The 144179-nt window shown below is 42.7% G+C and overlaps 1 protein-coding gene across 3 annotated transcripts; it reads right to left on the bottom strand.

The window, feature by feature from the left end:
* Positions 1-24085: 24085 nt before the first annotated feature.
* On the bottom strand, positions 24086-100541 carry fut8b (fucosyltransferase 8b (alpha (1,6) fucosyltransferase)). 3 transcript variants are annotated; one of them, XM_020097720.2, is made up of 11 exons: positions 100346-100536; positions 82799-83008; positions 60497-61118; positions 53238-53356; positions 52028-52190; positions 47400-47514; positions 42207-42444; positions 35677-35923; positions 27752-27928; positions 27027-27177; positions 24086-25902 (listed from the first exon to the last, which is right to left on the bottom strand). In XM_020097720.2, exons 3-11 carry the CDS (start codon positions 60697-60699, stop codon positions 25564-25566), a joined length of 1752 nt encoding a protein of 583 aa, XP_019953279.1. In that variant the 5' UTR covers positions 60700-61118; positions 82799-83008; positions 100346-100536; the 3' UTR covers positions 24086-25563. The 3 variants fall into 3 exon arrangements, with proteins under 3 accessions (XP_019953279.1, XP_019953278.1, XP_019953281.1); XM_020097719.2 differs by lacking the exon at positions 82799-83008 and having other exon boundaries at positions 100346-100541; XM_020097722.2 differs by lacking the exon at positions 82799-83008 and having other exon boundaries at positions 100121-100515.
* Positions 100542-144179: the final 43638 nt, after the last annotated feature.

The following is a 144179-nucleotide window of genomic DNA, read 5'->3' as shown; positions in this document are numbered from 1 at the left end:
CACCAAGGCCCAACAGTTCCCTTATGAAACCACATTTAAATACACTAGATTCAGATTTTTTATTTGGATCAGCAAGAAAAGGCTCATAAATATCAGTCCCCAGAACAGGACTTATTTCCACTGAGATCCATGAATTATTCTTTGAGAAATATTTAATGCACTGTTACCTGAAGCTTCCCCTTGATCAGTATCTCCACCAAAATTGAATGTGCTCTTCCTCGGGTCACGCCCCACCCTTCCACCAAATTTTATAGAAATCGGTTGAGTAGTTTTTTCTGTAACATTTTTATTTTTTGTGCTTCTCCAAAATATAGACTTACGCTGTCAAACATGTCTTTAATGTTAACTGCTGTCTCAGCTACAGAGGCGGCCTAAATATAAAAATATGTCTGTGGCAGGTTTTTTGAGGCAACACGTTCACATGAGGGATAATTTCCTGGTGGAGGCCTCCGTCTCTTCCTGTGGGTTCCAGGTGAGTGACAGTAGAAGGAGCGGGAGACGCTGTGCACACTGACATAAATACACTCTGCGTGGATGCAGATGCAGAAACACCGGCAAAGGCAAATGAAGCCTCCTTGTTTAAATAACCTCACCGAGAGACCTGTTTTTCCCACTGTAAAAAGAATGTATTGCGGTGCATCGCCTCTTCTGAGGGGAAGCGCTGTTATGTTGTCTGTGTGCCAGCACAAGCAAAGATAATGTCAGTTTATTTATAATGTCAGTAAAGCCCTCAATCTCACAAACAGTCTGACAGGGCAAGAAGAAGGTGACAGGGTAAAAAAATAAAAATGACCCTCAGTTGAATAATGAAAAGTTTTAAGGTGAAGAAAAACATAAACAAATGGAACACACACAGAAAGCTTTATCTGATATGAAAGCAGAGACGGATTGCGTTAGCATCTATCAACTAGAAGCAGCAGCGACAGTGTCAACAAATTTCTTTCAACCACGACACCTCAGGCACTTGTTCCAGCGATAACGTGTATTTATTTGGCCTTGAGACTCTGCTCCTGTGATGCTACAAGTCCACACATGATTCAGATTTCCCTCTGAGCTCACCCGGCACAGATCCACAGCAGCAGAATGGATATGTGCTCATGCTGAATACACAAACGTGCTGAATTCACATAGATCTAAATCCTTATACAGGAAAAGGCTTAGGAGGTGGAAGGACTAAAACAGCTGGGAAGTGGGCAGAGGTTTAGTGAATGCAGTGCTGATTTGTGTTGGTACAAGAAAACTAAAATAAGAATCCAATCCATTTATATACTAAGAAAAATAGCAGAGTTGAGAGTGTGCCTCCAACACATGATAGTCTACTTCTTATAGGAGATACAAGAACTACTGGAGGAATTACTAAAAAACTCGGAAGGATACTGCATGGGTCAGGGAAGAATATTGTATTTCACTTTCTTTCACATTGTGAGACAGAGCATTTAGCATCATCTCCGTTGATTTCTCAGAGGATAATTCATGGATCTTAATTTAAAAATCTGGCCTGTTTAAGGGACTGGTATTTATAAGAATGTGCAATCTGGTTCAGATCCAAATAAAACCCAGTTAATTTAAATGAGGTTTCATTTGGGGACTGTTGGGCCTTGACGGAGGTATTTGCCACTCTAGTTTCTTCACATCCAGACCATAATTGAATGGGTTATTCCCAGACGCAGGCCCCAATCTTGGTTAAGCAGTTTTTGCATAATCCTGCTAACAATTAAACCAACAAACAAACTAGAATGGCATTAAATGGCCTGCAAACCTTCACCAAAGCCCAACAGTCCCTTTAAAGCCAATTTAGCTGCACCAAATTGGATACACTCTAGATATAATAGATATAAGATTCTCGAATGGGGCTGATCTTGTTTTTCATTGAAATGATACCCTGGGAAATCGCAATGTTAATAAAAGTGAAATAAAGATCGTGAATATGTCCCTTTGTGCAGATCCACACCGAAATTCATTGGTGCCAAGTTACATAAAAATCTGTCCGGTAGTTTCTGTTCCTGCTTAATTCTGCTGACAATCAAACAAAGTAAGAGAAAAAACATCCTCCTTTGCTATAACCTGAGCTCAACCCTCTGATGATTATTGAGTAAATTCAAGGTTCTTTGCATTCACACGTCCCGCTGTGGTCAGCTCCGCACATCAAACTCAAAACAGATGGTCATTATATTACACAGTTCAGACACAGTGAAATGAATCTCCGTCATTGTCTCGCAGCAACACTTTCATTTATCATCATCGCTGCAAACCTGAGGGACATCCACTACACCCCCTCCCTGAGCTGTACATCTTTCTCTAACCACCCTCCACTGGTTACTTCACCATCTATACCCCCCCATGCTCTAACATCTCCGCAGTGTTTGGTAACAGAAACTCTCAGACAGCCTTTCAAGCCCTTCATCTCATCTACCTCCTCGACTGGCATGACAACAACTTCCCAAGAGCTTAATTGATCTGAGAGAAGTGAACTTTTCATCAGGCTCCTCCACCACATCTGACAGATCCCACTCATCAACTGTGGTCGGACATCATCAACCAAGAGACAACTCGGAAACTCTTGTTACCGGCTGGACTGGAACTTTTTAACACTGTTCTGCCAACAACTATCCTCACACAACAACTGTTCACACCGTCAGAGAAGAGACTCATCACATCAACTGATGGAAAAAAACACAAACCACAGCCTGAGAGTACGAATTTAATAGAAACTGACTTGTCCAAATAAGAATGATGACTAACTTGACAGATCAGATTGCAATAGTCTAATATGTCCAACAAAAGTTTCATAAAGGTCCAAAAATGCACTTCTTATAATAAAATACCAGATGTCTAGCTTACTATCTTGTGCTGTTCCTCTATAGTGCACTGTTTACTTTGGTGCCGGGCATTTCTCCATTAGACTTTCTAAAACCGAGATGGAGGAGCACAAAGTCAAATGCAACGTGACATCCAATGTTCTGGTTTAAACAAGACAGTGTACAGTCCCTCTACACAATAATTAATCCAATAAGAATGATAAAGGTGGAAGTTAACCTGCCCTGAGAGGTGAGCTAATAGACTGTGAGGGAAATGTCAATCAAGCACAGTGTTGGAGAGAGAAGGTCTAATCAGTCACAACTAATACAAAACATCTTTTCTCTTGGTTTGAAATTAATCTACTGACTGATTTTTTCTGTAAAAATAGTTTTCGTATCAGACATCTTATACATCAAAACTGATTTATCTTAAATAGGACAATGTGAGAAAAATCAGCCGACCGATATATTGGTCTGGCTCTGAGGTGTGGAGTCTTAAAAGAGTGACATAACACTGCAGCCGACTCTCCCTGGTTTTGAAGTCGAAAGAATCTGAACAAAAGAGACTTAATTATCTTCATAGGTGTCAGAATCGTCTGGAAAGGCCCGTCTCTGGTTGCTCTCTGGCTTGTCCTCATCTTATCTTTCTAAGAGATATGAAATAGAAAAAGTCGAATACTTTCACTACTCAGAAGAGAAATGTGAGAAGAAGAGAAAAAAAAACTGAATTTAAGAGCTAGAGCAGAGGAACGCCGACGATTTCGGTTGAGTTAGCAACATGAAAACTGGAGTGACAGGTTGATTAAAGCAGCCGAAGCAATCTGGGTGATGATGTGTTTCTTATGAGTGTCTGCAGATTAAGATTAATAAAACATATTCGTGGAAAAATAACTTTTCATTAAATCTCTGTACAACCGATTTTGTGGGAGGCTGGGAGCAGAGCGTTTCATAACCTATGAACTAACCTGTATGTTATCACACATGTCCCACCTGCTCCATTTTCTCTTTACTGTACTACTGGACTTCTCTAGGTTCGATGTACTGTACCCACACAAGCAGAGCTGCTCCCAGAAACACATAACGTACAGTACATGTGTGGACGCTCATCAAGTCTTAAATGTTTCAACCAACCAAGGATTTCATATAAAGATACAGATATATATTTATAAAACAAATCGGCAATGATTCCTGTTGTCAACAAAATCTCCTGCCCAGCACCAGACGGCAGATAAACAACGTCATCTACTAGTTAGAGAAAATCCTGGATTGTTTACTGAAGAACCAGATCCTCCTCTAGTGGAGGAGCTCAAACAGCTGCAGGGAAATAAGATAATACTGCTGTATTGATGTATATAAAGATGGACGACATGAAGCAACAGCATCTTGATTGGCACCTGGTGGCTGGCGGCAGTAATTTGACAAATAAATCCCACGTTCTCCATGTTTGTGGATGGGACATTGGCAAAAAAAAACAACAACAAACAAAGTAAACGTCAAATATGTTTTTCTTTCTGATTTCTGTCATCTTAAGTAGAAGTGCAAATTTTTCCAGTAAGTTTGGTTTCAATTAGTTGCTATAAAATTGCGGTGAAATGTCATGATTGACACCACGATCGCTATAGTGTTTGGCTTCAACTGACTTCCTAAATGCAAGATGGCAGCGTTTAGCAAATTCAAGACGACTTCATTTCTGGATAATGGAGAAGTGACATCGATCTTTATACACAGTGTAAGGTGTGAACTACATCAAATTCCCACCAGAACACTCTTATTTGTTCAAGCACACCCGACTCCGGGCCTTGCCGTCAGCAGACGGACTTCCCCGTGTCCCCAGGCGTCGGGATCCAGGAGACGACTAACCTCCCGGTGTCTCTGTGAAGTCAGCACTTTAGTTTCAGATCAGATAATTGGATTCCCATTCATCAGCAGAACACACGTGCACCCTCCTTTTTCAGCAAATCCCAGTGAGAATGAGGAGGGGGTAAGGAGATGGAGGGGGCGTTAATAAAAAATTACAAGAGAAGGAGGTCTTAGATTTATCACTAAGCCTTTTATTTTTTATAAAACACACTGACGATCATGCTTATTTAAAGCAGAACCTAGTACAGAGAAGCGTTGTCAAAGACTTCCAGGGCCTCATTGAGACGCTGACACCGCTCTAGTTTCAGTGGATGTCATTAGAAGCAGCAGTTAAAACCCTCAGTGCAATAAATCATTTTACTTTCTGCCTTAGGGACAAAAAACCAATATTGAAAATCCGAAAATTTAAACGACTCAGTGATTCCTTAAGGCTAAAGCAGTCAATGTAGTCCAACGTGATACAGACACTGAGGAGGATGAACCCAGCACCTGACACAAAGGAAAACTGTGCATGATGTCAGTGAGTACGGATACGCAGGAGACGGTAACTTGATATCCTGAATAACGCAGGTTTTAAAAGATTTGTTTGATGATCAGGTTTGTCAGGGAACGGCTTCAAGCCTCAAAATATGAGGTTGAAGGTGTTTATTGGTTTTCATGTTGTTGAATTTATCTACATTTTCCACCACTTGAAATTAAAATATCAAAACAGATTGGATGTGTTGCAGGAAAATCCTGCAGTAAATTGGGAGATGAATGTAGTTGTGCTATTTGTGCGACTTATGCAAGTGATATTACTCCAAGGCATCTACAGGCGGTTTCCAATAAGAACAGATTTGCCTCAACATGGAACTGAATTATTAAGAAATTAAACCTTACAACTGGAGGTCTGTAGCTTTCTGTTTCCTTTTGATCCCTCTGCTGACCTTGTTTAATGTCCTGCAGCGGCCATTATATCAGCAGCTTAGGGCCTTTCTGCATCAGCAGTAGCAGCAAACACTTTAAACACTTGGTCAAAGTTCATTCTGCTTGAACTCTGACACAGTAGGGCCTCACTTAAAATTTTCCAGAGGGTTTGTATGTGAGACGCATATGTATGAATCGGTGGCCCCTGATGTTTTTTTCCAGAACTTCCAGCCCTCAGGTAAAATATCTGGAAAATGTCAGTGAGAATACATCAAGCGAGTGCGCGTGTTGATGACGTGAGGGATGCAAAAAAAAAAAAAAGAAAGTAAAAAGAATACAAATACGTACAGATGCAAAAGAGAACAGGTCATCCAAGTAGAAGACAAGGGTGAAGATTTCAACTTGGGGATTTGAGAGCTTTTGGTGATACAAGGCCAACGCCCGTGTCAACGTGCCGAAACAAAAACATATGATTTTCACATTGAGACTTGTACGTCACCTAATGGCTGTGACGTAGGTAGAGGATGGATGAATAAAGTCGTGACTGTTAGAGATATTTGCAGATTATGTTAACACAGATATCACTCTCCCAGCTACGGCTATCACAGAAACCAATGAACAGTAATCCTGGAGATAGTCGGACATAAGTTCAAGACTGCAACATGCAGAGAACACCCCCCCCCCCCGTGGACAGGAAGGAATCAAGAAATGGCTGTATTAATATATGCCAAAACATAAGGAACTACACTTTATACTCCTCTCCTACTAAATGTGACCAGGTCCTGTATAACAAAAAAAAACCCGATAATAACGAGATCCCCAATCCCATGGGGCAGTCAGGTTTGTGATGTCGGCTGAAGCTGAGTAATTGAAATTTTTTCCCATCCTAATAAGAGGAGAGACAATTTCCCGACATCTTCCCATGATATCCTCTCATCAGTTATTGTAATTCTGTCTGGATCCGCAGTTATCTGAACTGCAGCCTATCTTCAGGCAGCAGAAACATGCAGTAAAATATAATTAATCTGGAGACCGGAGATACAGAACTATCTATCTAACCCTGTTCCATAAAAAATACTTTAATAAATGTCTACCCGGTCACATACAGGCTGTCATATGCAGTTCTTTAGTCCAGAATTTTGGTTTGGAGTTAACTATGCCAACAACATCGATACTGGAAGGGATGTCATTACATTTGATTTCGGATATTTTAACATGTCTTCTATGCATTCAACGCAAAGTACAACAGAGACTGATTAGCAGACTTTGACAGTGTACAGCTGTCAGTGAGTGACAAGCCCTAAAACTCAGTGCACAGAGGAGAAACCCTTTAGAAGTGCAGAAGAAGCCCTGTAGTTGTAAATATAAAAATCTGATTTTTGATCCATCACCTCTTTTTAATTAATGGTGTGTAATTAGCATTGCAGCATTATGAGACCTCTAAAGTCTCGTTAGATATGTTTACGAGTTTTCTGTCTGTACTCGGAAGGCTTACGGATAAAAACAGACAAAACGGAGCAGTACCACCAGAAATCATTGGGGGGCAGTGTAGCCAATTGTACAAGTCAGACGATCATCGGAAAACAACGATGGCAGAACTTTTTGAGAAGGGATTTTCCAGGTTTGTAAGTTTACAATGTGGCTGCTTTTTCCTTCTTCTTAAGAAGTGCATTTTCACAACATCCGTCAAAAACTGTCGACTCTGCACTGCCCTCTAGTGGATGTATTGCTTAACAACCACATCAACGTAAAGGACGCATGGTGGACGGTTATGCTGAATGAAACAGATGCATCTCTTTTCATATGCATCATAACAAGGAAAGGAAATGCAACTGTTGGTCTTGTTGTATTTATTTGTGGAGAATCGCTGAGTCCAACTACTCCGGAGTCAAATTCCTATGTGTACTCATACATGACAAATAAAGCTGATTCCTTTTTCTATGGCTTCTGCTTTTATTGCTGCTATTTTACGGACTGCTTACTTTTGTGTGAATGTGAGGCCGAGTGGGTTTGTGGGTCACAACCAGGGATGTGGTTTTTCCAACTTTCCTCCATCATATCTCTCAGAGCCTTTTTTTCCTCATCTGCTTCAGATGTGCAAATAAACCACAGCAAACATGTTCTACACATACTTGAAGTGCAGCTATAGCTCTGGTTGTGTAGAGGAGCTACTGCACACTTCAAACACTGCACTCTATCATTAGCAGTATGTCTGAATGTTATTCTTTCAATGCACCAAGAATAGAAAGACTCAAATATGAGTACAAGTGGAGTACAAGGCTGGCCAATTCAGAAAATACATTCTTGCCTGAAGAATACTGACAATGTAACCAAATACTGTTTTATTCTTTTTGCTCATAAATATTGTCTTTATTTATTTCTGAGCAGAGTGAGAATTTAATAATCAATTATTATAAAAGAATAGTTTTTTTGTGCTTCCACACAAAACAGTGAATACAAAGTTGTAGTTTTTTATTTCTCACCTTGTTGTGAAATAAATAACAGAAGAACATACTGTAACATTCATATTTCATTTAATCAAATTAGAGAAATTATTATAGAAAGAATCAAAAGCCATGAAAGGAGTAATTTTAGAGAAAATGATTGAAGTTGTAGAAAATGGTGAATTACACATTAACAAATGTGTCCATTCATTATATTTAATGCTACATTTGAACAGAAAAGAATATTTATGTGACACAAGAGAAGTGGAAAAATGAAATAGTACATTTTGACGTCTGAGTCTTTCGACATAAATTTCATAAACCTTGGGAAGAAATATGGTTATGTTAGCCACTAATGACAGCGAGGCTCAGAGGAGCAGAGGGAAGCGGAAGCCCATTCACTTTAGATTATGTGTAAGAAATGAGAATGAATGCCACTGGATGCCCAGCTCTGCAGGTAAAATATACAATAAAGGATAATCCATCAGATTGTCAGGGTTTTAACTCTGTGGAAGAGAAAGTGTTGGTGCAAGAAATATCCGTAGCAGTCTCACAACAAACTGAATGCAGCACTGGCCGTGTCACTTTTCTGACCAGAGAGTTCGCACAAAATGATTCGAGGGCACAATGAGAAATCGTGAGGCTCCACATCCCCAATCGTCTATTAACATCTGTCTCTGGTGATCCAATCACAAGAGGACGCTTCGAACTACAGGTGTTAACCATAGACTGTATTTAAAGATGGACGACATGACAGCGGCCTACAAGTGAAGCCAAATCATCTTGATCACGACCTGCTGGATCGATGCAGAAGAGGTGGTAAACCCAGACTCCACCATGTTAGTGGATGGGACAAAGACAAAACTAAAAAGCAAAAATACAAGTCAAAGTATGTTTCTGTCACTTATAGTGGTTGTTATCACACTGGTGAATTAAAGCGTTTACATTTCTGATAAATTTGGTGTTGATGCTATAAACTGGTTGAGTTGGTGGAGTGAATTGGTCAAACGCTTGTATGGGCTGGACATTGACATCGCGCCTTCACACCATGACCACCACTGCACATTCACCAGCTCAAAAGCACAAGATAGCGTCACCGGTATCTGGAATAGTGAAATGGGACCAGCGTCCATCTTTATGTAGAATCTATGGTGAGAATGTACCAAAATGTTTTGGTGACCATCACCACAATATTAACATTAACCGCCATATTTGTCTTTAGGTGTTTTGGGGCTAATCCATACAGACATGTTGAGCTTCACTGTTTGTAAAAACCACGACTGTCTGCAAATACTGCGAATAAGAATGTGAAAGGACGATCCTGCAGATTCACTGTACCTCTAACTTATGTGAACAATCGATGCAACTGTATGATAAATTGAAGCATTGTGTTTCTTGGAATGTACCAGTGATGATACATGAGGGATAGAGAGGAAAACACATCTCATCATTTTTAAGCGCTCACATCTGTTTCTTAACCCCCCCCCCCCCCCGAAAGGTCACAACCTGTGCTTAAAAATTTATGACACTATCTAGATTGTTGTTGGTCAAGACAACCCATTTACACCAGGCCGATACGTGTTGAGTAACCTGCGGTTGCCTAAGGGCCTCGTTGTGCCTTGAGTGCACTGGATATCTATATTACATGTGAAGGAAAAAAAAAAAAAAGGCTGGAAATCTGCAGGATACCTCAGCGGATGTGAGGTTCATTCAAAGTTTAAAATAGATGTTTTATCTACTTTGCAAATATATGCACATGTATTTTTAATCATCTGGAAATATTATTCAGTGTTGTGTTCATATTCTTTTATTTCATTATATTTTGTTTGGTTTATAAATCACATAAATATTCTCATTTCTCTGTGTGCATTTTTTGCATTGTGCTTTTAATCTCAAGAATCCTGCATTTGTTATGTAGATGTATAAACAACTGTTAATGGTCAAACACAAAAAATAAGGAGGATTTGTTATCATAGATATTCTTGAGTAAAGACTAACTCTATGCACAAAGAAATAATTGTTTCCTTGATGTCATACTGCACGTTCTGTCAGTACGGGCGATGCAGGGCTTTTCCAGGTTTGCAGAATAGGTGTAATTTATGCTCACACATGACCACTCTGTATTATTTTCATTATTTAATTCCAAATCATATTAGTTGGACCAAACGAGCCACAATGAATTGCATGATGAAATATAAATGTTCATTAAGCAGTTATGAATCATCGAGCCGTGATGGCGGCTGGATAAAAGGCGAGACCTGCGTGCTGCCGCATCCCGGCTCGGTCTCCCACCCTCTCTGCTTTGTCTGAGAGTCTCCGGGGATCCCAGGAAACTCATCTATCTATAAGGAGTGAGAACAAGGGTTTTGATTTTATTTTTGGTGTGTATGAATTATTCAGAGTGCATACCCCTACATTTATCTCCAATGGAGGCTGGCTGTTCAATCGGTGTCGAATTCTCTCTAACTAATTCTTACTCCATCTGTCTTTCTCTTGCTCATTCTGTCTCTTAACCCCCTCCCACTTTCAAACACACACACACACACACACAGGGTGGATAAGATCTGTCTTTACTTCATCTCATGGGGGTCTTGGCAGGCCCTCTCAGGAATATTGATCATGGCACCCTTGTGTGGCAGACCTTCTCTGCAGCGGTGGCACACAGCAGATATAGAGCTGGAGCTCTTTTGGGGCGGCTAGAGTGGGATTTTAGCACCGTGTTATGAGCTCTCTGTGATCTCGGCGGCCCACAAGGCACAGCAGGAAAAGCCTTTACATGGAGGTACAAACACACTGCGGGGCTCTCAGGGGCTTGGATTAGTCGTGGAGACTCTGAATAGTGTCACTGCATTATTAATCTAGACGGAGGCTGAAGCTTACTTTCTGTCTCGTCCTACCCCACAGGCTAGTCAATCCGTTCTCGGCTCCCTCGGACCAGCTGGGTCAAACCTGAGAAGGGATGAGGCTCTACCTCACCGCACTGACTACTGCTGTGGTGCTTTTCAGCAACACATCTATCGCTGAACCGCCCCAGTGAGGCTGCTCAGTAACGGACAGTGGAGCTCGGCGATGGAGGCTGCATGGGCAACTCCCGTGTGGGTAATCGAGTCGCACAGTGAAGCGTAGCTGAGTTTAAAAAAGAACAAGTATGCAAATGAACATGTCTGCTCAGCATTCCCCGGATGAATAAAGCCTCAAGTTCATCCTGTGACAATCTGAAGACACGGTCCTGCACAGACACACTGATGCCGTGCATCTCATTATTCAACCACAACTGTCAGATACAGTTTGAACCGATCACACTCTACAGCGAGGTTACTGTACACCTTTGAAGAAACTACACACGCACACTCATGGGAATAATAACTCATTAAACATGCAGCTTGGTCAGTCATCACACAATCATGAAACATTTATCAGCCCCATAGAGACATTGGACATCGCAGCATTTCTAGACATAACAAACACATCTCGTTGAACACTGAGGATCTGAATCCAATGGTAAACAAACCATCCAGCCTTCAGTTTAACTGGTTCACAGAGAACTCCACACAGATTGAACAAAGGGTGGAGCTCAATATCTACGATACCGTGTGGATGTGGAGTTTTGGGTCCAATGCTCAGACTGATATTAGGTATCAGGGGAAATCTAGGAAAAGTAATTGATACTTAAAATTTTAACCATTAACTTTACTATAAATACCTCTGAATTAAAAGAAAACAAACATACAACCAAAAAATATGTTGTTTACAACGTCGTTGTCTGCAACTATCATCCAACATATACAAAGAAACCAATAAAGTTTGTCTCTCTTACTACTAGTCTTAAACAAATCAGCCACCATACTTCCAACTGGCAAAGTTATTTTATTGCAACTGAGATATATGGACTATCCATTGGAACAGGAACATCAGGCTTCACACAAGACGGTCTTTTGATCCTAAGCAGCGTTTACTTCTCTGTGAGCTTTTCTCATAAAAACCTCTAAACAGCAGAAACCTAATGAATTCCACCTGTTCATGAGACGCTGTGAGATTCGGTCATTAGCATAATCGACACTCCCAAACTGCTACATGGGGTTTTCTGTTCTGAGTTTCATTCACGATAATGTCGCCCACGAGTCAAAAGATCTTTACACTGCAGAGCTCGATGTGCTGGTATCTGAAATCAGCAGATGGAAAAAAAGATGTAGCACTGTCAGTCGTGATATTTCAGGAGCCAAAAAGGAGGCAAGTATCACTGGAGTTGTCGCTGCTGTGTCCCTGCAGGGCTGCGCGGTGACAGGAATAAAGAGGGAATGGTTTGATGTTAAGTTCGATTCCCAAATCGCAGTGCTACAGAAAAGTGGTTCTTAACTCAGTGGCAAGATGGTCAGTGGGTTCTCAGTTCCTCTGGACAGAGACTGACATTGACCCAGAAACAGAATCTAACCTACCGAGCAACGATCAGCTGCAGTTCTCACACCAAAATACTCAACTTACAAGTAAAACCTGTTGTCAAACTAGAAAATTAGCAAATGTAGGTTAATTGGAGACGTTGAATTGGACTGTATATGTGTGAATGGACGTCTCTGTATGTTGGTACTGTGAAATGTTAGAGACCTGTCCAGTGGATTCAGCCCCTCCACGACCCTCAAAGGATAAGCGGTACAGATGATGGATGGAAAGAGATAAACGACAACAAAATATTTCTTGTGTGACTCGATATAACTCGAGGTAAGTGAAAAAATTTGAATGGACCAACCCTTTAAAGAGCTCTGCATAAAAAGGTGTTTGCTTCACTCACACTGAGCCTCCGCTGTGTGTCCCTTTGGCTGGCTGACACCAGGATTATGTCACATTGCGTGGAAACTGACAGCCTCATAGAATCCGCCGCTCAGTGAGTAAACTGTGATTAGAGGGGGAGCTTGTTTGCTTTGGAGGTATTTTGCAGATGCGTTATGGATGTTAAGTAAATTGGCAAACATCTGGAATGATATGAATAACCTGAATTTTCCACTAAACTTGGGAAATGAAATAACCCCCGCTGAGCGTCTGATGAACAGTGTGCTCAAGCATCCTAATAAATACTTGCTCGTAATTTCAACCCGCTCTCCTGCTGAGAGAGGGCGACAGGGGCGGCTGGCGAGGTCTCACTGATTTGAAAGGGGGTATGAGAACAAAAGCGCCGTGAGCGCCCTGTGTGATGGTTGGGTTAATTTGGTGTCTCTCCCCATGTTTCAAAATTCAAACTGCAGTTAAAGCAGCATCTCTTAATGTTTAATTAATCGATAGAACATTCTGGCTTTTACTTTGTGATTCATGAGGAAGCAAAATAGCTGAAATCTGATTTGACCCTCGACGGTAATGTGTGTCAAGAGTGAAATTACACCACTGTGAGAATAAAACAGAAAGTTATACGCTGCGTGCCCTTTCAGCAGCGTTCACAAAGGGAGTAAAAGTACCCATCGATCTTGAAAACACTGTCACCGCGGTCACTGTGAAATACGAGCCAATGCACAACCCGCAAGGCTAACAATAGACAACCTGGAGGGATCAGGCGGGTGGGATGAAAGACAGTGATGAAGAAGCCAATGCGACATTTTTCTAGGTCAACAGAAAAAAAACTGGGCTCAACCGTGTGTTAACATGTGCACCTGCATGCAGACGCAGCCGTCCTCACACATAAACACACACACACACACACACAGAGCAGCCAGCAGCCTTCAATAATACACCCAGGATGACGGTGGCAGTGAAGCAGGTTACGTATCAGGTCAAGGGCTTGGCCATCATCACAGGGAGACCAGAGCTTGAGGCAGTAATCTAACAGCGTGTCTAATCGAGACTCCATGACATCACCTATCTGCATGGAGCAGTGGAGGGACTTGAAATTTTCAAACTTTCACTGGGACGAGCTTCAAAAGGCAGAGCTGCATGTTCGTGCGCTGCAGGAGAACGTTTCTCACAACTTCAGAGCGGCGGACAGCTATCGAGACCAGATAGAGTATCGCCCTTTCGAGGATAACGACACACGTCATGATATCAGATTATCAGTCGCAGAATTACACGCAGTTTAAAAGCTAAAAGCGCTCACTCTACTTTAATCCCCACAAAAAGAGAAACACAACTAAGTGATGGAGAAAATATCCTCTGTAGAATTACCCCGGTGACTAACATGGACGGGAACATTGGGGCTTATTCATAATAAGGCTTATGGGTAATACCTTTCATGAAAGGCTCCTTAAACACCTGCTTCTTCTAATATTAAGTGGATAATTGTAGGGTGATGTCAGACACATGCTCCTAATTTAACAAATGATTAAACGATGCATAATCAAATTGACATTAAACCTTTTTTTTTTCTTGGAATTCAGGCCGGTTGAGATTGTTTGGAGGCCCGTTTAAAAAGAGCCCATCAGTTTTCACAGCAAGATAAATGGTTGGAGGCCAAATGACAAAAGTGGCTGCTCTGAAGGCAAGAATCCAACAAAACATTTTGATCCACACAACATCTTCATCAGGGATTTGTCAAATCACCATCACAAAGAAGAAGCAAATACATAAATATTCAAACACATTCATAATCAGACGCTTGTGACTCAATCTACTCTCAGGCTGGACCAATCAGAGCAGAGGTGGACAGCACCGTCTGATTCTTTTGCATTAAAATTATGTTTTTATCCATCTGCTTCAATTCTCATAGTCCATGCTGTGCAATTTGAAATGTGTTTGTCTGCATTACTCATTTGAGACAGAGACAAATATACAGTACATGTGAAGAGAGGCAGCGGTGATAAGCACAGACAGGGACTGACACACTAGCCTGATGGTGCAGGGACTGGCAGGGTGATCCAAGGGATGTTAATGTCAGTAGGTCAGTTTTTGTCAGGCTCCACACCTCGCCTGACATTTTGCTGTTGCAGTGAAAACATCATGTGAAAGGTAAACCCTGAAAAAAATGTACTGGAATTCATGTCTGAAAACTTGAATGATAGATCACAAAACTACAGGAAATGTTGCCCTGCAATTCAGTATATTCATAGTCCCCAGAGGAGGACTCCTGGCAGCTTTGGTGATCCCCTCATTGGTCATCTAGCGCCACCAGCAGGTCAAAATCTTCATATTTCTTGAGGTGCAGGGATTTAGGCCAATATCTCAACATCTGTTTGAAGGAATAGCAACCTCTGTTGATTTCTACACTAGCTTCAGTATGCAGTTGTAACTTTAAATATCTTTACCTGGGGTGGGGAACATTTCTTCTGTCTGGACTGATTTGAATTTTTATGACATCCTAACCAGATCACACTAATAATTATTTAAAACATATCACACTCACTGCTTCTCTTCAGCGAAGAACATAAGGTCTGATGTCAGATGGTAGTGATGAGGAGGAGGAGGAAGATGATCAGAACAGGTTTTATGGAAAACAAATTGCTAAAACAAATCCTCACCTTTAGCAGCATGTTCTGAACACAGTGTTCCTCCTTTGGATCCAGGCAGTAATCCAAAATGAGGCAACATTTCACTGTATCTAACTTCACTTATCCTCTGAACTCCTCCAGGTTGTTTTCATGTCTCCAGCCGTGGGACCAGAACTGGATCCTTCTCATCTGGGAGCAGGTTCCTCACTAACCGGGAACACGCGGCTCGTCTTTCACTTCCACGAATATAAATAATGTTTGTCCGGTTCTCTTGGAAAACGCGACACGTGTTCACTTCCTCCGCCATGTTGCTTGTCAGCGATGACGCGTCACAGGTGCGCATGAGTTTTCTTTACCCTGATCGTGACCTGACAGGCACACAGCCAGAGGGAGACGACCTAAAGGGACATATTGGGTGTAGTAGTTCAAGTAATTTTCTTTTATTGCAGATAAAAAATCAATCATTCCAAATATTCTTCACATTTCTGAGTGACTGTAGCTGTTGTTTGCTATTTCCAGCCTGGGGGATGGAGGCTACCTGCTCCTGCTCCACACAGGTGGTCTAGAAGTGGCCCCACCCACATTTCTACTCTGCCCGATTGGTAAAGTGTCTCCCTGTGTCCAAGGTTTGTCCATTAACTGAAGTAAACCAGGCTGTGAAACTATTAAAACATAGTTTAAATTAATTACACCTGAAATAAATAAATATCATTTATCGCAATAATTTCATCTGAATCCAATTGAGACCTTGTGAATCAGAGTCGATGCCGAGACTAATCACATGTGACTTTGAAAGCTTGTAATTATTCTTGTTAGTATTCTTCTTCTTATAAAAGCTTTTTTTTGTAAAAAGAAAATTGTATTGTGTACTGTAGTGTTGTGTTAAATATGTTTCACTGCTGGTATATGGTTTATTTTACTAGATGAAAAGTTTACAAGCACAGCTACTTGCAGTATTTAGCAGGTGACAGTTTACCAATGTTTATCAACGCTCAGAATAAAGAAAGTTAATGTGTCTGGTTAGATATTAATTAATTGACACTTAATGTACTACTGTGTAAATTCTTAATCATTACCACTATATACACAAGTACACGCAACATTATTTGCACATGACAAATAGGTTAAGATTTTAATAGATATATGAATAGATTTATCATCATTATTATTATTATACCACGGTTTGGTTGAATTTCCTATTTTGACGTTCTTTAAAACTAAGTCATCTTTAAGTCCACTGTGTGAAAAGGTTCCCACTGCAAATTTCCCCCCCAATCTGAGCAGTCTAGATCCGGGCTTGTGATTAAATTCAGTGATTCATGTCTCCCGCAGGATGATCTGTGATAGCTTGGGTGACCCTTTAACCTTTTATCCAAGGGCATGGGGTAAAATTGTAATTTGTCCAATATTTAGGTTGTTGATAATATAACCGCCATCAGCCTCAGGGGCCTTGTAACCGAGTTGGCGAAGCAGGCAGCTACCTCGAGCTGACAGGGTCCCTTGAGAACACGTTCATATTCCACAGCATCAATAACCATGTGAGAACCCCTGAAATTCAATGGTCGGCCACGTCAGCACCATAGTTAGAAACCCCCTCATGCCAATAGCACACCTGCTAAATTTAGATATTTGCTTGAAGACTTAACGTCTAAAAATGTCCGCACAATGTGTCTGCGAGGATGGTAGAAGTTTACACGTAAACTTTTGCTACTTTACAATTAATATCATGTGTGCACTGTTTGCAATCATGGTTAGAAATGTGATAATAAAGGAAACATTTGAAGACTGGAGGGGTCATGTGTCCCTCGGGACGGGGTTGTAGGCCTCCCTCGTGGTCCGATTTACCACTGTGCCTAGTTGAACCCTCAGAGTTCAGTCCTGTGGTTGGATGTGTTACCACCATGCTGGACTGCAAAGGGTCAACCGACCTGAATGAAGCCGTCCAGCTCATCTGATTTACTCCTCAAAGAGATGAGAGCATATTCTTCAATGTTGACATGCACTCAAGACTTGGACCATAATCTGCCATTGGGAAAAATGCTGTGCAACGCATTTAATAGCATAAGCTCTTTTCACTTGCTTAGTCATCAGGTTTTGAGGGGACAACCGCTAAAGGGAGTGGGGGGAGATGGACGACTGAGAGCTCTTAGATAGGCCTGGAAGGAAGTAAAGAGATGGATGTGGAGAACAGAGGTAGAGAAAAAGAGAGCCCATTCTGTCTTATGCCCAAACACAAGGGAACTTTCTGTCCTTTAGCTGCTGCCGAGGCCACTCTCCTCACACAATGACAGTATAATTACAAAGCAGAGAGCGGAGGAAGAAAGCCTGCTTAGGCTTCACCGTGAGCAAACACATGGCAGCTATACAACTCCTGCTCCACATCTCTATCTTTACATCCAGTCTACAGATCTTCAGGGGGTTTTGCTTAAGTGTTTTTCTCTCGAGCCCTAAAGATGAAGGATATTTCTTCACGTATGCACATTCAATAGGGAGGAAGCCATCCCTGTTCCTGCCGGAGGCTGCCCAACATGTTACAGCATTAAGATTTAATCACCACTCCACAGACATGCCAACGCCTTCTGAGCAATCAGTGGGAATGATATTCCCGTCATTGTCACTGGGCTGCTCCTGGGTAGAAAACCCTGAACATCATATAATGCCTTTTCTTCTGTTGAGAAATTATAAAATCTCCAGAGCTTTATTGGTGCACCTGCTGTGATTAGTGTTTGGCACTGTGCTTGAATGGTTGATCTACTGCAGCCGCAGGCGATTATTATCCTCACCACATTCATCTCGCCGAGACCATTGATTTGCAATTAGTCCGAGGGTGATGGTACACTCAGGTACAGTATCTTTTGTGTGCAGCACTCAGCCTATTGTTGTCGAGTCCCACTGTGTCGCCCCGGGCTCTAAGTCAGCGTGGATAAAGTATTCAGCCAGTGCAGCGTTGTTGATCCTCTGATTTGCTCTGTGTATAAGTATGCAGGTGGAGTGGTGGTGTGCGTCTCCTCAGTCTTCTGCTCCCCCTGCTACGTGAGGTACGCAGGCGGTTTTATCAAACCCTGACTGGGAAGACAGATGGCTTTGAATAGGGGAGCCTAATGTAAAAGTGTGTGGAGTATGGCGGAGGGAGAGATAAGCAGCAGCCGGCCATTTCTCTCTGGCTGTGTTGGGGTACAGGGCCTTAAATCACCTGTTATCTCCCGCAGCCTCAGCCAGACGCTAATGGTCATCACAGCTGCAGGGGGAGGCGGAGCGGAGGCTGGACGCTCCTCTCCACCGCTGCAGCAGCAGCAGGCTTCACGTGGACACACAGAGTGATAGTGGATGTTTCAACAGGAGCATTAGTCTTTGTGCTGTACAGTAGAGCAGACGCCCCATCGACTTACAGCCCATTAGGTTACTATAAAATGTGACATCACTATCGAGGAAGAAGTATAATATCCAAACTGCATTTCAAACTGTTTCTTACAAATTGGATTTTACTTTCAGAGTGTTGGTCATCATTTCTTTTGGTTGAGATAACACTTTAATAGCTGATATATGGGGAGGGGACAATATTCTCCAGTGGGGCAAGAGACAAGTCAAGAGTTTAACCTGATTATCTAAACCAGGCGCAGCAGTGGTGGTGGCAGCTAATGACTTTCACACTACAGAAGAAAGTGAGATAATGGGTTTGGTTTTGTTGTGGTTCCTTAACAAATTGAAAAGAAACGTGCTGCTAAACGCTGCAAGGTGCTGATGAAAGACTGGTTACATCGCACGCTGATGACAAACCCTTGTTAAAAATAATTGTATTTAGGGGTGTGACCATAGACGATTTATAAAAAGACCAATGACCGATCTCCGCTTCCTCAGCTATAATATCTTAAGAACTAATGCTGCCATCTTGCACTTGTGGAGCCACAGAAGCAATCAAGGGACGCGCCGCGGTATCGAGGTCCCGTCGATACACGATACACATGATTGAGTCAGTTGCTAACCCTGTTTTTGAATCATCAAATAACAAATTAAAACCAACTTATTGTAAAAAATGTACACTTGAACCAACATCAGTGTGATAAGAACCAGCTAAAATGACAGAAACTTTATTTTAGTCATGGACTCTTTAGTTAGGACCCATCCCGTAATATAGATGAAGTGGGGTTTATGGCCAATACTGCAGCCAGCCACCAGGGGGGGATCAAGATGCTTTGGCTTCACATTGTCATCAATCTTAATGAATGTTCATCACTGTAAAAATAAGGATATTTTTATCAAATCCCATCGTTTCACCTTGTAACAAATAATCTAGAAAATATATTTTTTAAATTTCATATAAATACTTTCTGTCAGACAGTCAATCAGACAGCGTGAGTTTCCTGTTTGCTTTCATTTCTTTCCTCCACATCAATCGTTGGGGATAATTTGAAGTCCTTGAAAACGTTCTCCCTCAGCCTCGGACTCTGAGTGATGGGGTCTTACACTCTTTTCTGTTCCAACAGTCATGACAGTCTCGGACTGTTGTTTTTTCATCCGGTTACAGATCAGGGGTCAGCTGGATATGTCGCTTCATGTGGAGCAATCAGGATTTAATGTCATTTGAATCAGGATCTGAAGACAGTGGGTTGTTTGGTCACTGTCAATCAAATGTGATCCGACCACACTCACAGTCCTGATGAAGCAGACTGACGGACATCTTCACTGTTTACGTCTCAATAAACAATAACTGAGGATGTGTTTGGTTTGATTTCTGTTTATTTAGTCATGAATATTTAATGTTTTAGAGAAATACTCAAGATTCAAAGGGGTAATAAATAATCTGACGGCTCATGTTTGATTCAAAGACTCGAAAATCCCTCCTATAGCGAAAATGGCCCAAACTCTGAAAATAACACCTAAACATAATAAACCACAATTATCCTATAAACATGATCACGTGCTGTCACAGTATCACATTCAGTGCCATCATTACCATGTCTCACTGAACCATTATTGTGACATCACAGTCACCGTGCTAATAACACTCTTGCGCTTCATCTCGATACAAAGCGCTTTGTCTGTTCGACAACAAAGGAGCCACAGAGTGGAGCGACTGCAGCTCCATTATCTGAGCGACGTCACGGAGCTCTCAGAGCTCAGCTGCGTTCTTCATGAAACCGTCGACGATCCCATTGTTGATTCACGCAACAATCGCGACCTTGTTGTGACCATGTTCGGCTGAATGACAGCAAACTGCTCTCCATGCAGTGGGTTTTTATTCAGGTGCCTCAGAGCTTGTTTTATCTCTGATCACATTCAGTGATACCTGCAGGATGATATCAATACGGACTTTTAGTTTTGTGACCATCAAAAAGTATTATGCTTATTGAGTATCTCCTGCAGCATCCAGCTGATTGTGCTTTGTTTCTTACAAATATCAATGAAGGAAAAAACAAATATAAACTCTCTTAAAGAGGCTCAGTAGGTCACAGGTTCATATATAGATGTTAGGATGGGAAGAGGGGCCGAGGCCTTGAGGCTGGTTGTGACTCAGGAGGTAGAGAGGGTGGTCCGCTAACCGGAAGGTCAGTGTCTCGATCACCGGCTCCCCAAAAATTGCCAATAACATGCGTTGTGTATAGAAGCACTTTATGAATGTGTGTTTGTGAACGGATGAAGTGCTTCCAGTGGTTGTAAAGCTCAATTTAAATACAGTTCATTCTCATAATCCACAGGCCCCTTAAATTCAAAAGTGAAAAAACTAAAATCCTGGATTTGCCCCTTTCTCTCGAGTGTCCCATCCTTCCAGCAGGTTCCATGGAAATCTGTTTAATGTGGTATGTGTGATCCTGCTGACAACAAACTAACAGGTGGAGAAATCGTAACCTCTTCAGCAACAATGTGGTGAATCCATGAAAACTCTTCGCAAATGTATCTGTTTATTTTTCTTTCAGTCCTGTTGAGATGTTCAAATTTACAGTGTAAGTCAATATGCTAGCACACATCTCTCATTTGGTTCATAAAAAGAGGTGATTCGTCAAGCAAAACGCTGTTTTCCAAACAACAATACAGTCCTCTTGGGTGTCAGCGCTCCATTAGAGACACTGATTTAGTGGATTCACAGCAGAGATCATATTTAAGTGCCAAACAAAAAGCCTTTGTGCCTCCGGGCGATGATCTACGTCACCTGCTCTGTGCCAAGAATCAGGTTTAAACGAGTCCAGAAAACAGAAGGTGGATAAAAAAAACAACATACTGTCTGACTGAGGATCAGAAAGCTTGACGCCCTTAAATCCTCGTGAAAACCAGATCGTTCCTCCCCTCAGCTTTGGCGTGGGCCAGGTACCGCAGGGCAGCGATGAGCCGGTCAGGACGACAATAATCATTTCCACTTCCTCTCACTCTTTTTTTCATGAGTCATTCAGAATTAATTCAGCTGCCCTTTACGGGATTAGAATTCCACGAGGCGACGGCACACCCACTTATCTCCACACAATATGAATTCCATCAGAGTTCTGCAGCCACGATGAAATCTTGCTCTCAGAGCATTAAAGGATAAGTAAGCAAATTTTTATTCTAAATCTGCCTTAAAACAATACTCATTCATTCTTCTCTATACACACACAACCTCTTCTGAAGAGCGTTCCGCTGGAAAAGATGGGGAGCTAAATCTAAAGCAGCACATTTTTAATGTTCAGCTTCAGTCAAAACCAATGTGGTTTCATCTGTGTCAGTTTTATAAGTTGAGTCGACTTCTTCTGAGGCTACGATCCTTGTAGCCACATTAGCTTCTTAGCTTTAGGGATGGCAACGCCAGTCGGCACAGCCCTCGACCTTCTGTATATAAAGATAGATGACATGAGCAGCTTTCGTATCCAGATTATTTGGACTTCACCTCTGTGCAGTGGGAGGAAGTGGAGACGTGTCGTCCATCTTTATATACAGTCTACGCTCTGTGCAGATAAATCGTCGTGTGCAGACCATGAACGTTTTATGATCATCTGACATTCATGACATTTTTCCAAATTGAAGTTTGCCCTTTACGTTGCTTTAAGAAGTCATACCAGATAAAACCAAATGTTAAATCTCCCTCTCGTCCCCTTGTAGCTGTGGTGTGTGGGTCTTCCTCAAGCTCGAAGACTTCAGATGTTGTCCCTATAACCTGCTGGAGACGCTCTCCCAGTTTGATTGTATTACCACAGGGACCACTTCACCTCCTACATCTGCTCCAGCTGTTCTTTCTTCACTGGTACTTCTCAACCTTCTCATTCTACCTGATGTAACCGTCATCACTACTTCCTTCTTCCACCTCCACTGTGTGTGTGTGTGTGGCCTCCGTCTGTATGAAACCTGCTCCAGTGGACCTTCACAAAATAAAACTGACAGAATCCAACATGAAAATGACGATTGATGATTCAATATCGTGATGAGGGGATGTTTTGTTTAAAAACTCTTTTCTCGTTCAATTTGTGGGAATATTTCTTGTTGAGTGAACTTCATGAAGGCAGCCTCATCTTGCTCTCAACAATAAAGACAGAGAGAGAAACCCGGCTGCTGAAAAAAACCTGAACACTCTCGATCAGAAGCCAATTAATGGAATAATTAACTGAACTAACGTCTCTCTTAAACGACTGTTACCGGCTACTGTGACAGCAACAAGTGAATTTTAATCAAAGTGCCCTCCGGTCTGCGTGTGTGTTTATGAAGCCCATGAGGGACTCTCGTCCAATGAAGCTGCCGTATCCGAGAAAACAGAACTGTGTTCGTGAAGCACCGCGAATGCCTCGTCAACGTGGGCTAAATTGGTTGTGGATTGTTGTCAGGCGGGGAGGAAAAGCAATAAAACTATTATTCTCCCTCCCTCCCTCACACACACACACACACACACACACACACACACACACACACAAACACACACACTCAAACAAAACAAAAAGCTAATCTCCACTACCACCGCTGTGGCGTTCCTTATGGGTGTCCAATGAAGCATGCAGATCAGCGTTGAAATAAAAGAGCGATCTGCAATGAAACTCCCAGAGCCCCCTGAGTAAGAAAGTAACAAGACAGCCCATAAATAAGACACAGAGAACGAGATCATAAGCGGTTTAGACATGTGGGAAGTGGGACACTTGAACAGGAAGTGTACTGGTGATTTAATGACGTACCTGCAATGTGGCACCACGGGGAGTAATGTTTGGTATTTGGGGCATAAATGTCGTGTAGCTGTCACGAGTCATATTTAAATGAAAGACGATAATGTCTCTGTCGAAGGTTCTGATCTCAGTCGTCAGTTTGAAATGTAAATCGTGGACAAGTCTAAGCTCTGAAAATAGATTCACGCTCTCTCTGAATGATTCATAAAACAAACTACTGGTGCTTTTACTCAAAGGTAGGAGGCTGCTCTAATCCTCGGATGCAAACTGATTTCAATTTTAGAGGCAGGGTCTTCCTTCTCAGGGGCGATATCAAAAGATGAACTTCAAGTAATGACTTTTCTAAAATAGATGGATACCCTTCAGGAAATGATGAACTCTCCAAATAAGACGAGAGAGAGAGAGAGAGAGAGAGAGAGAGAGAGAGAGACTTGATTTCTCGCTCTGGAATGTGCGTAATGCATCTGAAGCGTTTTCAGCCTGATTGAACGAGCAGGTGTCGCCCACTGAGAGAGAGACGGAGGAGCAGATGGCAAACAGAATCAGGCCGAAGGGAAAAATGACGTGTTGGTTTCTCAAGTTTATTCGATCTGTGGTTATCAAAGACAATGCCCAAGAACATAAGTTATGAAAAAAAGCCTTCATGGTGTGGGGGGGGGGACTCTGAGATTTGATACGACATAGCATCATCATTTCTAAACACATTTTTCCTTGTTTTTTTTTTTTTTAAAACAGCAAAGTAAAAAACAAAAAAAAAGGAGAACAAACAAAGAGATGGACAGAAGAGGACAGTATCTCAGTGGAGGACGGCTTCCTGTTTCTGTGAGCGAGTGTGTGCGTGCACCGCCAGTTTCACCGCACTCCACAAAATCTCACCATTGTTCACTAGAGGTCACCAGCGCCACGACTGGAGATCACCATTGTTCCAAGTGCTGGTGGGGGGGTCGGGGTGGGTGGTTGGGGTGGAGTGAGGACAGTTTCCCCCCGCCGCTGTCACCGCCAGTCTCCCGCTGCCGGCCACACAAACAGTCAGGAGGAAAAGCCAGGAATAAAAACACACACGCACACACACACACACACACAGAGAGACACACACACACACACTCACCAACAAGCAGGCACCAGGTCGTGACATGAACCCTTAGACAGGCACACACACACGTTTTGTCGTCTCACACACACACTGTACAGTTTAGAATGCACAAGCCCCACACACACACAAAATTAAGACCGTTAAAAACACGCAATAAAAGCACAGTATGGTATATTATAAAATTAATTGCACATGTAGAGACAAGATGGAGGAAGTACAGTGAGTGGCGCAGGAGTGGGGGGGGGGGGCAGCGGTGAGCATGGCAAGAAGAGGATACAGTACATTCAGTAAACAATAAACCAGGAGACGAAGAACGGAAAAAAAAGGCAAAGATTAGAAACAAAACCAGTGAAAAGAATTAAATAAAAATCTGATTCTTCCAGTTTGTCATTATCTTTTTTTTCAGTCATTGATTCGAAGCTCACTCCCGGGCGTGAAGCGTGCCAGTCGTTCAGTTAGTCCCCCGGTCTCGTCACGGGAGAGTGAGCTCGGTCAGTTGTGTGGATTTTTTAATTGTTTTCTCACGTTTTTAGTTTTTTTTTTTTTTACTTAAAATCAATGTTCACGTCTACATCTCTACAGACCCGGCGTCAGAGCGCCAGGTGGGGGAGTAGTGGTGGGGTGCAAGTCTTCCATGACCCGACATATGCACAGGCATTTACACAAGTGCACGCACGTTCGCCTGAATACACACACGCGCTCACACACACACACACACACTCGCTCACATACGCTCTCAGGCATAAACACACAGAGTGCATTCTCATTCCTATCACCCCTGGGTACAGGCTTTTTCTTTTCTTCTCAGCTTAGTGCACTAAGTATGTCTCTCTCTCTCCTCTGTACAAAAGCAGCCTCCTTCCCTGGAATCGGAGTCTGCGTGTTTCTCCTCACTCCTTCGCTTCCTTTATTTTATTTTATTTTTTATTTTGTTCATTTCTTCTTTTACTTCTTATGAGAGTTGAGCAGTTTGTCTGCCTCGGGGTACGTTGGGTACTTCACAGTCTCGATCTTCTCTTTGACCTTGTAGGAGGGGTAGAGGCCGGTGCGACCCAGTTTGCGGTTGATGCCTTTGGAGTATCCGTCCCAGTGGTTGCCCGCCACGCCGATCACGTCCCCGGGCTCCAGGGGAATGTCCTCGCTGTTTCGCGGCTGGTGCGGGTAGACGGCGATCTGGTTGTGGGCGTTCTGGCCTCCGAAGTAGTAGATGTCGTCCAGGGAGTAGAAGAAGGACGAGGCATCTGGATGCAGCATCTGCATGATCTCGTAGGCCACACGGCAAACCTGAAGCGGAGGCAGGGATTATTTTCATTTTTAGATCAAAACATGTGAAGGAACTTATATTAATGGAAATACTGTAGAGCTGCGAGAACACAAAGGACGTCTCACTACAAGACGTACACATTTCATTCCACTTCTTGGTTAAAGAGGGATAAAATGTGCTAAGCCACTCATTCCAGTTAGATCCTTGAAGTGCACTAATAAGCCCAGAGTGTGAATAGGAATTACGTGGCTAACACATTTACATTAGGTTTGGCAGGAAGCACATCCACTCCATGGTGCAAGTTGCTACAGAGCAGCTGAGTTGATCAGTTTATCTGGTTCACAGAGCAGCTATGACCTGATTTTATTTTCTGCAACAACATGTATAATGAATAATCGAAGCATTTTTGTTTAATCCCATCAATTGTTATTAGGAGCTTGTTAACTTTCTATTGAATAAAGGGGCCGTCGCTGGTATTTGGTTATTCTCACTCTTCTTCATAAACTCTCATTTAGGTCTTTGATTCCATGTAATTGTGAATTCAATCAGCACCCAGAGTGTCTGTGTTGGTTTCAGACTGAGGCTGTTGTTTCCTCCATGGGTGTGTCGGTGTTCAAAATTGTTGGTGCGTTCTTTATCTCCAGGCAGCGGAAAGTGACCAGCAAACACCTGGTGTGAAGTGAGTGGTGCAGTATTTCACTGAGACTGTATTATCATGATAGTAACGTGCAAGCCTGTTTCCTCTGAGGAGAAATACCTCATCTCTTACTACATCTACCATTATAGTTATATAGACAATATAAGCTCAGGCTAACGTCCAGTGATTGTGAGCTACGATTTCTGTCTTGTCAAACTAACATCTATCTGTGATGGGGTTTTAAAAAAAGACTTTTTGGAACATTACAGAACTCAAATGTGAATATTTATGGAAATCTAGTTAATAATAGATGCCCCCTAATGAAAGAATAAAATGTTTTAAAAACTCTTTGTTTTAACTACAAATTAATTTGTGTCTCAAAATAAGTGCACATGAAAATCTCAGTTTTAAGCTTTGACAGCTTTCATCCCCATCAAACCCAACGGTACTTTCAAGAAAAAACACATCAAACACCATTTTTATATCGTCTTGTTTTGAAGCACTGACCTGTGAGGAGAAGGTGCACACCAGGAAGTCGGTCTGGGACAGGAAGTGGATGTCCAGGATGACTCCTCTCAGCGAGTTCTCGGTGTAACGGTTGTGGAGGCCTGCCGACCACGAGATGGAGTTATCGCTGATGAACTCGTATTCTGGATACCTGGAGGGGACAAAAAGCACAGAGTCAGATCAAGTCACAATGGACGGGAGAAGGTAAAAATAAATATGACAAAATCATCCTCTTTCCTTGTTTTCAGATTTAAAAAAAGAACACGCTGCTTTTCTAAATCAAAGTCAAAAATACATTTGATATTTAATTTGAACAATTTGTGAGAGTAGGAAGTTACTGACTTCTGCCTGTGATGCACTTGATTATCACTTTGCAGCAAATACACGAAGGTGATGGTGCGACCTCATATCATGTAAATAAATACGAGCTGTGTGAGATGTCACATTAAAAGTCTTCACCTGTGTGAACACATACACTTTCACAAGAAGCAGGAAGTGTAATGTTGCCATGGATACAGTGAATTAGAGTGTGGGTGGCAATGTGAGCAAAGGTCTATATGAGTATAGAACAGGTATTTATTGTTGGTGTTGGATTCATAGAAGGAATATCAAATAGTTTTTTTTATTTTCTATCTATTCATCATTACACACACACACACACACACACACACACACACACACACACACACACACACACACACACACACACACACACACACACTGACTTGGTCTTAGCTTCCTGCAGCAGGGAGGGGTCGTCGGTGGCCAGGTAAACTCGCTTCTTGTCGATGTGGACGCGTCGAGCCAGATGTTGGAACTGCTCCTCCACATGCAGCATGTACTCCTCTATGGGATGGAAGGCGGCTTCCGTCCCCACTTTATCCGTCCTCCTCACGTGGACGCTGCAGACACACAAACAGGGACACACACACACAGTGTTACAAACCAGGACTTTTAGGTCGAAGCAGCTTTCAAGCTAAACCATGTAGATACGTGTCGTCCAAAATGCTGTCTCTTCAGTTTTGTCCATTGTTTTTTTTTTTTTTGACACGTTCAGATGCAGATGCTTCCTTGAACAACAAGAAAACATTTTGTAGGATTATTTGAAACATTAGAAGTTGGTATACGAATGGATCTTAATTGAGAGAGAAACAAGGTGAGGTCTCTGACGTTTGTTTTTGGAATAAAAAAAAAAAAGCTAGAGCGGTGAAGGAAGACATGATTGACAGTTTTTTTATTTTTACTGACAGAACCTAGTGTGAACACAGTTTTTGACAATAGCTGTGAATCCATGTCTTGTTCTACCTTTTCACCGCAGTGTTATTTTATTTCTCTTCAAGAGTAATATCCACAGAAGAAGCAGCACTTAAACGTGTACAGGGAATATTTCGATTTGTCTTTCCGACGGCACAAAAGACCAAAAAAAAAAAAAAAGCAGTAAAGGCAAACAGTGACAGAGAGGAGAAGTTGGAGAAGAAATATATGGAAGTAGAACGATGGTCAGAAAGAGAAATAACCAACACAACTGAGTTTTTTTTTCCCAGTGTCCTTGTCATCCCTCTCAGTAAGCGAGGACAAAGAGAGAGTGCTGTCACCGGCTGCACATACGAGGAAAAAGAGCACAGCTTGAAAACAGAACAAAGGATGAGCCAGAACGGAAATATTCCCTTTTTTCTTCTTCTTTTTTTCTTCTTTACACAGAAGCATCCCTCAAAGTGATGGACGCCAAAAAAACACAATTTGATTCCAGCAGGATCTATTCAATTACAAAAGCCACATCTGCATGATGACTTCTGGCCTTGAGGAGCAACAGAAATTTCAGACATCTAATGGGTAAAAGCATTTTCCAGCCTTCACTTAAGGAGGGAAAATTAAGTGGGCACACGCACGCCGCACACTTTCACTCACACACGTCTGCGCTGGGAGCAACACCCAGTCCAACCAGTTATCTGGTGCGGACCAAAGAGCAGCTCCACTGGAACATCCAGCAGGGTCGGGAGCTGCTCCTCAGTTAAGAATATTATACCTTTCACTGCTTCCTCTCCGGATTCCCCAGTTGCTTAAGGGATTGAAGCAGTTTCTCGCACATCAACGACGCCTCTGACTCTTTTGTGAGAGGTGAAAGTAGAAAAAAGTGGAAAGGAAAGAGTGGAAGGTTCAGAGGGAGAGAATAAACAAGCTGTAGCTAATTTCTACCACTGACCAGAGATCAATCAGTGAGTACTGGGGAGGCTCAGGAGAGACAGACCCTTTATTTCTGGGACAAACAAATCCCAAAGAGTGAAGGCGAGAACAGGGGGGGTGAGTGGGTGAGTGGGTGTTGGAGTCTTTCATTCAGTCCCCGTCTTTCTGATCGGACAGAGGTCTTGACTCCAGTCTTTTCTGTCCTTTGTCAGGCTCCCTCTTCTCCTGCTCTCTTGATTCTTTCATGTCCGCTGGCTTTTTGTTCCCGTGAACCCCTCGTTGTTTCATCCCTTTCTCTCTCCGTCAGACAAGCAGGGGCCGCGCTGAGACATTGCTCAGCTCTTAGCGATCTCCCCTCGCCTCCTCCATCAGCCCCCACTCCAGCACTCATCTCACCAACACTAAAACGCCACAGTCGCTGGCAGGGCAGAGTGGGTCCTCGAGGTGGGCGTAAGAAGCATACATTAAAAGGAATCAAACGCACCCACGCTGGATGCAGTGCTGAATCTGGCAGACTGTGACACGGGCACACGGACGGAATAAATTATTTGTTCGACGCTGACCTCAGTGCTCTGGCTGCCTGTCAGCTGCCGGTGCAGCAACTCTTGGCTACCTGGCTTCGACCTGTAACTTCCATCAGCATTTGAATTTCATATCATACTGTATCTATACACTGTTAATGCAACATCTACTTTAGCATCGAAACACGACATAGTTATAGTGTTTTACAAGTGACTGACAAACCACAGCATGCCAAAACAAACAGTAATAGAAAACAACTTAAAAAGAAAGTTAAAATAATAAACTAAATATAATAAACAGTAAAATGTAGTGTAACAGCAGAGAATAGATGTAGATTAATAATGACGAGATATAAATTATAAAACACAATTTTTTAACTTCCATTTTAAAAATATGAAGATTTTCAGCTTCTGCTCCAGTGGAACAACTAAAGAGAAGAACCAGAGGATCTGAGGGAACTTCCTGCTTCATAAACTGCTGGCATATGATGGGATGAACAGCATTTATCTGAAGGATATTATCTCACTTGCTGTTTTAATGATGGAGAGCGCCGTCACATCACTCTGGAAACTCCCATAGGTGTTCTATTTCTCCTTCCTTCGTCACCCTTTGAAAACTAATAGACGACAAACCCAAACTCGTTCTGTGTGATGTGCAGTAAATCAAATTTAGTGCAAGCACTGATCTGTGCCAGTGGAAAATGTGACAGTTTTTCAAGTAAAATGGGATTTTAAAGCTGCACTTATCAATGTTTTATATTAACAAAGGATCAAATGACTATGTGTGTGCGAACGGGGTCAGTTGCGCTGATGAAGAATTATCACTGCCTCTACAATTCTTCTCAGCTCAACTCACTGTTTTGGTTTTATGGCGTCTTTCACGTGTTTTCATCAGGAAACATCTCCCTCCATCCATTATCTATAGAGTTTTCCCATGAAGGTTGTGGGGGCTGGAGCCAAACCCAGCAAACATAAGACAAGTGGCAGGGCCCACAGGGTTCTCAGGTCTCAGAGCTGACATACAGAGACAACCAAGCCTACACCTACGGTCAATGTAGAGCTGCCAATCAACCTAACCCTGATCTGAAAGTCTCTGGACTAAGGGAAGAAGCGAGATTACCTCAAGCAAACCCACAGGGAACAGGGAGAACATGCTAACTCCACACACACAGACCTCTGCCAAACCAGGGTCCAATATGGGAACCTTCTTGCTGTGAAGTGCTAATCACCATGAAACACAACTTTAAACTAGAATGGCACTCAAAGAGCGCACTCCTCAGCCAAGGCCCAACAGTCCTCTTAAATTCAATCAAGCTGCACCAAATTTCACACTCTCATAAAAAGCAGTCCCCTTAATGTGTTTCTAAAAAACAAAACAAAAAAAACAAAAAAATCAAGATCCATGAAGAATTTCCTGGGAAACAGCAGAAATATCTCACAATGTTAAAGAATGGATGTGTTCCTCTTTGACGTAACCTCATCAGCAGAGGTAGTAAACATAATAAAACTCATTTCTGCTGAATGTGAGAATAACTTACTGTTGTATTTCAGATTTGCTGTATCACCACAACAGGTTATGTCAAAGTTTACAACTTCTCATTTGTCTCATTGAGGCCAAAATGTATTCCTCTTTATTCAGAACATTTCGACTGATGCGTGTTTATTGCCATTCCTAAGTAACCCGTAATCCTTTAGTGATTTTGAGAATACAGACCATTTGTCCTCTTTATCTTCTCGCTCCCCATGTACCCAAACTTGTTGTGTTCTCCGCTGTAAGAACATGTCAGCTGATGTAGTCGGTTGTAAAACAGGCAGGAATCATAAAACCTTGTTGTGTTAATGAAAATGAGATGAAAATGAGCTGCTAATTATGCATCAGAGTCGCTCCGAGTGAGATGAGAAAGAGTTTATGCTGCAAACTGTGTTTTTAAAATAAGATTTCTCACACAGATTTTTAATGTATATTACTGATTCTTCTGAAGTCATATAATTTAGGTGCGGATCTGGATCAGGGGGCAGATCAGGATTTTTTTTTTTAACACTACAGGACATTTTTAAACGTTTCACAGATTTCCAATGGAATAATTCATGGATGATGATGGATGTGCTCTATTCACTTCTAGTTTAACCTCTGATTTACACAGAGAAATTCTATGATTTCATAAAATAGTATGTCTGTTGATGAATTTAAATATATATATATATATATAAATATAAATTTTTTATAAAAGATATACAGTGGATTCACCTCTTGTAATTGCATTGCCATGTTGATAATGCTTCTATGATATCAGCAGAAGACACAGAAACAGAAACAGCAGCGTCCTATTTTCCTTTTCTCTTTGTCTTTGCTACCATTAGGCTGCATTAAATGGTGGCGGATGGAGCTGCGGTGATAGTTGCTTTTAGTCGGTGGCTTCCAGCCTTTCTGCAGCTTGGCGTCCTTAGGGAGCCGCAGCTCGAGAGTGCTGGGGGTAACTGAGGCGTGTGGGGGTCGGCGGGCGGTTGTTGGGTGCTCTGGGGACAAGCCGCTTTTCTGTCCCTCTGGGTACTGTCTCCATCAAACCTTGCATCTCCCACCATCGCCATGCTCTCACCCTTCTCTTGCACTGACACTATGGATTTCATTAGCACTTCACACCCCACTCTCACTCTTTTCCCCATACGTACACACACACAAACACACACGCCTTCCCCCACACCACTGAGGAGGAAAGGAAAAAAGAGGGGATGAAAACTTTGTTCTACCCACTGCTTAATTTCAATAACCCTTTCCCCAGTGATATGAAGGGAGAAAAGGGTTGTGTATATATATGTGTGTGTGTGTGTGCGTGTGTGTTCATGTGTGCATGTGCAAAAGGGAGGTGGGGTGGGACACACAAAGAGCACTTACAGAGATGAGTGGAAACTATGAGAGCAAGAGAATCTCGGGTACAGATTTGCCCCCCGGAGGGAAGTGAGGGAGAGGTGAGTGTGAAATATAAAAATTGGAAAAATCTTGGGAGCTGTATGAACAAATGAGGACGCAGGAGCGATCAAAAAATGAGAGGATGTGAGAGGATGGGGGAGATTGAAAAAGTTAGCATGAGTCACAGTCAAAAAAGAAAGAAAAAAGAAGAGAGAATAAAAAGGAGGAGGAGAGTCAAAGAGGACTTGGAGAACGATATGACAGCTGCTCAGGTGATGAAAGGAAGAGAGGTGAAAACCAAAGAGAGGAGCATCTGAGAAAAAGGGGAGAAAGAATGAGAATGAGAAAGAGAGAGTGAGGACTAAGCGGAGCGGGACAGGAAGAGCGGTGACGATGGCTCGCAGCGAAATGTAATGAAGAAGGTGAGAAAGAGAAGAGTTATGGAGGGAGAGAAACTGGCACAGAGACTACGAACATGTGGATGTGGGATTTATGAGGCGGACGACAGCACTAAACCAGGCAGCCTTCACAAACCGTTACAATATAATTCTTAGCGTTTGTTTTAAACTGCTCCCTTTACCAGGCGGGTGGAGTTAGGCTCATATAGGGCGATGCAGAAGTTTCAGACAATCTTGGCAAAGTACCTGAAAGTAATTCCATGTACTTTCCCTCCGCCAGTCATTGTGTGCATTGTCCTAATAAGGTAAATCCCGTCCCCATCTGCTCGACCAAATAGGTTAAAACAACTGCAGAGAATCATTTGCAGAGCCTGATGTGATCCAGGCTCAAAGATGGGAGGAATTACATGCGTTTCGAGACAAGCCGGCGGACATGTTCGTTGACTTAGCACCTGACACGAGTAAATAAACAGCGAATCATGTCCATCCTATTTCTTGGAAGCTGGCTTACTGTGACTGCAGACATTTCCACACGGAGTCGGTGGCTCTCATGGGAACTGAGCACCTCAACACTTTCCAATTATGCTGCACCGGACATAAGAGACGGTGAGTGTCGAGTCTCTGGAGACGGCACAACTCTGAGCAGTCGGAATAAAAGCCGAGGCGAGATCAAACACCAAAGTAAGAGCTAATGATGGCATATTTAGAAATGATCGCTATCATCTAATCTGAACTATTTGTGCCAAGTTTCATGAAAGGCATCTCAGAGGTGTACTGAGATGTGAGGAAATTAGTGGCGATGCATTGCATCCTGTCTGCAGTGTGGATTGTAGAATAAGCCTGGCATTACCTTTAGCTACAGCTCCAGGGGATGAAATATTAAGCCCAACTGAAATATTTCAACGACTGTTGATGGTATTGTCATAAAATTCTATACAGAGAATCATGGTCCCCAGAGGATGATGACTTAAATGATCCCCTGACTTTTCATCTAACATCACAACCTGTGTCATGTAACCTGCAGGTTCACATATGTGGCTCAGGAGTTGGCTGTTTACATTTCAAACTGAAATTAGCCAGATATCAGGAGAGAGCCGGGGAGATATCAGATATCAGAGAGCCGGGGAGAAGAGAAAAAAATGGTTCATAGATACTTAGAAGTTCTGTTAACATACGTTCATTTGGAACTGCTTTAGATTTGTCTTTCTTTCTTTGTTTTCAGTGAAATGTCCTGCATGAATTGTCATATTAGCACCAGACACTCTGGACGAATTATCAGAGCTTATGTTGGTTGCGGGGGAAACAACACAATCAATGTGTCAAGCCAAGTTCACACTTGCAGTCATTGTGAGTTCACACTACACAACTGACAGGGAACAGAGGGTCACACACTACAGGATCTTTCACCAGGAGAAACCACTGAGTAGGTCCGGGCTCCAAACTTTGTTTAATCGAGACAACACACACAAGAAGAGACCCGGTGAGTTCAACTCATCCTCCGGCTTTTATGCTTCATTCTACTCTACTTTTTTATATGAACCAGTCCAAGCCCCAGAGAAAGCAAACCAAGCTCAACCCGAGCATTCATTCTGTTTTTACTCTCCGAACCCAATCCAAGCAAAATGGCACTCAGCCTTAAGCCTGTCTGTGTTAGTTTAAAAATGTTTTTAGTTGATATTCGATCATTTTTGATGCAGATTAATGCTACTGTGTATTTATACTACCAGCATTGTGTATACACTACAGTGTCCATGTTCCCTGTCATAATGGAATACATCAGTGTGGCTCTCTGATGGGATTTTAAATATTCTTTTGACAACAATGGAGGTCTGTCGCAAAGAGGAAAGATGCAAGGCTTCAGTTTCAGACAGTAATTGTTAGTCGGATAAATTCTTTGTTTTTTTTGGTCTTTTCATTAGATTTGTTGACAATAAGAAAAATGTGGGGTAACGCCATCCTTATCCTTTAATTGACTAAGACTATTGGCGCTAAAAAACACCAGACCATTCAATGTTAATGGATCATAAATGTCTTGTTAAGGTCGTCATTTGGATTTACCAATTCTAAAAACAGCCAGTGATGCGTTCAGAGCTATATAACTGCATTAATAAAAAAGAAAAAATAGATCAGTATTTCATATAAAAGTACCCGGTCTTGTTATGCTAGGATTTCAAGAGAAAAACAACTAATGGGCTCAGTAAATAAAAAACAAGGCAGAATCAGACGTATCATCCAACCACTATCAAAAAACCTTCAGTGATGAAGTGAATGAATATGAGCTGGAGGAGTCTAAAGCTGTGAAGCAATGAAAAGGCAAATGCCTCTCAAGCATAAACAAGAGTAGAAAATTAACCAAACAAAATGCTACCATCAAATTAAGTTACTTTTAATACTATTGTATTAACCTCGTATTAACCTCACCCAGAGCTGTGTTTGTATTCCTCCACAGCCCTCGCGGCTATGTCTTTGTTTTCTTCCTCCTATGCCTTCTGCCTGCTTTGATTGTGAAGCACTTTATAAATGTAAATGTGGAAAAATGCTATAGAGACAAGGCCATTACTACTTAAGTGTTTAGCACCACAGAAAAAAAGAGAAACCACATACACACACAGTGAAATGTGAAAGCTGAGCGTTCTCACCCGATGATGGGATGTTTGAAGCCCAGCTTGGCCGTGGTCTGCTGGATCTCCTTCTCCAGCCAGGCCTGAGGGCGCACCAGGTATTTGACAAACTGGGACACCCACCAGACGGAGGGGTCGCCGTGCAGACGCTGCAGGCGTGGGGCCAGGTCCTCTGGGATCGCTAAGGGCAGGTAAGGGGGTCGAGGGTGGAGGCTGTCCACGATGGGCAACTCCACAACCTGGACATCCTTATCATGAGCCTCACCTGAAGGTATCAAAGAAAAGAGCAGGTGCAGTATGAGGCACTTAGGATTCAACACTTCAACATTTTTGACAGCAAAGCGGAAATTTCAGGCTGGGAGTAATGATTATGTTCATCATCTTTATTGCAAACATGGATTTTTCTCTTCATTGATTGCTAACCCTATAAAATGTGGGAAACAAGTGAAAAATGCTCATCACAGAGGCAAAAATGATGACTTCAGATTTCTTGTTTTGCAGATCAACAGTTCTAAATCCAAACCCATTTACATTTTGTCTCATAATAATGTAATAGTCTGTCTAATAATTCCTGAAAAATCTCTGTCTGTGTAAAAAGAGCCGTTCATTTTATTGGCATGTGCATTGTTAAGGGCCCAAGAAGTGCGTTGTCGAATATATCGTGCGGTATGGCACCGTTGACTGGGACTCATCAACTCAAGTGACCTTGTCCATCGCATTTACAGCGATTTACTGAGTCGAGCTTCACCGAGCTTTGAATAAACAGATGAACAGCACTTTGAGCAGCAGGTCACAGATTCAGAATACAAGCTGCCACCAGCATCACCACAGAACAAGCAAACAGCCAATTCCAAAGAGACAAGCTGAAACCACACAATGTTCAAATGTTGAATTCATAAAAGATTAAAATGATTAACTGATGATCTAACTTGACTTTTTTATGCTGACTAAATACCTCAGCACTTTATTTCTCCTTCCTTTTTTCTCCTAGTTAAAAACACTTCCTTTGGATTTAAGGATGACTTGACATAAATGGCCGAGGTTCACACTTTGTTTCAGTGGCAGGTTTATTGGGTGATTTACCAGTTACTCCTGTTAATTTTTTATGTTGCATTTGGAGACATCAACAAGTTCTCAGCTGAGCTTTGGCCACCTGCAGGGCTAAAAAAATGAAAAATCTCTGTGTTTACTATGTCCGTCTACTACTATTCATCATAAATGCCCCTATATGGTTGCCCAGCCCTTTCATGTTTATTGCTGTTTTGTGCCAGTCTAAATGTAAAACCTGTGAGCCCACACACCGGCTTTAGTGACTGACAGCTGCTCTTTGCTTGTCCTTACTTAAAGGCCAACTAAGCTCTTTTCTATCAAGGCTGTGTCGGCCAGGGGCTGAGGCAGGAACCTGGATTGGAGTGGGATGGGGCAGGTGGTGGTCTGGTATTGGCCTTCTTCAGTCCCAGTCCTGCTTGGCAGAAGCCCTGAGGCTTGAGCGGAGGGCTGAATATGAAGGTGACCTGGGCAGCAGAAAGCCCCCATGCAGTGCCAGAGCTCCTTATACATCAAGGCCAACTCTCTGCACACAAAGACACATACATGTGCATGATGCACAGCTGCATGTGTGAAACACCACATACACAGGGTTTTGTGAACAGTAGGAAAAAAGTGGTTCAACAGTGGGGATCCAGATAAAATAAAAATAAAAGAAATGTGCAGTCACACACAACTACACACACATACACACAAAGAACCCAGCTAATCTCATCTCACCAGAAGGGATATGCCTGGCAGACACAACCTTCACTCTTTCGGTCTTAAAACCAGAGGAGTTTTTTTAATTTTTTATTTGCGTGCATAAATCCCTGATTTGCGTAAAAATAAGTTTGAGGCCTGTGTTCTGTCAGACGACAGAGGCAACTCCAACAGGCCCTAATACAGCTGCAAAACACAGCATCCACAACACACATAAATGGCATAATGACTGATTAAAAATGGTCTTTCACAGAGAGCGTAAGTAAAAAAAACAAAAAACGTGTCAAAAACAAGGACAGAAACAGAGGCTTCTGTTTGTGTGTGTGTGTACACTGGAGCATGAACTGAATATAAATTGGTAGAAACATTAAATATTGAAAAGAAAAGATATTCCCATGCCTGTCTTTGCTTATATAACAGTATTGGCATGCTTCACATAAGGGGGAATGGGCATATATCGAGACCTATATACTTCTTGGAACAAATGTACAGACATGCAGTATGTCTTCCTCCCACAGCTACTTAATTAGATCACAAAGCTCTTCTAAATTTCATCTCATCTCCAAAGCCTCTGCATATATTTCCCGGATGCATCATGACTTGAAGCATGTTTGTCCGCACTGATGCAGAATTCCTGTATTTCAAACCCATGATGTACACCGATCCTTAAACATTTTACATATTAACGTTGTTATGAAACTGGAGAACTGAGCGTGATACCATCCAGACAAAAAAAAAAAAAAAAAGAAGAAATACGAATCCTCTCTATTCATAATACATTTGAGATTGAGTTTATGAACTTAGGGAAATCCTATTCCAGTCTTTCCATGGCAGGGAACATTATGTTTCTCCTGCTGCTCTCAGACTCACTCACAAGGCAGTAATATCTCCACAGAAGACCTCAAAAGAATACACTCTCTTTGGCAAATTAGCTCTTTGATCAACGAACCATTGTTCCACAAGAAGACCGGTTTCCCCATGTGTGTGAACAGAATTTACCAGGCCTGAGGTGGTGCACAGGTCTGTAATCTTGTCCACTGAAGATAAAAGTTGCCGTAAACGAGCAAAACACAACAGTGGGTTAAACGGACACTAAAGCTGGTTGTCAAAACTCATTACTGCTTCTTGGTGCTGACAGAAATGTGTCCATAGCGATGAGAATCAAAAGACTATCAAGCGCAAAAACCCTGGCAGCAAACGTCTGTTCACATTTGTATTTGTGGTTCCTAATTAAAAATCTAAATGTTGACAATTTTAAATGTAGAGCTTATTCTAAGGCGTTCTACTTTTAGTATTGGTACAGCTGCATGTGTTTTAACATTTGCTTTTAAAATTTGACATCTTTCAGCTTCTCATAGTAAATTAAAAGGGATAAATACATTTGAAAAATATATATTATTGTGGTGTCCTAAATGTACATATTGTAAAGACATTAGTATTCAACCTTTCTCAATTTTCTCATGACATTATCATAATAAACAATAACATGATATATCATGACAGTGTTAGGAGTTGTATCAGCATTATCATAACAATTCAACCAGAGTTTGCAGGATGAGATGAACTTTCATTAAATTCTAATTTCTATCTATGTACTGATGATTTTATTACATTTTATTAATCCTTTCCTTTCTGGTAACATCAACATTAAGTTTTTTTTACAGGCAAAAAGCAAATCGTAGAGGGTTCTCTTGTATTATTATCTTAATTTGGATTTTCCATTTGCAGAAGGAAACTTTGAGGGTCCTTGTCACAGATGAATACATCATGCATCCTCTCTCTCTGTCTACAAATGTCTCACATTCTGGGGAAGACACGTCACAGACAGTAGGTTAACCATGTAAAGACATAATAGAATAAACCGCAGACAACCAAAACAATAAACCAAATGGACTCTCTGGCTCCGTTAACAAAACATTCTCTTGAGTAATATATAACATTTGGCTCAGCTCAGTAAACTGGATGGGTTGGTTATGATTTACATGAGCACTGTTCAGGCCCTAATAACTTGTGATGAGTGTTTATTGTTAAAGTGTAAAGTGAGCGCAGGTCAGCAGGAGTGTGGAGGGAGGATACTCACACCAACCGCTGCTTCTGCTCCGGTCCTGAAACAGCGGCGCAAATCGTTTTGTACTTTGGTCACAGTTTGTGTCAACTGCATTGAATGTAATAAACACTAGTTAACTTTAAGAGATCAGAATTCACTACATTTAAACACTAACTCTACAGGAAAGAGCAAACATTCCACTTAATTACAGAGATATTCCATGTATATCCAATTATATATCCAAGGTTTTAGAATCCCTTTGTGGGCCAGTACCCAGAGGAACGCTCTCGACTGCACCGTTCACAAAACAGAATGACAAAGAATGACCACAGGGGTAGCACGGACTCTATAGGGACAAGCTGTGGTGTTTTTAGTGTGTTGGCTGTTGGCTACTAAGCAGCCAGATGGCATTATATGGATCTATAGGAGGTTTTCAAGACACCAGAGGAAGCCGTAGATAGTGGAAAAGGACACATGAAAGGCAGGAGGATAAGGGGAAGGCGCTGGGAAAGCAGGAGATAAAAAGGGAGAGAGCCCAGGAGAGCACAAGTCAAATGAAACGATACGAGAAAAATGAAGAGCTGAAAGGATGCAGCGATGAGAGCAAGAAAGCAATGAAGAAGGACGTGACAGAGACAGAGAGAGGGGGGGGGGGGGGGGGGCGCAGTCACATAGAAAAACCTCAGAATCATCACGATCTCCATTACAAATGCTTTGGTTTTGTCCGCCTAGCAGAAGCAAACACACTTACACTGTGGAACTATCCATTAATCATATTAAATTCATACTTCTATTCATACATGATTCTGCTTCCCTTGCATTAGTGTGGAGACCTATTTATACTCCAAACAAGCACATTGATCTTTGGTCGGAGGTGCTCTGCTACCTGGTATACATATGAACTACCTTACGCTTGAACATGGTGTTCATTATGGACAGTCGATGAGAGGTGCAGAATTCTAATTACCCACATAAATAACAAGACTAAGCGTCTACAGCCGTACGAGCGAGTCCAGTGAATGCCAAGATGCTGATGTCTGCAGGTAAAATGTTTACCATGCACTTTACATAAAGAACAGCTGGGGTTTGATGTAAATGTTATTAGCTGTGCTGCTATTTGTTCATAAACTTCATGAACACCAGATAAAATTTTAGTCGATGCCCAAAGTAATTAGAAAAAATCTGCCCTCGGAGGACACGAATGTCTGCAGCGAATTCCACATAAAGCTGCGTCGCCAGCGTGACTAAAAAGAAATACCATTCTCAATCAGCTCAGGCCATCCCTTCAGGTTTTTTCCCATCATTCGGTCAATGCCATCTTGCCTTTTTTTTAAACCAGAAGGAACCATATTTGTAGAGCAAGGTATATGATACTGCACGCCCACCTACACCTTTGACCTGCACCCATTGGACAGTACGTAATGTCAATCACACGGTGTCCACGCAATAAATGGGACCAGAATATACAAACTGAACATCGCGCTGTGTTGACAAAGACTTGAAACTAGCGATTGAGGCCGTAAACCCTTCAGGAAAAGTTTTTTTCAGGCTGTGTCCCAACAGTGGACCTGCCTTCTCAAAGCTGGGTGAAGGAGAGGGAACTCCTTCCACAAGAATTTCTCACATCATTCAGTTTAGGGTCTACAGTACAACCAGAGAAATAAATCCTGCCTTCATTTATGTTTTAATCACTTTTTTATTGAATTTGTTTTAGAGAAGGATTAATTCAACTGTATGATTGTTTTGGAGGATGTAGTTTTGGAGGCTGTTGAGCTGTATGAATGGGGTGAACAAAAAATTAGAAACAATGGTTATTCAATCCTGAACACTGAACACTTATATTTGATTGACTGTTTAAGATTGGAGAGATGGGGTGAGGAGGAGTTCAGGCATCCGAGGGTGGAGCTCGGAGTAGAACCGCTGCTCTTTAAATGGGGAAGTTGTCGCTCATATAATCTGCAAGCCTCCTGGGTGCCTTCAATTGGAGGTTTAGCAAGCACGCCCAACTGGGAGCACACAAATGGGTAAACGCAGAACTCGCTAAAGGGACTTCATATCCCATCTGGCCTGGGAACGCCTCGGGATCCCCCAGGAAGAGCTGGAAAGTGTGGCTGGGGAGGGGGGTGTTTGGAAAATCCTACTTAGCCGGCTGCTTAAGTGCTCTGATCTCCAAAGAGTGGAAGACAATGGATTTTTGGCTCATACTCATAAAGAACATTTTTCGCATTCTAAGCTGAATTGAAAGTGGATTCTCAAGATAAAGATATTCTCACAATTCAGGAAATGATGAGATAAAACTGAGTGAAAAGCCTGTTTTGTCCACTGATAACAAACAGTGGACAAAACATATTTCCAACCATCTCTGTTGCTATCAGAGGCCACAAGTGTAAACTGACTGTGGGTCAGAGGAGTGGGTTGTTTACCGAAAGGCATTTGCTGGCAATGAAACCTTTGAGTAGTGACCTGCTGCTGCTACATTTGCTGCCAAAGTGCTTTAACAGAAATTGCATAGTCCTGCTTAGCCAGGGAATTCACACTTCTTTCTTGCTGCAGCAGCACAAAAGACAGATCTGGCCGACGCTATTTTGTAGCTGAGACAGAGCAGATAGAAGAAGAAAAAAAAAAAAGAAAAGAAAAGAACGAGGGTTATGAGATTATTAAGCGACCAATCACAGCTGTAGCAGACAGGACTGTGGCTATGTCTTTGTTTAGTTCACAGTGCCAGTGTGTGCGTGGGGGTGTGTGCACGTACCTGACCAGTGTCCAGTGGTGGCCCCGGAGCGATCTGAGCAAGTGTTACTGACGGGAAGGAAGACAGTCTCCCAGCCGCCGGGGGCGTAGCGCCAGTTGTGGGACTCGAGGATGAGCGTGCGCTGGGTGCCATAAGCGATCATGAAGCAGTAGACGACATGGTGGAGCTGGCAGCCATAACCACAGCCCTTATTGATGTTACACACCAGCTTTCTCGCCTTACTGCAGTCCGGGGGGTTCTAGGAGGAGGAGAGCAAACCATGTTTCAACATTTTTTTTATTGCTTGACCTTCATCTCGAATCTCTTAAAGCCCTGCTCCCTGACTTGTAATAACACACGGCTGATATTGTTTTCTTTCTTCCCTTCGCCTGTCGGTCTCGTTCTCCTCTTTACTCTAAATTTTGTAACCTGGTTCAATCCTGTTCTCTGTTTCTCACATTACCTGCAAGTTTCTCTTTCTCCAACTCGCTCCCTGTGATGCGCTCGCAAGCTCCTCATCTTCACAAAGGATAAAACTGCTGATATTCTATCATTTTGAATTTTATATTAACAAGCTTTGTCAAAACCTGCAATAGATTTATTTTTGCCATTGTCATCCAGACACTATAAAAAAATGAATTGTAGCTCTTTTCAACTGTAACTCACAAACAGCATTGTGTTGCTGTTCCCAGCTGTTTTAAGAATGTACATATATCTATAGCCTCTTTTTTAAGATGAAATAGTCTGTAATATCTTGTGTTGCTCTTGCACTCTCTTATTACTTTTCACTGCCGCTGTTCATTTGTGTCTTTTTCTTACACTCATTCTCATTATTTTTCCTTTTCCCCTCACTTTCTCTCCACCACCTACTTTCTACCATTTCATCCCATAAATTAGCTTCGATATCTTACAAAGTCTGAGGGGATGAATACCAAATGAGAGACGCTGGAGGAAGAACAAGGCTTTTTCTTTTTTTGGCATAAAACAAACAAAAAAAAGGAAAGAAGTGGGAACCAGCAGAGTGACACACGCTGCGTTGTCGATGAGTTGCCGGGCGGATTGCGATTCGCTCTGCAGCCAGTCTGAGTGACTCTGAAACGCTCGTGCCAACCAGCTTCCTAAACAGCAATTACCAGATGATGGGAGTGTTTTCCTCATTAGGCTGCTGCAGCTGTGGATGGTTCACAGTAATCAGGCCGCCCGGCACCCACCAGTGAACGCTGCCTATCTCACACGAGCAGGAGAGGAAGAGGAAGGAAGAGAGGAGGAGGAAAGGCGAGGGAAGGCAGGGAAAGTGAGGAAGAAAAGAGAGGAGAGGATAAAGAACCAGAAGGGAAATGAAAAAGAGGCTGTGGAATGGGGCAATGAGAAGAAACATGAGGAGAACAAGGAAGAAGAGAGGCAAGGAGATGAGGGGGGAGGAAAGAAAGACAAAAGGAATGAGATGAGAGAAAAAATAAATAAGAGATTAGGGGAGATGAGAGAAAAAATAAAAAAGAGAGGAGGGGAGATGAGAGGAGACAAGAGTAGAGAGAAAAGAGGAAAAGGAGAGGGGAGGAGAGGAGATAAGGAAAGGACAGAGGAGAGGAAACAAATCTAAAAGGAAAGGACAGAGGAGAGAGGCTGAAGGAGAGACAAAAGAAAGGACAGAAGAGAGCAGAAGAGAAAAGATGAGAGGAGAAAAAATAAAGGAATGGACATAGGAGAGAGGCTGAAGGAGAGAAAAAAGAAAGGACAGAAGAGAGCAGAAGAGAAAAGATGAGAGGAGAAAAAATAAAGGAATGGACATAGGAGAGGAGAGGAAAAGACAGAAGGAGGAGAAGTGCAGAAAAGTGATTATCACCACTGCTGTTCAAGAACATGAACAGAGAACAGCACTGAGGTGACAGAACAAGCGGCACACAGCCTCACCACCGGCCCCATAGGTGTTAAACCAACGTACTGTACTAATAATCTACAGTGGCACTCTGACAAAAAGAGCCCGCGTATAAAGCTTGTTTTCTGTCAACAGAGTTTGGCTTCTGAACCAGCGTGTCTGCATGAGATCGATGCACAGTGCGAGCCGCATGGCGTGGAGGCTGCTCCTGGATCCAGGGGTTGATAATGATGAGGCTGGAATGACTCAGGAGAGCCGAGAGAGCCTCGGTTCAAGGGTAATGACGGCAGACGCATGCACAAAGGCAGCCTCTGAGTACCGCTCTGCACTGAAGGTTAAGTACCGGTTAAAATGCTGCGCTTTTTTTTTTGAGGGCGACACATATAGGCAGCTGAAGAGAAATCCAACAGAGAGAGTGCACAGTGATATTGTTTACGTGGGGAACAACTGGAAATGAAGAATAGTATGTCAAGCTCAGGTAATTATCCACTGTGACGCCGCACTCTTGAAGACTCCATGACTTTTTGTGCAGGTAAATTTCTGCTTTGCTACTCTCCGTTGCAGATTTACAGTAAATCCAGCAGCTCATTATAAGTTTTTTGCCTTCTGAGTAAAAACAGTTACACAATGCAGGCTATCAAGACCCACTTTCTGGTCCGTAACTGCTGCTGGCAATTTTTCTCTGTAGCGGCCATTTAATCTTTTGCGTCCAGTAATTGCCTCCACTTGCGGTAGATTTCATTGTTGCTGGCTGAGTCTGCCTCTCCTGCAACTGGATTCAAATTTGCAATCACAGAAAAAGATGCATGTGCTTCATGGAATGAGAAACACAAACTGTCACTCCGTATGTTTTTGGTTGTGCTATAACTTTTGAAGGAACCAATGTTTGCTGAATGTTGTTACCTTTTTTGTTTTGTTTTACAGGAAGATTACGCAAAACTATTTAACGGATTTACACAAAACTTGTTGGGACATCTGCCAAGAAAGAACCCTTTAAATTTTGGTTTGGATCCAACAAAGGAGGATCCAGATCCACTGTCTTCAACATTTTGCGAAATATTATAATATAATATATATAAACAGGCAATTATTAATTGATCTTGATGATGAATAAAAAATCATGAATATTTAGAGGACAGATATCCATGAGTGTCTAAAATCTCTTGGAGATCCAAATAAAAGTCTGGATCTAGTGGATTTTATGGTTTCAGCTGATACAGCAACAAATCAACTGGATTCAGATGGAAATCAAGAGTTTATATGTATCTTCATTAGTTTAAGATCTCTGTCAAAATAAACAAGATGGATTTGGTGCAGAATATTTGGTTTTGAATGGAACCTTATGACCTGTGTTATTAAAAATTAATTGCCATTACCATCAATAACCACTGTTGCCAAATCAACCAGGACTGAGGCATTAAATCACTGACAGAGAACTTTTAGGTTGGAAACAAATCATATATCAAGCAGTAATTGAGACACATTAGCATTCATTTAGAGTCATAGTTGAGGCCATCCCATGATCATAGGCCAATAATGGCACTGCTTTTAGCTTTTTTGTGCTCTCTGCCAGCTTCTGAATGGAAAATCTGGCTCATGAGACGCTGAAAGCTTTAGCATATTCACCAGCTACTGTGTCCGTCTGCCCATTTGGTGCCTTGCAGGTAAGCGTCGACTGGGTTTTTTAAGCTTTCTGAGTAGCCAGGAGACCAGACCAGATCAGCGAGCTCATGTTTATTCGCTCTCACAGATGGTTCTGGCCCCATGCCCGCTCAGACAGATTTCCATCCATCCCGAGACATGTCGGGCCAATCACAGCCAATTATTTAAAATGGGCTGGGTTTGATGGAATGACTGACAGGGGCACCGCTGAAGCATTTCCGCTAACAACCGAGAGGACTGTCGCTGATGTGGAAGTGGTCTACTGAAGCCACGACTGATGGCCAAAATCTTGTAGCAAAAACTCACTCACTGACGTGCTCCACCATCACAGCTCTTCACTGCACGCTGTTGTCTGCTCACATCTTTCTGTCACGTTTCATGTTTCATTGCTCTGATTGCTCGTAGGACTACTCAGTTGTATCCAGCAGCAGTTTGATCAGCGACCATTGATAACATACCTTGGAAAATCGAAAAATGAACTGAACTGTTCCAGAACCATTTGCAAATGCAGGCTGCTCTGTTGCTGCCAGGTGTCTGATATGACCAAACACTATGAGAGGAGCTCAATCTGTAAAGCTGTAGCTAGAAACAAAAACAATGAGCTGAAAGACAGAATAAAGCTCCATAAAGGAAGGAAAAGCTGGAGATTTTTCTCTATAGGATCATAATTAAACTCTTTTAATTTACATAGGCTCTATAGTTAATAAAAAAAATGAATTCTTGCTATATTAAAGTAGAGATGTGTTGAGTATTATTGGTCTTATAGACGCCAGCCATGTTCACTGAGGGCTGTAAGTGGACAGATGGAGCAGACGCAGAGATGGAGTTAGTTAAACCGGGAATGAAGGGAGAGGCTGGTGCGGGTAGCAGAGACAGCAGGATAGCAAGGAGGAGTCTGCCTGTGTGTGTACATATAGATGTGTGAGTGTGTGTGACTGAGATAGTGAGACAGACACACACACACACACACACACACAGGGCATCTCCTTTGCAAACAAGCATGTGCATCAATCTTGTGGCTGAGCATGTATGTGTGTGCTGCTTGTGTAGATGCGGGTGAGTCCATGTGAGCACGACTCTCTGTGTGTATGTGTGTGTGATGAATTAGTGATGGCAGCTGGTGGAGCGGTGTGATCCCTCAGCGGTGGTGACAGCAGCTGTTAGTGGTGCTGTCTCCACCCAGCCAGACTGACTGGGTCCTCTTCATCAAACACACCGGCTCATTAAAGCTGCAGGGCCCGGTGCTGCACCACACTGCCACACCCGAGAGCGGGCTGCTGGGTGTGAGAGCTGTGGTCAGGGTCTCAGGTTATGTATGTGGAGCTGTAAACATTGGTGCATCTATCGAAGCCTGAGCGTGCACATGCATGTGTATTACTTTTGATTGTGTAGATGTTTTTTGCACTTTTCCCGATCTGTCATTTTGCCACTTTTTGTTTTTGCGCATGTGTTTGCCACTAAACTGCTGACAAGCAACAAGAATCCTGCTTGTGAGATCCCACTGTTGGTTCCGTCTGCTTTCACAGCCCTCACCTGCCTCTCGTGGGAAACTGATGCGGACAGTTATGGATGATGCAAATGAGAGAAGCATGTGTGGCAGACGTCCTCTATGACTCTGTGTGTGTGTGACAGAATATAGGGGCAGTTGGTGAAGCAGCAGGTGTGTCTGCAGTTACCTGTAGGTAGGTGATTCTGTTCTGGACCAGATCCGACAGGTCTTTAGCCTCCTTCACTCTCCACTCTCCCACTCCGTCTGCCTGGCTGAGGTAGTACAAGTCTGTCATGATGGACCTGCAGACACACACATTTTCATGCTTAATTTATTATGCAAGTTAACTTTTAAATAACCACCCGAACAACAAAGCCAGAGTCATAGTTTCTATATGACGCTACATCCTGTCCAGATACGGAGCAGTACCTTGCCAAAACTTTTTCTCTGCCATCAGTGTGATGTGAAACATATTCCTTATGAAAATTAAAGACATTATTGTCCAGACACAAACAGCAGCTGAGGGTCAAATTCAAATAACAAAATTATGTTTCTGAGACATTGGGAATTAAAAGCTTTTTAAAAGGGAGCATTTACAAACAAACACACCTCCCCACTGTCACATCACTTCTCCTTTGCTCTCATTAACAATGCCAACGTTTGGCATAACTGTTCAGCTGTAAGGCAACACGTGTACATTCTTTAAAATGATGAATACCCTTTAGTGTGAAGTGAAGCACCTTGTTCACACAGCAGCCATCAGAAGGATGCAAATGGGAAGGATGGAAGTTCATGGTTATCATGCAAATACTGACTTGGTACAGAATTAGAGATTGGATTTATCAACTAAAGGATAAGGGAGCAAAACTATCCACAGGTTTTCAGGCGCACGTACAATTTATACACTAGCAGAAACACACAGAGACATTTCAAACACTGTGCTGTGTTTCTTTTACTATTGGTTTTGGAGGTAATATTGTGAGATGAAAAATGTGTCAACCATATGAGATTTTATATATACGTTGAACGTGGATCTTCATACAGTAGATGGATGTGCGTCTGTATGAATGGGTCAAAATGATATCCACTGTGATCCAGATGTGAATCAAAGTGTACTTACTATCAGCTCCAGTGAGCGATAATCATCACAGGGGAAGAAATCATTTTTTTAGACTTGAGGCAACACTATGTATCTACGACTGCGCCCCCATTGTGGTGCTGCAGGTCTGTTGTTTTAAATAGGTTTATACACGCTGGGTTAAGGAAGGATTTTCCAGCGGACCTTTTCAGATGGGCTCAGGACCTCTAATCTCTGGTTGTACAAGAGCATCAGAACCACAGCAAAGTAATCAACAGGATTGCTACATGTCAATAACTGGATTAAGTTAAAAAAAAAACATTTCCACCAGCAGCAAAAAACAGCATCTCAACTGAACTTCTAGGAACTTACTGCATCTTATATTAGATCATATATACTGTGACAGAAAATTATATGAATATGGCCAACACCTACTTGGCTATGCAGATGAATTATGTTGGCATGTTCTTGACTAAGTGATCATGCATAATTTATATATCTTGCGTTTCATATCTGCAGCTCTTGTCTGTGACACTATTTCTGTCCAGACAGGAAGATTATCTTCAAATCAGGGCAGACATTTCCTGCCCTACAGCACAACTTCAGCCTCTGTGGCTGCCTTCCATAGAGATTTTCCTCAACAAAAATTATTGGTACGTTTCAGAAAACCTTTAAATCATGTGATTTGTTTCCTCCTGCAGGTAGAGAGTGAAGGCAACCCCCTAGACTACAAATACATGTGATAAGAACATCCACTTGACAGCATATACAGTGTGATGTGTGCTTAACATTGACAAGTCTCAATTTGCAGGATATTTATAGACAAGTGTCGTTTTTTGTCGTGCCAAAATCTGTCTGGTTGTTGAGCCCTTTTTTTTTTTTTAAATGCGCAATCTTCATGCCTCTGACAGCGAATTTGTTTACGTGACACACTCTGCCAAACATTGTGACCATCCACTTACATACAAGCCCAAGAGCGCTGATACTTGCAGCTAAGGGCAGATACAAACACATGCACTTATGCCAGCTTAATTTATTACTCACTTCTTTGACCCAAATCAGTCACATCCTGTGTGACTTCTTATGCATATATAAGTAGTGCATGCAAAGATACACAATCAAAGCAGACAGATAAACCACATCCCGTTTCAGCAGTGCAGCATTGGAGAACAGCGCCTTCCTCTACAAGTAACGCAGTGTTATTACTCAATGTCCCGTTCTGAAGGTGGAACCACAGAGTGTGATGGATGTCAAACTCTCCTCCAGTGGCACACAGGGGAGCCATCACTGGCCCTCTGCGGGAAGGAAAAGCAAACCTGGCTGGCCGCAAAACTCAACAACATGGAATCAACAGCGAAGCCCTGGGGGGATTTGGCAGCAAGACAGGGGAACACCGCACGTCTATTACGTACCGCATATGTATAAGAGGTGTGCTCTTGTGTGCATGTAAATAATGTGCGGTCTTCCCCCAGTGCTTCTGATTGTCTCTAACTGATGTTGAGGCTGCAGCCGCTGGGCTTGGCAGCCGAGCTGAGGAGATCCAAGTACTGATGTTGCACCAATGGGACAGCATCCCAAGGTTTCAGGTTTAATTCACAGCCCGAGTATCACCAGGCATATAGTAAGACAAAAGAGAAGAAAGACAAGATGTTCTTTTGCCCGTTTATAGCCCTATGGTGTGCAGTTCAATGACACAACATAATGATGCATTTCATAAACACCCATCAGGTTTGAAACTGAGCCTCTAACGAGTGGCTTGCACAACTTATAACACAATACTTTCAGTCGTTTCAGATCGCCATTGTGTCCAGGATGTTAGGTTACAGAAACACATTTTTACAGTATGATCTTCTAGCGTCTACTGTTTCTTTCACCTTAAAAAACCTCATTATAATTATCACAGACATGACAGCTTGCAAAAGTGATGTCAAATCATCCTAATTGCCCCCTGGTGGTTGGCAGCAGTATGGTTTAAAAAAGCCACCTCCTCAAATCTAGCAGATATCAAATCCTTATTATATTATAACTAAATTTTCCCCACAGATGGTTTCTGTTATTTTAAGGTAGTTCTATTTACACACATGTTAACTCAAGTAAATTTGGTTTTACTTGATTTCATGCTATTAAAACAGAATGAAACATCACGACTGAATTGGTTGAACACGTGTAAGAGATACACCACGATCGCTACTCTGCCAACTTCGGCTACAAATGGCGTCACAATCACAAAATGTCCCACACCTTTATGTGGGACATTTTGGCTTCATGTTTGCACAGTGGAAGGAGGTGCAGTTGTTCATCTTTATATAGAGGCTATGATATTAAAACACACTGTGGTATAGTGTTTTACCTCAGTGTATGTTCCTGATAGAGATACATTCCTGTAGATGCGGAGGTGTTCATTTCCTGTCTGTAATAACTGTTATTTTCCAGCATATCTGTATGAACTTTCACGCTGTTTCACATCAGCCGTCTATAAAAATGTTGTGAAACTAATGCACACTTTTTCTTTAATGTGCTACATTTTTATTTTACTTGGGAAATCTCCTAGACAAGGGCCTTACCTCTTCCCTGAGCAGAATATAAATGAAGGAGCAGTGCATTTATTCGAGTCAAACATTTCGTTGCTCTTTCCACCTCTGCCCCTATCTGTGCTGCCTCTCCCAGCCTTTGCCTGCAGCACATACAAAGAGATCTGGGGGGCTTAAAATGAAAGTGAAAGCATATAGAAGTCTGCAACTGTGTGCATGTGTGCATGTTTGTGTGTGTGTGTGTGTGTACCTGGTGAGGAATCAGTCTTTGGAAAGCTGCTTAGGGCAGCAAAGACTAAGACAATGGGCTGTGTAAACCACTTCACCGGGATTACAATGAACCACTTGGCCAAATGACAACAGGCCTTTCTTCATTGAGCTCTGTGGAAGCCGGCCATCCAGATGACAGAGGGTGTGTCTGTGACCTTTGCCCTTTGTTCCTCAGCAACCAGTGCAAGTGCTGCTTTCAAGTCCTGCTCCTGCCCAATGTTCTAGTTTCAACCTTTGACATCATCAGTGGCCTGTTACCTGTATCATGTCAATGTTGCTTCAACACTAAAGAAGGAAAGCCTCAATATTTGTTTTACAAGGATCCTGAGCTGAATCTCCTTATGTAGAAGCCCCAATAATATTATTATTATTTTGTGTTTATAACAGGTTAAGTTAAGAAGCTGTGCTTGTTTACTTACTGGGTTTACTAGAAGATGAATTGACATTTTCTTTCTATCTGCTTGGCTGTGGCTTTCTGTGATTTGTTTAATCCTTACAAATACATGCGGTCATGTGTTTGACTATGCACATTTTACACTTTGGCCTTTGTATAGACTAAACAGTGCAGGATATCACATTATACAGTAATGCTTCAAGTTCTTTGTAATGTTAAATATTTTCTAAACTACATCTATATTTAATGAGTTGTGTCGAATTATATCTTGCATATTAAGTCCCATAAAACCTCACTGACAGACACCTTCATTCTCACTTTCACATTTGGAAAAAGTGAGTGTGGACAATGAGAATAAACACTGACAAAACACAGTGTGTTACTGTGAGATGATGTGTTAGTCACTAAAGCACTGCCCCATTTATGACTTTTATTTTCTTTACCATCAACATTTCCATGGATCTACTGGTTTCCTACTTATCCTTGCGGAACATTTTGACATTTCCCCTTCTTTTTCCTTTTTTTTAACATTTTCTGCCCACCTCTCCTGGTGTCCCAGGTCCTGCAGGAGTGTGTCGGCGTACTTCTGCCTCTCGCTGGGCTCGACGCTGGCCAATTTCTTTACCTCGCTGCGGACAAAGTACCAGAACTCCTTAACGCCGTTCTCCACCCTTCTCCGTAGCTCCTCCTGAGTGGGGCCGGGGCCTGCGGTGGAGGTAAGAGAGAACAGCTCACGACAAAACATAACAAAGATACAAAGGCTGGTGTGATATTTGTGGCACAAGTACGATCTAAGACAATGAATCAATGACGTTAACATCATTGCACCTCCTGGGGAATACAGCTGGGAGGAAGAAGGAAGGAACAGAGGCCTAAAGGTATAAATAGGCTAAAGGCCCAGAGTGAGGTTTCATTTTTAAACAACCATGAAAATGTTTCTTTCCATACTTTGTCCCTGGGTGTTGCTTTGACCCCATTAAGGACTACTTGATTATGGTGTTTGTGTCTCATGGCTCTCTCAAGTTTTACCCTCACACGGTTCCAACAACAGGAAGGAACTCTATACCCCTACCCGGCAAAACAATGTTGAGTAACCCACATGGATAGCACAGCTGCCTGCTCTGGTTTCTGCAAAGAGAAATAAAAAAAAAATAGAGGGAAGGGAAAGACAGCCTCAAGCAGGAGAAGGAGGTGATGGAGAAGGAAAAAAATCACTGTTTTTTTAACCTTCCTATCTCACACTTCGCTCTTCACTCCCTCCCTATGTGGAAAAAGCTGGAGGGTATTTTTAGCATTTTATTCCCCTGCAGCAAGATGGAAAGGCTGACCCTGTGCTGCCCTCCACGCTCACATGTCCTTCTTTATTTTCTTTTTCTGTCTGTCTCTTTTCTCTCCTTCCACCTTCCCTCTCTCCCTTTTTGCCGTTGGGGCATTCATACTGCTTCCACTTCATTGACACGTTTCCCCACTCACCCGACAGCCCCCCTGCCCCTTTGACTGCTGTTTAGAGCAGCAAATATACACATAACCCTGCACGTCCGGCACGGCTTCGCCATCATCGCTGCTGAGCTACAGCAGGTTTAACACTGGACAAGACTGAGATTCTCGCTGCAGGCAAAAGCTCAAAAGAGCCACTGACTGGTTTCCTACCATATAAAATCAAGCCCCACACTTTCAAAATCGATGCTTTCACATTTTCAAGCACTGTGCCAAATCCCTCCTAAAACTTTATAGGTGGCCTGCCCTGCTTACCGTCTCCAGTGAGTTTCTGGAAGCTGTGGATCTTCTCTTTGGCTCTGGTTAGCTGGTCCTCCAAAGAGCGAAGTCTCCCTGCAGCCAAGGACCCGGCTTCTGCCTGTCCCTCTGGTATCCTGGGGGAGAAAGACACAGTGAGAGGTTGTGGTGGCTGAGCATGGGTGCATTGATCGAAGGAGGAGAAAATATATAAATATTATTTATTGTAAAACCTTCAGCTGAAATAGTAAAGCTATACAGGTAAACAAAAAGATTGATGTGATGATAATTTAATCAAGCTTATTCAGTGTAGTGCTGCAAGAAATCAACACAGCTTTGATTTGTGATTACTCAATAAAGTAGAATGATGACAAATCATGTCCATCAGTTGGGTTTAGGATAACAAAATCTTAAAAAAGTAATTAAAATTGCTGTCACTCATGAAGTAAAGACCACTCACTTACTGGACCATCACAAAAACCTTGCTACATGTGATTATTCAATCTCAATACAAACTAAACAAAGATAAATCTCAGACTGGAGCAAACCTACAGTTTTTGCCTTTTTCATTTTGGTGTGGCAGCGCCATGGATGAATTATCTTGAGACAGACCCCATTCAAAACAGACCATGTAATATAGACTTCAATATTAACCTTCCCGAACACTGAATGGATGCACACCACTTGCTCAGCTGTAATTAGTTTTTGCTCATGATTTGCAATCTGAAATAACAGGTTGACTGTTTTGCAAATATTGTGAAATTCCTCCTACACCATCAAAATTAAATCTGTCTCTCTATAAATCTATGGAGAAATCCTGCGGGCCACACGTTTGCAGAATTCTGTGTTGTTTTACATCGGCAGCTCTTCGTCCTTTTAGACGTTAACGAGGTGCAGGAGTTCGAAGAAGAAGTGAGAATGTTTATAAGACTGGTCCAGCATGGATCTTATGTGGGCTGATGCGTGTCGCATTTGGAGTTGAATAGTTGCAGGGAAAATGCAGCTGTGAAGGCGTCTTTTAGTGTTCAATACTGAAAAGTCCATTTAATTTGCTAAGACACCACAGTGCAGCCTCCTGGAGCTCTGTCCTGGTTTATGTATTTGAGCTCAAGATCACGGATGGAGTGCTGCATTACATCATTGTACATCTACAACATCCACTGAACAGTCTGTAAAGAAGAAGGGAGAAATCAAAGCTAACGAAAAGCATTAGAGTGGTGATGTATACGCTGTGCATGCTTTATAGACCCCAGGTAAAGTCACTGCCAATTATTTTACATTTTAATATCATAAGGTTGAGTTATTTTGTACATACACAGAGAAGGCAAAAACAATACCCTCCTTCAACAGCTATGGCGGCACAAAGGGTAATAATAATTTACATATAGAAAAAAACCCACGTACATTAAATGCATTCAAGTGCAGTAAATAGATTAAATTTAATTTGTTAGTGTACTTTGACCATTTAAAAGTAGCTTAAGAAGAAATCCCCTCTGATTATCGTACTGATTATCGCTGCATTAATGTTTGCAGTGGCCACAGTGGCCTCTTCTTTCTACGATGTGAGAGGAGGGAATGAAAGAACAAGCCAAGACCACAAACAATGGGTCATTCCTTGTGCTCCTTGTCACAGAGCTTCAGCACAACTAATTTCTGGAGCTCTCTGTGGCTTTTTCTGATTGAATGTGAACATGCATGACTCACGCATCATGCTCAAAAGCTTGATACTGGTTTGCTCGTAAATTCACAGCTAAACAGCTTCATTTGTGCATTGTAGTTGAAATGATTTCTGTGTAGCTTTACCGTCCATTTAACGTCGTCTACTTCAATGCAATACACAATTTTTTAAAGAGGAATGTGAACTAGTCTATTTATTATTGTATATTTTCAGTCTTTTTGCTAAATTTGGCTCCATGATAAATAGATATGAAAGCTGTGAATGAGCATTTTCACACCACTGTGTGGAACTATGAATAACTGCAAATGAGCAATCGCTCATCCACAGAACACAGAGTTCAAATCTGCCAAGGAGAGAAAAAAAAGCTGCCACTGACATTGTGCTCCTCTACATAAAACTATTAAAAATGGAAAATGTTTGAATGCACAGGGGCATTGGTGGAGTGCTGCAAAGGCCATGTTAATGAGTAATCAAGGCATGCAAACTCAATTTGCTCCCTGAGTGAGGAACATCAGTCGCTGGCAGGCATAAAGATGAGACTTTTAAAGTTGCAGCAGCCCTTCTTGCTGCATAACTCCCCCTTCAGTGTTCAAGCCCCGGTTACTCCGAAGTCCCGGCCTCTCACATCACTGAGCACTAACTGAGCGTTGTGCTTCAAAGCCATGGAAATAACTGAGGAGGAAAGGGAGGATATTTTAACTCTTATATTATGTAACGTGCGATGGACAAGGATAAACCTTTCCATACCTCTGAGGCCTCACGGATGTTTATATGAATGTCTTAAATTCACGCTTGTTTCCTTTGTGAAATCCGTGGTGCTCCTGTTTCAGCTGCATGACACAGATCTTTGGAAATTAGACCCAGGTGCTTTTCCTCTCCGAGTATCATCTCTACTGTCTTTACTCACCACAAGGTCTGTTCAAACAATATTCAACAGGATCTCCCAAAGGCCACACCCTAATGTGCTAGTTATACCACGCCACAGGAAGTAGGACTATTTCCACAGTGACATCATATCCCAGGGGTCTTAAGTGCTGTTAAACTTGTCATATAACACAGCAATAATAACGCATGACTCCCTTGAGCAAGGCAAAAGAAATAGGGCAGGGCAGCACAGGCTGAGAAGCAGAGATGTGGTACAGAGGTAAGCTAACATAAACTGCTGAGACACAAAACACAAGCATGTTGAACCAAGATATGCAGATATAAAATATATCCAAACAATCAGGGGCATCAAAGCCCAGACACACACACACAGGAAGGAGGAAAACACCATACACAAATGATTCCCGGCAGTATCTCTAGAGGATCTGTAGCGGAGACTAGACGCGGCGGCAGCTGGATTCAACAGCGTCTTAATCAAACGATACAGAGAGGTAACAGATGAGGAAAAACTCTGACTCTGGGGGAGGCAGGGGGGAGATACTGCGGAGTGAAAGACAAGCCATGAAAGCAGAGGGGGGTGATGAGACCCACCGGCACTATGCACCGAGCTGGAAAGCAGGTGAGGTTCAGCATGTAACCCAGTTTCCTCTGAAATGCAGCCACAGCTGTCGCTTCATTGGCTCCCGCCCCTGCACCCAGTAACCGTGAGGTTCACAGGGTGATCAGAGCCCAGGCGAGCAGACTGAACGGTGGGGGCCTAGGTGGCACTGCGACGCATGCATATTTCCGTGGTAAGATTGAATATACTGTGGTCGGCTTCAAAAGGAAAGACCCATGTGCTGAGCTGGGAAACCATACATATGGATGCCGATGTGTTCTGGGAGGTGTAGATGAAAGAAGAGTACATGAACACAATTTGCCTTTAGATTAAGGGGTAACTTTGATTTATTATTCCTGTGCTCTGCGTGCGTATGTGCGTAAATGTATCACTACACTGTGATGCATCAAAGACTTGACTGACATGTTCCAGCCTTCTCTGGGAGCAGACTGTGTGCTGCAACAAACCACTTGACTCCAATAAGTCAAGCTAATAAACCACAGGAATGTGGCAATGGGAAAACACTAACAAACACTACAAATTACTGGAAAAGATTCAAATCACCATGAAAACCAGTTAGAACGGGTCAAATCTGGCCTGTAAGGAATTTTATGATAAAAGTGAAAATAATTGGAACATTGAGGGGCCTGTATTCAGGAATTATTTTCACCTTTTAGAGAATTATGTGTGAATCTATCAATGAGTGTGTGCAATTTTGGATTCAAATGCGGTTTCATAGGGAGGTACAGGCTTTTCTCAGCTGCTTTTTGGTAACAAACAGGACTGGAAACCTGTAACTACATCCAATATGTATAGCTGACAGACGTAATGTGGCCTTAGCTGTGACACTTATTTTAATTTAAAGCTAGGCCTCGGTGGATGCATGTTCTCTACTAAGTGCAATTCTAGTTGGATCTGTTGTGTTTGTGCGAATCTTTCTGCATTGCACAGAATCAGTTAATCTCATCTATAAGTCTACTTCCTTAATGACTCAGTTCCAAGGAAACCGATTCTGAATGGTGCATTCTTGCCTCACATGCTTTCGACACCAAAGTCAGCTCTAGTTGACATAGATGTCCTGACCACAGAACCTACAATGGGGCTAGTGTGTGTTTGTGTGCTTGCGTGTGATAGAAGGCCTTCCTTGACCGGGCCTGAGCGACGGCCCGGGCGATGGGAATTCAGGTCAGGAGGCAGCAGGAGCGTCTGTTTGGTGGAGCCGTAAAAAACCACAACAGGATAAATGAGTCCTCTAACTGTCACCTGACGTACGAGTGTGAGAGTGGCTGCATCACAACCAACCTATACATCTGTTTCTACAGTTCACATTTATATTTCCATGCATCTTGAAAGAGAAGTAACCAAATGAGTTTGACATATGCAAAAAGAACTTTGTGTAGATTTTAATGAGCTAATGTAGCTAGAAGCAAACTATAAAACACACAAGGGCACAGAGGAGAGTAATTGAGGTCTAATGGTCAGTGGCCTGCTCCATTAAAAGACAATTCTACTGAAGCAAAGAAAAGTATCTGCATCAATCTCGGCCTCCTCTCTGTCTGACCGAGAACCTGGTCATGTGGTTCTGCGCGTGCAAATAATTCTTTGCATCAGTGTGTAGTGCACATTAACACCATTTACCGAAACAGGCCGACCTAAACAGACGCAATCAATTTATTGGTCGCATAAGTTTGCTACACTGCTTTTTATCACCTTGTTTTTGATTGTATTGTACAACGCCCAAACATCTCATCATGCTGGCACTGAACTAAGCTCGAGTAAGATATAAAACAGATTACTGCCATGACTGTGGTCTCTGCAAATCCTCTTGCCCCCTGAGTCCTCATTTTCTATTTCCTCCTTGCTGCTCTTTACTTAGTTCAGTCCTCACGCCATCCATCATGCTCACCACTTCTTTGCCTCTCCTGCATTGCCCCCTTCCTCCCTCCGTCCCTCTGTTGGCATGCCTGGGGGGATCGATCAGGTCCTCATCGCTCAGCCCAGCTGTCACTCTCACCCCTAGATCCCTTCGATGGCGCACCATCCTGCTGGCACGTGTCATTGTCTCCGCAGCAGCCGTGGCTTTGTGCCCGAGGTAACTGACAGCTGTGGAGAGGGCGGAGCCAGACAGACTGAGCGACTCAACCCCGTGCTCACCTCTCATTAATGCCGCTGGGTGATTGGTAGGTTGGCACGGTGCCTGTCACTCAACACACTCACTAACGGCCTGAATTACTGAATCACTGGAGTGAACCCGCAGGCCAGCCGGGTGATACTAATTTGAATCAATTCAATTTACAATTTGTGATCAATACAATCGGCTCTAGCACTAACCAAGTTAAACCCTACTCTAAACTATCAATCAGCCTAGTTGCAGTGGGCTTCTACTGCATCACATGCCGGCACAGAGGTGTAATAATTTGAGTTTTATGGGTTTAAATATCTGTGAGGCCGCTTATAAAAAATTCATGCATTAATGCAAAGGTTAGGGTCTCTAGATAAAACCTTTACTATCTTATGCCAGTGGGGTTATGCTCTTAGTCCTAATCTGATTCTGCACAACGCGTAATTCGAGTTGAGCTTGCATCAAGATGGTCGATCAGCGAGTTAGTGAGTTGTTACATAGTCAGTCAGTCTGTGACAACCTGCCGGCTGGAGTCTGGCTTGGCGCCGTGCCTCTGTCAGCAGTTTGGTAGAGGGGGGAAAAGAGGAAGATGAGGAAGGAGGTGAAGGAGTAGACTCAGAGGAGGCAATGAGCTGGGAGGGGCTATGGCACGAGTGATGGGCACCTCACTAACAGCCTCTTTGCGTCTATTAGAGCCCCGATATAAGGATAAAGGACACTTCAGGATGAGGTGGTGGTGGAGTTCTCTCCTGGGTCTTTATAAGACAAACCAACTCCTGTCTATGTCGATAGCTGATGAAGCTTAACCTCTGCGTGTCAGTAGCCTGCTTTTCGACTTGCTCTGCCGAATACTTAGCTGAAGGTTAGAGGGACTTGAGAAGGCACTGCAGCATGGCCCCTGTAAACAACTGCTGAGGCCCCGGTCCCAGATCAACAAGCAAACTCAAGAACAAGCAGCAAGCATGCAGTGTGTCGGGGACCCATCTGGACTCTGGTCAACTGAAAACTGCACTTGTTTTTTTTATGACATGAATTCCACCTTTGTTTTTCCGCCAATTCTGAATAATTACAAAAGCAAGGGATTTAATCAGGGAGCAGCTGTCTGAAGCAACATGTGCATGTGTTTTTTTGTGTTTGTGTGCGCTGACGAGGGCCTTGCATCAAAGTGAATCTGGATATCACAGAGGAGCAGCAATGGCAACATCTGAAGCCGTAGTTCCCAGTTAATATGGCACACACCAGGACACACTACTGCCCGCACATGCACGCATGCTCAGAGATGCACACGCCCGTGTTCAGACCCAGTGTTTAATGTGTAAAGAGGAATGCTGTCAGTGTGTGGAGATAAGAGCCTTACCATCTGTCTCTCCATTACACATAGCTTGATTGCGTGAAAGACACTGTGTGGTTAATGGGCTTGTACAATGTGCTATTGTCTGCCAAAATAAAAAGAATGTGACAGTCAATCCATCTGTCTGTCAAACACAGCGTCTCTGACACTACTGATCCGCTTTTGATGAAACTTCGCAGCAGCATTTGTTTAACTGTATGTCAAACAGAAGGAGCTAATTTAATCAGATGCTGATTACATTTTCACAAAACCAGCAGAAACAATCATCTCATTGCTACATTCTGACATTTGTGAAATTACTCTGATTGGACTAACAGGGAGCTCAAGGCTGAATCTAATTGCTGGACTTTGCAAAACTCTAAGGGAGATGATGTCTTGTACCAAAGCCCTTTATGTCGTCTGGACACAAATCAAATTTGAAAAGACTGTTCTTCTTTATATACATTCCACAACATTGCATTGGTTTCAATCACAGTGTTCTAATTAGTATTCAGGTTTCACAAATACAGGTAATATCCACACCCGGATATAATTTTACATGTGCAACCAACAAAAAAACAGCATATTAGTGCACATAGGAAAAGTATTGTGTTGTTACACACAAGGAGCATGGTTTTAAAAAAAGTACAGTATTCATTGTTACCTGAGCGATTCGGCCATGCGCCGCAGGTCTTCATTCTGCTGCTTGAGCCGCTCTAGCTTGGCCAGGATCTTTGAGAGTTCCCGGCTGGACCGCTCCGGATGGTCGCTGTCCCTCACCAAGTGGCCGCCGATGTAGAAGAGGAGTGTGCCCCAGGCCAGCAGCACCAGGGTAATCCAACGCCATGACCCCGCCCAGGGCCGCATGGTTCAACCAAGCCCACCCTTGAAAAAGCCTCTTGGTGTGCCTGTACACCCACCGACCCACCGGCCTGCCTGCCAGATGTGCGTACACACTCTGTGCCCCCGTCACCACAAGTGCCCCAGCATCAACCTTGGCATCGGCATCTTTGCAGGGGGCGGCACTCAGTATATGACAGATGAGAGGGAGATGCGTGCAATTGTGGCTCTGGAGTGTTTGATAAAAGGCAGATGGTGTTTCTCCAGAGATGAACCAGTCCTTCCTGTGTGTGCTAAAGCATGGCTAACATGGTGAGAGGTCTGTGTTGTGATGGCGCGTCTGTGGTCTTCTCCCCTCCACCCAGCTCCGTGTTGACCCGTGTTTGTCCCACACCGTCTAATTGTTTCCTTCCAGTCCCACAGGATTCTTTTATTGGTGTTGCATCCTGTTGAATCAAAGAAAGACATGGGCGGTTAGTTGAGCTTAAGGCACAAGGATTTGTCTTGCAAGTACTACATGAGCTTGTTGTTCAAACAGTGTCAAATTAAAGCCATTTGAGGGATAGGCCAGCAAGCCGGCTTGACAAATACTACAAATCACGTGACGCGCCTCATATAGTGCCATACAGAATGAGAGCGAGCACAGAGCAGGGCAGACAGAGTGACAGATACAGCCAAGATGCTACTGACTGGTCCTGACATAACCCTGTCTCAGCAGCCTGCAGGATTGATCAGCATGACACTGCAATTTGCATTTACATAGTGACGTGTAGTCCCTGAGCTATGCTGCATTGCTGTCGAGGCAGGACAGGGATGTTCCACTTTCCACGTCGTGCCTGCTTGCAGATTACACACAAACACACTTATTCTCTCTCACACACACACACAAACACACAACCGTGTCTCTCGAAAGCTTTCACACACACACACACACATAGAGAAGCCACATCTTTTATTTCCTGAACCCACACTGCATCCTCGACCACTACCTGATACAACACATTTCCGACACTTTCGCCCCACACTATAATTTAAAGCCTGGCGGTTAATGGATTTGTTTAGAGACAACTAAATCCCACAAAGTTCTCCTGAAGTATTTTTCTTCTTCCTGTGAGATCGCTGCCTTCCTCGAAGCCTACGTGACAGAATACAAAATTGTCAAGGTGATACTGTGAGATCAATGGAACAGGGAGAAGGAAAAAAATCCCTGGATCATCACTTCCCTTCATCTCAAAGCAGTAGGGGAGATGGAGATGGACTCGTGCCGGGTTTATGAAGAAACCTTCGCTGTCAACTCCTCAACGAAACCCTACCACGCAACTGGGACCAGTCGTGCGATGAGATGAAGACTGGCAGGTGTGTGTGCGCAAAATCCAAGTGTGAGTGTGTGTGCTATCATCTTTGAGTATCACAGCACACTGGAATTATACCAGGTATCTTAGAGTTTACGAGAGTGGTGGTGGTGTGGTGGGGTTGAGTGACGTGTTGCTGTGTCTCTGGTGTTTCTGCCTGTGAGAGTTGAAGACAGGGAAAAGTGTTCCTGCTCCTCCTGGCTGCACAGTTACACTTACCTGTAGCTCATCATGTTTACCACGGCAGAATATTTGTGATGTAGGACATAAAGGGTTCCGTGCTGTAATGCTGTTCATGCTTCACTGGTTCAAACTGCTCAGAATACAACAGCTGAGATCACTAAAACAATGAGGAGTGAACTATTTCCCTTCATTTCTTAGTAAGTGATATAGGATTAGTAAAATCTGTGCAGACGTCGCTTCCTCGTCCGTGCTCCTGTTGTGACTAACCTGAGTTGACACGAGGGTGGCTCCTCTTTATTCATGCAGCACAAGGATGTGCTGAGCTGTGTTTTATTATGGAAAATAAGAGCTGTGAGAGGACGGCACTCCACCAGCTCTGCACAACTGGGACTTCAATAAAAAGCAGGCTGCAACAACTCTTGTCACGGTATTTGATGAGCCGTAATGATGTGTGTGTTCAACAAACTAAAACTGATAAATATAAAAGAGTGAGGGTGAGGAACGCAACTGCTACCAAATAGGATACGGGTTCTGGAATGTCCAGCCATTCTAATAATATATAACAAGCATTATATATTAGAACTGGAGTGAGTGTCCTGCTCACCCACACACCAGTTTATTTTTTTTATTACGCAGGCTGATTAGACCTGGTCAGGTTGAAAAATGTGTTGACTGATGGCGGAAATTTATGATGTCACAAAACTTTAAGTACCAGTAAGAATGATAACAGCTCAACAAGTCATCTCACCCAAATGGGTGATAAAAAATTAACAGGAGTGGAGCTGTCAGTCAAACCCAATTTATCAACACCAGCATAGTCCTAATGGTCTACCTGGGACACTGCCAAAACTAAGAATGCGAAAACTTGCTGTACACGTAACTATAACACTGTCATACAAAATAGGGCCGTGCAATACAGCATTTCGTGCTACAATAAAAAAACGTTTTTTACTCCATTGTGCTGTGAATCAAATCTTTATCATTTTGTCATTTGGATGGTACTTTGTGTTGTTCCACACAACCTGGATGCAGGCAGGAAATTTGCATGAAGGTATCACAAATGCAAAAAAGGAGGAGAGTGAATGTGACACAAAACCCAAAACAGCTCATTTTGGACAGAAGGACTCTGGAAAGTCTTACATGGTCTGAAATGGGTCCTGGGCGGATCAGGGAAATCTTTATCAGTTTCTCTAACATTGCATTTTCACAAATTCCCCAGGATATAATTCATGGATCTTGATGAATAACATACATATGTAGAGGACTGATATATATGAATGTGTGCAATTTGGGGCAGCTTGATTCAATTCAAGGGAACTGTGCTCTGAGTGCTTTTCTAATCTGGATATGAAATTACCTCCACCTGGATACAAGGTTTTAGTCATATTTCACAGCTCTGCACTACAGGTCATGGAGCTTCAAATAAACAATGAGTTAACACTCACAAGCTACAAATCCTGAAGGATGACTAGTTGACACTGCTTTTCTATGACATCCAGTCGATGGATTCAGAAAACGAGTGAAGGGAGGTTTTACTGTTCATTTTCAATATGCCTTTCAGCCTAGCCTTGGTTGTGATAAAGTCGCTAAGAAGCAGGGAAACACATTCACGGCTCCTCATTCAACAGCTTGAGATTGCTGCGTTGTAACTAAAAGAATGAGGAGACATCTATTGAGCCCTGTGTCAGCAGAACTTGGTCTTATTAAAGAGAATATGATACTTGACAACAATTTATTCCACTGATAATGATTTGGCAGTGTAATATTCCACCAGAGATACGGTAACCAGGGAGTCGAACACTGATTTTTGCATTTTCTTGAAAACCCTCACATCTGCCCTTGGGTTGCCATGAACAGAGGGCTACATACTTAATAGAAATTATAATAATGTCAAAGTTCCCTACTGTGGCACAATCATAGTTGGACTATGTGACAGATATGCTGACAGGAGATCTTAGAGAAATTGTTCATATAGTACCTCTCTTTTTTATTCCCCTTTCTTCCAAGTAAAGTGGAAATATGATTGCCAGTCCTAAGCTACTCAAGACAAAATGAAATACGTGACTGCTTCCTTCTGAATGTGCAGTCCTCTCGTACTTTATGGATGGAGGGAATAAGTGGGCCGATGCAGTTCAGAAATAGAACCTCTCATCTGCACCCTACACACTCCCCAAATCTTCCCCCTCAACCATCACTCATCATCTTTGCCCTTCACTGTGCCCTTCATGGCTCGGATGGTATAGAGGCTGACATGGTACAGGTGGAACTACGGGGCTGCCTGTCAGCGCTGCCACAAAATGCCCCTGTGCTGCAGCAGCATGCAGAAACCCGAGGCATCAGCAGAGATGACCTCTCTTCAGTGCTCAACGTGACTCAGGCCGCAGCAAAGGTCACATGTCAGCGGACTCCGGTCTCCAGGCGGGAAGCACTGCGATGAGGTCCACCACTGAAGGACAGCTCCTATTATACTAACATGACCATTACAGGTTGAGGACAACTGGAGGGGAGCCCTAAGGTGTATATGTAACGTGGTGACACAGATATGATGTGTTAGTGTGCGTGTCTGGAAACAAACAGAGTAGGTCAGGGACAAACACAATGCCGATGAGAAAAAAACAAAATAGAAAAGGTGTTTACACATCTGTAGTTACAATGTTATCTAGTTGACAAATTAAGCTGAATGTGACCTATGACTTACAGCAGATGATGTTTTGGAAAAAATGAAATGTTCAATGCTCTTCAAGGGGCAACAACTGCCACTGGAATTTTTTAACCCCAACTCTTCCTGAGAAACGTGATGCCTTATTTAAAGCCCTAAAGCCACACTCGTTTTAACCTGATGGCTGCCTGCTGTGGTAACAGTTTCCAAAAAATGGTCACTGAGCAGCTTGGCTCGTTATTTTCTCAGCTGGTCTGGAGGTTCAATCCAGTGACCTTTCAGCCGCTAGCCTAGTTCCCAAGGGATGGACCACACTGGTATCAGGGACATAAGGGTTGAACACATTTCAACACTTCTGGAGACAAAAAATAAAAATCAGGAGATGTCGCTTAAAAACTGATCAAAATGTATTTATTCCACAAAAAAGCTGCAACGTGGGAAAACAACACAGATGCGTCAGGGAGGAGGATCGTGTCCTGAAATGTTTGTTTCCTGCCATTTTCAACAAAAACATCACGATTAAATTTTGAGTGTGACTCCGTGATTTTTTCAATATGAATACCAGCAAACATCTGACTCACTCAGCAGCAGAGTGCTCCATCTCCCAGCGCTCTCTTTTCGCTTCTCAGCTGGCTGAGAGCCGAGATGCAGAGACACCCTTCGCTTTTCGAGCCGCTCCGGTGTTTTATACACAGACACACACACACACAGATGTACAGCCTCACACACATACAGGAGAGCAGTGAATATTTCATGAGCTGCTGTTTACTTCACAACATTTCCAAGCTGAATGTGCAGCAGTCCATTATCTTGGGCTAAATGGCAGAGAGGAATCCTGGTGTGGGGAGAGAAGAAGAGAAGGATGCAGAATGATGGCTAGCCAGGAGAGTAAAATGCATGACGTAAAAATTGCTTCATACTTATTGCAGAAAATTTACATACTTTTTGTGGCTATGAATTTTTGATCCATTCAATTATCTAAAGCACTTAACCTTTAAGGGTGGGGGGGCATTAGCAACTCTAAACTGCATGTCTTTGAAAGAAGCTAGATTATCCACAGAAAACATGTTAAGATCATGGGAGAACTCAGAACTGAGGAAATGCAAACTCTGCATTATTGGCACAGAAAAGCATTTTTTTAAAACAGCATTCAGGCCACCATACAAATATTTGTCAGCTTCTTTCAAACAGAGTCTTGTTCTCAAAGAGTGACACACTTTCATCATCTGGCACCGACCGTCTGAGCAGTTCTCCCTCTTGAGCACTGAAGCCAGCCCACCTCATCGCAACTTTGGGATTAAGTCTCGCAGAAGTGGCTAAAGGTCTCAGAGACGTTCCAGCCATGCCACCGCTGAGCCCGCGGTAGCTTGGCATTCGGTATCAAAGCGGAGCACACAGCCTTTCCTTCAAGGTTATCTCTGTGGAGAATTCGCTGACAGCAGGATGCACACGCAATCACATGTGCACGCACACACCCACGCACACTATTTGGCTTTGCTTCTGTGTGTGTGTGTGGGGGGGGGGTGGTTTGTTTGTGCTGATGGTTTATGCAAACAGGTTTTTAATTGCGATGGAGGAACATGTGATTAGCAGTAAAAACACACCAATCATTCCTCTGTTTTATTACTTTTTATGCCCAAATAAAAAAGTAGGCCTGTGAAGGAACCCAACCCAATGTATCAACTGACAAGTTAAAGTCCAACACAGAGTTTAGATGTGGTCAAGGACGCCATTGTAAACTCAATGTATCAGTGAGGGTCATTGATAATGACTGGAAAAGAGCAAGAGCCAGTGTCACTCAAGCAGCTGCATGTATCCTGCCTGGAGCATAAAGGACATTAAGTGTCAAAGTGTGTGTGTGAGTGTGAGAAAGTAAGAGTGTTAATTTAGGCATAGGACAGTTGTGAGGAAATCCTGAAATTAAGCATCATTACAAATTTACTCTATGCAAAGCAGAGTTGATAAATTTAATTCCTCTGAGAAAGCAGTAAAGAAACTTGTCGATCTTTATTCATAAGAAACCGAAAAAAGTAAACCACGTTGCTTAAGCTATATAACTGCTCAGATACGCACACACTTCCTGTCTGTTCCATTTTCTCTTCCTCATAATGAGTCCCGATGACGGCTGACCTTTCACGGCCGGGGGTGCCCGGGACGAGCTAGAGAGGTGGAGGCAGTGGGGGAGGGAGGGTGTCGTGGGGCTTGTGGTGACCTCATACAGAGGGTGCCAACATTCATTCAGTCACTTAAAAGTGGCCTAATGAGCGTGTGAATACACACAAGAAAAAGAGAGACTGAAAAGCAGGAACAGTAGAAGTATAAATCAGTCGGCAGAGAGGGAGAGGAGGATGAATATGAGGACAGGGAGCGAGAGCAGCTACTGTTACACTGTGCTAAATTGTGTGATTTTTATCTTCTGAATATGCGGTGATGCATAATGCGATACGCCCAGATCCACTGAATATGGATTTCGCTCGGATTACAATCAGACCTTTGAAAGACGACTTGGAAGTGGTCAGGCTCACATTTTGATAACAGTTCTATGTAATTTGGCTGCAGTCCACAATGAGGGAAAGAGGGAAAAGGGTGCTTTAATATTAGTGTGATAGTGTAACAGGCATTTCCAGGTTAAACATCAGATGCGCGGCTGTGTTAACCAGTGATCAAATATCATGAATCATACTGAAATGGACTGTAACCACAGTCTGGCAGGAAGGTAAAGAGAGGGAAATCAGAAATGGCACCACATTGAGAACAAACAGAGAAAGAATGTGCCAAAGCCTGCGGTAAACGGGACACGAAAACACAGAGGAGGACAGTGAGAAAAATTGTCCTGATCTCCTGTTGCTGTCCTCCATAAAACCCAGGATTGAGGAAAACACAAGTGTTCGGTTATCCCACGAGCAATAAGTTACCTTTCCAACACAATAAGCAGTGTACCATACTCCTGAACACTACCTACCTCACTCATCTTCTGCAGCAGAATTTACAGTCAGCACTTAAGTCCCATTATATCCTGGCTAAGGGCAAAAGCCCTCTCCAAGGCCAAGGATTAAATGATACAGCAATGACTATGGAAGGGTAAAGATGGAGAGGAGAGCTGAGGCAGAAGAGAACTAGGCAGCAGGACTGAAAACACAGAAGAGAAAGGGGACAAGAATGCCCAGACAGAAAAAGCTCCAAGAAAAAAATAGTCATTGAAGGAAAGAGGAAAAAAACCAGGGAGGTGGTAATCAGAAGAAAGATGGCGGCTGTAGACGCAGAGACAGAGGGAGAGCATGAAGAGTGTCCCCCCCCCCCAAGGGGCTCGAGTCCTGACTAATACAAAGGAGTTCTATAAACAGCAATAACACACAGCTCCCACCGATTCATCGTTCTCTGCTACATTACCTTCTCTCTCATCTTCAACCTTTAGCTCTTTTGCTCTGTGACCTTAAAACCCCAGACTGCCAAAACACGTCAGCATTAACAAGTGACAAATTTATTCATCCTCTGCTGGGCCTCAAAATCGTGCCTTTTCCAAGACAAGGGAGGAAGAAAAAAATCTGGCAGCTTGATTGCGAGATAACTTCCTGAGCATTTGTTCAAACAATTGCCTTCAACTTGGGAAAAAAAAAGCATCATTCCAAACATTTTCAAATGTCATCCATTCTACGATGGCTCCGTCCCTGCATTAATGTGTTTTAAAGACATTTCTGCAGAAGTCTGGATATCCCCTCTGATGGTGAAGTCACTACCTCTCAGCTGTGGTCTTCTCTTGCTTTAACTTCACCCCCATGCTTGTTCTTCCTTTTGAGTTCCCTCCAGGTGCTCTCGCACTCCAAAGACATGCATGCAAGATGAAATGAAACCCTGAAATTGCCCACAGCTGCGTGCACTGGCCTGTCTGTATTGGCCTTGTGATGGACTGGCGACTGGCATGAATAAATGTTGAAGCGGACTACGAAATTAATAATTGACAAGTTGAGATGGGTGTTTTTGTGCCGCGCTCCCGCCTGACTGCATCTGTGCGGGTGCGCCGCTGTCCTTCTATCAACTCTCTGCTCGACTCCCTATTGCTTGATTTTGGTTGCTGGCTTCCTCTTAACTCCATTTCCTCTTTCTCATCTTTGCAGATTTTTGTTTGAGCTTGACATTTAAACCCAAACCCACTGGGACCTGCCTAGAATAGACTTGAGTAAGCTTGCACTGAATTTTCCATATAATTGCTTTGCTTTGGGTCAGGATTGTTTGAAAATGTTAAAATACACTTTACCTCACTTGATGATGAGACATTACTTAGCAATGATGGGAGTAGACAGATATTGCTGGATTTTGGGATGGCTTGTGCCCAATTTTCAAAGTAATGATCTTAGTTTTTAAGCTTTGCTTTACACCACTCTGTCCTTTTTCTTCCATCTTTCTTCAAAAGCCTTGCCTCTTCTCTGTCCCTCCACAGAAGCATTCTGCATGCGTCACAACACAAGCCATATTGACAGAGCTCCTCGTCGCAGTCAGGTTGTGTTTTCTGCTCTGGGTCCATACTTGTTTGTTCGCCTGACTTCTCCTCTGTCTCCTCCACTCTGGCTCTACATCTGACACTGTGTGTGTCTGCTGAGCCCATCAGCTTCCACTTGAATACCCCTTCAGCTTGATTTGACCTGTTTACCAGTCTTTTGTAGTTAATTTCTAATGTATAGTTAATGTTTGAAACATATAGATGTGTCAGAGTTCCATGTGTGGACCTTCATTTGGAAGGAGATACAGCACTGCAGCAATGGCTAACATGATTTTATTTAAGCGTTTCAACAAGAGTTTATTCTGGTGTTGTGGGAAAACAATCCTGTCATAAAGAATGAAGTGATTCTGCTTCGCTGGAGATGCTGTTCACATTCACTGCACTCGGCCTTGACTCGCTTGACTTGGATATACCATAGGTTGTTAGCGTAATGAAACTGACAATTACAGGCTACAGTGGCTTTTCATAACCAGAGGCTTTTTTTAGTGCAGTCATTCGGGCTTGGCCTTAAATGGTACAACTCTGCATTCCTCTGGAGTACTAGAGAGACAAGAATCACTGAAGAAAAAAAAACAACCTCACCTCGAGAGGATGAAATTTCCGAAATGCGATTAAAGATAAATCCTGGCACACTGTTTTCCCTGACCCCCAATTAAAGGATCCTGAGAAAACAGCCTCCTCTCCACACAACCTGCCACTAAACAGGACCTGTTGCTCAAATCACATTAACTAACAGCAGATGAAAGAACTCAATACACAATGCCGGGCAGTGCTATCGCTGAGCTGATGCAATCACATGTACAAACACAATCCCACCTTTTACTGCTCCGTCTCTCACAGAAGAATATAGAGAAATAAATATCACACATCACCTCAAATGGGAATATTGCTTAATACTCCCACTTTCTATCCTGTGCAGGCGCCACTGAGGCCTTATTAGGACTCAGTCAAGCCAGAGCAGAGGTTTACACAATGTGACTTTGTAAACGCTTAAAGTGAAGAGAGAGACTAAACACTTCAACTGCTGGCAGAACATTGTGATCCAACGGGGAGCAGCTGCATCCTTGATTCAATAACACACCAAACAACACAGTGCCTGCCCCCCGCCCTTCCAGTTACAAGGATTAGTCGAAAGACAACCTGTGGGGACAGTGACTGTAGCTTTCCTTCACTGCGCCCTAGGACGATATGTGTCGGCCATGTTGTACGGATCAGATATGATAGTGCTGTTATATGTGTAATGTTGTCTTACACAATGGTGCTGACACCAGTCTAGACAGCACAGGGAAGTCCATCAATCTTCCTTCCTTCGATTGTTCCTTATTCAGTTCCCCTGTGCAATAATTTGGGCTTTCACCCCCTCACTTGCTCGCAGCCTCTATTCTCTAAGTGTGCACCCAGCTACTGTGCACAGCTGTCATGTGTCTGGTGAAAGCGGTGTGACTGACAGTCATTGTTCGAGATTGAATATGCATTTCTCCCTCCAGGACTGATGCATGCCAAATGAAGGACATTCCCCTGATTGATGGCATCTATTTATAATGGACCTCTCTCTATTTTTGCTCCCATTTTAAACTTTCTCTCTATTTTTGCTGTCTGCCATGGTGACCTTTAACAGGCCCAAAACAAGTTTTCACAACTGGGTGAACAAAGGAAGCTGAACGTGAAGACCAAAACCAGTCACAGGAAATATCTTTCAGTTCCCTCAACTTTCCAATGAGGGGTGAAATATTTTGGTCTTTTTTTTTTCAGAAATTATGCATGGGCACTGGGACAGAAGGGGAGGAGTGCTCCTGTGCACCAAGGTTAGATCACAAACATAATCAATAATGCACAACCTATTGTGTTTCGGCACTGCACTCAGCTCAGCTCCATTCAAGTAAGTTCGTAGTGCCTAACAGACTGGGGCCATTGTCAACAGTCAACAGTCCAGTAGAAAGATGGAACATTAAGGTGAAAAGGGGGTGATGGCCTGAGCAGATGAGAGAGAACGTGGGTGGACTTGGCAGGAGAACGAGGCACAGAGGGAGAGCTTGTTTGCCATTTCTGCAGATGATGTTTGTACGTCTCCACACAACATTGAACTTGAGATGCAATCCACCAGAAGGGATGGTCGATGGTGATGTTGACAATTATAAATAGAAAAAGACAGCCATGTTCTCTAGTGTACTGACACTACAATAAATACTTACTGATGTGAACTACTGAAATGAAACCTTGCATTTGCCTCTTCTTCTTTCCGAGCCCTCTTGACCACTACCTCATACAAAGCCTATCGATACTGGTCAAGCCGAGCAATGAAATGCTTCCCCGTTGGCTAATCTGCCCCTCAGGCAGCATCGATGGCTTCATCTTCAACTCAGCAAACCAAAATTCGGGCGTGTAAAAAAAAAAGGCAATCAAAAGCGATCATCCAGATTCTCTCCCTCATACAGATCATTGTTTATGGGCCCTTTGAGTGCATTAAACTGCATATTAGTATCCATACAACATCCATATCCACAAATTCATCACCATATGGCAGACACAAGAGTTATAACCATTGCTCTTCATGAATGCCATGAAATGGGCATGTTGACAAACAGGCAATTCCATGTTATTGCTGCTATATTACCTTGTTACACAGGCTGCTTGTGCGTCCGCCTCTGAATTATTGATCTGCTCATGTAATGAAAACACAATTAACAGACACCATAATATTTCGCTGCCACTGCACACAGGATATGAGTGTGTGTATAGATCTCTTATCATTGATAACCATGGACCATCTGGAACCACTAAAGCATGAGCTCATAGAAAAAACTCAGCTATGAAATACATTTGCTTGAAATACAAGTATGGGGGTTTGTAACTTGAGATGAAAGTTTGTCTCATTTGATCTTTAGCTAACATGCTCCAATTCTAACAACCTGAAATTCTAATCACATCCCTACAAAAACATGATCCTGGTGAACCACACAAACCTGAACATTTTGAACGCATTAATCTTAGCAATGCTCAGCTAGCATTGATATAGCATGAAGGGTGCTAACTTGACCCCATGTGCTTGAGTGTGTCAGTAATGGTCTAGTTCAGTCTTGGTCTGTCCCCAGGCAAAAATCTCCTTTCCCCCTACGCTCCCTTCTTGCCTCCTCAGTCTGTCGAATCTGATCCTCCCAGTGTGTCCTCCGTGGTGTCTGCTTCTGTTCCCCTTCCTGTCAGTGAGTTGAGGGCCAGCAGAGGGGAACGGGCTGCCAGCGCCTTGGCCTGGTTGCCTGGCTCCCCACCGCCTAGTCATTACTGCTGGCTAACAAGCAGAGAGCAAGGGACGTCTGCGGCTGCTCTTCCCCTTAACTAACAAAGAGAGAGACCTCACGGGTAACAGTGGCAGAGGCAGCAGCAGCAGCGGCAGCACAGAGGCACAGGCTCCTGCTGGACCCATAATGGTGCTTTCTCATTATATGCTGTCTACTGGAAACAAGATGTACACGCTGGGCTACAGGTCCTTTCAACTAGGTATTGTACGACTATGGGAGGAAATGGAGGAAAACTATGTATACAACCTGTCACATGCGAGTGCTTTGAATTATCTTTACATAGTTTGTGTGTGTTGCATACACGTGTTCTCTGTCATCTTTATGTACGCTCAGCTGGATGTTTATGCTCTGCCTTAATGTCATCTTATATTTTTGGTGCCAGGGATGTCAGACTAAATTCCTCGAGGAGGGGGACAAGAAATGAGTCTGACTTGATTTGATTTGGGTGGCTTCGCCAGACCCAGGGGTGACACTGGAAGGGGGGGGGGTGACTGGACTTAGAGAGTCTGAGTGTACTCAAGCATACAAGGAAACCAACATGCAGGCGCACAAGCTCACAAAGCAAATCATTCCAAACATACACACAGATGGCTCACTGAGTATTCTTTAAGATCAACACACTCATGGTGTTTGCAGCATTTCCCACTTGATCTCAATGACGTGGGGACAGAGGTATGTGCAATGTTTGTTAATGACTTCTAAACTACTCTTAAATCCTCAGTCCACCAGAGAGAAGTTTTCATTAATTTCTATCTGGGTGTCCACATCGAAGAGGGCTGTACTTTTGCAGCACTATTGTTGACATTTAATTTAGTCAGCTCAATATATTATCTTTCCTCGGGCAGGAAAGTCCCTCACTCTATTATAAGCTAATGAGACTGGTGTTACTTAACTGGCTCAGGGAAATTTAGTGGACTATTACACTCCAAACATACTGTGCAACAAACATACATTACAGTTGGTTATCTTTACAGCATTGCGTATAGGCTATGGTTCAAACATCACCATCACTGTGTTGATAAGGGGCAGCTGTTTCTACGCAAGAGGTGAAAAAAAACATGAGATGAATAAAGTCTAATGCAACTCAGTGCAACAGTCCTGTAATATATATATATATATATAATATATAGTACTTTGGTGAAGGCTATAATATATTTTTGTTGACACTGTGTCAGAAAGGTGTTAACTCAACCCTATGGTAATTTCCAAGGCTGCAGTTTGCTGTTGTGCTGTCAGTGTTTCCATTATTTTTCAGTATAACAGAAAAATCTTTGTGTTGTATTGCAGTATGCTGTTGGATGTTATTTCTTTTCCACAGGAAAATAAAAGAAGCACCGTACATTACAACCAACTGTGACCTCAAAATTGACTGCACAGTTGGATCAGCATCTCTCTGACACAGTCTCTAAAAGAATAAAACACCATAAGCTTCACAAAAGGTACAGTGGCATTCATTGCGGGGCTATTGCACACTGTTGCACTGCAGTTTAAAAGTATTAATGTACTCATATTCCAACCCCTGCATCTTGCATCATACGTGCAGTGTTTTATGACCATTTTAGTTCAGTAAGTCTTTTACTGCTTGGCAGCTTTAAATCTTGCGTGTAAAAAAAACAGCCATCGCTGCTGCTGCCTACAATCACAAAAGTTGACATAAAAAGCAGATCCAATTTCCTCCACTTGCATGAGTATTAGATTTTGCCAGTGTGATGACTGAAAACTTACGAACATAAAAGTCTCTTGAGAAATAATATAAGACTGTTTCTACCTAAAAACCACCAATACAAAGATATTCATTTAGAAATGATTTTCTTACATCACTTTGTTTTAACTATAAGTATAAATTATGCATTTTCTCTGCCGCTGCAACCATCATAGCATGTAACTAACTGCATTCATACAGTGCTTTCTTCCATTATTTGAAAGTGCTTTATGATGTGTCTCTCATTCACCTGTTCACACAACCCAATGGCAGCAAGCTACGAATAATAGTGATGTCGGGTTCAGTCTCTTGGCCCAAAGACGCTTGGACAGGATGAGCTGGGGATCAAACAGCTGATGATTGGTGGATGACCTGACCTTTATGTGCAAAGTTGCCAAATAAAGCTTGAACATCTTTGTTTGAAAAACACCAGGCATGAATACAAGTTAACGACATCACGGAAGCCAAAATAAATATAGAACCAATTAATTTACCCGGACCAGCTGCCCAGTTCAAATGATTATGAGTAGAACTGCAGAGTCTGCAAACAGCTTTAACCGACTGGTTCCTTCAGGAGCTCATACACAGATGATGCTCAGTGGACACCAGTTATCTCCTCACAATACAGGCATACCATGCCTCCCCTCACTAATATATACTCAGGTCATGTGGTTGATCTTTGACAAGTTATACACCCTCAGTAATGGGTCTCCGGGGGTGGGGGTGGGGAAGTCAAGTCAAGTCTATGCTGCTCTGGACAGTTGTAAACTGGCTGGCTCCTCCTCTGGAACTGCCGCAACCTCACCCCCCCACCCCCCCTTACCCTACACTGCAATGAAGCAAAGTGACACTGTTGCCAAGGTTACTCAGGTGTGGGAGACAGCAGCCATTTGATTGTTCAGATGAGGTGATTGGTTATCTGCATACATGATTGGTTTGAGGCTGTGTCCCAGTGGTATGGGCAGCTATGGGTCGATGGACATACGGGAATTGCACATGTGCAGGTTTGAGTCTGTGTGTGTATTTGTTGGTGTATGTGGTCTAAGCTGAGGAGAGGTTGGTGAAGCTTAGCCGAGTCTGTGGAATGTAAACTAGCCAATGCAGCACTCCTCCCTGGCCTCAGTCAGGGAATTCCACAAGGATATGGAGGGGACAGCTAGTGGGGGGGAAAGTAATGTCCTGGGGAGGGGTTCTGGGATTATGTAGAAACTGTGTTCTTCTTTTAAAAGCCTGTTAGACTCAAGCCTCCTTTTGGGTGGCATCCTCCCTCACCCTCTTCTTCTCTTTTGATAAACTCCAAAGCTCAGGGAAGTAGGCAGGTATGATTTAACACTGGAGATACTTGATCATAGTCAGTATATTAAAGCAGTTCAATTACACCGTGTTCAATTTTTGAAACATGACTCGAGACATCGGACATTATAATTGGCCAACAAAAGTGTTTTACGGCATTTTAAATGTGAAATAACAGCGTGAGCCTGATATGTACCATACATTTTTCTCTTTCTCTTTCTCTTTCGACAGAGTTCTGTTAATTTGCATATGCAGCGCTACAAGTGGACCTTTTAATGCTTACTGTGCAGTCGTCAATTATTTTGCTGATATTCTCTCTCTACGCTCTCTGTTCGGCAGAACACATCCTCAGCTGAGGGCACACACACATTAATATGGAGCATTTAAAGGCAGGCCTGACACTGACAGGGGAACGTTTCTCTATCATCACGCTGGTATTGATTTGAAGCAGAGGTGGGTCATAAATGTACACTCATGGTAAATCACAAGTTGGTAATCTAAACATTTTTTTTCAATGAAAAATGAATATAATAAAGTAGCTGAGTAGACATACTGTAAATAAGTAGTCTGCTGATTGGACGGCAGCCAGCGCTTATGGAAAGCTCTGCCCACCAGGGATCCATCATGTTGCTCAGTGTGTCTCCCACCTCCCCCCATACAGCCCTGCTTCCACCACAAAGTGCCGCCGTCCCCGTTAAACTGTCTGCCTAGCACCCACCTTGCGTTCCAGTTGCCACGGAGATTTGTTTACCCTGTTTCTATTTTCAGGCGTGCCGATAAATTGGGTTTGAACATAGGCGAGCAGTCACTTACCACGCACCATCATTTCACAGCAATTGGATACCTGTGCCTCACACATCTGCAGCTATCTCCCTAGATGATTGCCCAAGGGAAGGTTCAGCACTTTAATCTAATCTGATGACAAATGATTCGATTAGCTTGGCCACTGATTAACCTCTCCCTCTGTGCTTTGTGCAACTATCGCTGAGCAACTCTCATTTCATCCTCCCCCCCATCACTGGATGTGTCTCTACAAATGTCAGCATTGGCTGCATGTGTCATTGACTTGATGCATTGTGTTGTGCTGTGTGTGTAACGGTGGCGCCGCTGCACCCATGGCTCACCAGCCATCTGCATCCTACTGAGGTACACATGATGATGACGGCTGAGTCACCCATTAGCCCAAATTAGAGCCATCCTTTCACCATTCACTACAGGGCCTCTGGCAATGCCATGCAGTCAAAGCCATTACAGAAAACACGCACTAAACTGATTTTTCTCTACAAATACCATTAGCTGCTGCCCCAAGATTATAAATATCCAAACTACCAATCTGACGAAGAAAATGTTCTTGGATGGGGAATCGTGTTAAGAAAATCCTGCATCAATGCCACGGCCGTGTCACTGGTTGCCAGAGGGCAGAGAGACGTGGGTAATGGCTACGAAAACTCCAAACAGATTAAAAAAACAGCAGTGGTGAGAGAGGATGAAGATGGACAGTTGCAGTTGCTTCTGGTTCTCTGTTAAAGATGCATGATAATGTTTTGCAGAGCAATCAAACATTTTACATCACTGTTAAAAATCACTGTTATCACAATGAGAAAGCGTAAGGGGAAAAGATGGATTTGAAAGTTTAGAGGTTTGAATGAGTGCACTCTAAAATGGCTGCAATAATGGTGGGCCACGCTGTTAAAATGGCCTTGGCTTGGTAAACAACTGTCCAGCATGTGGGCCAATTTTTTGAAACAACATAGCCACTTCAGGGCTGGGGAAATTGCCATTTTGTCCATACAGTCCATTTCAATCCACTCATGTTTCCGTTTTGCCACAAACGCCCGGACTCACCCGCCTCTTTCAACATCTCTTATACTTGAGGGTTCCTGTCGAATGCCAACAACTGTTGCCTAGCAACTAAATATTCACCCTGCAGAAATCAGCAAGATTATTATTTCGTCCACATTCTTCACATTTCTGTGTGAAAAAGATATCTTTGTGATTTCAAGTTTACAAATCCCAGTAGTGCACATGCAGTGGTAGCTGGCTCTCAAAAAATGAAATGCACAATCCCTCCCTGTGACATCCACAGAAGTAAACGGTTGCACAACGGTTAGACTCCATAGCAGATAAGTAAATTAGTACAGTTTTAATAACCGCTAAAATGTACTGGTGGTTAGCACCACATAGCAGCTGCTGTGTGGATTAGGTAAAACTACCTTACATTATAATGAGGTTCTGGACTTGCAGGGTTATTTTTTATTGACCTGTGAGATGAACAAACCAGACTGAATCCAGGTTTTCTTTCCTGCTGTAAGTAGTAGTAGTAGTTAGTAACTCATTATTTGTGTTTCATTTATGATGCTTTACAATATCTTTTTCCTGTTTGGTAGTTTGTCCTAACTCTTGTTGAGGGTTAAGGACAGGGGATGTCGCACATTAAAAAGACATATGAGATAATTATGTGATTTGTGAATATGGGCTATACGAATAAAATTAGATCAAATTAAAATAAATTTGAAACAGCCTAGACAGGTCTCATATTCCTTCATTAGGCATCTGGATTTTTGAAATTTTTGAATGATGAAATAAGGTTTAAAATAATATTTCACCCGTCATGGGACATTCCCTTTCAAATGTTCAAGTTTCTTCCACACTGAGTGTTTGCCTGTGGCTGGGTGGCAGTGAGGTCTGAACTCTGGACTCTCAGTAATATGGCTATTTATTCAAGACAACAAAGGCCCTCTGATAAATGCTGTTGGGTGGGGACTGGCAATGCACACAGTCAGCATTGTAGTAATGCACCATTTCCATTACGAATCTGTGTCGCTGCAGAATGCGTCTCATACCACAGGCAGTAATATTGCCAATTTATTTGTGAAAATGCAATGTTCCGCTGACTGTTAACTCCAGGCTCTTCTAAGAAAAAACAGTAACACTTTGATGCCTCATGTTTCACTCTTGTGAACAGCATGTCTGTGTCACACAATCATGTGTGTGCTAATGACCGAAAATGAAAAACAGACAACTAAAGGGAGCCTGCACTATTTTAAAAATAATTAATGATGTTCTTCTGAGACCTAAATGAGTCTGCTTATCAGATGTAGGCTCTATGGATGGCTGCTTATTAGGATCATGTCATATTCAATCTCGTGAAAAAAATGACAGAGAAACGAGAGAGTGTGATGGAGCTGAAAAGCAGACTGGGATGAAAAGAAGGGTGTCGCAAGTTCATGTCAGGCCTCTCAGAGATGTTCTTATCATCACTTTCTGGACCTGGAGGCGAGCCGTCCATCAGAGACACTGCTTCTGCTCCACAGCTCCTGGACAGATGTGGAGATCTGCAAACCTTCAACACTAAGGATGTGAAAACTATTTATCCAACACGTCCACACTGATCTCTGGCTGTCACTAAGCCCCCACCTTGGGCTTTCATGCTTATGCAAATATTTATCTGAATTCACACTTGACTTAATTTGACAAAAGCAACCCAGTCTTGGAAGGCTTTGGATGCAAAATGGTAATTACTCCTGAACCAAGCTGGAATAATGAACCCGTTAGATTGCTCAGCCTCCTGGAATTCATTACCACGCTCGATGCCGCACTCCTGACAGAGCAAAACCTGATCTGTTTTCATTCCCGACTGCTCACAGGGACACACGCTGAGGGGAGCTCCAAACCAGTCAGGTTGGTTTGCGACAAATCCAGCCGCCACTCTAAGCTACTCATACGCACACAGCGGATGCACATGCATCAGCTTATCTAATGAGACCGATTGGCCTCATCCCTGTTACCGTCCGTCTCATATGGTCACACACAGACACTTAAGGGAAAAGCATGATCCATGCAAATCAGAGGAAGGCAGAGCAAAGGAGAAATTACGAGAGCATTTCAAGCAGGACCTGATGAAGGCTCTTACTAACAACGTCACTAATTAGTCGACTGAAAACCTTTTCTTTTTTGTTAAAGAGAGCAAAGACTATTACTTTTGAAACCTTTCAAATATAAGTGCTCTCAAGGGAACATCCACTTGCCTTTAAAGGAGAATTCCGCTGTTATTTAACATTTTCTGTCCATGAGAAATAACATGTTAAATCTTTTCCACACGTGCACCATGATTTAGGATATTTTCCAAAACTACTTGTGCCAAATCTCTTCATGTCTTTTTCAAAACGTCAAATAAAACAATGCTGGAGAATTTCAGTGATCCATTTTGTTAAAATGCATCACTTGCATCGACTCGAAAATTGTGAAATAAACTCAGTGTGTCATATTATAAATGTGCTAATTTGAGAAGTGTTGGAGAGCTGAAATGAGACAGGAAGAAGGGTCTCGGTTCCTCTTTCTGCTTAAGATTATGTCTTCCCTTTTAGCCAACAGACAAAAACAGATTTGCTTTCACAGACTACAGTAAAGTAAAACTTGATTGTGCATGATTATGTCTAGAAATAGCCACTAAACGAGGTGTTAAACTCTGATATTTATGCAGAATTTATTGCTATGATAGAAGTAAGTAGGTAGCATGCATCTCTTGTCAAGAGAATGCCCTGAGAGAATGATCAAACACTGTGAACTGGCCTTAAAAGCTGTGAATACCTGTATCCAGCAGACTGCCCATAAAGCACCCTGCGCACTCGTGCTCCGCTTTACACAGTCTCGTTTTCTCACCAGCTGGGTCAAGGACAGATCAGGGGCGACATGCCTGCAGTCAGCATTTGTCCTTTTCATCTGAGGGAAACGCTCGCAGCCACTCTGCCTGTTTGTCCAGCGTTTTCAGTCAATCAGACCACCAAACAGGCTTACAGTCAATGCACACACACTGCTGATTACATTTCAGATGGGTATTTGGGGAAGTAAACATTTGAATGACAGTACAAACAGACACAGTAGTGTGACAGACACCTCTCTGTGCCTTGCCAAGTCTGACACACAGCAGCAAGTGTAGATTCACGATCACATTCTGCCACAATGGAGCTTTGCCAGTTCCTTCTACTAACGGATATGTATGCAGTATTGGTTGCCTGTAATGTTTGCAATTTATGACAATAACCTAAACGTAAAAATTCTACCGTTGCCCTCGCTGCAGCTCTCTGAATACAAGCGTTGGCTAAACGCCTGAAATCTACAAAATATAACACAGCTTTTTACCCATATAATTCAGCACCTGGAAGTGAGAACGCTTTATTATGGTTGCAGTGTATGTGGTGACAGCTCAAGAGATTTTCGGGATTGAAGCTTTTAATGGAAACAGCTGGGCCGCAATGTGGGTTAATGTAATGGCTTTGCATGTTGAACAGGAGTGGTGCTAAGCTCAGGCTATCAGAGTCATCGACGGAGCAGACCCACCGCTGGATCTCTCACACATTCAGTTTCGCTGCCGCCATATCTCCAGCTTTCTCTTTTCACTCCCCTCTAAGCACCTATCAATTGAGGCAGTGAAGCCATCAGTACCCACGCTTTAGCTCGCCTGTCTCATTCATTTGATAGCAGTTTGTGTGTGTGTGTGAGCAAGAGAGCGCTCATGTTTGAGGGTGCTTCTGTGTGGAGCCCCTTGACTGGACCCTACAGCAGAGGCAGGAACATTAATGAACACTGCCTGTCACAGTCTCAGGCCTCTTTGCAGATCTCTCAACCGTCACTCTGGGCGACGGATCAACGTGGCCAATCTAAATGGGCTCTCTCGCACTTTCCTCTCCCTGCGGCCAGCTCTGCCGGCTCGGGATCACCAAGATCAGTGGAGGCATCTAATCCAGGCTCCTCTCCCTTTAGTGTTTGCTACAGCTAGCCTGGTGTTGTTCAAGTCAAAGTCAAGACCAAAGACGGATCAGTCTGTGGAATATGGGAAAACATCTGGGGGAGTTTATACTTCAAAAACGGCAAAGTAACAGTTAAGGTTGAGTAAAAAAAAGAAAAAAAAGAAAGGTTTTCCATTTATCAGCTGTAAAAATTTACTTCATGTCAACTTCGAAAAAAATCTGCATTAATATTTATATACTTCCACAATTACACTGAATGATTGGGGGGAAAAAATCAAATACTAGAGATGTAACAATCATCCTTGAAAGTCAGTTTTTAATGCCCCGGCAGTCATTGGTGCGTGGCATTGCCTATTTTAAAATCACCAAATGTGCGGGATGAGTTTGGTTCTCAGGCAGAACAAGTTGGATCAGTGCTTCCATACACTAGAGATGAAATGGCCCCATTTTAAATACTTCCTCAAATAAATGATGTCCTGATGAATGCAGAAACAAACAGTTTCTGTAAATAGATGCAGTACATACATTTTTATTTTGCACTGTTTTTCCAACTAATTTTGTGTCGCAATTTGTACTTAGAAGTTGACTCAGAGACTATAGAGAACTGAAATTCGACATTTTAAAGTTTAGGTTTGACAAATGTCCTCTATTCTCGGGGTCTGTTTGGAGTCTTTGGAACAACAGCACACACACAAGGAGCATCCAGCCACATAATGTTGCCCTGTTTAACATCGTTCCACACCCATTAGGAAAGAGCGCTGATTATGAATATGCAAGGTAACTGTGGAAGCAGGCTTTTGTCCTTAGTCCCATGTTTTATTTAATGAGCCTGGAGTTGGGTCGACTTGATTTGCATGTGCTTGTTATAGAATCACACGGTGCCAGTGCTCATTCCCACACACTCCCCAATATAGGAACATTTTGATTCCATTTTTCGCTTGGCTTGTCTTGGCTTGTTTACGCGAGCAGAAGGACCATGACTCAATTTTCCACCAAGGAGGATGCCGGGGCTTTCATTTGTGTGCATTTTTTGCATAAAGGACGGAGGTTCTGCTGTTCGAAGTGAGTGGCGCATGTGAGCGTATGGACGTGTGTGATGTGAGGTGTGTCGTTTGAAGCGGAGTGTGTGGGGAAACGGTGGCTCCCCTGTGAGGGAAAGCTCTGAGGAGAATAGTGCTGATGTGGTCCCTTGTTCCGACAACAGCCAGAGAATATCAAGTGAGAAGACGGCAGGATATATACGAACTACATGAAAGAACTAAAAATCCTCAGCCGGCTAGAACACGTCTTTGATAACACAAAAAAGACAATGATATAAAACTTCCTCACCTCTCTTCTAATATAGACACGGCATCAAATTAATATGCCTCATCTCAAAGTTAGCAATTCATACCTCCCGGTCAGAAATAAGTCCCACTTTGATGATGTCAGTTCTTTTGAGGAGTGAGGGACAGGTCAGCGCGTAGCGTCACGGACATCAGAGGCCCTTAGCGCTGCGGCGAGATGTCAGCCCAGCTCGCGCCATTGCTTTGTGATGAGGCCTGGACTGATGCACTGGGGGGCCAAACGTGACAAGGCAAGCAGAAACGGGGATGATTCAACCCTGCAGTAAGGATGGAGGCAGGCGGGGAGAGACAGAAACGCAAGAGGGGGGAGGGGACACAGGGAGAACACATGGCAGGGAGAAGATTGAAAGGGAGGGGAGCAGCAAGAAGAGGAGGAGAGGGCAACAGGAGAGATGATCGTGATAAGGACAACAAATGTGGAGTTTATATATACAGTGTCGAGGAACTCACAGGGGAGGTGAGTGAATGAATGTATTAATAGAGAACAGCATGGAGTGACTGAAGCACGTTAATGAAAAGGGGCGCTGCTGGGCACAAAGAGTGAATGGGAATACGTCTTTTGAATAGCAAAACCTCACAGCAATCATGACTAAAGAGTGTGACGGCGGGTACAAGAATTAAAAGATGAACAAGTGGCCTGAAAAAATGGGAATCAGTCACAAGTCAAAAGAGATGAACCCAGAAGTGGTCCAGCTGAGGATAAACACCCCACCCCCCCACACCTCCCCACCCTCCCACTCCCTCAGCACATGCCGTCCAATCTGCTCCAGTGTGGCGGTGCTGCGCTGGAGCACAAGAAGAAAACAAATGTGTGGTTCTCCTGCAGAACTCCCCGAGCAACTCTGAGCTGCCGCATGAATGTGAAACAGGGCATTGCAGAAGAACAGCGCACATCCACTGCAAACTTTCACTGAATAATTTAATGACCTGTGCTTTAAAAAAATAAAAGTCTGGGTTTTCTATTTTCTTTTTCGCCGACTGATCCAAAGCATTAGCGATTCAATCAATAGATGGAGTGTGAAAGCTTTTTCATTTGCTCTTTTAGAACAATTAAGTGTGTGGTACTGTTGGTCCTTCCTCGCCTTGTCTCAAACAAGGTTAAATTTATACATAATTATACGTCATTAGAGATACTATTGCCAGCTGTGAGGAAAAGTTTGATTAATCAATTAATCAGTCAACAATATAATAATCACTACCTCCTCTAATAATGTATATTTGATATTCGCTCAGCTCATTTAAAAGAAAAAATTGAGCTTTGCAATTATGATGCTTTGTGCTTTTTAAATGTGATGATGCTGGATATCCTTGACTTTTATGTCACCAGTATAATCCTTGGCTATTTATGATTTTAGGATGATCTATTTTATCGTTTTATTTTCACTGCTCGTGTTCCATTGTTTTATCTACTTGTCTGGTGTAATTTCTTCCTTGTAAAGCACCTTGTAACATTGTTCACACAAGTGCTATATAAATTAAGTTTATTATAACAATTATAACAGTCTTATCTATAATCACTGCAACATTAATGCTAATAAGGAACTTTGTACAATGCGTCTTTCACTTCATTTGCAATTGCGTACTTTGTAACAGGGAGCAGGGGGGTGTGGGCTGGGATGGAAGGACAAGTGTCATGTGGGGAAAAGGTGGGGTGCTGACGCTGTGGCCATCTGGAGGGCTGGTGGGAGCCGATGAACTAATGGAGAGAGCAGACTGTCACCTCATACACAAACCTGATCACTGTGTGTGCCTGTCTGCGTGTGCATGGAGACAGAGACGAGGAACATTCTGGGTATAAAGACTACACACATCTCTATAAATCTGTCAGCCACCGGTGTTCCTACAGCAAACCACAGCACAGGGAAACTGCCTGAGAAACAAAGAAAGCGTGAGGGACAGTGACAGATGGAGACAAAATGAGACATCATAAATGTGTCACATCGTATTGACAGGGGCGTCACTAAACACAACTCCTGCTCCTTTTATATTAATCACATCACCTGAGCCTTTTGTGTTCACATGCCTTAAGATGAATGACAAATATGATGAGAGAATAATGCCGCAGGAATGGATGTGAAAATAAAATTGGATCAATGCTTCACATATTAAAAAGGAAATCAAGTATAGGGGGTGTTTAACCTACTACTCCTTAACTTCACTTCTTGACTTGACTCTAAAACCAATGGCAAACTTACTTTAAAAATTAATTTCAGCCGTCTCTGGACAGAGGAAGCCTTTGAGTTGGGGTTAGTCAAGGGAAACAAAGCCTTGAATTGGCAGAAGACTCCACAGTGTGGACCGGCAGACAGGCTGGCTCGACCAGGCAAATCCTTTGCAAACAGGGCTCCACAGTTTGCCAGAGTGCAAAACATCAGAGGTACGCTGACCGACAGTATCTGTAACAGCTGATGAGGCAACTCAGTTCTCACACTCAGCATAAGGAGATGATTTTTACTGTCTTAAATACCAGAATCAAATATCTTAATCATACAGTATGTTTAATATGATGATCTTATTATGAGGATCATTTTTTTCCCCTGTTCGATTTATGAAATTTTACAAATTTGTGAAAAATGCCATTTTGAGACTAAGGTAGCATTTGTCCAAAATTCAAAACAACAAAGATAGTATTTGAAGGCAGTGACTAATAATCACTTAAATGATCATTCTTGCCTTCTTTAATAGTGTTGTTGATATAATATTGGAATATAGTGAAAGATCATCATTGTACTATCAAATAAATCAAAGAAAACAATACACTGTTTTGTGACGAAAAGGTTAATCATTTCACCTTTTCCAGTTTCCATTGTTACGTTTACCTCTATTCCTGGACTACCACTGGCACATAAACAAACGAAAACACTTCAGGCAAATTTGACTTTGCTGATATTACACCACTGCCTTGAGTCTGGTTAGAGCAGGTCTGACACAGTCTGGGTCTGCTGCTTCTTGCAGCGTGGTCCGCAGTGTAGTCATACACAGTGAGGCCCGTTGGCTATAGAACCACTCTCTTTGCCTCCAATCTAATGCAGTATATGTTGTTTGTTTGCTGGATCTGTGCTAGCCAGCAGCTTTACCCTGACGCAGCCAAGCATAGCCTGAACTGGACACACACTCTGTCAACGGCAGTAAGCAAGCATAGTGCTGCACTGCCAGAAATACAGAGCAACAAATCTGTACCTTTCACACAATGGGAGGGTGAGGAGGGGGGGTATCTAGCAACAGTATATGATAGAATTTGATAAACAGCGAGGGTCAGACGGCAGGTCAGCACTCCGTTAAGTTATTCTGACAGTTCTGATCCATTGCACACAAAACTGGGACGAGGCATTGGGCGTCACCTAAGATGAGTAGGGGGGAAAAAAACGCAAGAAAAAAGAAAAAACTGGCAGGAAGCATAAAACAAACAGAGACAGTCTTTACTGCAGAAGATGAGAGGAGATAAGAGACATCAGAGGGAGAGTCTGCTTTATCACAGTGCAACAAGAAACCAGGAGGAGAAATGCACTCCCTCCAGGGAGAGGGGAGGAGAAGGGATGGGCAATGTGGAGGGAGACTGCTAAAACTGCATTATGAATCATGCATTGCTGTGTTAAAGTAAAATTAAACAATTTGACTGATATATTTGTAATGACAAACACGTTTGTGTGTGTGTGTGTGTGTGTGTGTGTGTGTGTGTGGATTCTGTTGGATTAGGTAGGAAACCTTGGTTTAAAAAAATGTCATTATTGTAATAACCATCAAAACCGTCTGCGCTTTTAAATACTGTCGGACATCAAGCACATTTAGCAGTCTCCCATATGTAGGAGCATCAGTGAAAACATGGTGGAAGGCAGTGACAGAGCTCTGGATATTTTTCATCCTTGATAAAATGACTAACACTTAACTGTGGTGTATTTTTTACTTTATGTGGATGCTGGGGGAAAACATGATCGAAGATGGTCAACGTGTCTGTAGAGCGTTCAGACAGAAAATCACTGTAAATGGGGGAAACACTTAAAATGCAACTGAATTCATTTTTTAGCTCATTGCATGATGTGGAGCATTCGCAACAGGGAAATTCTCCTGGTTTGTCCATCTACCTTGTTAAAAGTGTGTAAATAAGATGAACTGAAGCTTTCTGTGTGTGCATCACGTTCTGAAAATAAATGAACCAACCAACATATTTTGTTCATTTAAAATCAGTCATTGAATCATTTAGTGTTCCAGCAACAACAATTGGGGAAGTCAGAGATTCAATAAGATGAACTGAGGCTGATGTTTTAATTAACAGTTCAGTTATCAGGCAGCTAACGATTTGGTAAATGTAAAGGGTTAATAACCCAGCAAGCAAGATCAATCATCTGATTGTTATTTTAAGCTAAAGAAAGTCCCAGCAGACACATGCACATGTGTTTGTACAGTATGTTCTATGTGAGCGAGCATGTGTGTGCTGTGACAGTGAAGAGCATAAAGCAGCAGCCGTTACTGAGATGTGTTTTCCATGAGAACATTTATGTGAAAAAGACAAACTGACCTAGTATCAGCTCTGAGCTGCATATGTTAGGAGTTTTTTCTGTAAGCTGTTGATCCTGATGTTTGGCAGTCTGTCGTGTTCACAAAGTAGCCGTTAGCAGCTTTTTGAGTGTAGGTCAACTGTCTAAAATAAAGCACTCTCCAGTCACTATAACAGACAAAAGACTACGTAGGACGAAAACAAATGTTGTGGCTGTTATTAGAATCCAACCAGTATATCAGTCGGCTGATCAACTCTACCAGTAATAGCCGCATTGTTATCTGCGTTTACTTTGTAGATGATCGTTGTTTTCTGATTCAATTTTTACTCCCATTCATATCATTGATCTGGCTCTAGTCTTTATATCATAAGGATTTGCCACTAAAGGTCATTGTTTCAAGATAAAGTACAGTGGATTTATTCAGATTAAGTGTGTGCATGAATTTGAGGGCATGCGTGTGGGCACAAGCCCAATGAGGCAGAAAGGGTGCCAGTAGCCTTTGAGGAAGGAGCATGTGTCCAGCATCCACCACTGTTGTGCTGGGTCACAGATGTCACCTGCTCCGGCAGGCTGCCTCACACCACTTGCCCTCCCCCACCACTTGTAAACAGCCCACTGCACTAGAGGCAAAGACAAGCTGCCCACAGTGTTGTTGTTATTTAGATTGAATCATATCCTCTTGTTTCCAAAATGGGATCCAAACAAGGGTCACCATAAGAGTCCTTTGTATTAAGTGTGAGAAATGTTATCAGGAGCTACCGGCTATGTTGTGTTGCCATGGCCTTGCCAAGCACAAATGCTGTAAGTTGAACTGAATTAAACACAACTGACTGGTGGGTTGGTTGCCTCAAACACAGCTAATTTTCATGGGAAAAAAAGCCTGGCAAAGGAAAACATATTTGAATAATGCCAGCCACAAGGAGAAGTGTGAAACCACTATTCCACAAAATAAATCAACAGGACAAAGAAGCGAGTGTGCATGTGTGTGGTAAAAGCATATACTCTCTGCTAATCTTTCAAAGGAGCTGTGTTGTAATGGTGTGGTCATCTTTTTGAGAGGGCCTGAAATTCCTTTTGCACGCCTCACCACTTGTTTGCTTGGGAAGATTCAAATGTTTTGCCACAGGAATCCTCCATGGAGATTGTTGATGTGTACATCTGTCTCTCCCTCACACACATATTTAATGTGCCCACCCACACATTTCTGACATTTCTTTTCAAAGCATTTCTAAATTATCATGCATGTTAGTGAAGCACTGCCAAGACCCCTTTTTATTATTCCTCTTAATCTGTGTGCTTACAGGGTCAGCTGCTGCCCCCACTCGCCCCTACGCATTTTCTCTCCCCTTCCCTCCTCCATCTCTGTGCGCTCAGCTCCCCTCTGCCCTCCAGCCAGCACAAAAACAGACAAGTGGATACACCCAGTCTCCCATGGGAGCCCTTATTGCACTGCACCAACATATTAGGAAAGGACAGCCTGGCGTGTGCCTGCTTCACGCCTGCCTTGTCTGCCTGCACTTGCCACCACCCAAACCCACGTATTAACAACTGTGATTCAGTACAATCTTGGTATGAACACTACATGTTCATGACTTCAGCTACTAATCTGGACTATTTGTTTAGTGATATTTTTAAGATCACAGTTTGGTGTAAAATAGCTCATGATTTCCAATCAGGATTTATGAATCAGCCTGATTCAAACAAGCTGGATCAGATCATCAGGCAGGGAGATTTGATCTGGAGGGACCACATCGGACAATTTCATTAACTTTCTGAAAATGGCAATCCAAATAATATGGTCAGTTCAGTCAGGACCACTTTCATCAAAGAAATCTTCATTGCATCTGCATAAGTTATTTGGTGGTATGACTCTGTTCTGGTATGTCACTGCCCTTCCACATGCATGTGTGGAAAGCCTAAGACAGAGAGATCCCCCCTCTCCATCCTTCCATGTGCCTACATGGTAAGGTTAAGAAAGGGAGAGCAGCAGCAAGACCCGCAAAGGGAACAGAACAGAGCAGGCATCAATGACAACAGAAATGACTTTGAATAAATCAAACACAGTATGAAAAGGGGGGAGCTGGGGTGGAGGTGGGTTGCAGGCTGAAGCATCTTAAATTAGGTGCCTTGTTTGAGCTTAAGTAATGAATACATGGAAAGGAGTCAGCTGAGCCATCAGCTGCTGTAGCTGTCAGGTGAGCTGAGCTTGCCTGAACTAACGTAGCCTGTCTGAACTAACGCTATGCTCAATGTGTGTGAAGTATGCTTGTACATGTAATTTACTTCAAAAAAGGCTGAGGTTTCGGCACACATTCAAGGACAAGGTAACTTACAAGGAAAGGAAAGTAAAACTATTTGGCACAGAGCATGCTGCACAAGCTTCATGGACAAATATGTCAGAGGTTTTTGCTTTTCTTTAGCAATACAAAAATAGCCTTGTTAACTTCAGTCCTTTGACAGAAGGAATGCCAGGGTCGAACCTTGGGGTAGTTTTTCTTGTATTGTTTTTTTAATTCAATTTACATGAATATTTAATGTGAATACTCTTTTCAAGTTATGTTTTGGGACACAGTGCTAAAGTTTAAACATTCAGGTAAGGTTCAAAATACAATAGTGAGGAGAAAATTGTGATTTTCTGGTTCTGATGTTCAGAAATATACAAGGGCACTAAGAAGGTTCACTCAAGAACAAAGGCAGGGGCATGAGCGGAGCGTGGGGGCCTGGTGGGCACTAGCAGCCCATCCTTCTAATCCCAGTTAAGACAACCCCGGCAGGCGAGTCGACACAAAGGAGCTTGGTCCAGTGTTAGTGGAATTAAAGCAAAGCCTCTCCTCTGTTGTAATGCTAATCCACAAGACAATGATTATCTGCAGGGCAACATTGCCACGGTGCTAAACATGGCTCAAGAGTGCCTCAATTAGGGCACCAATTGCCAGAGGAGAGCAAAGACTGAGGTGGATGATGCCACTATGAACGAAAAAGAGGCTGGGTAACAGGGGCGTTTTGTTATTTCAACCGTGTGGCTGGCTCAGCTTTCAAAAGAGGGGTAAGCTTACAGATGAAGGTTGACCCTCACAGCTTGACCTTGGCCAAGCCTGAGCCTCTCCATGCTGTAAAAACGTCCCTACTCACACTGGGACAAGCACCTCAATAGTGAACATGTAATTAGCTCTCAAATGCAGACAGGGGAGGTTATTCAGTGAAGCCTATATGGAACCATTATGACTCTTAAAAACACATTCTCGATGCTGCGCATGTTGAATGTTGATGAGTGAGTATGCCATACAGGGTTGCGGCTTGTCTTATTCTTCCTCTAATGCGACAGCACAGCAGTTGCACTGTTTTAGTTTTTGTTTAAACATCAAGAGTTGGAGGACAACCATAACACTGGATTCATCTATAATAATCCTCAATTTACTCCACAAATCAAAGTGAGGGGGCAAAGCCCTTGCTGTGTGTTTAAAGCTCTAGTCTGAGTTGATGTGTCAACTTCAATTCCTTGCTGTTGTCACAAGATCAAAGAAAAGTAGACAAAGAAATAGGCTAGGGAAAGGCTGTTTTCTGTTTCTGGAGCAGCTTGTCACACTGCAATTTTACAGATGCATATTTGAAAACCTGATGGCGGAGCTGGCATAACAGGAATGTCTGCTCAATCCTCGTCAAAACTAGCTCTCGGCCACCAACAAATACAGGACAGACAAAATGCATCCAGTTCAGAGAACCTCTATCTATTCTATACAGTCCTCTGCTGTTTCCATAAGGAACGTTTAATCTTTTGTTTGGTATATGGTCAGTCATTTTCTCTTGCTCCCGTCCTGTCTGTCTCACAGCTCAGGCAGAATAATAGGCCTTGGACTGCTGTGTCATCTCATTCAGTCCTATTAGGGGCTCTTATATCTGACTGGTATGTTGTTACTGCTCTCCCAGAACACAGCTAATACTGAGGAATTGGTCTGCCAAGTAGGCCCTTTTAAGTCCCCTCTGCATTTATGGCCCTGGCAGTGGGGTTGTGGAGGACTGTGCCATGATAACATGAATGGAAAGGAAAGGGGAGGAAATGACACTGTGTGCTGCAACAGCCCTTGGGCTACATGACAACCATGTCAGATGCAAATTATCTCATGCTGGTTCGCCAAAGGCTTTGCCATAGGTGAGTGCCAGTACTGCCACTCTCACAAATGCTTAAGGAGGACTGAGGGGCATCATCAAGCTTACAGAAGCAGCCAGATGCATGATAGAAAAGTGTTTATGTGGTAAAGCAAGCAAAGCACTAAAACTTTAGTGGTGCAGGGTTTTTGGTACTTTTCCCCTTCTTCAAAATCATGGAACCTAATGACATAAAAGAAGAAGCAACTCTACTTCCAAAGAGCTAAAAGCCCACACTATCCTCTTGCTTCTCAAAATCAAAATTGTGAGGCTCAGGCCCAAGTTACAGTATCTCCCCACATGTAACCAGCTGAAATATAGATAAGCTGTATCTGTCACATCTATCACACACTCTCTTTGACAGGTACTGACAATGTTAAATTTGGGCCTGCCATCAATTTACTTAGTTCAGTCAGACAACTCAAATTCAAATGTTTATTGCAGCAATAGAACATAGTTTGTGTCTGGCTTCTGGGCTCTGACTCAATCAATCCCCCGATATGATTACAGCAAACAATTGTTTTAAGTTTGTGACGACATGACAGATGACAGAGGCCAGGGGGCGATGTGGCAAAATAATCACAAAAGAAATGACAGTTTTCTAGCACATGTGCAGCCCAAGTTACTTCAACATTATGGTTTCTGTTCACACAGGAATGCACAGCCTTTGTCACTTTTGTAATTATTTATTTTAGATGCGATGCGATACCAAAGAATCAATTTGCCTTGTTTTGATGGAAAGCCCCTGGCAACCAATGAGGTCTGTCTTACCTTGAGAGTAATACAAGTTACTTTTCACTAGACATGAATATTACTTATATGACCTGCCCTAGCAACCAACAGATACCCTCCATCTGCGCTGTGCAAGGGCTGAACATTTCATATTGATGTCTCAGTATCAAAAGAATTCGATAACTATAAACGCAACGCCTGCAACATGAGCAGTATAAATTCATTTCATAACTCAATCAATAACTGAAACACTGGAAATGAGACTTTTCTGGCACACAGTACTCCTTAATGCACAGAAATACCATTACGCTGCACGACTGGACATAACTGAGAACTCCAGTGGGAGATATTTCCACAATCCTCCAAGAGGGGAAGCTCCCTGAAATGATTTTAAGTCACATCTTTTCAGTTAATATAACCTTAAGTCTATTCTTCAGATAAACTGCAAGAGGAAAAGTAATTCTGATACACGTTTCATCCACTTTTTGACCACCCTGATCCTCTGCTGATGTCCGTAGGGAGAAATGTGAGAAAAGAACTAAAAAGAATAATCCACCCCAAGATACTCTTTCGCTGCTGAAATCATCAGTACTCACTGCAGGAGTTATTCTGCAATTGTTATAATTACTATTTTTTGTACCCACTTTCCTTCAGCCTTCCTTGTCTAATTCAACTTCAGTTAGTGATTTCTTATATTTCCTGGAGTGCTTTTCAACAACCCCCAGAGAAAAGGCCTGACATGGAACAGACTGTTAACTCACCTGTGAGTTAAAGATTGTATCAGAACTTTTTTTTTTCACTGCCGTCTGAACAAGCTGTAGCTGCATTGCATTCTGGTCATTTGAGGCTACGTATTGGATAAACTGCTATCACGGCCTTGTTAACAATGCATTTATGACAGTGTAAGAATCAGTCATAATCTAAAAGGAAGTGTTTTGTGTGATTCTGAGGGGTGGATACAGAAACCTGACATTTGAGTTTTAAGTTGCGAGGTGTGGGAAACTATGACATTACACTCGCTGCAGGAAGTAGGAAAACTATTATAAAGCAATTAAATGGTTCCAGAAACTAAACCCTACTATTATTTTCTGTGTCTGAAAGTTGATTTTTTTTTCTTCCAACAGGGAATATTTATTAACACCTCTTAAAAGGGACTAAGTCAAGGATTTGGGGGATGTTTGTAACTTGGCATGGGGAGGTTTATCCCTCTATTCTGTACAGTGGGTGTTTGTGTCTGCAGTGCCTGAATGCAAATTTCACTGCATATTCACAGCATGGCTGCTGTTTGACTGCTACCCTGCTGTTTTCCCGAGCGCAACGCTGAGCCAGGTGACAGGACTCCTGCAACGGAAATCCAATCAGGCCAATCCACCACGATCCCTCACAATCCTCTCAGCCGGCGCCCTACACCGCCGACCATCAGTAACACACACTGCACATGCCACACACACTTACAATGAACGCTTTGATAGATATGGAGATGGACACATGCACATTAACCACCTCACCTCCTATGCACTTGGCTCAGACTTTAGGGGGATTAGTGCAAAGAGAAACACTGACTCTCCTCGAGCTGCGAGCACGACAAACTGTAGCTGACCCTTTGTTCTGACCTCTCAATGGGGGTCACAGAGATGAATTTAACCCTAGAGGGTTTACAGAGTAACAGCAAAAATACATAAACACAACCACCATTGGAAACAAACCCTCCAGAAAGCAGGAATGGCACCAATGGCATAAATAGACCCCCACCTGTGAGAAAGATAATGCAGGCCTTTCATCGTTAGCCAAGTCCCACTTTCCACAGGCCCTGGGGTTGAACCCTCTCTGGAGTTGCGTGGAGGTCACACGCCGGCCATCTAGTCCTGGCCAGTGCTGGATCAAATACCGCTGGCTAAATGGAGGCCATTCAATAATTCTCATGTGTGTGGGCAGAGGTGGAGTAGCTGCTGGGAATTTGTGCTTCCTGATTGAAATAGAATAATATCCACAAACCCCTATGTACAAGCAGGCCTGTCACACAACCATTCTGAGAAATGCACCCATTCTGTCAGAGGAGCTCATAGTCATTCTTTTCTATTCCTATGTGTGTGCCTTTGTGGGCTTGTGCCCTCTGTGGTCTGGCCGCAGAATGAATTTGGGTTATTGTCACTGCGATCCTAATGGCCAGCATCTGGCTTTCTGGCTCTATTTTTTATTTTACTTGGGTGTAGAGAGTGAGGGGTGGAGGGGTGGAAAAGAGGTGGGTGATCTGGCTGCTTGTGCCTCAAGCTGCGCAGCTGTCCCAATTACTACCTCTCTCTTTTCTCCTAATTTCCCCTCCATATGCCTCTGCCTCTTCTGCACTCCAAATCTCTGTCCCATCCATCCGTGGATGCAACTATTATGGGTTTGTACTTTCAAGAGGCTATAGAGAGCCCTTTAGAGACTAAAGTAGGTTTAGATCCTGTTTTAAGTCAGATGCTGTGGGGTATATACAACTCAGACAGTGCTGTATCTTGTCAGGCAGCAGAAAATTCTTAGCAGCATCGCTGAATCCCACTAGTCCTCCATTTCTGCTCTGATCCTGGCCTGAGCTGTGGACTCAGAGGGAATGACACGGCTGTTTGATGGGCCATGGGTACAGAGCATCAGGGGATTTTGTGGGTAGGTGGGTGGTTGGTTGGTCGGCAGGGAGCATGTGGGCTGATTGTGTCGCACAGTAAGCTGCACACAACTTTTGATGAGCTAAAAATTGTCAGTGTATCATACCCATGTGAGTTTAGTTCCTTATGGAGGGAAAGCACCACAAACTTCACTGCATCTTTCTTTCTGCTTGACTTAGAGCCAGTCATTCACAGAGACAGTGACAGATAATGGATAAATATAAAACATTCTGTCTGTGTTTTTATTCTAGTTATAGATACATACATAGGCAATAATATATCAAATACTTGGATAAAAAATTCTACAAAAGACGCTGACACAGGAGGCTGTGCAACAAGGGGCAGTTAAATGCCTCCTTCTGGAAAAGGAAAAATGGCAGGATAAAATTTAAGTGGTGCATGTGGATGGGTACATGCCTATTTCTGGAAGGCTCCAATGAGCCAAGAAGAAATGTTGTAGGACAGATTTCTCAGCTCAGGCTGCAGCAGCAATAAGTCCCCAAGATAGAGCAAAAGCCAGCACATATGAGCAAGTGCACACACACACACACACACACACACTCACAAGCAAATACACATTCTCTCTGACATGAGTGCACTGCCGGTTGGGCAGCCATCCTGCAGGGCCCAACAGAGCTTGGGTTGCACACTCTTTGAGGGGACGTCCAGGTCAGGATCTTTGACTGGTCAGAACAACACTAAGAGGGATGGGGCACACTCAGAGCTTCCCCTCAACCCAAACAGAGCACACATTCAAACTGCCTCCAAATCCACCCAAGATAGCTCTTACACAAATCCAATCTGATGCCACGTGCCTATCGGGCCAAGCTCCTATTGTGCCTGTCTGACTGAATTCCTCTCCAGACCCCCCTTCTTTTACCCTATCTCTAGACATTCAGCTGAGTAAGACAGGTAGACAGGCATAGAGACATTTGGACGGGCAGACAGCAGGGCAGGCCTTTTGGGGCCTTTTCTTTTCCTGCTGCTGGAGAATGCTATCAGCATGGATCAGGCTAGCCTGCTCAAGCTGAGCTCCAGCAGCCTCATTGCCCAGCCCACATTTCTCCATGGAAACCTGCCCGACACTCGCCCTGTGATTGGCTCATACGATCACTAGACTGACACTCTGTCTTACAATACAGATAGTAATGGCCCTCCGGCAGGATGAGAGTGATGGAACAAAGGCCTTTTTCCTACAGATTTTGCCCTTTAGAAAACCTGCATTCTGCAAGCGTATATGAACCTAAAGACTACAGGTGTGTCGCTACAAATGACCTGCATGTGGTTGGCGCTACAGCCTTTACCTTAATGTACAAGACATCATTAAGATTCTCCAGTCATTGCCATCATTAAGGGTTAGTGATAATTTTCATATCTCTCCACTGTTGTTTTTTTAAAACCTGGAGGGCACAGGGGAAAGAAAACAGACACCAAACTACAGTCTCACATAATAAATATGAGCCAAATGCCAACACTGGTCCAGTGATCACTGAACTCTATACAGAACAGGGTAATCTTTATCTTTCTTTTCTTCACAGACCAACTCTTTCGTAATGAGGCTCAGAAATCAGTGGGTGTCCATGTCCATACATGAGCATTTCAATCTTTTCCTTCCTCAAAGCAGGAATAAAAAAAGCAAAAGTAAAAGCTTCTTTGCAATGACTTCTGCTCTATATTTATAGGACATTGTCTGGAATTTGGGAAGCAGAAAAACCCTAAACAGAGAAACAATGCCAACAAAACAATGCTACCAGATGAGCCTTCCCATTTTGGTAGCATTGTTACTGGAACTCGCTACAAGCATTGCCATTCCTTGCTTCTTCAGTTCGATGTTCTTTGTGTTTGTAGCACGAGACCCCAAAACTGGGAACATGTCTTCAAAATGTGTTTGTTTGTTTCCTCCATAGCTCTATTCAGCCTTCTCTTCTCATCCGTCTGACATTCTCAGGATATATCTGGGACAACAGGGTGCAAAAGGGGGATGTATACACAGCAGCACACTGAAGCCAATATCAAACGGTATACACACACTGTACACTGAGCCAAAACACTGTGATGCTTGAAATTAGAATGGCTTTTCATGCAAACAGAGGCAGGTTGCTGTGCAGGTGACAAGCTGGTATTGCAGACGGAACTGAAATGAAAAACCAATCCAAACGCTATTTTAAATAAAACTCCACTTGGCGGCGGATTGTTGCACTAAACCAAGTAGAAAAATGCCACATGACAAATGTGAACGGTGTTAAATACAGATAAAACTACGGAATAAGTCACCGCCCATTTTTGCTCACTGCACTGCATCTAACCTCTCTGGCAGAGCAACACTAATATGTTTAATGAACTCATTAGTGAAAAATGAAGACAGACAGTGGCATGAAGCATGGACGGTGGAAGCACAAAGGGCAGAGAGGGAGAGAGAGAGAGAGGGAGGGAGGGAAATGAAGGAAGGGGAAGTAGAGAAGATAGATCAGCTGAAGTGCGGGGGGGGGGGGGTACATCTCTAGAAAGCAGTCTCCTGTATTATAGATGTGATATCGTGTGTTCCAGCAGTTACATGGGTGAAAATGCAACATTTGTCCAAAACAATCAACTCACAGAAAAGAAAAAACACAATCCGAGAGTCTTTCCTGCAACACACCTTCAAACATGCCGTGTGAATTTCAAGGGCGATTTTGAGCGTTATCGCCACTATTGGATTTAAGTGCTTCATCAAAAATTACGTAGCCACAAATGAGCTACTCTAAAGTTATGATTTGCACTTGGCCCAAACAAATGGGCCCACCCATGGTTACGCCTATTGTTTCCAAAAATGACGAAGCTCACATCAAAGCAAATTGTTGCCAAAGCGCAAATCCCTTCACTATGTGTGAAATAATTAGCCACTGATGCTTTAAAGCAGTTAACATTCAAACGCGCGTCTGTCTGAAGCAGCACGGGCCCTGCCACTGGAATCTCCTGCCGTGGCACAGACTGCTGTCGCCGCAATATATATGGCTGTTTACTTATTCATGAATGGATTAGGGCTACTAACTCAGTCAATCCACTTCCAGTTACCAAGGCTGACTTTATTAGATAACATTAATGATGCACTCATTGTCCATAGGTGTTGAGTTTCCTCCCTTGTCAGCAACTGCAATTCAAATGAGAACGCAATGGATATTGGCTGCAAATGGATCAAAACTTGGGGGATAATTGTGGTGCTACACGACACCACGAGCTAATCATTTACTGTCAGACAATATGCTGTCATAGAGAGAAAAATCTCCTTGTGCTTCACAGGGCTAAAATATGTATTTTAATATCAGCAGTGGACATTTAGTGATATGAAGTATAACAGTTGAGCAAAAAAAGAGTCATTGTTCATCTGTATCACATATACGCACTTATTTTTCACTGAATCTGTCCTGTTAAAGAAGATTAAACCAGAGACTTCCATCATACTGTTCACTGACATGCAATGGTTATAGCTTTAGCTCAGAGAACATGAAAATATTACAACCATCTCTATACAGTTTGCAGACTGAGCTGCACATTTATTTAAATGCCGATTTCTTTGTTTTTAACACGCTATGAATGCACACATCTTCGAATAGGAGTCCCTGCTGGGAACTGAACCTTTCAGCCTCACCAGCACTGAGTCGGCTGCAGCTACACTGAACACAAACACACAAACTCTGTGTGTACTGGTGATGCTGCCATCCACTGTACATAATCATCAGGGTTGAAAAGTGTGTGTGTGAGTGTATATGAGATGATGTACTTACAAGATACTGCACTTATTTTCCACTGAATCTGTCCTGTTAAATAAGATTATACAGAGACTTACATGATGCTGTTCCCTGACATGCTATGGTTTCAGCTTTACCTCTGAGATCATGACAATATCACAATCATCCATATACTGAGAGTATGCAGACTGAACAAAACAGACTTTATCAGGACCAGTAGACATCACGGTGACCAATGCCTGGTTGTAATGAGGCAAAACATAATTTTACAGGTCCTGGTTAAGGTTAGAGGTAAGATGTGAAGGTTATGTTTAGGTTACAGTTAGACTAAGGTTAGAGTAAGTCATGGACAAACAACTTTGTGTGTGTGTGTGTGTGTGTGTGTGTGTGTGTCTGTGTGTGTGTTTACCTCTTTAGGACCACTCTAACATAAACACTGACCTTTTCAGAACCAGTTGCCCTCATGGGGACCAAAGTCTGGTCCTCATGGGGCATTTCTGAGGTTTGGGGTAGGATGTGAATTATGGTTACATTGAGGTTACAGTTGGTTGGAATAATTGGTCCTCTGAGGTCATGGAGACACAACTATGTGTGTGTGTGTGTGTGTAGGATCTTTTCCAGCATAAACACTGATCTTGTAGGGACCAGTAGACCTCTTGGGGACCAAAGCCTAGGTTAGGTTACAGTTAGATTAAGGGTTAGAGTAAATCATGGAAACACAACTATGTGTGTGTGTTTTTACCTCTGTAGGATCTTTCTAACATAAACACTGACCTCTTCAGAACCAGTCACCCTCATGGGGACCAAAGTCTGGTTCTCATGGGGCATTTCTGAGGTTTGGGGTAGGACGTGAATTATGGTTACGTTGAGGTCGGTCATGGTTGCAGTTGGGGATCAGGCTTTGGGTTGAACTGTCCACAATGAATGGAAGTGAAAGCAAAGTCCCAACAAGGATAGCTGTTTGTGTGTGTGATGAGATGATGGGGTGGGGGGGGGGGGGCACATCCCTCTGGTTGTCCTGCGGTGACGGTGGAGAGACCCAGGCCGATGATCATCACCCATCACAGGGACTTATTACGCATTAACCACACCTCTGGACACCGCAAACAGACGCACGCCTCTCGCAGAGCGGGTCCTGACGGGCACCAGCAGCGGTGCACCGAGGCTGAAACACAGGCAGCTTTGTCCGCTCGCCTCGCATCAAACACACAATGACGGGAAACACACCGGAGGACACACACACACACGTTGTCAAACACCTCCCCTGTGTCATGTGTCTCTGTGTCAATATGTGTGTGTGTGAGGGTGGAGGTCATTTCTCTCCCATTCAACTCCTAGTAACAGAAAACAAACGCAGCTAGCTTACAGGCTACATGCTCCTAGCGCCGTTAGCCGTCAATAAAGCTGCCACATTAAACACCCACGTTCACACCGACCCGCTCCAGGGGAAAAAACCCGCCGCCGCCGCCGCCGTCGTCCTCACCGGGGGCTTCCAGACGAGCTACCCCGCTCTTCACGCACCGTGAGCCGGGGGTTGTTTTGAAGCACTTGCCTTTCTCGGCGCGACACGGACGGCAGCGGAGGTGCCAGTGTATGAGCGTGTATGTGCGGGAGGGATGTACCGTATGTGAGCACCAGACATCCACCCAGGAGAGGGTTCACATCACACCGAGGAGTGGCGCTGGTATAAGGGGACCAGACATTCCTCCCCTGCCGCGACCGCTATCTGAGCACCGCGGTCCCAGCAGCGACGCAGTCAACAGGCCGGGATGTAGCGGCGGGGAAGAAGCCGATGACTCCTCAGACGTTTCCGCCATGCACGACGGTTATTACCAGCATTGACCTACCTTGACGATGTTCGCCGGGTACCAGCGGCCGCACAGATCCGCCGCTCCGGGGGTAAAATAGAGGAGGAAAGGCTGCGGCGGAAACAGAAACTGGAGGAGGGGAGCTGTGGGTCTGTGAATCCGGCAGTCGAGGCTGCTCTGTGGGGATCTGCTGCTGGACGGCCGGTGTCAAGGAACAACACGGAGGGGACACACTGAACTTCCTGTCAGGAGCTTTCAATGTAATGGTCTGCATGTCACCGAGTGAGACTGGTTATACAATGAAATGATTCTAGTAACAATGAAATGATTCCAGTAACAATGACTGTACAGACACAATCACAATAAATGTAACTCAACAATGACAAATAATAATAATAATAACAACAATACACTGTATTTGTATGGTACCTTTCATACAAGAAATTCAGCTCAAAGTGATTTTCATGTTCTCCAAGTTTAATTACTGGTATTAATAAAAACATTCGCAAATATTTCTGGATGTTATACATACTAATAATAAAAATAATAAATAAACTTTCATTTTGTACTTTGTGTGAAATCAAAGTTATTTGCACAGAGGTTACCAGATAATTTGTGACCCAGACCTTCTCTCCGTTTATGCCCCAGCAAGTTACATTTTCTTCTTAAATGTCTTAAATACCATACACATTTATTTGACCTCTTGCCTCTTGAATCGGTACAAGTTGTTTTATTAACTTATTTAAGCTGTATAAGTGAATACAAACATGTTTTGGTTTATTTTCTATTCAATTGATTTTATTGAAATTAAAAACGATGAAGGTGTGATTTATTTTGGAGGGACGGTGGTGAGCTTCCTGTTTGTGCCTGCCTCTCGCTTGACTCCGGCTGCTGCAGACCCTGGTGGTGGTGGTGGTGGTGGTGGGAGCAGTTGGACGGTGTTGAAGCTGCAGTGCGCTCACCAGTGTCAGGTTGTTGTACTGCATCACACCGACACAGACCCGGGGGCCACCGAGTACACCCCCCCCCCCCCCCCCCCCCCCACACACACACACACACACACACACACACACACACACACACACACACACACCACCGAGGCGTCCCCCCCACCACCACCCCAAGAACTATGCCACTCTCTTCAACCTCTGACTGAGCACAGCAGAACCCCCCCCCCCCCCTTACCTGCTGATTAACCAGTCTTCTGCATGTCACATCACTGGTTCTTCTAGTCTGTCATCTCTCCATCTCATTTCATATCTGATGAGACAAACAATGATATCCAATCTCTCTTGATAAAGTCGTGTGAATATGTCTAGACACAACAAGCAAAAGCGAACCCTGTGTATACTTTTTCACCAGGTGGAGGCCAGCATAAGGATGTGGGCCACTTCAGGCAATGATGCAGCACTCCTGGCTTTCTTGTTGCCCAGAAAAATGGATGTAAGCCTAAAGCGGCCCACTTGTTCAACTCGTAAGTTCGGAGGAGCTTCACCACCCACGACTTTGAAATCCAAGATGGCTGCTCCGTAGTGCAACAGTAGTGAAAGCTGTAGTTTTTAGCACTTCTATCATTAAATGTGGCATAGTACTGTCTGGGGACGAGTTACTACGGTGTTAGTATATGTGAAATGTTGTGGGGAAGAGATTGGAGATTCACAGGATGTGTCATTGATCTGCTGAGATACAGTATATTATTCTCAAAGTTTAATGTTAATATTGCAGTTTTATCTTCTTATCTTCTTCTTTTTTCAACATGTCAACTCTTTTTCTTTCACTTCCATTTTGTTCAAGTAACGCAGCCAAGAAAAAACTAAAGTTTGCAAGTTCGGAAACTTGTTGTAAGAGCAGGGACATTTTATTTGGTCTGTGTGTGATGTTTTTGAGCTAATACTTTAATAGGAAACAAAACTAAAAAACAACTTAGATAGAAATCTACAAAACATTTTTTCTTTTGGGTGTGGTTTTCATAGAAGCCTAACTCGTTTCTAACACACCCAACAAATACTTTTACTTTTGATTCATTTATTCTGTATCTATAATATATATATTTATATAGCACTTCTCAAAAAAGTGTACCAAAACACAAAAAGACACAGTCATAAAAGAATAAATGTGTTGCGTGAACTAAACTGAGCTAAACTAAAATTTTATCGAAGAAACAGAAGTATATCCTGAAGTCGTCTTTTTACTAAAACCTGAAAAGTTTATCTATACCGTATAAAATTGTTGAAGAATACTCATTTATATAGTGCATGTGATTTTGAGCTGCTCAACTATGCAGCAGAATTTCGTAAACTTGGCATATTTCTCGACACAGTTCGTCATGTGAAGTATACAACTGTGTTTTAGTGCAGCAGCTGCTATTTAATCTGCATAAATATACATTTTGTCCATATAAATTTGTGACCTGAGTTGGAGTCAAGAATGTCTCCAATCAGACATAAAGAGGGGCCAAGGCCTGTAGGTAGTAATTTGTTGTAATTTACTGTACCACTCTCTGTGTATATGGATGTTTTCATGCCTTTTTTCAGTTTCACTTAAGAATTAAGCCACTAAATCAAACTCGTAACTCGCCAAAGGCTTTTCGATTGTTGTTGCCTCGACATCCATCTTTGAAAAAATATCCAGCTCGCCTCTGAGAAGTCTCACTCCTGTAGTGAGGAGCTGAATCACAATAACAACCCCCACCTACATTCAGCTTACAAATATTTTCCGTCTTAGTGAGAGGCACCTAAAGGTGGTGCAGTAGCGCCACCATGTGTTGCAAAGGATGCAGTGCAGTATCTTCATAAGGGGATGAGTCATGACTGAGGCATTTTCTTGGTTGTGCAGAAACATGACTCAGGGGAGCTTTTAGTTTTTGTTTCATCAACCCGGCTAATCTCGTACACGTGAGAATTATCTTTGTGGTTGGCCTCGTTAAAAACCTCCACCACACCCCCACCCTTCCCCACCACATAGAGGATTGAATCCGTCAGCTGTGGTATCATCATCGCCGTCGTTCTCAGCAGGGTGGAGGCAGCTCCATCACTCCTGACCTTTTCAGTCTCAGTTGACCTTTTCACATTGAGACACTGAGTTAGAGTTTCTGAAGAAGAACATGTGAAGTGAAAAGCTGCAGTGGGAGGACACAGAACCAGAATAGATAAGATAGAGCACAGAGGGAGATACTGCACAGAGGGAGATACTGCCCATCTGGACGACATTACTGCTCCACTCTATAAAGAAAAAAAACACATTCATTTTTTGCACAAGCTGTGAAGTTTTTAAACATGCACAAAAATCGGTATGTCCAGCTGGCCCGGGACAAAATGTCAAAATCTCTACTTTCAGATCTACTTAAGTTGCAATGAATGTACAAATGTTGGTTATGTCTGTTGATGGTTTTCATTATGTTGGTGATTGGAAAATGCTTCGTGATTAGAGCTGCAAACTAATTTCCCAAAGGTGACACACGGAGAATGTATCTTTGAATCTGTTTCCCTCTCTCTCATTTCAAGTGTTTCGCTGTGACCCTCCTCCCAGTCACCTCCACTCTCCATATCCAGAGCCCTGCTCGAGCTGAGTCTCATTCTCTGGTTCCCTGTGTCTAGAGCCAGAGGGGTTGTTATTTGCAGTAAAGTATAAGAGACACTGTATCATGGACTGGTTTGATTCTCTAATTAGCATAAAGATTGGCCTCTACAGACCATATCTCTGCTGCTGTGACTGCAAGTGCTGAGACCCTACCTGCATTATTTAATGAACAACAGCAGAAGTTAAAAGCTGGGCTGGTAAAACAAGATAAAATAATTATGACAAACCGAGCTAGTCTTGAACAGCATCGTGGTGCATGAACTATTTCATAGAAGTTAATCAGTGGAATAAAGATTTCAGGTGACTGAGGCCCTAAAAAACTACTGCACTGTTTTTGCTGAAGTTCATCTTTTGAGGAATTAGGGGCTGGTTTGCCTGCACGGAAATTGCAAATGAAATTTTTTAATGAATTCTGGAATGAAGTCAGAACCAATAAAAGCCCTTTAACCTCTGGTACTGATGGTGTGACGATATTGGCAATCTATGGCAGAAGCTTTATTATGACTTGTTTAATTGTGTGCCTAGTAAAATGTCAAGTCTGCTGTTAATGATGTTGATTTCAGTCAGGGTATGAAAGGGAGAGAGGGCATGTGGGAAACTGTCCAGTCTAAAGAAGCTGGCAAACAGGAGAGTGTGATTTGTGAAATGTACGCAGATTGTTTTAACATACGACTACATCAGACATCTGCATGTACAAAGTAACACAAAGAAAATTAGACTGGCCCTCGGTAGAGCACATACCAATGTTAAATAAAGTGATCAAACAATCCTAGAGCCGTCTCTTTGTCCAGAAGATTTAATGGGTTCTTTCCATGTCCCCTCCTTCCACCAGGTTTCATGGAATCTGTTAATGACTTTTTGTGGTCCTGCTGACCAACCAACCAACCAACCAACCAACCAACCAACCAACCAACCAACCAACCAACCAACAATCCATCCAACCAACCAACCAACCAACCAACCAACCAACCAACCAACCAACCAACCAACCAACCAACCAACCAACCAACCAACCAACCAACCAACAATCCATCCAACTAACCAACCAACCAACAATCCATCCAACCAACAATCCAACCAACCAACCAACCAACCAACCAACCAACCAACCAACCAACCAACAATCAATCGAACCAACCAACCAACCAGCAAACTTAACTTGTGAACCACTGTGAGAGCTGGTCTGTTTTCAGGTTGGGATAATTGACTCAAACTAACACCAAGACAAAATGTGCTCGGTGGCCCGGAATTACTTCTAAACAGAGGAAGGAGAAGAACCAAACCTGCTTCAAGGTAAGGCAGCTTGCTCAGTTATGGTCTCTTAAATGTTTATTGTTGGTTAAATGAGCAGTGTAGCAGTTTGTCATGCTGTATCAATGCTTTGCTAATCGGTTAACAAGCACTGGTCTCTATTTCGTTTGAGGGTCAATTGCTGCTGCCAGGAAGTAAATTAAGGCAGTGAAATTATGGCTTTGGGTGAAAAAATACATTTCAAGTATTCATCACAAATGATCACAAGTACACAATTCATCATCGCATGAATGAACTGTCCTTCTCTGATTGTATTTTGTATCTTATTATGTATGTTCAACTGTTCAGCTGTGGTGTAGGTATAAAAAAGGAGAAGTGTGCTCGGTATAGGGAAAAGTATATCCAGAGACCTCTAGTAATAGAATGAGGAGCCTTGTGTGAGTGTGGGAACATTTTATAGTGTTATTATTCATATATATGACAACAGGAATGTGCACATATATCCTGCAGAGATTCAAAAAATATTCATGCAAAAGGAGAAAGGATGAGGTTTAGATGAAAACCATATTAAATTAAGTTGCAATGTTTTTATCGAGAGTTGAAAGATTACTAACTAAGAATGAATCTCTGGGATATAAAGTTTAAAAATATAAATAATCATTTCTGTGTGTTTATTATTAGATTTTAAAACTGTCAAAGTTTTTACTTGTTACACTGGTTATGAAAGACAGTGTCAGAAATGAATGGCTGATTACATGATTTTGACATCAATGTGATAAAAGTGTTTGATTTGTCGGTTTATATTTTATCTTATCTTATTTTGTTGGATTAGTGTCTCAAAGTCAATTTTAACCCCCAAGCATTACAAATTATTCTGGTATTGATGCACCAATTATTATGCATTATTTCATTGCATTTTATTGACTCTGTGCACCCCATTACACTGAGATGCTGAGTTTTGTTTTATGCGTGCAAAGACTTTCATGCCACATTTCACGGGAAATGCAGCATGTGATTCTCACATCTTCAATTAAATAAACACAATGACCTGTAATAAATGATCTTATAAAGTCCGAATCTGTGAAGAGGAGATGTTGATCTTATAATTACCCCGCTTTTCAAATTTAGTTTGATTAAATTCCCGCCAACTCTTTGAATTACTCTCACTGGGAGCAACACGTTCACATTTCACTTTTGTTGTACAAATACAACCACATTGTTAATTTGGGGAATTTGAAGTATTTGAAATTTAGTTTGGAGTTTGGAAAATGGATTAAGAAGAGGTTAAGGAATCATTAAGATAATATAAGATAATTTTACTTTAAATTAATGCTCAGGTAAAATGTACAGAACTCCCGGCCTTTTCAGTCTCCCAGGGGGGGTTGTTGAGATCTTGAGATCACATGAGAGTGATTCTGCAGAGGCTGTCATCAGAGTCACATGAAGTGAGTTTCCTGTGCAGGTCACATGAGATAGGCTCAGTAAGTAGAGAATAATTGGAGTCATGCTTTGTCCCTCTGTTCTTCCACACTGACTCACATTGTCTCCTTCTTCCTTCTCATTGCCTTTTTGTCTTCCCTCTCTGAAATGAAACAGTTGTATCGTCAAAGAAAGGCTCACTCTCCAATAAGAAGCAGACTTTATTTATTGAAAAACACATTTTGACTACTGGAAGCATGGATCTGTATAAATTGTCCACCTGATGTACATCTTATATTTGGTGTAACATTGATACATGTAAATGGTCCCTATCTATATAGTGCTTTTTAGTCTTGATGACAGTTTTGCCATTAGCCCTTTTTGGCAAATTACTAAGAGTTTTACCCTCAAATTAAATGACCCTGTTACAAAAGAAAATATACAAATAAAAATAAGCAACTATAAAATAAAAAAATCTAAAAATAAGCAAAACAAGTTCAAAATAAAGTTTGTCAAAACAAAATATAAGCAAAAACATGTTGAGGTAACAAAGGTGCAAAGAGCATACAGTAGACTGATATAGATGAATATGATAAATAATATGAATATTGCACAGTCTATTTAAGTGGTATAATAAATATGATAGTTATTGCACAGTGTGTTAAGGTGACATGATAGATACAGAATCTACAATGACCTTAAATGCAGTTGTGAGCCAAACCACTTAATCTTCCTGACACTAAATCTCACAAAATATCGTCAGGGAGCAATAAAACAAAAACTTGGACTTCTGGCGTAATAAAAATCTGTGATCTATGTCATGTTCCAGATCCACTGTCCAGTCCTGAGCCCTCTGATTCACTCTGGCTTTTCCCGACAGGCCTCCTGGTGTAGAGCTGCACATTTTATTAGGTCAAAGTCCCCATTTATTCTAATTACAGCTGTAAAACCGCTGTCACATAAAATATCAACGTAATGCACTTTATGTACAACAAACTGCTTTTGGATGTGGAAGCGACCTTTAGGAAGGTTAATATTCAGTGACATTTACCTTCACTGTTATTCAATTCTCCTTTTTGAACAGTAGATGGCAGAGTCACATCACATGTGCACAGTGTCAGTGCACAGGAAATGGTTTCCAGCAGTGTGAATGCAGCAGGCCACAGCAGCATCCATACATGTTGGTCATATTTAAAGTGCATGTTGCTGTGGGCCGTGTGCATGGATTGCACTCTGTGGAATCCTTTATTTTACGACGGGGATGCTGGAGTCCCTTTGCTATTTGACGCCATGCTCGCTGTTTCACCAGGGATATTTAAATGAGCCCTGTGGTGACAGTGAGTGTGCAAAGACAGTGGCATCGTACCGGTGATGAAATTCAAATAAACACTGTGATTACAGGAGGCTCGCTGATGCTTGTCGTGCTGCCACCAGGTGTCACTGTTCACAGTGGAAGTGGGCTCTCACTGCAGTTTCCACTGAACATCTGAACATGACATGATCTTTGTCCACTGTCACCATCATCACCACCATCATCACCATCATTACCACCATCATCACCACCATCATCACCATCATTACCACCATCATCACCATCACCATCATCACCATCATCATTACCACCATCATCACCATCACCACCATCACCACCATCATCATCACCATCATCACCACCATCACCACCATCATTACCACCATCATCACCACCATCACCACCATCATCATCACCATCATCACCACCATCACCACCATCACCACCATCATTACCACCATCATCACCACCATCATGACCATCATCAATTTCTAATTGAAAAACTTACTGGAAACAGGAACATACATAGGTTTGATGAGAACTTCCGAAAATCACAGAAACCATCTTTGAGAAAAATGTATTTGAGTTTTTAGTGTGTCCATGTCTCTACCATGGACACTATCACTGGACTGTAATAATGTCCCCGCCTGTGACACAGGTGACGTTTATAATAAATCCTAAATCCAGCCACCAGGGGGTGATCATTATAATTTGGCTTCACCTTTGGAGAGCTGTATTTCGTCCATCTTTGCACTTAGCCTATGTATTAAAATGCAAATGGCCTTAAACCTGAATGAAAACGTTTTTTAATAAATGACAAAATAAGTTGAAATCGATTCTGATAACTGATTTAACCATCAATCAATCAATTTTATTTGTAAAGCCCATATTCACAAATCAGAATTTTACTCCTGGGGCTTAAGTTTGTGTGACATCTTCAACCCTTAACACTCAGCTACTTGTCGAATGATTTCCTGAAGTTGCAGTTTCTAGCTTCTTTTCTCTTTCGAATCATTTGATCATTGAGTTCTTGGCGATGAGCATAATTAAGAATTCCTGACAATTTGTTCACTGGATGATAAAAATTATTCAAAACCCTGACACCCCACTGTATTAAGTTATTGAAAAGCTGTGTACACTTGTTGTTGAGCCTGTCAGACACATCACCACTCATCCATAAGGGCTCATTAATTCCACCGACTTACCGCAAGCTCCCAGCATTTGCTCACTTTCAGTGCACACTTATTCCCAGCACTTCCACTTCCATCTCTGTCGTGTGATTCACACCTTTATTTCTCATCAAATCTGCTGAGTCACATGGCGGCCATTGCACTGTGGGCTACAGTAAATACGTTGAATGACTGGGCTGCATCTTACAGTATCTCAAACTAAATGGAGAGATTTCAAGGTTTATGATTTGTGATTTAAAGAGCTCTGTATTGGCAGTGAAACGAGCATCTGCTCGCAAATCGTTGCATCTACCGTTTCATGCTTGATGGCAAAAGCTGTATTTACCGTCACACGCTAGTTTAAAGGACTCAGGCGCTTCCATCTGTGCCAGCGCCTGACATTTAGACTTAATGAGGAAGTAAAGCTGTGCAGCTATGAAACCCATCAGAAGCTACACTCAGCTTGAAAATGTCATTTGACTACATTGTTAAACAAGCACGCCAGGTCAAGCTCTGCACATACGAGGGCATCTCCACATCTGATGCTGTGCTCAGCAACCTGGACGTTGGTGGAAAAATCCCCATCTCCTCTGCAGGGAGGCTGATTCAGAGGGAAGATCTCACACTCAGTTTGTCAAGTGGAGATTCAAATTGAATCCCTGTGGATGAGAATGTCACATGTCTGCAGCCGTCGAAGAAAGTGCTGAAGAGGAGCTGCCTGAGTGACTATTCTAATTCTTCAGATAGTGGGTTATCTGGGAGATCTCTCGCTGTAAACGGTGCAGCAGCAGTGAATGGTTGGAGAGATGGTTTACATTGCGTACAGTGTGTGTGTATGTGTGTGTGTGGCAGGCATCAGCGTGTACTGACTGCTTGTGCAGGTTGAAGACTGCATGAGAAAATTCCAAATCAGACAGAAAGCAGCGAGTGTGAGCCTGGAAACCAGAGCAATCAGCGAGCTCCCATTCAATACAACATCTCGGAGGTAGTCGGACTAATCACAACCATCCGCAGCTTCCTGGAAGATTTTCGCTAACAATGAAGACGGCTGATGATGGGAGGTCTGTTGAATCTGCTATCAAGTCAGTGGGCTATGAAACAAACTGGAAGGGATATTTTGTCACCTCATTGCAAGTTCCGTGTGTTTGCGACTGTTGATGTTCACCCCATTGAAGTCCAAAATGAACAGAAGAGTTCCAGACCCATTGCAAATGCGCATTGGCGACGCCACACTGAGTGAGTTTGTATTTATTTTCAAGAACTTCCAAAGGTCTCGAAACAAAGGTGTGAGAGAATTAAAGCAAACAGAGATTTAAAAGCTAACACTCTGCAACAACATACAAAGACACAAACATCTGAAAGCTATTGGCAGAGCGAGCTCTGGGTTCTGCAAGATGAGAAAACAACAGTAAATATCAACATCTTTACTCAGACATATGTTGCGTTTGGATAATGATCAACAAATCCAAGCTGCATCTTGACGGAACTAAACTCAGGAGCTAAAAGTGTCTTTCATCCTTGTGTGTACGAAGCTGAATTTGGCTGTTTGGCCAATTAAGGAAGCTCAGCCCTGATAGATCCTGATAGAAGCTACTGGAAGGTACCTCCACCCTGGACAGGGACGGTTTGGTTCCACTAACTAAGATTGAGACACTGAATTTAGAACGTAGCTCCTGTGGAGGTAATGGGCTGTGATTAAGAAACACATTCACCGGGGGCTCCACCAGTTGTTGGTAGTAATGTGCTAAGGAAATGAAAACTTGTAGCTCATTAGATACATGAACAAACACATTGCAGCTTTCATTAATAATAATAACATAATGTGTTATGATGAAAACTAGAATTGCACAATACCTCGGCCAAGGCCAAACAGTCGCCTTAAATTCGAACAAGCCTGAAAGTTAAAAAGCGACATTGCATCTCTCAGCTACACTCAGCTCAGTTTACATTGTACATATTTCTATTTTTTACAGTTACTTGTGTATTTTTTACTTTAATTATTATATTAACTAAGTGTGTATTTTCTGATTCCTTTTTGTAAGTTTCCTCATGGTGGTACTAATAAAAGACTAATCATATCTTATATTATTTTACCTTACCGTATCTTATCTTACTTTACACATTGGTAGTGGTCCCAACCAGGCAAGTATCCATACAATACATTATGATAAGAAAAATTGAACACAAGTAGCTGTGAGACAAAACTCCACAGGGTATATATATATATAAATATATATACAGGTACCATCTGCTCTCACAGTATGAAACTTCATCAAAACCCTTGGGCTTTAACCAAAGAAATTGTGAAACACCTTTATCACTCTCTGGATAAAGACAGCTCCTAATCCTTTAAACCTGAGGACAGCATCCACCGCCTCAAACCCTCTAACCTGCCGACTGAACCTGGACAAACAGAAAATTAACTAAAACTGCAAGTGATTTCCTTCCTGCAGTGCAAACAGGATAAACACTCATAAAGAAATCCCACCCGCTGCTTATCACACAGACTTCAGCAAACTGAGCACTCACTGAACTCTGTGACACACATACATAAAAAAACTGTTGCTAACACGGAGAGGGAGAGACAGCTGCCAAATGGACGGCCGAGCGGCCACGTGTTTCGTTTCCTCCCTGCTATCTGCCTTCCATTAATGATAACACACCCAGAGCAACGGGCATGGATGCCACAGTGGCCAGGCCGGCTCCAGTCTGCTTAACAGCAGGATTGGAGACGGGGGCTCCTCTCCCACTGATAGCTATGTTAAAGAGGACGCAAAGAAGAATAATGATAAGCCACCCACTGAAAATGCAACAACAACAAAGATAGGGAAGTGTGGGTTCTGTGTGTTCTGCAATTTTCATTCATTTGAAGGGAAAGTAAAACACAGAGAGATGATAAAATTATCAAAGGAACTCGACTGACTGATTGTGATTTCAAAGCTAAAGACAAAGGAACAACAAACCAAAAAAAGCACAACTTTAATTTACAAGATAAATGGACAAACACACAACTCACCTCCGGTCCGCCATGACAAAACTAATTCCTGGTACCAAATCACCACCATGACTCAGCACAACGCCGTGAGTATGTGTGATGTAAGCGTATGCAAAGTCAGTGGAGGGTGAAGCTGTTAAGATGTCGATTGTGGCCATCACTGCGAAAGCCTTGTTTGGCGAGGTTGTCTCCTTTCTCTAAATGAGGAGAGAGAGAGAGAGAGAGAGAGAGAGAGAGAGAGAGAGAGAGAGAGATCGGTCAATAAAGCTGAATGACAATCTGGAGCCTAAATTGAGTCGTGTCCTGGCCTCGGACAAGATGAACTCGCTTAATAATGGGAGCATTTAGGATTTATGGGTAACGGCGGGTTGAGCCCAGTTTCTCAGCAGTCACAGGCTCCTAAATCCGGTCAGATGCAGTGACTGACGCCCCCTCTGGTCGTCCACAGTCACACAAGGAGGCCTCTTGCCAAAAAGACAAGACGCTGGAATAATTACTTTAACGGCTCTGGCAGAGAAATAACTTCTCTGTTGTTGTTTTTTGCTTTTCCCCACTTCACGGTATCACAAAATTAGGATAGCTTCACATTTACTGGTTCACCAAATATATTCAAACATTGATTGTACCCTCAGGAGATGCATTTGGCCTGGAAAATGTTCGTTCATGCCCCAAAAAATAAAGTGTTTTTCCCCCTGAGGGATAAATCTGAGAAGTAGAGGAGACGATAAATAGAACTGAAAAAGCATAAAAAAACAAAATGTGATTTATTTTTCCAGATGTTAATCAAATCTCACTGGATAACTGGTCGTAACCCAGGTGACATCAAACATGTATTTAACAACTTCCTGTCCCAGAAGGGAAAAACTAATGGTTTTGTGTTAAGGGTCTAGAGGAGAGATTCCTCAGAGTGAAGACAACATCAAGGAAGCTGAAGGAGGACTCATCCTTTTCATTAATACACATAATAACCAAGTCATTTCCACTGCAAAGCTTCTTCTCCACATAATGACAACCCTCTGTCACAGTGAATGAAAGAATGCAAACACTGCGATCGCATGAAATAAGACCCTTATTACCTCCACCGAGGGGGTTATTACCTCGCTGTTTGTTTGTCTGTCTGGCAGCAGGAAGAAATAGGTGGAAGCAGGAATGTTTTTTTCACTTTCTGTTTTCTTTTTTCCTTGGCTCAGGTATGAAGTCTCAAATCTAACTCAAGGGGAAAAAGAACCTTGTGTTCTGTTCTGTAAATATGTCGCTGCCGTCTTTGGTCTGGGTTGCAGAGTAAATGAAAGACAATAAACTCATTTAGAGGTTCATCTATAAGCAAGAAAGGTCAGTGGTTCGATCCCTGGCACCCCCAGTCATTCCGGAGCGTCCTTAGACAAGATGCTGAAGCCCAAATTGCAGCTGACATCTGTGCCAAGAGCGTATGTGATCGAAAAAGTACTGTGCTTAGACACAGACACTGTTTGAATGTGTACGTGAATGCGATTTGTACTATAAAGCGTTTTTCTCCTATTATGATTACTCATCCTAAGCTAGGCTAACTTTTTGGAGCTTTTGAACGCAGGAGACTGTCCGGGTGCTGTTTATCTACTGCATTCTCACATGAGCTCACTCGGACATCGTGGCACAGGCGGGAAAAACTCCGGAGAATGTCCCAAAGCCTTCAGCGCACCACTGAAAGCAGCTTTAAAAATTAAGTAAAGCTTATTTCCCTTAAAAAAAAAATCCAGAACTACTTCTTCAAAAGGTTCAGAACCAGTGGCTCGGAGGCTCCTTCACCATCTTTGAGGTCGAACAACAGAGGCTTCTTTCTGTTGCTTCCCCGACTTTGAGAAGAGATGTTAATATTTAAGGTGTATAGGAAGAGGCAGGGAGGCCACAGCAGAATTCTTCATTCATTACTGCAGCCCGACCAGAGAGGACTGGTGTTTACTGTGAGCGGAGCTTCTTCTTCATCACATCATTTCCTCTACGGCTTCACCCCACACTGCTATACATCGAGGCTTTGTGCTATATATGAGTCAACGAAAGGCGATGAAAAGGTAATAAGACGCACCAGAAAGGATCCTATGTTGACGTCGCAGGAAATTGATGAATAATTCTGCATTGTGAATACCGAGTATTTCATTACAAATACATGCTGGGTTGGAGTTGAAGACTGCAGATGAAAAGCTGTGGTTTCATTCTTTTTTTTTTGGCTGAGATAAGTGCAGCTCTCCCTGCCTAACTATTGTAAATGAGTTCTTGCTCACAAAAGAAGGCTGCCCCCGCCGCTCGGCCTCACCGGGCCCCGCCTCGCTCCACTGGCCCCTGGACTCGCCACTCAAAGCCTCCTTTTTCCCATTTTCTGATGCGGCCAGGAGCCAGCCGGCTTTATTGGAGTTTTTAAAAGCTATAGCCTCAAACATTCATCCCCTCCTTCTCGACACGTTCTAGACAGTTTCCTCTTTTTCCTCTCTTTGCCTCGCTTCATCTTCATTTCTCGCTCTCCTCCTGGATTCCCTCGTTCTCTTTCTTTTTCGGAAACTTCTTTCCGCTTTTTCTCTTAATCCTTCAACTCATCCCCAGAGCTCACTGCAGTGGTTCGGTCTGACCCAGCTTCTTTCAAACCGCCCTCTCACACAATCAACAATGCTGGTTTCAGCCATATTCAATTCTCCTCCTTCCTTCTTTCGCGTTGAAACAAAATCCTTTGAGTATCGAGTTCATCTCCTTAGATTTAATTTAGCTGTTCACAAAACGATACGAACACATTCTGCTTCTGACTCATGTCAAATAAAAGACCAGAGACTCCGAGAGGGTGACCTTAATTTCCTTTTTCTTTTTTAATTCCATTCTGCTGACAGGTTGTCCCACAGTGAGGTTGTGGTCAGCGGCAAGAATTACAAACAATCTGAAAACAATCGACGGCAGATGATAAAGAATTGATGTTTCAACTCCACGTGGCTCTCATTCAGTCACACTTTATCCATCACTATTGATCACTCCAATCCAATCTGGTATCGATCACCCGGGGCATCTCTCCTCCGAATGCAACCTAATTACCGTAGAACTTTGAAAGTGACATAAGGGAGAAGTGAGTCATAGAGCCGTGCACATATAAACAAAAAAGTCTCTCCAAATGAGGCAGGCTCTGTCCCAGAAGAATTGCTTAGCCGTGCATTTCTATATCATTAGTGGGGAATGTGTCCAAATTCGGCGCAGAGGCATGTCATTTCCCTTTGCCTGGGGAAATGAGCACATCTGTGGGGAGGGGGGGGGGACGGTTGTGTTTGAGGCAGTTGGCGAGGCGAACGCCAAAGCATCTGTGTTCTCGTGGATGCATGTCCACGAAAAACAAATACAGTCCCACTTCAAAACCCCAATGAATCCCCAAAGAAAGAGAGACGAATTGGGGACGGCATTTGTGAGATAAATTGGGACGATAATTCAGTGGCAAATTAGCTTAATGCAAGTGTGAATCAAAGCTTTGTGACTAATTTGGATCCTTTTCGCTATCAGTGGTATTACACTGAGATGAGTGGTTGCCATGGTTGCTTTTCAGCCTGCTGTATTACTGTCTCATCGTGAGGGAACAGTCTTTTAGTACCGTCGCCCTGTCACTGAAATGAGCCACTGCTTAATGGGCAGAAGATTTAGACCCCGAATGGCCTCCATTAGTTTTACCCTGCCACTCGTTTGTATTGTTTCATTAGCGCTTGTATTTTTACTCTTCATTTTCACCATTAGTGATAATCATTCCCTCGTTACATCATGTACATACCCTCAATGTATCACTTTATCATATTGTGAAAGTATGGATGGGTAATAAGGATGGTATCACAAGATCGGGGGGCCAAATGACCCAGTTAATAATCTAATGTTGTTTCAGGGGATATTTACACAAGCAATACTGACAGACAATCACAAGTAATGCATTGTTTTATAGACAAGTCCAGATTAATGGCGTGGGAAAACAAACCACTGTTACTGCAGAGACGTGCCACTTGTAAACCTGCACAATAACTCTACTGAGAGCGAGTGCTTCAGCCAGAGATCCTGTATTTGTTGAATCATAGTCGTCAAAATGTCATTGAAGCAAAGTCTTTATTAGAACCCAACCGATGGGGATTTTTTTTGGAGTAAAAAAACCCCAATAACAATATATGGGCCATTGTGTAACAATGATTCCCTCCTACTTGTCAACCATGATCAATCCAAGCCTTAAAAATAGCACAGGAGAAAACACTCCGCCTCTCCTCACTTTGCCGCAGTCATGCTCATTTCAAGTTCCCAAAATACCAAAGCGGTGACACGAGAAAGAAATCTGCTTGTGCTGCACAAACATTTGACTCCTCGAAATATCTCTCATCTGGAGCTTGTTATTGTTAAAACCTTATTACCACTGCTAACTTCATCACCTTGTTCATCTGAAGCGGATCTGTCGCCATTATTACAGACAGCACATCATCATCATCTGCATCAGCCTCTTCATGAAAGCCTCCATCATCATTATCATCATCATTATAGGTGTCGTTACTCCCGCTGTAACATCAGAATTATTACATCGTCGTCATCATCAAACTATTAATATCCTCACTGCCTTCATCGCCGCCATCGCTTGGGCCAAGAAACTCACCATTTTTAGGAAATGACTATATGGAGTGGCAGTGGTGGCACAAAAGATAGAGCTGGCTGTTCACCGGTTTGATCATAGGCCCCTCCGGGCCATATGTATCCTAAGACCAGACATGGACTCCAGATGTGTGTGTGTTTGGGTGAACATCACGTTCACACTGTGGTTTGAAAGCTCTTTGAGTGGCTGTTTAGACCATGAAAGTGCTGTATGCAGAACGGTTACCATTTACATTTAGATTGGAAGTACAAGGCTCTGCAGCAACAAGGACTCAGTTTAGAGCAAATCCTCCAATAAAAACATTTATGAGCATCAAACCTTGGACCAACAGCAGCAAACAACATTTCACCCAGCAGGGAATACTGGCTGAGCTGCACACCAGCAGTATACAAGCTCAGGAGCTCAGGAGTTTCCCAAAAAGGACCTGGGCAGGCACCTCCCAAAATAAACACATGATACAAAACCTGAAAGTTCTAATTCTCAAAGGATTCTTTTAGTATTATTATTAATATTATTGAATCTGCAACTATTCTGATTATCAATTCATCTTTTAGGTACTTTTTTGACAGGTTAATAATATTGAAAATAATAGTCACAAATCTAATCTGAAAAAATCCCCACATTATTAGGTCAGGAGGGCAAAATTAACCTTTAAAAAAACCTTTTTTTCTGCCTCTGATATCTGTTGAGTGATGCATGGACACGATACGGCTTTTGAAAGTCATTCGTCAAAGCTGTAAGTACAAAACACAAAGAAATGTATTAAGTTGGAGGCCAACATCTCGGAGAAGGATGTGTCCCTTGAAACATAAAAACAAAACTTTCTGCACATCAGCTGCTGGAGAAAAAAAGTGTATTTTATAAAAACTGAATGAATTGACCCTTTAACATTTCAAGGAATGACACATCCATTCTTCCTAATGCTGTCAACATTATTATGTTATGGCACCGTACACCATTAACTTTACCATGTTCATCATAATGTGCTCATCAAACCATTTTGTATTCTCCTTGTCCTCGGGCTCTTCATAATCATCAACATCACCATTATCGTCGTCCTCACCATCATCATCATCATCAACAACCCTGGTATTGCTTTTGACAGAAGGTGCTGAAGAAAATAAAAAATGAAAAGATTTTTCTTTCCTGCACCATGTAACAAGGATAGTGGTGGAAATGTCAAGGTAAATAGCCGGCGGGAGGAAGAGAACAAAACAAACAGGGGTGATAGAGAGTTTGATCTGCTATTTATGAGGAAGTGGAAAAACAAAGCAGGACTATGAAATCGATAGCTTCCTAAATCACATAAGAGATGGTGAGAAGAGGCTCCTGGGCAGCCCTCCAGCCCCGGGACTCAGGTTTATGGATCCTCTGTCACATGTACACACACACACAAACACACACGCACACACACACACATACAGTATATGCAGAAACAAGGTGAGCAATCACACACACGACCTTCAAATCCTGGAGAGACACATATCTTCATGTACAGTAAACACACCCACATGAAAAACAAGGATGCACACTTTCTTTCTCACAAAAGCACAACTTATACACACACACACACACACACACACACACACACACACACACACACACACACACACACACACACACACACACACACACACACACACAGTAATCCTTCCTGTCACATTTGCACACATACATTGACATCCACAGCGACAATCCCTAAACAAAATCCCTGAAGCACGTCTCACTCACAGACACACACTCACACACACACACTCACACACACCCTGAACTCCACTTTCACACAGAAGATCATGAATAAACAACCTCTCACTCTCTATCATTTCCTCTGTCACACAGACACAGTCACACAGCTCCACGCGCTTTCACACACACGTTAATACTCAACCACACAAAATCATGAGTGCATACATGAGTGCTCACACACACACACTCACACACACCATCATAAACACCACTCCAAATCACACACAAACACAAAAGCTTGCTGAGATTGAGTCAATTCAGTAAAAAAAAAAAAAAAAAATCCAATTTCACCTGGAAACTGTATCACCCTCGTATTTTTGAGTAAAAGCTGCGTGTTGAAATAGGACATGGTGAAGCTGCTGTAAATACACACAGTAAAATGCAGCAGAGATATACCGGGCAAATAAAAATGATGTATTCAAGTTTTGATTGTACCTTGTGTACTGTTTACTCACATCCCAGTTATAAATAGCTCAGCAGCAATTTTTGTCCCCTAAATTACTTTTCCTGCTCTGCTTCAACGTTGCTTCAGAGTTTCTTGGCAGAATGAGCACAAAGTTGAAGAGATGCACCAACATGTCAACCTGTTCCTTTGTTTACAGTTGTTTACTTCTTCTCCGTCTTCGTATGTTTAACTGCAGCTGCTCTCGGACTCCACCGGGGGTTGAATCTTGTGTTTGTTTGTTTACGCTGTTCGAGTTCACCGGCACCGCTCATTTTGCAACTAGTGTCACGGAGTGGTGAAAGTGAACTCCTGGTCAGCTAAGTTTTGGTTCCACCATCGAGGGGAAAACACTTCCAGCCTCTCCCCAGCCTCATCTGCATAGATTATCATGATCAGTGGTGACACATGCTTCCATACTCCCTCAGCGGGGGGTGGATACAGCCACAGCGCTTGTTACGTCCCAGAGAGACGGGAGGAGAGTGACGGGTTAGAGAAGGAGAATGAAGTGAGGCAGAGGGACAAAAAAAGAAATGAGGCAGAGTAACAAAGAGAAAACTACAATTATAAAAGAAAGATTACACAGGGGAATTTCACTCTACATCAAATAACGTTTTCAAAGTCAAATGGGGGCACCATGACTTTTGACTAGTGAAATATAATCAGTTAACTTTGAGTCCCAGTGACCACCAAATTCAATCGGTTTGTCTTTGAGTTCAAAGTGAACGTTTCTACCAAGTCCTCAAGGTGTTCTTGAGATCTCATGCTCACAAGAATGGGACGGACAAATGGAAGGAGGGACAACCCTTGAAAACATTAAACCTCCAACCACTGGCTGTCACTGGTGCAGAGGCATAATGATGGATGAGAGGAGGTGAAAGAGTCACGGTGGCAGAGAAAGAAAGAAGGGAGGATAGTCACAATAAAGTAAATAAACAAAGGCGGAGGCAAGGTGTTTGTTGAGCTGAGGAGATGCTGAGAAAAAACACCAGGAGCTGAGCCTGCATCCTGCACATTATACTGTATACTGTCATGTTTGTGTGAGGGCCTGCTGGTTAGAGTGCAACTGTGAATAGGGAAAGAGGGATGATGATACTGAGGGAGAGAGAGAGAGAGAGAGAGAGTTGTTTTCTCCTGGGCAGGAGGCAGGATGTGAATACATAATCAATAGCCATCAGGACTCAGGAGGATTTACCGTCTTGTGCTGCAGGACTCGAAACACCCCAAGGCAAGTTGAGCGCTCAGACCAGAGCAATGGAGCATGAACGATGTGGAGCAGAGATGTGATACAAACAGGGAGGCGGGTCCACAGAGGACAGAGAGGACAATCAGCATCATCTGTCCCCAAGTTGTTCCAGGAAACACACAGTTTGGACTGCAGCCACTGTCTTCTTGAATTTTCTGGGATATGAAAGAATCTGCAGGTTCTCCCTTTGTCTGTGTGGGTTTTCTCCAGGTACTCAGCTTATATCCACGCAGCCCGCCCACCCACCAGACCTGTGCCACCACATTCAAGTCTTCTTCGACAAAAACAGACCCTTGAAGAACTTATCTTTGGTACAACACCTAGTAGAGTAACGAGAGGGGACGGATCCAAAGGTTCTTATAGTAAGGTATGTTGGTTTGAGTCTATGCATGGCGACGTGTCCACGGTGGACCCCGCGTCCCGCCTGCAGGGATCGGCTCTATCGGGACCCTGAAAGGATAAGATAAGAAAAGGTGTGTAAATAATGGATGGGACTGGGTGTGATCACTAACCTGATAGCCAAACACTGCAGGCATTAATCAGGTGGTGGGTTGTCAGACAGTGTGGTGCCTCTGCCTGAGGTCATGGACCACAATGAACAGTTGATCAGAATTTAGATGAATACGATTATTCCATCATGTGGAGGAAGAAGAAAGTGAGAAGTGCATTTAGATAAAAATTTAATGGAGAGGTTTGACCCACGCTGTCATATTCAAATGTCATCTTATTAGCAGAAGACAAAGAGCCGAGCTGAGACTCTTCATGGACACGTCTCCACACAAGTGTTGCTTCACTCATGTGGTGCACGAGCGCACGTAATGAGAACACCATCATGTTATTACTTACACTTGTGCTATTCTGGCTGAGACTAATCACAATGTTTGTTATGAGGAAGGTCACTTTGAATCAACTCATACACTCATATAATCAATCTTCTATACATTCCACTCACTCAGTGAAGCATTAGGGTCGCTCTATGGCAAACAAATCTAAATCTTGTTTTTTTTTTTTTAAGAGAATAAAGTTTAAGTTTAAAACAACTTTATTCTATATTTTGTCTTTATTTTCATAATATTATGATTTTTCTCATTAATTCTACAACATTTTTGTAATATATAACAATTTCTCACTAATTACGACCTGTTTATTGTGATATTTCTTTTCATCAAATACCATGACTTTCTTTTCTCTTGTCGATTTACAACTTTATTCTTGTAATATTATGTTTTCTTCTCATTAAAACCCAAGGTAATTATTTTAATATCATGACATTTTTTCTTTCATTAAATCTAAACTCTTCTGTAGTAATACTCTTCTTATCTCATTACATTGCCACTTTATCCTTTTAATGTCACAACTTCCTTTTAAATTTTCCCTTAATTCTATTAAAATGTTTTTTTCTTTATTCTTGTGATGTAATGACATAATTCTTTAAGTTTTAAATATATGAGAATAGACAGAAGTGCCTGAAACCATAAACAGATGACACATGTTAGTCTTGTGTTGTTTTAATTTGACGAATATTGAGTCAGATCTTGGAGGCACATTATTCATAAACCCCTGAGTCGTCTGGAGATGTGAAAATTCACAAGTCATACACACGGGAATCTTTTCCATCTCTAACATCCATCACATATTCTGTTTCACATTCCATTCACGCAACACCACCCTGAGAACAGCTCCAATTATCCACCATAAACCTGCAACACAGATTAAAATGTAGGTATGAGAGCTTTAAAGTGAAAAGATCCTTGTTACTGCCATTAGAGCTGGGAGCACGAATCAGTGTAAATGAATGTGACATTCTAGACAAAACACACAAAGTGGGATTTGTAGAATTGTGATGTTTTAGGACAGAAATTCTTTTTTACTGTGACTCCAGATTTCATCATCATCATGAAAGAAAAGAGTTTTAGGGTAAAATATGAGAAAAGAAGGTTTTGTATTTTAAGAAAAATATTGAGAATAAAATCAAATGAAATCAGTGGAGAAGGATTTTTTTAATTAGAATTTGTTAAACTTATTCAGAGATGATTTTTTTGTTTGTTTGGACGAATGAAATTGCACTTTCAGAGTGTGTTTAGGAACAATATAGCATAAACACAGTCACACAGACAAATACAAGGAAATCGATGGTTTCAACAAACACACCAACACATCAAGGATCTGACGGACCAGAGGAGTTGACTTTAATCTTGACAGTTTGACCTTATTCATCAAATGCAAAACTTCCTCTGATTTATTTCAACTCTATTCTCTTTATTCTCAAAGTACAAAAGAAAAGAAACAATTCCTTCTGTCAATATTCTTAAGCCTGACCCTAACTGAACCCTTTCCTTGTCAGTGATGAAGATCAGGGCAGCAAGAAAAATGCGATCAGTCAGATATTGCGTGAATGCTGATGTTTTTGACAAAGGTATGTATTTATATGATAATGCAATCAGGATAATTACAGATACAAACATGTAGTATAATTTGGCCTATGCTGGTATTAACTCTCAGTAATAAAACCTTTGATTTTGACTTAATTTAGAAAAAAAACAACCGTCAGTAAGATGCTAACGATTTTGTCTGTAACTATTTGAATTCAGGTCCCACTGAGCTGTGATGACAAGTTCAAGCTCAAGGGACAGAAGTGGAACACAGGACCTGAGGAGGAAACAGGATATTATCTGGAACCGGCACAAAGATGTAATTATGAAACTGCAGAAGAAGAAAGAGCGTGTTCTTGTTATTGTCATGGGCGGCACAGCAGGGCGAACACATGGGTGATCATTCCGAATAATTACAGACAATACTGGTTGTTTTGAGAACACAAAGCGTCTGTTAATTACTGTTAATTACTCGCTGCAATGTCACAATCTTTCTGCGAATTAATCTTAGCCGCTTATTAAGGCGTATATACAGTATTATATAAATGTACTTAAACATACACACACATTTATTTATATGTGTATGCACAGCGAAAAAAAACTGGTCAATTGATTCAGTTAATTAAGATTTCCAGCTTGATTCATGTTCACAGTTTACACTTATGACACACTGACAAATACATATCACACTGCAAACACACACACACACACACACACACACACGCACACACACACACACACACAGACACCACATGCACACACACACGCAGCTCTCCCAGAAGACCCCTCAGGCCATGCCAGAGTGGCCTTGACGTTTATGCTGATCCAGCATGGCAACAGCAGATATTGCTCTACACTCCCTCTTCATATTGTCTGTGCTCGGCCCGGCACGGTTCACTTACTCACCGCTCCACAGCCTGGCGGCAAATAGACTGTGAACATCCCGACTGTCCATCATGCAGGGGAGTTTGACAGTCCTCTGACAGGAACGCTGGATTGATTCCTCAGGCCTGCTGTTTATTTTCGCCTGCCGTTCCAGCCCCGTCGCTCGGCTGGGTGCAGTCTCCCGCTCGCTTGCATTCAAGGTCCAACGACACCCGCTGCCGCCTTCTCCTCCTCAACCCACCCAACCTATCCCTGTCACCACGTCGAACAACTGACACTAACAAAATAACAGGGGTGCGCGTTTCCCTTCTCTGTTTTCCAAAGCAATTTTCAATGCAATGCAACATGACAATGAGTTATGAATGGCAGCAGCCGAATGCAGCACAAACTGGGCTCAAACATGGACATATGCTGTTCACGTATATTTCAGCCCAGAGTGCATAGTGTATACAAATATGTATGTATGTATATAAATATATATTTAGAGAGGGGAGGGAGGGAGGGGACAGGACCATATGAGGATAGTGATGCATTTTCTTAGCGTTAGAGCGAATAAACCTTATCATGTAATAACACAACTTAAAGTGATGAATCTGAACCTGAACAAAACAAGTCTCCTTTAAAAATCTTACACACTGAAAATCAATTTAGTTCTGGCAGTGATGAAATCAAACCTACACACACACACACACACACACACACACACACACACACACATTCACACACACACACACACACACACACACACACACACACACACACACACACACACACACACACACACACACACACACACACACACACACACACACACACACACACACACACTCTTCCTCATCCACACAGAAACACACCTCTCACACATTATGTTCTTTCCTCTACACACAAAAATACAACTCAAAAATCAAATTGCATATAAAAACTTTATATTCACATGAGGTCCAGACAATTCACCGAACAATCCATCTCTGGCCTTTTCCCCACAGTATCAGGGATGCATGAGTCATAAATACTGTATCTAAGATAGCACTCTCCATTCAGTCAGACCAGTGGTAATCAAACTAAAGGGTCAGTGCTACATCTGACTACATCACCCTGACCTCACACTCGCCTCGCGCTGCCACGGGCATGAGATCATACTTCTTCATTAGGGTGAATCTCTGAGCACTGACTCGATCCTGACTGCCTCTCCAAGAAAAAGAAAATAATACAACACTCAAGAAAGGCTCATTAATGTTTCACACTGATGACATCACTGCAGGTGTTTGATCCTGTCAGTTTCTGTTCAACTGTTGTAAACCTTATTTATTCAGGTAGGTCCTGAAGGTAAAGTGTTTCTGGCATGTGATGGTTGCACGTTCAATCAGAGACAGATTATTTATTAATAAAGCTTAACAAGTACTACACTCCTCATTAAAAATGTACATGTAAAAATCATGTTTTCTCTGGGTAAATTACAATAAATCTCTTTTTGACACGTCTTATGTTTTTTATGTGCCTGTGTTATTTGAATGTATATATTTATATATTGTCGAATGAGTTTGAAGACAATATTTAAAAACAGGAATTATGAGAATGACGTGAATTACACAGGTTATTTTGAGTTTGTGCCTGTTGGGTCATTTGTTCTGGATTATTTATAGGGGGTTGAGGTTGTGTCAACTCTCTGGTCTACTCTAGAGAGGACCATCAGCTGCATCATGTAAAGGCATTTTGAAAAATAAATTATAAGTATGAAATTGTGTTGTTTAATTGCATATATGATTTGTGTTTCTAGATCTGTATTTAACTGTTCACTAGTTTGTAGTATGTGTTGTTTGAAAGGAGCAGCTGTGGCTCAGGGTCAGTGGTTTGATCCCCAGCTCCTCCAGTCTGCATGTCAGAATCTGCCCTTGTACAAGACACTTACCCCAAATTGCCACTGACAGCTGTGGTGTGTCTGACTGATGTGTAACAGAGCAAACACAGCTATAGATTAGCTGTGTAAATGTGAATGTAACTTGTAGTGTACGTTCCACTGAAACAAACAAATTCAATTATAATAGCCTAGGGAGGTGGATAGGTAGGTAGGTAGGTTGGTAGGTGGGTAGGTTGGTAGGTAGGTAGGTGGGTGTTCCATTGTGGTTTTGTGTTCCCTCGCCATAGCTACAGACTGACATTGGCTCTGAATCGCTCTCTGTTTTGATGCTTCCACCAGTCTTACCCTCTAAAAGCTCCAGTGGTTTCTGGACATCAGCTCTTCTATCCTGCAGTTGCAGCTTGTATTTGCTGTCAAACCTCTGCAGTTACTTCCCCCACCTATATCGGCAGTGGAACCACAGCCTAAACATGCACATTTTTTTTTAATATGATTATTATCATTAAATTGTAGTTTTCACAGAGCCGTCCCTCTGCACTGATTTAAATAGATCTGCTGAATAAATCCCTGAAACTTCTTTCCCCCGTGTTGAGATTGGAGGACTTTCTCTGTCTCTGTCTCGGTCTCGGTCCCACCGGTCTGAGTCTTTGTGTTGCCTAGAACAATATTCTTTGATCTAACATCAGCTTTAATGTCTGCTCTCAACGCTGCCTCCACTTCTTCTCTTCTCCACCTACCTTCCTTTCTTTCTTTCCCTCCCTCCAGCTGCCTCTATTCATCCTCTGCCTCCTTCCTCCTGCTCCCTTTGTTTCAGAGCTGTAGAAGAAACAGAAGTTGGGTTAAAATCGAACTAAACTTGTCAAGAAATATACTGAGGAAACCAAAAAAATATACTTATACTTGTATTCAGTACCTAATATACACTTTACAATTATAAATCTAAACCTGCTATTGCCGAAATATCCATATGACCATAGCTATATTGTCTCACAAACTATGTTGTTTGAGCACAAAGGTTTTTTGTGGGGTTGTTGTGACACAAACACTATAACACCTCGCTGTGTGTCGCCTTTAAGATACAAACCGTTAAACTTGATGGACTCAAATTATCTGTTCGAGTCCATCAAGGAACCTTTACTGCACGTCTTTATCCTCTCGCTACATTGAGTGTTTCCCACTAAAGCTGAATGTCAAACAAAGGTAAAATGCTGAAAAAGAAAACTTGCACACACACACACACACACACACACACACACAGCATGATATTAAACCTCTTTCCATAATTGCGTTTTTTCCCTGGACAGGCCCTGATGTAAGCCTGAGGTAAAACAAAAGTCGTCACATCCACCAAAGCCCGATTCACCAGAAAATAGACACAGAGTCAGTAGCCCGCATGTTTACAGTCTATATTCGTGACCTCTGACCCCTGTGTTCTGTCTCACACACACGTCACCTGTCTCTCCGGCAGCAGCCTCTTCATTTGTCTTCCATCTCCCCGCTGTCACACACTCCCCAGAGGGAGAAAATACAAACACTTCCACAACCTTCTATTTGAACACCTCCGCATCCAGCTGCCATTTGATACGCCGCTCACCAGAGTAAACATTCCCTCACACCCGGCTCGTGAATATTCATCAAAGCCGAACAGTAGTGGGGGGGGGGGGGGGGGGACTGCATGGATTGGACATTTTATCCTCAGAAAACAACACTTGGTTTATTTCGATCTGGTTCTTGTGTTTTCTTTTCTCCTTCTCTTTTGCCTCAGTCTGACTTGCATCATAAGAGATATTTAGTACAGTGTGTTTCATGTGTGGGTTTACTGTCAATGAGGCTGCATTTGTTTCCATGTCACTAATGTGTGCATAGGGACTAAACTGTACAAACTCGTGCATGTAGGAGTGGAGCTGGGACTGTCCTCGTGTTTGAGCCTGCAGGTTTACTCTGGTTACATTTGTGTGTTTGCTGTGAAGTTGCAGATAAAAGCCAGTATTCACATTAGAGGCTGTAACTCAGAAAACACTGAGGGGGTGAGACTTCCTGTTCTACAACAGCTCACAGCACTAATCTTTATTTTCAGATCCTCTCACGGTCTTTGTGTTTCAGTTCAGATACCCGATGTGTCTCAGCTGCGGGGTGGGGGGGAATGGGCGGCTTGCACATGTAGCACCACGACCCAGCTGTCACTGCCAGAGTGATGCAGCTGTGCATGTGAAGGCACAAGTCCATTAAAGGACAAGATGATGCACAAACAATGGAGTCAGACCCAGGCAGAGCAGCCGGATGCAGACTCCATCCATCCTGCTATTACATACGCCACTTATCCTCTGAGGGTCACAGGGGACTGCAGCCAATCCCAGCTGACATTGGATTACAGGGCTGACACATAGAGACAAACGATTACATCCACCCACGGCTAATTTAGAATCTGCATTTCACCTAACCTGCATGTTTCTGGATTGCGAGAGAAAGCCGGTGTAACCATATAGACACAAGGAGAAGTCAAACCCTGAACCATCTTCCCACCCATGCAGACACATCTACTTAAAGTTTCATACTTTTCAAAGTATGACAAGCCCGATCTTCATAAATACATTTTGGACAAATGTATAGCCATTATATAATTTGATTGGCATGGACATCAGCAATGTGTGAAATTCTTTTTAATCACTGATCACAGTCAACGTTAATCAGCACCAGCCCTCATGTTTACATGTCAGTCTTCTTCCCTAGATTTCTCTTGTTTTGGTTTTATCAGGATGACTGGGGACTTTCAGGGAAGGTTCAGGTTCTATTAACAGCAACATTAAAATCCACATTAAAACAGAAGCATTTTTATGAATTGGTCAAATTCATGGACTGTATGCAAAGAATATTATTTGGGGCTTTATTAACTCTGCCAAGGAGCTTTTGTTTTTGTTGGTTGTTTGTTTGCAGGATTATACAAAGATTATTGAACCGATTTCCACACAATCTTTTGAAGGGTCCAAGGAAGAACTCCGTGGGGCTACATCCCCTGATTCGACTGGTCATGAGTCGCTGACTGTTTTTCTTCTTTCTTCCTGGCACAGCTCCGACACGCTGCAGGACTGGACCAAAGGTCTCCATGTTTTCCTCTCAGCATCCCACTGTAGCCCATGGTATCTCTCACCTTGTTATATAGGAGCTGGCAGTGAAATGCCTGTGCAGACTGCAGCTGTACTCTCATCTAATCCTGCTTCATAGTATTAACTGTAGTTAAGGAGTTGCAGCATGGAACATTGCATACAGCTCAATGGAGCGCTAATGCCATCACTTATAGGAATTACACTGCAGCAGAACATCTGTGTGAACAATGGCCACTTCTGTGCAATCCTCCCACCTACAATCATTACCTCAGCACCCTCATTCCACTCACTAATATTAATGAGCCATTTGCTAATAGCAGTCCATCCTGAGAGTCTTACATTAAACATTATTCCCTCTTTTTGTTCATCGTCACTACCACAGAATGGACTCATAGCTCTTCTATTCAGCGCCATCACCTCGCCTGCTCTCTTCACTCCTTTTGTCATCCCTCTTAGCTTTTTTCTCAAACTCCCATCACCTCTCCAATCTCACCATAAATTGGATGGCAGGCAATTAAGTGAGTTGTCGGAGGGCTTGCTGACAGCAATTACAAGGTGTGCAGGAATTCATGTGGAGACGCAACACCCTGCACTTTTGATTTCTAGATGGTTTTGTCTCTTATTCGCCTTGGAGAATAAGTTTGGGAAGGGGAGGAGGAGGGAAGCCGAGAGGTTCAGGAGGGTCTCATCGAGAGAAACAGGCGAGAGAGGATGAAAAACAAAAGGAGGGGAGGATGGCAGAGAGCGGGGTGAGGAGTGGGGAGACAGGGAAAGTGATCAAAGCCCAGTCAGGGTTTTGTCAAAGACTGTAGGGCAAAGTCAGAAAAAGCTGGAAATAACCTCTGCACAGGCACACACACAAACAAAGGCTCTCATAGAACATGTGGGCACACACTTGTTTTTTTTACCTTCACTCTTTAGGGGGTTTGAAAATAGTTAACCAAATTCTAAAAAACATTCAGACACCCCCTCACATCGCACAGTTATTCTCAAGGCTAATGGAATTTTTCATTTGAGTCATATTCACTCTGAGGACCACCTCATTTCACTATGATGACATGAAACAGACAGACACACACACACACACACACACACACACACACACACACCATACACACACACACACACACACACACACTGCTCTGTCAGTGTGTCTACATGCACTTAAGTAACGAGGTCGGCTTTCTCCACTAAGCTGATTTCTTAAACATCAACATTGTCAAGCAGGAATCCTGGTCACTGCTTAATTGGGTTAGGGGGATTTGAGAAACCTTGTTTACCAAGTGAGGTTGGAGAATTATTTGGTCTCTGTTTGTGGGTTTTTATTCTGATTTTTAAACGTACCCAGGCGCATGAAAAACACTTCAAACAAGGAACGACTGAAGAATAACAGAGCGTAGATGAAAAGACATAATATCCCAAGGGGATGCATCCAAAGATCAAACTAATGCCAAGTGTAAGTTCAGATCGACTTCAGACTTTCGAAAAATTTGTTTGAACGGAACTGGTGCCATGGTGGAGCAGGGGAGCACCTACAGGTGGGGCTGAACCTCTGGGCTAAATGCAGGTTCATTCAGCAGAAAGAAAAAGTTTGAACCAGCACAACTCTTTCATTCAATCATCTGGTAAGAGCATGGCGGTGCCAGCCGTGATTGTGAAAAAAGGTTCTTGGTTCGAATCCCCGGGTCTGAGAAGCATCTTCTCTCTTTGTCTGTGTCGGTTTTCACTGGGTACTCCAGCAGAGACATGCAGATTGGGGTGACGTTAAGTCTAAATTGACCATAGATGGGATTGTGAGTGTGAACAGTCTTTAAATGTCAGGCATGTGATACGTTGGCAACCTGTGCAGGGTGTACCCCACCTCTCGCCCAACGCCATCTGGGATTTGCTCCAGCTCCCCCCTGTGACCCACAAAGAATAAACAGTACAGATAAACGATGGTTAGATGGATCTCACCATCATAAAGATAAAAATGTTGCTGCAAAGATAAGCTGCCAGAGCTGGAAGATCCTGTCAGTATTACATCAGTCTACACACACACACACACACACACACACACACACACACACACACACACACACACACACACACAGAAAATGATTTACAGTTACCACATAATACAAGTGCATGTTGACCCAATCTCCAGGTACCTGCGTAACCTGATTCCTCACAGTAACCTGGTTATATATTGGCATGTAAAACTGTGATCGTTATAAAAAAACAAAAGCATCATCCCCAGACAGCTGTCAAAAAAAAAAAAATCCACTCACCCATCCATTAGTGTTTCATTAACGTTGTTATTATCCTCTTAACAAAGGGTTTGTTGGGACGAAGTGGACGAGCTCCCCTCCTCCGCTCCCCCGTCCCGACTGCTTCGGGATACGCAAAACATCAAAGGATTAAAGGAGCTAATTGATATTTGTTTTCTGTCCATTTGGATCCGTGTCAGAGATCGGCGAACACTTTCATTACCATGTAAATCACGCAGCGTTTTTAATTTCGGTAATAGCAGCTAAGTTGCTGGTTCGTTAACGGTGCCCTTGTAGCCATGGTCCACAGTTGATGAACTCAAGGCTGACACTCACAGGCAGAGAAAAATAACACGCGTGCATGGTATTGTGCACAAACACTGTGCGTGCAGATGTTACGAACAGCTTTATTTGAAATAATTGTTGAATAATACATTTGCGCAGATATGGGCATTCCTCAGACACACACACAGATTTGAAATGCTAGGATTCACTGTTGAATAAAAGATCAAAAACATGGTTTAAGGACATAAAGAAGAACAAAGCAGTGTCATAACCTTTTACACCCGATTCCCTTCTGGAGCAGCAGTAACTCAAAAGCAATTAATGTCTGTAGAGCCTCATAATTCTCACCACACCACACATTGGAATAAAAATGCCGGCCAGAGTATAGTGAGTAAAAGTATGAATATGCATGTCCAGTAAAAATATAAGTAAACAGTGGCAGAGGTGAGCTTTCAATCAGATTCCAACACAGGCTGCAAAACTAATTATCCCACCAAAAGTCACCCACTGGTTGATGAAGGGTTGAATGAATGCGACGTGGGTTTTATGTGAGCATGTGTGTCCTAGCATCAGGGTCAATAAAACTCCTCAAAATAACGACATAGCCTCCTCTGTAATTTATGCACAGTCTGTATATATGCACCATTTTCTCCATTTTTCTTTCCACTGTGTTGAGAACTCAGATACTGATGGAAATGAAGGTGAATGATCTCAACCCTCATATTTATGCATGTTTCTCTTAGCATCAGACAGAACTCACACAACATCCAATTATCATCTGATATGAACCTTTCACAAACAAATGTTTATCTATAAATATTATCTTTATTTTACAGAGTAAATAATGCAGGGTGTGTTTACATTCTTCACTAAATAATGCCAGTTTAATATAGATCGTCACATTTGTTTGCTTTTTACTTAAAATTGTTCTTTTCATCATAAAGTTTATGGTTGAACTGTAGAATATCAGGCCTGATGTCATAGGGGCTTGATAAGGACTTCACTAATAAGTGATCACCAACAGATGTTCACTGAAACCTTCATGCAATCACTTTACAGTCACTGATCACAGATTTCTGAACTGGCAGTATTACAATATGAGAATTTCTGTTATCTACAAATATTTCAGAATCTTTGTCATAAAACCTGAGATGTTGGCATTTTGGTCCAAGACTGTAACACAATGCACCTGACAGGTGCATTATATGTTTTTGTGTGTATGTGTGCGTGTGTGTGTGCTGAGCGCAGCTCGGATGATAGATTTACTGAGCCACAGTAAATGTAAGCTGACAGTGACCTTAACCAGGAAGCAAAGCTTTGGGCTACGAGCTGGAACAGAGAGAGAGAGGAAGGGAGAGAGACGGCAGATGATAATGGAGAGAGTGACATAGATGAATGGAAGACAGAAAGAGGAGGAGAGTGGGATAAAAGGAGAACGTGTTAAAATAGGAAGGAGAGAGCAAGGAGAAGGAGAGGAAGGTAACAAGCAGACAGGCGTGGTCATAACTTGTTGTTTTCATCTGAATGCTTTTTGTGATGGTTTGGGCTCAACCTCTTTCCCTCTAATCACGCTGGTTATTCAGTTTTATCTTGGTATGATAAAGTGTGTTTAAGTGTTTTCACATCAAAATATATCTTTTGTCTTCTTGTAAAACATTAAAATACTTAGTACTCATACATAAATGTATCCAATTAAACGTGATCATATTTTTCTCAAAGATGGTTTCTGTAACGATGATGTAATGTGTTAACACATGTTTGTACAGTAGGAGGAGGTGGACAGGCGTCGTCCATCTTAATATAAAGTCTATAATTTTGACGTATCCTGTGTACAAACAACATCCATTACAGCTTGAAGAATATTTTTCCACATGTCGTACATGATAAAATTTGTAGTTCACTGACCTGCTCAAGGACAAACGTGGAGACAATCATCAACCTGATCTACTGCCTCCCTCTCCTGTCAGTAGTAGTAAATCTTTTTTTTTTTAAGAACACAATGTGCTTAAACAAGGAACAATATTCACAAATTTGTTCAAGGCTCAGAGCGATAGGGATAAAAGTAAACATTGAATGACTTAAATGCACTTGTCTGAATTGTGCATGGGGATGTTGGACATATAATTGGCCCCTCTGTGTAAATTGTGGCCCAATTTATGGACCCGTCATTTAGAAAAATCATGGATCTGCCACTGCCCTGCACATTGCCCTGACCTCAACCCCATTTGGCACATTTGGATTTAGTCACCCAGGTCTTATCACTCAACAACAGTGCTCAGCCTCAGTAAAGCTCTTGGGGCTGAATGGGAGAAAATCTCAACAGCCAGGCGGCAAAATATTGTAGAAAACCTCCACATCCCGTCCGCAGACTATTGGCCATGTAGCGTTTTTTAAAAGGAGGCAGGGAGGGTGAGAGACGTGTCAGATGGTGAGAAATAAGAATGAAGTAGATCGTAGGAGGAGAAGAAGCCTCCAGGACTGTTTGTGTGGAGGAAAGAAAAAGTAGCTGGGGAGAGAAAAGAGAGAGGGAGAGATGGATGAGCGGGAGAAGGACGGGGCTGAGGAAGGACTGGTGAGGGAGACGGATACATGGATGGATAGGGGGAGAGGGGGAGGGAGTGAGTGAGTGGAGGGGACTGAAGGCGGTGTGTGTGGCCCTGCATGTGTCACTGCGGGGTGTAGTGCTGGGCAGCAGGCCAGCCGCCGGGGGGGGGGGGGGGTGGACCAATCCAATCAGCTGTAATGGAGTCAAAGGTCACTGTTCACTCCAGCAAAATTGCTATGGCCAACTGCCTGGGCAAGAGACATTGAGTGAAAAAGTGTGCGCCCACACACACACACACACACACACACACAGCCGCTGTAGTATTTCCTGATAACAAGAAGTGTACGTGTGTGTGTGTGGGGGGGGGGGTGCGTAGGTGTGTCCTTGTGTGTCCTTATGAAATACAAAGAGGAAGCTGAGATGAAAGCGATGGTTTATGCCTTTGGTCTTGTGAGTGCGTTCACTGGCATAAAATGTACAACCAGGAATTATTGACGATTATATCGGAGGTTAAGAATCAAGGTTATTGAACTTTCCGCTGCAAAGATGAGTGTGAAACAATCGGGCGGACAAAATGGAAACCGTGATGTACGTGGACGCGCAGCACTAATTCATACCACATGTTGCATGACACTTGTTGATTGTATTTTACAGAGTGAAAGGAAACATCATATATTTCTACAGATTCTATAACGAGACCAACACAAACAATCAACAGCAGAAAGCTGCAGTCACAAGAATGGAAGCATCCACAGTAGATGTATCTAATATTAGTGGATTAGTGTTTGTGGTCAAAGCCTGATTCATCCGCAAGCCTCTGATTGCAAAGGATTGTGGGATACTTGTCATGCTGGAATTCCCCATTTTATATTATTGGAATGAGGGAGTGAATTACTGTCTCTGCATCGTATGAGCCGAGGTGGAATTTCACTTTGTGTGGTTATACTTTCATCAGATTTTCTATTAAAAAGTTAAAAGGGAGAAAGAAACATTTTACACAGAATCAAATGTCATTTCACACTTTTATTGTTGCTGTTGCTTCCTTCTCAGCAAGTATTGACATTTTATTGAACTTAAATTTAAACATTTATTTTATTATTTAATAAGGGCAAAATTTAAACACAGACATTACAAACTAAGCCCCCTGCTCTCTTATGTGTATTTTTATGTATCTGTGGTGACATATTTCCACCGAGTAATACTTTTATGTGCAGGGACAATTGTAAAAGTTATAAAAAGTATTTCATTACATGGTTTTTATTCAGATTTTCAGAGTATATTAAAATTAAATATTTGAGTTGCATGCAACTGTAGTGCAAATATTTTTTTGAGTAACTGGTGGATACTGGACGGCTCTACAGTCAGAGGGCAACTAGGAAAACTTTTTAGAATATCACACGTGTTATAATCATTACCCGAACCCTGGAGGCGACTGCATTGTAAAAATAACCCTCGTCAATAGTCCCTGTCCGGGCTACAGCATCCATTCTCACTCTGAGTAATGATCACTGAGTTGCAGTGTGGCAGAAAAAAATCATATAGCGCTGAAACCCAGAGGTGTCAGGCAAAGGGGTCGGCCACGCTCACACTGCCCTCATCCACTTCACCTCTCAGGGTTCAAGAGTCAGAGATTGTCGAGCTATTGGAACTACACACTGGCAAAGCTGTGCGTCATCTCTGATCATTATCTGGACACCCTTTGACAGCCTGATTAATGCCTGGGCACACTGCTCCCTTTAGTTTCTCGCCTTATCTGTGGCTCAGTTGCATCTCTGGTTAATCTCAGAGAGCATTTCACGCATGAAATATGGCTCCTTTACTGTTTTTAATTAAAAGCACATTTTGCTTAATTTCCCCTCGTTACCACATGCAGGGAAGAAAGGACGAGAGCCTTTGTTTTCTGAGGAGAAACCAGGACCTTTGTGCTTAAGGGTGTCAATTTGTAGTGATTTAAACTACTTTTGGATAAATGGGGGGAAAACAACATTAGAGGCTTTTTTATGAGGTGCTTAAGGGACAAATGGTCTGTTATTTCTAACTGTCCTATCATTTAGTAGGGAGCTAGTCCTTGAAGTACCTCAGCAGGAGCACTAACACAAGACATCACACCGAAACCTTGAGACTCGCTCCGGCGAATGTGGAGGAAGCGCATCAATGTCGGGCCGCACCTGGCAAATTGAATTTTTTAAAATTAAATTCCAATATTCAGCGTAATTAATCCTCCATCGTTGACCTGAAAACCCCCCTCCGCTCGTGGTGTAAATGAAAGAGACAGCCGGAGCGCGGTGAGAAGTTGCCTGGATAGAAAATCAATAGGTCTCATCTATTACCAGGAGAGGAGAGGGAGGCGAGAGAACGAGAAGGCGAGAGGGACACGGACGCAATCGCAGAGTGGGGACTGTGACGAAGTGAAGGAGAAGATTGGCTTCCGTTTATTCACCTCACAAATTTAACGTGGTCGTTTTAGTCGTGAGACCTTGAGCGGAGGAGTGAAGCTCATCAAGTGTAATTATTGATTTTACCAGGGCTCTTAAAGCAACAAGTCCTCCAGTCTGAAGGACCACCACAGGTCATTTGTCCCTTCACACTCACAAATGTCTCATGGGACCGTCTCCTGAAATAGCAACTTTGCAGCAGTGGTGAGACCATCCTCATCATGATGAACGATAACAAACACATGGTTACAGCTCATGGAGCCGTCACTTAGATTCAGGCACAAAATGATTATGTTAAGAAAACAACTGTGGTTCAAGTAAGTACGTCTCTAAGGTTAGAGAGCTCTCAGCTCCATTGTTACGATAACGTGGTTAAAGACAAATATCGATTTCAAAGGGAAAAAAATGACATTTACTACTTGATCCTTTTGAGCCAGATTGTGTTTCGTTTGTTTGTCAGCAGGATTACAGAAAAAATCCTCAATGGATTTCTAAAAACTTGGTGGAAGGATGGGACATGGGCCAAGAAGAAACCCATTCAAAATTAGTGACGACTCAGGAAAAAGCGTTTGACTTGTTTTCTTTAACATTGTGAAAACACTTTCACGAATTTCCCAGAGAATCATTTATGGATCAGGTAAATTGAGAAGACTCATATGTTTGACTATTAGCAATTTGGTGCAGCTTTGCTGAGTTTAAGGAGACTGTTGGGCCCTGGCAGCTGTGGATGCGCTCTAGTTTCCATCTGTGTCGATTTAGCTGAATCTTTTCCTCCTATTAGTTCCCATTAGTTCACCTCAACCAATCATGGTCCCTCGTTGAAGGAGTTTGTCCTGAAGGAGGCGCTCTGCTGCTCACTGGGATTTTACTACCCTATATATCAATCTTTGGTAACTTTGTGTTTCAGTATAAAATAATAGAGTATATGTAATGATTTATAATTCAATGTATATTTAATGGATTCTTGGAGACCTAGAAATGCTCTGCTATTAAAACATTTGATTTGGAATGATAATGAGCTCTCTTTAAATCTGTTATTCATACTGTAAATATGGAATTTATTCTTCCCTCTTTATTTTTTTAAAATAACATTAAAATAATCTATGTGCATTTTTCTCTTAAACACTAAATTTTATCAGTGATTCTGTATGTTCTATAGTTTTTATATAGGCCATTACTGGTTTCTACCTCAACCCACACATGCATTTTTATTAATGTATTTTGTATTAATATATTATTATATTAAATTATTATAATATTAATATATATTCTGCAGCATATTTATTCTGTCTGAGGTGTAAACTAATGATTCTTGTTCTTTTTGTATCCTGGAGCTGTATATATATCTATCTATATCTATATGATTTATAATATTCTTCATTAGCCGTACAATCTCCTGCATCAGTGATACAGTGTGTTCCTGGAGCAGGCTAACAAGGGACTGAGCTGGAGAGAAGGAATCCCTCCCTGGAGATGTGGCCCAGCTGAACAGATGATCCACAAAAGGTCAGAGGTGCAGCTAATAAAGGTCAACTCCCTCCGAAAGCTCGGCCTGCTCCTGTTGCTCCCCTCAACAGCTCGGTGACGGGATGTTCTGAGCTACTGGAGCATCAGAGGTCAGACCGAGGCTGCTGCATGCACGGACATACGCGTGTGTTTTATCCCCTCTAAAGCTGCCGTGAGATTGCTCACACCCCGAGCCTCTGCGGGGGTGTATGTGCAGTAGGGCTGAGTCTTTGAGCCCGTGCAGCCACTCAGATGTTTTCCAGCTTTTCCTCATCAGAATTCTGCGCTCCTCGCTCCTGCCACCTCCGCCGGTGCCCACCGGTGTGCGTTGCTGACATTTCTGGCAGCCTGAGGACAAAAACCACACATCTCGCTGCTCTGTCACCCCTCTGTTCGGGAAAAGGTGAGTCGGGCTGATGTCATTATTATTTCACCCCCATCTTGTTTTCTTCCCGCTCTTAAACAAACACAGTGTGCTTGAATTTGACCAGAAAGCCCCACTGTGGCTACATATTAGCAGGGGACAGTATTTCTCAGGTATGGTCTATTTTAGGTGTGCTGGAAAACAATCAACAAGCCGTGACACAAACAAAGTCCAACTGATGTTTCCATGGCAACAAAAACATGGTGCATTGACATTTAAATCAAGGCCAGTCTTTATTAGCCTCCCTTATGTTTTCATTCCAGGACACAATGGGGAAAGTGCAACGAGGCTACAGGCTGATATTCTCCACAAGGTTTTTTATTAACAACCTCGCAGTCTATCAACAGTCGATATTAAGTCTAACAGTAATTTGTCAGCAGCATAAAGCTCATCAGGAACGTGGGATCCACTCATTACTTTCCTCTGGACTGTTTCATATCCGATTTGAACCTCATTTGTCTCTCAAATCCCGGACGCTCCCTTGGGGTTTGCGTCTTAAAACGGGGAAGCAGACTGATTGCCTCTTAAACAAGATGATACAGAGGGAGTGGAGTATTTAAGCAGTCCATTTGTCATGATGCAACGTCCCCTTCTCCGTCACCGCAAATATTGAAAGACTGCTTCCTTTGCGTTGTTTGACAGCGGCGGCAATAAGATTCTCTTCTAATACCTACCAACCTGAGGAAGTAAATATGCCACAGACCCAAACACGGCAGCCACTCTCCTCCCTCGCTCGTCTTCTCATTTCCTTTCTTCTTGCCTCAACTTGCTCCCTTCTCTTTTATTCCCCTACGATTCCTTTTTTTTCTACCTCTCTCAAGTTGCTCTCACTAAATCTGTGACTCAGCCGCTGAAATCATCTCCTTTCATTTCTATTTCGAGGAGCTTCCCTCTTTTCATCGAAGGCGTACACAGGGAGCGATGAATGGGAAGGTTATTGGTAGCGGGCTGAGATGGAACCGTCTCTTCAGATTAAGATGCCTGCTACTAGGGAACGTGCGGTGAATGAGAAAAGGTTTCGAGACTGAGTTGGTGCGAGGGGTGGGGTGGGGGGGCACGAGCTGCAAGATGTGGCAGCTTGCTAGATTGAGGGCATGTCTGTGAAACATCAACAGTGATTCGGCTGTAATTTGTGCTACTTTATCCTTTTGAGTCTGATACCCATTTTTTGTTTACGGCAACTTTCAGAGCGCCGCTGAGTCCATCGGTAAATGTCAAGAAGTAGAAGTGAAAGGCAAAGTTTCACACAAAATTTGATCAAGGTGGGTTATTTGGCAAATGGGACAAAATAAAGACGGGATAATGAGGTGGTGAGAATTGAGGAAAAGCAACCAAAGCACTTGAGGAATGCCAAGGTCAACCACAGGTGAGAGACACGTGAAAGTTTTCCTCTGAAATTAAAATTTAACAGCGCACTCGCAGCTTAGATCAAACTTCGGTAATGGCTCCTTTACACTTGTGTTGACTTTTTAATGATAGCAGATGAATTCCATCAATCCTGGGACAAGTACAGCTGTTGTGACTGCCGCCTCCTTGAATTAATCACCGCTTTGACAAATGGCATTTCCCTCCTCATTACAAGTTTGCTCCGGACCAATCACAGTCACGAAAACTTGATTTACTCACGGGCACACGAGTTAACAGACTCCAGCCCCCCGAAAATTGTTGACTCTGGTTTGAGTGTTCATATAGACCATATGCTCGGGTTGCTTCCCCCACTGCTGCCTCCTCGGGGGAAGAACCACACCGCTCCCACAAAATGCTGAATCCAAGCTGCCACCTGGTTAATGAGTGAATACTGGAGGAATGATTCATGGCAGCTGGATACAGGCGATCACTCTCTGACTTTGTGCAGCACTCCGAGGCTATGGAGCTGACTGACTGATGGATTCAGACGCATGTCGGATAATAACAAAAAAATTCTCGTGTCTGCTATAAATTGTTTACTAATGGTTATGGACAACGTGCCACAGGAATTTATGACATTTGGGCTCTCGTTTGTAGGAGCGGCTGATAGTTGCAGGAGACATTAAATGCATCCAGCTGCAGCTCACATTAATCATACTCTTGGACTCAGGACCTGTCAGACCAGATTAGGAAAAATAGCACAGCTAGCTTCATTACGCTTCTCCCTCACTTTTGGATCACGGACAGTTAAGTGAGGGAGCGTGGCGTTTGTGGGTTTAGGTTCTTACGGCGATCCCGCTCGCAGCGGGCACACGTACGCCGAAGATTGAGCGGGTGACTTTGCAAACCCACGTGCTTGCCTCTGTTTATGTCTTTAGTAATAAATTGTGACAGATGCTGGGCTGTTGTGACACGAGTGGCTGGGTGGGTTCGGGCTTCAGCTGGTCACGCCCGCTGCGAGCGGGAAAGGCGGTTGACTTTGGTGGCAGTTAGCAACAGCCCATCAGCGGGGTCACCTTACCGCTGCTCTGTAAATGTCGCAGCTGTTTTTCCAGTATCATAAAGATTATATTTTAACACCAGATAAGCTGATAAACAGGGATGCCTCGTAAACTTGGAGGCATCAGATAAGCTCCTCGCTGCAAGACATGTTTGATACCCAAAAAAAAAAGTTTGCTCTTTAACTGAGTTGAAGTTCAGAGTGATTGACTGCAGGGGAAATAGAGTTTCAGCAGCATTCTTCTCGGATACAAGGAGTTTGGCCTCATCCTCAAAATGCAGCTTCAAATACTAAAAAGAATTTCTGTTGCAGTTCTGAAAGATGTGGTGAAGTACACAGTGTTAAAGTGAAGAGGATGATAAGAGAAGAAGAATAATGGACTGAGGGGAAGAGAATTAGGAAACAGAACAATAAAAAAGCCGAAACACGATAAATTCAAAAATTCAACCTGACTCACTTCTTTGTCTTTTCTCCTGCATTTCACTCGCAATACCCTCCTGCAATCGATGAGCCATTCATGTCCTCAAACATAAAAAATTACAGTAAAGGGCTTGTGCTCCCCCCTCCTGTGTCACCACGATGAATCAGCAGTGGGAGCTGACAGATTGGAGGAATAATGAACAGCGGCATGCTGGGTGCATGCAGGTTTAAGCACATGCCTTCTTTTTGCTCTTCAAACGTCTGTGTTGCAGCTCGGTCCATCTCCCTTCCTCCACTGCTCCTGCTGTTCTCAGGGACGCTAGATGCTCATGCATACAGGAACTCTTCTGAGCGAGTACAACAAAACAAACAGCTTTGAAAACTTTGTCTCCTTCAGGAGCCCCAGGTGACTTTACCGCCTTTGTGTGATCTGGGCCCCTTTCTTGTTCCCTCATACTTTTCTTTACTTATTAATCCATCTCCGTCTCGCTGCGGCTTTGATGCCACTGACGGTGGAGCTGTCCTGATTCTGTCACCAAAGAGGCTCCAAAGGTGGGATACAGTCATTGTGATGGTACTACCAGGGCTTAGGAGAATCACAAGTGGCGAGATGAGAATGTGCTTAACAGCCGCATGTCCACGCAGATGATTTTCAGAGCAGCGTGGGATCTCTGAAGGCTTCCCTGCAACAAAGATGAGGTACATTAACTGACAAATTGTCAGATAATGTACAGTGCAGCTCTGTTGGGCTATTTGAAGCAACAAGGAGGTTTCTGGGAAGTCATGCAAAGGCACACCCACAGCGCGCGCGCACACCCACACAGACACACACACACACACACACACTTCAGTCAGAATGCAAAAGCAAGGTACATGAGTGCATGAGACAATTCTCCTCTGCATGAAATCCTTGTTCCTTCCACCCCCTGCAGATAGAACAGGCTTCCCGTTTGTGGTTCCCGTGGAAGAAAGCCTGATGGAAGGCTGGCAGGAAGGAGAATATGTACTGTAAGAAGGGGCTCAGCTGTAGTCATGGAAATATGTTTCTGAAAGGGGACACAAACACCCCCCCCCCCGGGTGGATCAGCTAACACTCACTAACTCTCCAGAGGCAGCCTGTCAAAGCTCCCAGGAATATGCATCTGTGCTGAGACCATTGTGGACACAGCCCCTTCATGTCTGTGCATGTTATTGAACAGAATGTAGGAATAATTGATGAGGATAAGTTGTAAATGATTAATAGAGATTATTTGCTTTGTTTTGCTCACTGCTGACAGACAAGTAGCCTCTGGCTGCGGCTGTGTATGCCGTTTCTCTTCCAAACAAACCAAGAGGCTATTTCAGAGATGGCGGCCATCCCAGTTGTAAATTACTTTGGAGTGGAGTCAAGGGTGAATGTGTATTTGTGTGTGTGTGTGTGAGTTTGTGTGTACATGTGCGGGTAAGTAGACCAGTGACAATGTGTACCCTTCATTTAAGCTATCATACAGGCGGAAATCATTTGCTCAGAACATGAACAGCTGTTTGTCTCGATTTACCCTGACTTTTTCAAAGGAATACAAACAAGTCATTGGATATGATGAGTAAAAGCTTCTAGGTTTAATTTCCCTTAAAGTGACTCCACAGTTATTACACAAGGTATCAGTTAAAATGGGGACTACGGAGACTTATGGCAGAATCCTTTGCAGCCACTTTTTCACATTAGTTTAATTAAGGTGGTGTATACGAAAGTGTAGGAAAGGGCACAGAAATGTGTATGTGTAAATTTAAAGTGTTTTACGGGACCTACAGACATCCTGTGTCCTCTGTATTTATCCTGTTACTTAGTAAAGAGAGTCTACAATCCATCTTGGTAACATCTCATAAGATAAAAGTGGCTTGCTCACACACTTAAAGTGACATTTGCTGCAGTACATATATTAAGAGTGGTTAATCTGGTGCAGAATGACTGACCGGGCTTGGCGGGCCATCAGCTTGTAAAGGCTGCTCATCCGTATTCCGGGACTTAACGCCAGGTGTGCTCAAAAACTCTTCAAGAGCTTAGTCAGGCAGTGTGAGAGTGATCAAGGACACGGTGTCATGGGTTTGAGGCACCCTGCAGTTGATAATCCTTCCTCGAGAGTCAAAAATATAAAAGAATAAAAAATCCAGTGCTAAAGGACTGGTATTAAAGAGAGGGTGAAAATTGGAGGGAAAGAAAATGACTTTCTTTTGAGCTGATTGAGGCAGCCACAACAACTAGAGCACTTTTTTGTTGTTAAACATAAACTGCACCAAATTACACACATGGATCTCAGTCTCATATATATGACTCATCTTACAATGTTAAAGAAAGTGGAATGTTGTACCAACCAACCAACCAACTTCCATGGCAGAGGGAACAATAAACAACCAGAACTTTAGAAAGATTAAACAGCTGTGATATTAAGACAATATGATTATGCATGCTTAAAAATGAATAAGGTCAATCACCAACATCGATCCGGCATTAATATAACTTATACGTACAGTTTAGTGTCAAAGTCCATCTGCTGTAGATTCTACATAAGGGTTCTTTCTCCGATCCACTGCTTTCCTGCTCATTCTGAAGTTCCTACCGATTCTCTTCTTGGACCCTATTTTCTTTTTCTTCTCAACCTGAGAGACACCAGCTGTAATTTCCTTTCAGCTGCTGAGGCCTGTCTGCCTGCCAACACCACCACAGCCTTGTCTCCTGCTGCCACTATCAATGAGTTCACGCCTGCCGTGAACATTTTTAACTCCATGCTTGTTGTTGCAGATCCAGGCCCCATGACATCCTCCATGACTTTTGCCTGTCTATGCAGCCCAGGATTTTTTTTAGCATTCCTCCATGCTCCTCCAATTGTAGCCCTTATTTTTCTCTCCATCATTACAGACATGGAGCCCCATTCTCCTGCCTCACCCCCAATGACTCACCAACCCTGTTCCTCAGTTCCTCAGTGCCTCAGTTCCCTGTGCAGCCAGTGGTTCTGCTGCAGCAGCAACAGCCTTGATTCAGGTGAAATCATCAGGCCCCTTGGATTCAATTAGGCTGCCCCTCTTAATTCATTTGGAGAGAGATACCAAGCAGGCACAAGATGAGGCAAATTATGAAGATGCACTGTTTGCCAGAAGCCTGGTGCCAACTCATGAATGGCTCCCACTACAAAAGAAGCAGACGGTGAAGTTGATCATTTACCAGCTTTGTTTTGACACATATTGATTGTATGATTATGTTAAACAGATATCTTTAGTGTGCTATGTAAATTAAAATGTTAAAGCAAATCTAACAATGATATGAAGCCTGCTTCGGACTTTCAGGTGTGAAGATGCCCTCATGCCTCCTAACACCAAAATTTCCAGGTAATATATACGCAGGTTTTTTAAACCTGGGTAAACCAAGGAAAAAAGGGCAATTGACTCCTTTTCCATTGCCAGTATAAGTAATCTGTGATTTTTGCAATAAAATTGTTTTTCTTCACGCTACTCTTGACAAAAACTCTGCTGGAACGACATGAATTGCCCATCAGTGATTTTATTATACTGAAGAATATTAAAGTAGCAAATTGTTGAGTCAGTGGCAGCCTCAAAGTCTGTTCAGTC

Source organism: Paralichthys olivaceus, chromosome 19, assembly GCF_024713975.1.
Source record: "Paralichthys olivaceus isolate ysfri-2021 chromosome 19, ASM2471397v2, whole genome shotgun sequence".
Lineage (NCBI taxonomy): Eukaryota > Metazoa > Chordata > Actinopteri > Pleuronectiformes > Paralichthyidae > Paralichthys > Paralichthys olivaceus.
The sequence above is the reverse complement of the archived record's forward strand: the minus strand, read 5'-3'. Positions and strand labels throughout refer to the sequence as shown.

Bases quoted from the DNA above. Each gene is read 5' to 3' on its own strand.
- fut8b (XM_020097719.2), bottom strand. From the start codon at position 60,699: ATGCGGCCCTGGGCGGGGTCATGGCGTTGGATTACCCTGGTGCTGCTG. The intron at 53,357-60,496 runs GTAACAATGAAT...TTTCTCCCCCAG, and splicing joins CGCATGGCCGAATCGCTCAG to GATACCAGAGGGACAGGCAG. The intron at 27,178-27,751 runs GTCAGTGTGTGT...TGTCCCCTCCAG, and splicing joins CTGCAGGAAGCTAAGACCAA to GTATCCAGAATACGAGTTCA.